The 144,179-nt window shown below is 35.5% G+C and overlaps 1 protein-coding gene across 1 annotated transcript; it reads right to left on the bottom strand.

Annotated features, from left to right (window-relative positions):
* Nucleotides 1–36,008: 36,008 nt before the first annotated feature.
* Nucleotides 36,009–134,495, bottom strand: LOC142340047 (uncharacterized). The gene is made up of 7 exons (XM_075390447.1): nucleotides 134,423–134,495; nucleotides 134,082–134,343; nucleotides 99,649–99,848; nucleotides 98,593–98,975; nucleotides 95,091–95,162; nucleotides 89,820–89,909; nucleotides 36,009–36,345 (listed from the first exon to the last, which is right to left on the bottom strand). The coding sequence occupies exons 1-7, from the start codon at nucleotides 134,433–134,435 to the stop codon at nucleotides 36,118–36,120; spliced, it is 1,248 nt and encodes a 415-aa protein (XP_075246562.1). The 5' UTR covers nucleotides 134,436–134,495; the 3' UTR covers nucleotides 36,009–36,117.
* Nucleotides 134,496–144,179: the final 9,684 nt, after the last annotated feature.

Raw genomic sequence — 144,179 nt, 5'->3', positions numbered from 1 at the left:
AAACTGCTCCGCTTTTGCCGTTTCCTTAATCAAATTGGCTAATCTGTTCCTCTGGCCACATCAAGCGATTGATGGAAGTTTGGCTTAACGTAAAGTACACAATCCTCTTAGACGCACGTCATCCGTTTGTAAAACTGTTCCTTTAACATTCCCAAGTAAAGCATTATCATCAGGGTAATTGAACAAATTATTAAACTATCAGAATCGAGTTTAAATGCGTATAAAACCTTCTAATATACCAAGAAAACTCTGATAAATTTTGGTTTAAACTTAAATGGTTTAAATGTAATTAAATATAACCACGATATATACCGATTAAGGTGATTTTGGGTCTATTTTTGTTAGATTATCTGGACGATTGTTGACAGATTATTAACTGATTTTGAGATCAATAATATGAGACAAAAAACCGGTACAGGAGCACCAAAAACACCTTGCCGTCTGCGTCTCGCTTGTTATTCTGAACGTTAATGCTTATACGATTTTGCCGAAAGAAGTTGCTATGTATGGATGATACTATTATATGTTGTTATGGTTTGATATCCGGAATACAAATTGCGTTTACTGAGTTCAACATTCCAAATGGACACCAATGGCTAACAGGACCGTAACACTTTTTTGTTTCATGCAATGCTAATGAATATTTCAGATTCAGGTTTTTGTGTTTTTGTTTTGTCAGCAGATCGTACTTCACGATAGGGTCCATTAGAATTCTATGGGAGCAAAATTCATTCATTTTGATAACATCTGATTGCTGCTCGTTTTAGTTCCATTTTTCAGTGTCATATCAGTTCCTTCTTGTTAAGACGGGTCTCATTGGTTTTTTAATTAGGGATACATAAATCTCTTCTTCAGTTTTAGGATGCGTTTGGTGGCAATGAATTTAAAACTATCCGTATTCAAAACTGGTTTGCTGGTTTGTGGTTTTCTTAAATTTTGTGTCGTTGAAAACCAATGATGGCAAATCCTATTAACTTCCGTGTAAAAACATGGTACTTTTTTTCCAAGTTTAAAACATAAGCTGACAATGTGCATCACATGGACGTTGTTCATGTTTAGTTAAAACAACATTCTTAGGTTTGCTTGGTTTCTTATTTGGTTCATATTACAGTGTGGATCGTTTGAGCATTTTTTACGAATTCTTATTAACTGTTTTAATTGTGTCCTCAACGCCAGTGGCCTCATCCAAGAAAATGACAAGCAGAAGGGTGCTATAATTCGCATAACACGCTTTTGAATGAAAAAGATAGTGTTTTTCATCCAAACAGTGAACAAATTCCAATAATATTCAACTTTCTAGAAATACAGCTCAAATCAAAATAACTACTAGCAAACAGCCGTCTTATGAGACCACAACTATTTCACAACTAACGTTAAGCTCAATTTCAGGTAATTGAATGGCAGTTGGTCAACTCCTCTGGTTTAGATACCAAGGCCTTGGCTTTGTCACAACGCCTGCAGTAACTCTTGGGTAGCAGGTAGTCTCGTAGATAAACTAACCGTCAAGGGCATGAAAACCGAAGAAGTTGTTGACATTTGGTTTGTTGGACTGCATCTGAAACATATCAGGACTTCGAACCGTTTAACATCAACATCTTCGTTAAAGAACGTCTGAAGGTTGGCTAAGAAATAGCAAACGTCCAGACCGTGCAGGAGACATAGCCCCACTTAGACGTCATTGATCCAGTGACTTACTCCTACAGAGACAATGAGATTGAAAGAACGGGATGTCCAATATGATATCCGCCCGTTAGAATAACTCTCTGGCGATGAGAAACGTTTACCCGTGGTCATTTGCTTACTCATAAGTTGGGTCTTAAGCGGTCCGCTATCGGTAGGTTCGAGTTGAACCTCAACTTGCTTTGAACTCTATATTTACCAAGATAATGGACTGGCAAGCCAATTAAACTAATTGTACGACTTTGAATTGTTCAGGGCAAACAAGCAGGTCGTGCGACGATCAGCAGCAGATGAAAGCATTCATGAAGTCCTTGAGTATACCGCCGTACACAATGGCCTATTATACGGCGTGGGAATCTCTCGGGCAGCAGACAAAACCAGGCTCCCAAATTAGTACCTTTTTTTCTCGTGTGCAACTTAAGTCTCTTGGAAAACGACTCGCCGAGGATGAAGACCCTAGGGAGAAGTACAATAATTCCATCAAGGAAGATTCACACTAAAAATGCGTAATTGAGATTCCAGACGCTCCCGATGTAGAGAACCAGTCAGACGAAAAGTGGTATCTTCCTCACTAAATTTGGTTGTAAATTCGAAAAAACCTGTTATTGTGCCTAAGGTGCTCAATGGATCAGTAAAGTTTCACGGCGCCTCGTTGCATCAGTCTTTACCCACTGGCACTGATCTGCTCCAAAATTTACTTTAGGTACTTCTCCGCTTCACACAAGAGCCGTATGACGTCTCTGCAGACGTCGAGGGAATGTCGGGCGTAATATCTTTGGATAAGCCATCAGTTCGTTTTTATTTTTTGCGGGAGGACACCATAACTAACGTTGTAGCATGGCAAAATACTTGCCATATCTTTGGAGTTCTGGACTTGTCTTCTGCGCTAATCATGCATTACAACCAATTGCGATAGACAAGGAAGCCGTTGAAAAATTGAAGGACTTGGTACATCTTCTTCATCTTAGTGGGCTCAAGCTTACTAAATTTTTAGGCAATGTGCCAACTACGGCTGATCGAATTGATAGTTCTCCGCAAATTACTGAGCCCAAGGTTATTTTTCTATTGCAAGTGGATTCATCGCACGTCCTTGGGCCAACTGGGACCAAAAAAATGACAATTAGGATGTGACTTGGTCTTCAACCTGCGCTCTTACCAAGAGATTAACCTAAACTTTAGTCCTAAATCTTGTCTCGAAGGTTTCTGACCCTATTGTTCTTTTCACACCGTTTACTATCGGCTGCTCGACTTTGGGATGATGAGCTCCGCAAGTCGAGACTCAAATTTTTATGGTCTGTAGTGCGAAACTAACAACACTTGAAAACATCAAAAACACCTGGAGTTATTCTACTGGAGCCTTTGATAATATAGAGTTGCCTATATTCGTCGACAGATACTAGGATTTTTTCAGTTCCGTCGCATTCCTACAAGACCGAGTGACAAAACTTGCGGTCAAAGAAAAAAAGCTGCTGAATTTTTTAAAGTACACCGCGCTTGGCGCCAAGGAAAGTAATGGCTGTCCCAAAACTGGAAAAGCAAGGACCTCTTCTCACCGCTTGGCTGAAAGAGGAAATTATTGAGACACTTATTGTAACTGTTAACCAGGTGTTCAGGAGGAATGACAGCACGACCGTCCGTCAGTGAGTGGATTAACTTTAATGAAAAGAAACCAATCTTTGTTGCAAGCAGTGTTTGCTACATTTTGGAAAAGACATTTTGGACCAATAGGACCACATCCAGACTAAAGATAAGCCTGCTAACGCAGGCAAGCGTTAAATGTCCGCTGAAGTTTTGCAAATAGGCAGTGAGGTTGACGGTTCAATTTTTCCAAAAAACTAATTCAAGTTGCCCGTTCTTACCGATCAAAGACGTCATCAATAAGATCAAATATGGAGTCAATGAAGCCGTTAATATTGACAACACTCTATCTCTGGCTACATCTGTCAACAGACAACTCCCTTTCTCTCGTTTTCTGTTTAATAAGTTTTGTTTTTATCGAAAGTACCTGGGTGTTGCAGCGCACGTTCTCCGACCCTTACATAAGCATGCCAGCTACCGTAATCACGATGGTAGCATTACTAACCCTAATGAATTTCACAAAGTTGAGCGTCATCCCCGGTACTCGTTGCTAAGAGACTCCTTTGAAACCAAATAAAGGATATTTTGATCAAAAATCTGTGAAACGGAGCAGCCAAATTGCTCCGTATTTGCAGTTTCCTATATCAAATTGGCTAATCAGTTCCTCTTGCCTCATCAAGCGGTTGATGGAAGTTTGCTTTAGCGTAAAATACACAATTATCTTAGGCGCACGTCAACCGTTTGAAAAACTGTTCCTTTAACACACCCATTTAAAGCATTATCATCAGCGTAATCGACAAAATAACCTCTCGAAATGGAGTATTTGAACTCGATTTTAAATGTGTATAAAACCTTCTAATATACCTAGAAAATTCCGATAAATTTTGTTTACAATCAATTTAAATAAATATAACCACGATATGTACAGATTAAGGAAGTTTTGGGCCTAACATTGTTAGGTTGTCTAGACGATTGTTGACAGATTATTAACTGATTTTGAGGTCGAAAATATGAGACAAAAAACCGGTAAAGGATCACCAAAAAATCGTGCCGTCTGCGTCTTGCTTGTTATTATTAACGTTAATGCTTATACAATTTTGCCGAAAGAAGTTGCTATGTATGGATGATACAATTATATGTTGTTATGGTTTGATATCCGGAATACAAATTGTATTTACTGAGTTTAACATTCCAAATGGACACCAATGGCTAACAGGACCGTAACACTTTTTTGTTTCCATGCAATGCTAGTGAATATTTCAGATCCAGTTTTTTGTGTTTTTGTTTTGTCAGCAGATCGTACTTCACAATAGGGTCCATTAGAATTCTATGGGAGCAAAATTCATTCATTTTGATAACATCTGATTGCTGCTTGTTTTAGTTCCATTTTTCAGTGTCATATCATTTCCATCTTGTTAAGACGGGTATCATTGGTTTTTTAATCAGGGATACATAAATCTCTTCTTCAGTTTTATGATGCGTTTGGTGGCAATGAATTTAAAACTATCCGTATTCAAAACTGCTTTGCTGGTTTGTGGTTTTCTTAAATTTTGTGTCGTTGAAAACCAATGATGGCAAATCCTATTAACTTCCTTGTAAAAACATGGTATTCCTTTTCCAAGTTTAAAACATAAGCTGACAATATGCATCACATCGACATTGTTCATGTTTAGTTAAAACGACATTCTTAGGTTTGCTCGGTTTCCTATTTGGTTCCTATTACAGTGTGGATTGTTTGAGCATTTTTTACGAATTCTTATTAACTGTTTTAATTGTGCCCTCAACGCCAGTGGCCTCAACCAAGAAAATGACAGGCAGAAGGGTGCTTTTATTCGCATAACACGCTTTTGCATGAAGAAGATGGTGTTTTTCATCCAAACAGTGAACAAATTCCAATAATTTTCAACTTTCTAGAAATACAGCTCAAATCAAAGTAACTACTAGCAAACAGCCGTCTTATGAGACCATAGCTATTTCACAACTAACGTTAAGCTCAATTTCAGGTGATTGAATGGCAGTTGGTCAACTCCTCTGGTTTAGATACAAAGGCTTGGCTTTGTCACAACGCTTGCAGTAGCTCTTGGGTAGCAGGTGGTCTCGTAGATAAACTAACCGTCAAGGGCATGAAAACTGAAGAAGTTGTTCACATTTGGTTTGTTGGACTGAATCTGAAACACATCCGGACTTCGAACCGCTTAACATCAACCCCTTCGTTAAAGAGCGTCCAAAGGTCGGCTAAGAACTAACAAACTTCCAGACCGTGCAGGAGACATACCCCCACTTAGCCTTCATTGATCCAGTGAATTATCCGCCCATTAGAATAATTCTCTGGCGATGAGAAACGTTTACCCGTTATCATATGCTTTCCCATAAGTTGGATTTTAAGCCGGCCGCTATAATCAAGTTCGGGTTGAACCTCAACCTACTTTGAACTGTATATTGACCAAGACAATGGACTGAAAAGCCAGTTAAACAAATTGTACGATATTGAGTTGTTCGGGGAAAACAAGCAGGTCGGGCGACGATCTGCAGCAGATGCAAGCGCTCATGAAATTCTTGAGTATGCCGCCGCACACAATGCCATAAGTTACGACGTTGGCTCCCAAATTATTACCTTCTTCTTTCTTGTGCAATTTAAGTCTCTTGAAAATCGACTAGCCGAGGATGAAGTCCTTAGGAAGAAGTACAAAAGTTCCATCGAGGAAGATTCACACCAAAGATGCCTAATTGAGATTGCAGACGCTCCCGAGAACCAGTCACACAACAAGTGTTATTTACCTCACTATCCGTTTTAAATTCGAACACCTGGAATTGCGCCTGAGGTGCTCAATGGAATAGCAAAGTTTCACGTCGCCTCGTTGCATCCGTTTTTACTCAATGGGCCTGATCTGCTGAAAAACTTCCTTTAGATACTTCTCTGTTTCACACAAGAAACCTATGACGTCTCTGCAGACGTCGAGGGAATGTCGGGCAAGTTATCCTTGGATAAACCATCACTTCGTTTTTTTTTGCGGGAGGACACCATAACTAACGCTGTAGCGTAGCAATATATTTGCCATATCTTCGGGGTTAAGGACTTGCCTCTTGCGTTAATCATGCACTACAACCAATTGCGAGAGCAAAATTTATTTGTTTTGACATTTTCTGATTGCTGCCCGTATTAGTCCCATATTCTTCCTGGTTAAAATGGGTCTCATTGGTTTTTTAATGAGGCATACTTAAATCTCTTCTACGATTTTTCAGCAATGAGGCAATTGTGGCTGAGCGAATTGATAGTTCTCCTCAACCTACTGAGCCCAAGTTTTTTGTTCTATTCCAGGAGGATTCATCGCACGTCCTTGGGCCAAACTGGGACCAGAAAAACGACCAACAATTAAGATGTGACTTGGGGTACAACCTCTGTTCTTACCAAGTGATTAACCTAACCTTTAGTCCTAAATCTTGTCTCGAAGGTTTTTGACCCCATCGGTCTTGTCACACCGTTTACTGTTGCGTGTGCGACTTCTCTTGAAAGATATCAGGCGTGTCACAAGACTAAGTTGGGATGATGAGCTCCGCAAGTCAAGATTCAAATTTTTATGGGGTGGAGTGCGGAACTAACAACGCTCGAAAACATCAAAAACACCTGGAGTTGTCCTACGGGACCCTTTGATAATATAGAGTTTCCCTTGTTCGTCGACAGTTCTCAGGATTTTTTCAGTTCCTTGGCATTCCTGCAATCCCGAGTGACAAAACGTGCGGTCAAAGAAAAAAGCTGCAAATTTTTAACGCGCGCTCGGCGCCAAGTAAAGTAATGGCTGTCCCAAAACTGGAATAGCAAGGACCTCTTCTTGCAGCTTGGCTAAAAAACGAAATTATTGCAGCACTTACTGTAACTGTTAACCAGGTATTCAGGTGGAATAACAGAACAACCGTTCGTCAGTAAATTAACAATAATGAAATGCATCCAATCTTTGTTGCAAACAGCGTTTGCGATATTTTGGATAATACCTGCGTTGACCAATAGGACCACATCGCGACTACAGATAAGCCTGATGACGCAGGCAGGCGTTGAATGTCCGCCGAAGTTTCGCAAATAGGCAGTGATGTTGACGGTCCAAATTTTTCAAAAAAACTAAATCAAGTTGCGCGTTGTTACCGAACAAAGACGTCATCAATAGGATCAAATATGGTGTAAATAAAGCCGTTGCTATTGAAAATACTCTTTCTTTGGCTACATCTGTCAACAGACAACTCCCTTTCTCTCGTTTTTTGTTTAATAAGGTTTGTTCTGATCAAAAGTACCTGCGTGTTGCACAGCACGTTCTCCGACCCTTAAATAAGCATGCGGGCAACCGTAATCACGATGGTAGCGTTACTTAACTTACTGATTTTGACAAAGTTGAGCGTTATCCCCGTTACTCGTTACTATGAGACTCCTTTGCAACCAAAAGAAAGGATATTTTGATCAAAAATCTGTTAAGCGGAGCAGCCAAATTGCTCCGCATTTGCCTTTTCGTATATCAAATCGGCTAATCTGTTCCTCTTGCCTCATCAAGCGTTTGATGGAAGTTTGGTTTAGCTTAAAGCACACAATCATCTTAGCCGCACGTCATCCGTTTGTAAAAATGTTCCTTTAACATACCCAAGTAAAGCATTATCATCAGCGTAATCGAAGAAATTATTAACCTCTCGAAATTAAGAAATTGAACTCGACATTAAATGCGTATAAAACCTTCTAATATACCTAGCAAATTCCGATGAATTTCGTTTACTTTTAATTTAAGTAAATACAACCACGATAAGTACAGATTAAGGTGGTTTTGGGCATAACATTGTTAGGTTATCTAGACGATTGTTGACAGATTATTAACTTATTTTGAGGTCAATAATATGAGACAAAAAACCGGTAAAAGAGCACCAAAAAACCTTTCCGTCTGCGTCTCGCTTGCTCTTTTGAACGTTAATGCTTATGCGTTTTTGCCGATAGAATTTGCTATGTATGGATAATACAATTATGTGCTGTTTTGATTTGATATCCGAACTAAAAACCGTATTTACTGAGTTTAACATACCCAATGATCACTAATGGCTAATAGGACCGTAACACTTTTTTGTTTCCATGCAATGCTAGTGGATGTTTCAGATTTCAATGTATGTGTTTTTTGTTTTGTCAGCAGATCGTACTTCACAATAGGGTCCGTTAGAGTTCAATGGGAGCAAAATTTTTATTTGACATTTTCTGATTGCTGCCCGTATTAGACCCAATTTTCAGTGTCATACGAATTCCTTCTTGTTAAGATGGAGCTCATTGGTTTTTTAATTAGGCATACATAAATCTCTTTGACAGTTTTATGTAGCGTTTCATGGCAATGAATTTAAAACTATCCGTTTTCAAAACTGCTTTGCTGGTGTGTGGTTTTCTTAGTTTCGTGTCGTTGAAAATCAATGTTGGCAAATCCTATTAATTTCCTTGTAAAATATATTTTTTCCCAGTTCAAAATATAAGCTGACGATATGAATCACATCGACATTGTTCGTTTTCAGTTAAAGCGACTTTCTGAAGTTTGCTCGGTTTCTTATATGGTTCTTGTTGCCTTGTCGATCGTTTGAGCGTTTTCTAAAAATTCATATCAACTGTTTTAATTGTGCTCTTAACGCCAGTGCCCTGAACCAAGAAAATGACGAGCAGAAGATTGCTATATTTCGCATAACACGCTTTTGCATGGAGAAGATAAGATTTTTTCATCCAAACAGTGAAAATTCAACTTTCTTGAAATACACCTCAAATGAAAGCAACTACTAGCGAACAGCCGTCTTATGAGACCACAACAATTTCACAACTAACGTTAAGTCACAACTTCAAGCGAATGAAAGGCAGTTGGTCAACTCCTCTGGTTTAGATACAAAGGCCTTGGTCTTTTGACAACGCCTGCAGTAACTCATGGGTAGCAGGTAGTTTCGCAGATAGGGTTGGTTTGCACAGTAAAGCAAAAAAACTAACCGTCATTGGCTTAAAAACTGCAGAAGTTGTTGACACTAGGGTTGTTGGACTGCCTGTGATACACATCAGGACTTCGAATCGTTTAACATCAACTCCTCCGTTAAAGAACGTCTGAAGGTCGGCTAAGATATATAAAACGTCCAAATCCTGCAGGAGTCGTACCCCCAATTAGCCGTCATTGGTTCAGTGACTTACTTCTACACAGACAATGAGATGAAGAGAACGGGATGTCCATCATGATATCCGCCCATTAGAATAATTCTCTGGCGATGAGAAACGTTTACCCGTTATCATATGCTTTCCCATAAGTTGGATTTTAAGCCGGCCGCTATAATCAAGTTCGGGTTGAACCTCAACCTACTTTGAACTGTATATTGACCAAGACAATGGACTGGCAAGCCAGTCAAACTAATTGTACGATATTGAGTTGTTCGGGGCAAACAAGCAGGTCGAGCGACGATCTGCAGCAGATGCAAGCGCTCAAAAAATCCTTGAGTATACCGCCGTACTCAATGGCCTATTAAACGGCGCGGGAATCTCTCGGGCAGCAGACAAAACCAAGCTCCCAAATTATTACCTTCTTCTTTCTTGTGCAATTTAAATCTCTTGAAAATCGACTAGCCGAGGATGAAGTCCTTAGGGAGAAGTACTAAAGTTCCATCGAGGAAGATTCACACCAAAGATGCCTAATTGAGATTGCAGACGTTCCCGAGAACCAGTCACACAAAAAGTGTTATTTACCTCACTATCCGTTTTAAATTCGGAAACCTGGAAATGTGCCTGAGGTGCTCAATGGAGCAGCAAAGTTTCACGTCGCCTCGTTGCATCGGTTTTTACTCAATGAGCCTGATCTGCTCAAAAACTTCCTTTAGATACTTCGCTGTTTCACACAAGAAACCTATGACGTCTCTGCAGACGTCGAGGGAATGTCGGGCAAATTATCCTTGGATAAACCATCACTTCGTGTGTTTATTTTTGCAGGAGAACACCATAACTAACGCTGTACCGTAGCAATATATTTGCCATATCTTCGGGGTTAAGGACTTGCTTCTTGAGTTAATCATGCACTACAACCAATTGCGAGAGACAAGGCCAGGTTCAAACCAAAATCTGCAAAAACCGTCTTCAAAAACTTTTACATGGACAATTACTTTGACTCAGTGTAGTCTTATGAGAAAGCCCGTGAAAGTTTGAAGGAATTTGTAGATCTTCTCCATCTTGGTGGTCTCAAGCGTACTAAATTTTTATGTAATGAGCCAACTGTGGCTGATCGAATTTATGGTTCTCCTCAACCTATTGAGCCCAACGTTATTGTTCAAAGTCAAGAGGATTCATCGCACGTCCTTGGGCCAAACCGGAACCAGAAAAATGACAATTAAATTGTGTCTTGGGGTAAAAACTGTGCTCTTACCAAGTGATTAACCTAACCTTTAGTCCTGAATCTTTTCTTCAAAGTCTTTGACCCCATTGATCTTTTCACACCGTTTTATTTCGGGTGCTCGACTTCTCTTAAAAGACATCAGCGTGTCACAAGACTAAATTGGAATGATGAGCTCCGCAAGTCAAGGTTCAAATTTTTATGGTGTGGAGTGCGGAACTAACAACACTTGAAAAAATAAAAAAACACTTGAATTTATTCTACTGGACCCTTTGAAAATATAGAGTTGCCTATGTTCGTCGACAGTTCCCATGTTTTTTTTTTCTGTCGCATTCCCGCAAGCCCGAATGACAACAGTTGCAGTCATGGAAAAAAAAGCTAACACGCGCTTGGCGTCAAGAAAAGTAATAGTTGTCCCAAAATTGAAATAGCAAGCAACTCTTCTTGCCGCCGCTTGGATGAAAAACGAAATTATTGGAGCACTTAATGTAACTGTTAACCAGGTATTCAAGTGGAATGACAGCACAACCGTTCTTCTGTGGATTAACTCTAATGAAAAGCAACCAATCTTTGTTGCAAACAGCGTTTACGACACATTGGAAAATACCTGCCTTGACCAATAGAACCACATGGCAACTAAAGTTAAGCCAGCTGAAGCAGGCAAGCGTTAAATGTTCGCTGAAGTTTTGCAAATAGACATTGGCGTTAACGGACCAATTTAAAAACTAAATCGAATTTTCCGTTCTTACCGAACGACGCCGTTATCAATAAGATCAAATATGGCTTCAATAATGCCGTTACTATTGAAGACACACTACCTTTGGCTACATCTGTTAACAGACAACTCGCGTTCCCTCGTTTTTTTGTTTGATAATTTTTGTTATTATCAGAAGAACCACTGTGTTGCAGCGCGCGTTCTCCGACTGCTACCTAAGCATGCCGGCTACCACGTAATCACGATCATAGCATAACTGACACATAACTGAATTTGACAAAATCGAGTGCCATATCCGGTACTCGGTGCAAATGGAATCCTTTGAAGCCAAAAGCGAGGATCTTTTGATCAAAAGTCTGTTAAACGGAGAAGCCAAATTTGCCTTTTCTTATATCAAATCGGCTATTCTGTTCCTCGTGCCTCATCAAGCGTTTGATGGAAGTTTGGTTCAGCGTAAAGTACACAATCATCTTAGTCGCACGTCTTCGGTTTGTAAAACTGTTGTTCCTTTAACATACCCATGTAAAGCATTATCATCAGGTTAATTGAACAAATTATTAACCTATCAGAATCGAGTATTTGAACTCAATTCAATTAAAATTAATTTAGGTATTTATAATCACGATATGTACCGATAAATGTGGTTTTGGGCCTAACATTGTTAGACTATCTAGACGATCGTTGACAGATTATTAACTGATTGTGAGGTCAATAATATGAGATAAAAACTGGTAAAGCAGCACCAAATAGCCTTGCCGTCTGCGTCTTGCTTGTTGCTCTGAACATTAATGCGTATACATTTTTGCCGAAAGAAGATGCTATGCATTGATGATACAATTATATGATGTTTTGATTTGATATCCGTGATTTGAGTTCAACATCCCAAATGGACACCAATGGCTATCAAGACCGTAACACAATACAATGCTAGTAAGTGTTTCAGTTTTCATTTTTATGTGTTTTTTGTTTTGTCAGCAGATCGTACTTCACGATAGGGTCCATTAGAATTCTATGGAAGCAAAATTTATTTGTTTTGATAATTTAGCCAAATTGTATTTTTTTAAAAGAAAAAGTTGCGATTTCTGATTGCTGCCCGTATTAGTCCCATTTTTTAGTGTCTCATCAATTCCTTCTTGTTAAGACGGGTCTTATTGGTTTTTTAATCCAGCATAATTTAAACTTTTCTACAGTTTTATGTAGCTATTGGTGTCAATGAAATTAAAACCATCCGTTTTCAAAATTGGTTTGCCGGTTTTTGGTTCTCTCTTTTTTCGTGTCGTTGAAAATCAATGATGGCAAATCCTATCAACTTCCTTGTAAAAGTATGGTTTTTTTTCCAAGTTCAAAACATAAGCTGGCGATATGAATCACATCGATATTATTCGTTTTCGGTTAACGCAAATTTCTTAGGTTTGCTCTGTTTCTTATTTGGTTCTTGTTGCTTTGTGGATCGTAGGAGCAATTTTTAAAAATTGACATCAACTGTTTTAATTGTTTGTTTTTGTTGTCAATAGTATTAAAAAACTTCTTTTATTTTTTTGCCAAAATTAATTAAGTTCTGATCAGCATTACCAGGTTTTGTTACGATTTCTTCCCCTTCCAGTATTGATCAGTTTAAGCGTCCTCTAATATCCTACCCAATTTGGCTTGCAATGTTGTTGGTTCTGACTCAGTGCTTTGTAAGTATCCTTGTATCGCGAAATAGAACTAAACCAATCGTTGATATTCGCATGTTCTTGCGCAAAAACTCTCTTGAAAAAAACTTTGTTCTTTAGCAGAGTGTATTATTATCAAACTCGCGTTCTATTTTCAATTGTCCTATGAACCAGAAGTCGAGGCCTGAGATAAGGTAGAATAGCGACAATGCTTCAATGGTTGACCAAAAACATCAAAATTTTCTTTTTATAGGTTTTACGATTTTAGTATAAAATACCTCGCCTGGAATTATTCGCGCTCTATTTTTTTCGTAGAAATTTTACTGGTAAACTTCAATATCTGCCACACTAATTGAAATTATGCTTTTGGTCGCTTGATGGAATTTGGGTTTAACGTAAAATACACAATCATCTTAGTTGCACTTCATTCTTTTGTAAAAACTGTTCCTCTAAATTACCCATGTAAAGCAATTGAGCCGGGCAATTGATCCGGGCAATTGAGCAAATTTTTAACTTATCAGAATCGAGTATTTGGACTCGATTTAAAATGCGTATAAAGTCTTCTATTTACCTAGAAAATTCCGATAATTTTCGTTTAAACTTTAATTTAGGTAAATATAACCACGATATGTACCTATAAAGGTGGTTTTGGGCACAAAATTGTTAGATTATCTAGAACGTTGTTGACAGATTATCAACTAATTTTGAGGCCAATAAAATGAGACAAAAAAACCGGTAAAGGAGCACCGAGAAAACCTTACCGTATGCGTCTCGCTTGTTGTTCTGAACGTTAATGTTTTCAGTCTCTTATAAACCAGAAGCTGAGGCCTGAGATCAGTTAAAATGTGGAAAATGCTTCATAATCTGACCAAAAATATTTTAAAAAATTTTATTATGGTTTTTACAATTTTAATAAAATACCTCGCCTGGAATCATTCGCGCTGTATTTTTTTCGTTGAAATAATACTGATAAATTTCAACATCTGCCACACTAATTGAAATAATGCTTCAGGTCGTATCTGAAGCAAACTGCGCAGTTATTAAAGTTCACTGCAAAAAACTGAACCATTTTTCGAAGCGATTTGCCGAATCTTTTTCCGATTAGATCATTTAAGAAATCCCGCTCAATCTGTTTCAGTTTGGATATCTCTAATGCTAACTCAAATTCGCGAGCATTGCACACTTTAGGTGAATTGATTTTGATTTCTATTGGAAATAAATATCCGACTTAGTTGAGGTAGCATCAATTGACTGTTTTGATTTATGTTTTATTTTAGAAGAACGTACTCGACCAAAATGAACCTTTTTTAATGATTATCTGATGAGTAATTTTCTTTGGGGAAAATTCCACTGTTTGACGATTCATAGTGACAATTTATGAATTAGAAAGTAAAAACATGACACATAATTTTTGTTAATTCTTTCTCGTTTTTCTGCTGAAATGAAAAATGTTGTGTGGAGATAAATTTGAGAAAAGTTTAATTCTGATTACAATCTCAGCTTTAAAAGCAGAGATCTATATAAAAGCAAATTACGCAGGACCATTCAGTGAAACAATTTTCAGCTAATTTTAGAAAAAATTTTGAGTTTAGAAAGATGACGTTGAGACAAAAGAGTTATAGTTAGAATTGAGTTTTTAATCTCATTGTAATGAAATACTTCCATCACTTATTGCTTGCAGACCCACTCTAGGTATCATGGAGGCAATCGACTGGCTGAACTCGATTTGCTCAATGTTTGCTGATTTGATTTCTTGGCTACCCTCGTAGGATGTGTGTAGCAGACATACTCCGATTTCTTAATCTAAAAATGCTTTACTGGTAAATAATTCAAAAACTGATGAATTGATGAAGAAAACGAAAAATCAATGTGCACTGGAGGCGCTAAAACAATTTTTTTTCTGAGGTTACTCAACAGTAGTACCCTACTTCCTTGAGTTGTTTTGTATAAGTGATTGTATGTTTGTTTCGACGTTTTACTTTGCTAAATTACAATTGATCACTGAAAAAAAGAGCAAGAACATATTGTGAGCAATTCAACTGTTGAACCGAAAGCGCGCCTATTTTTTTAATTGAAATTTGTTTTCAAGATTTTCAATCAACATTAATGCAGTTTTAGGGTGATGGTTAAACAGACCGATATTTGAGATAGACGTTTCGAAGCGGCCGCCTTATGTTCTGTTCCTGATAGGCTGCGGTTTCCGGAGTAGATCCCACATCGGACGAGAAGCATGGCCATCGACAGTGGTCCGCTGGGGTTCGATAAAACTAACTTTGTAACTATTGAACCGAAGCACTCACTCCTGTTAATAATTTTTTTCTTTTTTCTGAACCGATACTGATACAATTGTGAAGTGGTGAACAATTAGGCAAAGATTTGAAAAATAGGTGAAGTACGCCATGTAATTTTAAGATACCCGGCTTATATTCTATTCCTCGTAGGCCATGCATTGAAGGCGCTAAAACAATCTTATGTCCGGAGCGCGCGCTTTCTTCTGATAATGAAATTTTTTTCAATGTTTTTGACTAATATTAATGCAGATTTAGGGTGGTGGTTAAACAGGCCCATATTCGAGAAAGAGGTCAGGCATTCTGTATAATTTCGAGATGGCCGCCGTATATTCTGTTCCTGGTGGGCTCTGGTTTCCAGAGTAGACCCAACGTCGGATGAGAAGCATGACCATTGACATTGGTTCATGGGGGCTCGATAAAACTAGCTCTTTGTAGCTTTTGAACCGAAGCATTGTTTTCTGTTTATGAATTTTTTTCGTTTTTCTAAACCGATATTGATACAATTTTGAAGTGGTGACCAAAGAGGCCAAAATTTGAAAAATAGGTCAAGTGGGCCGTATAATTTCCAGGCAACCATCTTTTGTTTTATTCCTTGTGGGCCGTGGATTTGGGAGTACATAGCTTATCGTTGGGACTTGTATAATCCTTGCGCAAAAAAAATCTATTTAAAAAACTTCGTTTTTTAGCAGAGTGTTTTGTTATCAAACATACGCTTTGAGTTTCTCAGTCTCTTATAAACCAGCAGCTGAGGCTGCAGATCAGTTAAAAGGGGATAATGCTTCATATTCTGACCAAAAACATTAAACTTATTTTATAGGTTTTACGATTTCAGTGAAATACCTCGCCTGGAATCATTCGCGCTGTGTTTTTTTTTCGTAGAAATAATACAGATCAATTTCAACATCTGCCACACTAATTGAAATTATGCTTCAGGTCGTCTCTGAAGCAAACGGCGTTGTTATTAAAGTTCACTGCAAGTAACTGAACCATTTTTCGAAGCGATTCGCCAAATCTTTTTCCAATAATATCATTTAAGAAATGCCGCTCAATCTGTTCCGGTTTGGATATCTCTAATGCTAACTCAAATTCGCGAGCATTGTACACATTAGGTGACTTGATTTAGATTTAATATTGGAAAAATATCCGGCTTAATTGAGGTAGCATCAATTGATTGTTTTGATTTAGCTTTTTATTTTAGAAGAACGTACTCAATCACAATGAATCTTTTTAATCATTATCTGATGAGTAACTTTCTTTGGGGAAAGTTCCACTGTTTGACGATTCATAGTGACAATTTATTTATTAGAAAGTAGAAACCTGACAAAAAATTTTTGTTAATCCTTTCTCGTTTTTTGCTGAAATGAAAAGTTTTGGGTGGAGATAAATTTGAGAAAAGTTTAATTCTGATTACAGTAACAGCTTTCAAAGCAGAGAACTATATAAAAGTAAATTACACAGAACCATTCAATGAAACAATTTTTAGAAGCTAATTTTAGAAAAGATTTTGAGTTTAGGAAGATGACATAGAGACAAAAGAGTTATAGTTAGAATTGAGTTTTTAATCTCATTGTATTGAAATAATCCCATCACATATGGCGTGCTGACCCACTCTAGGTATCATGGAGGCAATCGACTGGCTGATCTTCAATTGTTCAATGTTTGCTGATTTGATTTCTTGGCTACCCTCGTAGGATGTTTGTAGCAGACATACTCCGATTTTTTAAGGTAAAAGTGCTTTACTGGTAAATAATTCAAAAAATGATGAATTCATGAAAAAAACAAAAAATCAATGTTCACTGGAGGCGCTAAAACATCGTTTCGTACTAAGGTTACTCAGCAGTAGTAGCCCCCTTCCATGGGTTGTTTTGTATAGGGGATTGTAAGTTTATTTTGACGTTTTCCTCTGTTAAATTACAAATGATCGCTGAAAAAAAGAGCAAGAACATATTGTGAGCAATTCAACTGTTGAACCAAAAACGCGCTGAGTTTTTTAATTGAAATTTGTTTTCAAGATTTTCAACCAACATTAATGCAGTTTTAAGGTGATGGTTGAACAGGCCGATATTTGAAAAAGACGTTAAGTAAGCCGTATAATTTAGAGACGGCCGACTTATTTTCTGTTCAGCGTGGGCTGCGTTTTCCGGAGTAGATCCCACATCAGACGAGAAGCATGGCCATTGACAGTGGTCTGCTGGGGCTCGATAAAACTAGTTTTTTGGTAACTATTGAACCGAAGCAAATTATTTCTGTTAATGAAATATTTTTTTGCAAGTTTCTGAACCAATTCTGATACAATTGTGAAGTGGCGACCAATTAGGCCAAAATATGTGACCAAAATAGGTCAAGTACGCCGTGTAATTTGAAAATACCCGGTTTATATATTCTTTTCCTCGTGGGCCGTGAATTTGGGAGTACATACATCATCGTTGGGACTTGTATAATCCGTGCGCAAAATAATTTCTTTGAAAACTTCGTTATAGAGCAGAGTGTATTGTTATCAAACATACGCGTTCAGTTTCTCAGTCTCTTATAAAACAGAAGCTGAAGTGTGAGTTCAGTTAAAATAGGTACAAAGCTTCATGGTCTGACCGGAAATTTTTAAAAAAATTTTATAGGTTTACCGATTTTAATAAAATACCTCATCTGGAATCATTCGCGCTGTATTTTTTTCGTAGAAATTATACTGATAAATTTCAACATCTGCCACACTAATTGATATTATGCTTCCGGCCACTGAAACAATCTGCGCGGTTAATAAAGTTCACAGCAAGTAACTGAACCATTTTTCGAAGCTATTCGTGCAATCCTTTTTCGATTAGATCAATCATCGAGGTAGCATCATTTGATTGTTTTGATTTAGCTTTTATTTTAGGATCACAACGGAACACTTTAATCTTTATCTCATGAACAAATTTCTTTGGGGAAAAATTCACTGTTTGACAATTCATAGTGACAACTTATGTGTTAGTAGTAATTACCTGACACATAATTTTTTGTTAATCATTTCTCGTTTTTCTGCTGAAATGAAAAGTTTTGGGTGCAGATAAATTTGAGATAAATTTCATTCTGATTACAATCACAGCTTTCAAAGCAGAGATCGTTATATAACCAAATTATGCAGGACCATTCAGTGAAACAATTTTAAGTTAAGTTAAGAGATTACGTTGAGACAAAAGAGTTATTGTAAAAACTGAGTTTTTAATCTCATTGTATTGAAATACTTCCATCACCTATGGCGTGCTGACCCACTCTAGGTATCATGGAGGAAATTGACTGGTTGAACTTGGCTTGTTCAAATGTTGATCAGCTTTGATGTTGATTGGTTTTATTAGGATTTCAATTGATCAAAAGCTTCCTGCGCATTGAGAGTAAGGCCGAAATGGTCGGCAGCCTACAATTTCTAGCCTGTGCCTTCGATAAATTTATTTGGTTCAACATCAGACTCTTAAGTTTAGTTCCTCGTAATTCTTAAATGTGAGGTTGATCTGCAGCAGTATATTCAAATATATGATCATACATGAAGTTGATGTTCTGTTGAATGAAGAAGTCAGATCACAACGGAACGCTTTAATCATTATTTGATGAGTAATTTTAATTGGGGAAAAATCCACTGTTTGACAATTCATAGTGACAACTTATGTGTTAGAAAATAATTACCTGACACATAATTTTTTGTTAATCATTTCTCGTTTTTCTGCTGAAATGAAAAGTTTTGGGTGCAGATAAATTTGATATAAATTTCATTCTGATTACAATCACAGCTTTCAAAGCACCGATCTTTATAAAACCAAATTATGCAGGAGCATTCAGTGAAGCAAGATTTTGAGTTGAGGAAGATGACGTTGACACAAAGGAGTTATTGTTAAAACTATGTTTTTAATCTCATTGTATTGAATTACTTCCATCACATCTGGCGTGCTGATCAACTCTAGGTATCATGGAGGAAATAGACTGGCTTAACTTGATTTGTTCACTGTTTTCTGATTCGATTTCTGGGCTACCCTCGTAGGATGTGTGTAGCAGACGAACTCCGATTTCTTAAGGTAAAAATGCTTTACTTGTAAATAAATCAAAAAATGATTAATTCATGAAAAAAATGAAAAACCAATGTTCACTGGAGGCGCTAAGACAACCTTTTGCTCTGGGGATACTCAGCACTAGTAGCTCACTTACTAGACTTGTTTTGTATAGTTGATTGTATTTTCATTTCAACGTTTTGCTCTGCTAAATTAAAATTGATTAATTAATAAAAAAGAGCAAGAACAAGTTGTGAGCAATTTAACTGTTGAACCGAAAGCGCGCTTATTTTTTATTGAAACTTGTTTTCAATATTTCAACCAACATTATTGCATATTTAAGGTGGTGATTTAACAGGCTGATATTTCAAAAAGAGGTCAAGTAAGCCTTATAATTTCGAGACGGCCGCCTTATTTTCTGTTCCTGGTTGGCTGGCTGCGGTTTCCGGAGTAGATCCCACATCGGACGAGAAGCCTGGTCATTCACAGGGGTCCGCTGGGGCTCAACAATGCTAGCTTTTTGTAACCAATGAACCCAAGACCTTGTTTCTGTTAATGAAATTTTTTTTGCAAATTTCTGAACCAATTTTGATACAATTGTGAAGTGGCGACCAATTAGGCCAAAATAGGTGACCAAAATAGGTCAAGTACGCCGTGTAATTTCAAGATCTCAATTTTATATTTTGTTCCTTGTGGGCCGTGAATTTGGGAGTAAATACCACATCGTTGAGAATTGTATAATCCTTGCGCCAAGCTCTCTTTGAAATATATTGTTCTTTAGCGGAGTGTATTGTTATCAAATATATGTGTTCAATTTTTCATTGCCCCTATAAACCATAAACTGCGGCCTGAGTTAAGATCAAATACAGCCCATGCTTCATGGACTGACATGTAACAATTTAAAGATTTTTTTAAGGTTTTTTTAATTTTTTAAAAAATAACCAGCCTGGAAACATTCGCGCTCTTTTCTTTATACTGATAGATTGCAATATCTGCCACAATAATTGAAAATATGCTTCCGGTCTGTGCAGCAGACTGCGTGGTTAAAAAATTTCACAACAAGTAAGACAACCATTTTCTGAAGCGATTCCCCAAATCTTTTTTTAATTTAGATCATTTAAGAAATCCCGCTCAATCTGTTTCAGCTTGGATTTCTCTAAAACTAACGTAATTTCGCGCGCATTGCACCAAGTAGTTGATTCGAATTAAATTTTTTATTTGAAATCAATATAGGGCTTAATTGGGGTAGTATCATTTGATTGTTTTGGTAAAGCTTTTGTTTTAGAAAAACGTACTCAATCACTATGAAACACTAATCATTATCTGATGAGGAATTTTCTTTGGGGAAAATTCCATTGTTTGACAATTCATAGCGAAAATTATTGTGTTAGAAACTATTTACTTCACACATAATTTTTTGTTAATCATTTCTCGTTTTTCTGCTGGAATGAAAAAATTTGGGTGCAAATAAATTTGAGATGAATTTCATTCCGATTACAATTACAGCTTTCAAAGCAGAGTTCCATCCTCCATTGTCCTATAGACCGGAAACCGAGGCCTCTGAGATAAGGTAGAAAAGCGACAATGCTTCATAGGTTGACCAAAAACTTTCAAAGTTTTTTAATAGGTTTTACGATTTTAGTAAAAAAAATACCTAGCCTGAAATCATGCGCGCTCTTTTTTTTCGTAGAAATTTTACAGGTTAACTTCAACATCTGCCACACTAAGTCAAATTATGCTTCCGGTTGTCTCTGAAGCAGACTGTGCAGTTATTAAAGTTCAAAGCAAGTAACTGAACCATGTTTCTCTAATAAACCAGAACCTGAGGCCTGAGGTCAGGTAAAATAGGGAAAATGCTCCATAGTCTGACCAAAAACAAAAAAAAATTTTTATAGGTTGTACTATTTTAATATAATACCCCGCCTGGAATAATTCGCGCTGTATTATTTCGTAGAAATTATACTGCTAAAATTTGACATCTGCCTCACTAATTGAATTTATGCTCCCGGTCTCTGAAGCAGACTACGCGGTTATTAAAGTTCACAGAAAGTAGCTCAACCATTTTTTTAAGCGATTTGCCAAATCCTTTTTCAATTAGATCATTTAGGAAATCCCGCTCAATTCGTTTCTGTTTGAATTTCTCTAAAATTTACTCTTTTTCGCGCACATTGCACCATTTAGGTCAGTTGATTTAAAGTTATTATTTGAAATAAATATAAGAATTAATTGAGGTAGCATCATTTGATTGTTTTGACTTAGCTTTTATTTTAGGATCACAATGAAACACTTTAATCATTATCTGATGAATAATTTTCTTTTGGGAAAAATCCACTGTTTGACGACTCATAGAGATAATTTATGTATGAGAAAGTAATTACCTGACACATAATTTGTTGTTAATCGTTTCTCGTTTTTCTGCTGAAGCAAAAAGTTTTGGGTGCAGATAAATTTGAGATAAATTTCATTCTGATTAAAATTACAGCTTTCAGAGTAGAGATCAATATAACAGCTATATGACGTTAGAAAAAAAGAGTTATTGTTAATAATGATTTTTTAATTTCATTGTATTGAAATATGACCATTGCCTCTTGCGTGCTGAGCCACTGTGGGTACCATGGAGGAACTCGACTGCCTGAACTCGAATTGTTCAATTTTTGCTCATTTAAATCCTTGGCTACTCTCGTAGGATATGTGCTTTGCAAACATATTTCGATTTCTTAAGGTAAGTATGCATTACTGAAAAATAAATAAAAAAGATGAATTTATGAGAAAAAGAAAGAAACAACGTTCATTGAGGGCGCTAAAACAACCTTATCTCCTGTGGATACCAGCAGTAGTAACCTAGTTCTTTCAATTGTTTTGTTTGGAAGAATCTATTTTTGTTTCGACGTTTTGCTCTGCTAAATTACAAATGATTGCATAACAAAAAAAGAAAGAACATATTGTGAGCAATTTAACTGTTGAACAGAAAGCGCGCTTTTTTTATTGAAATTTGTTTTCAATTTTTTTCCACCAACATTAATGCAGTTTTGAGGTGGTGGTTAAACTGGACGGTTTTTGAAGAAAGGTCAAGTAAGCCGTATAATTTCGTGACGACCGCCCTATTTTCTGTTCCTGGTGGGTTGCGGTTTCCGGAGTAGATCCCACATGGGACGAGAAGCATGGCAATTGACAGTTGTCCGCTGGGGCTCGATAAAACTAGCTTTTGTAACTATTGAACCGAAGCACTCATTTCTGATAATGAATTTGTTTTTTCAAATTTCTGAAGTGATATTAATACAACTTGGAGGTGGTGGTCAAACAGGGCAAAATTTGAAAACAGATCAGGTAAGCCGTAAAATTTCAAAAAATCCCCCTTATATTTTGTTCATGGTGGTCTGCGAATTCCAGAGTAGATCCCACGTTGGAGGAGAGGCATGGTTATTAACATTGGTCTGCTGGAACTTGACAAAACTAGATCTTTGTAACTATTTAACCGAAGCACTTATTTCTGTTAATATTTTTTTTCATTTTTCTGAACTAATATTGATACAATTTTGAAGTGATCACCAAACAGGCCAAAAATTGAAGCAAATATTTCAAGTAAGCCGTATAATTTCAAGATCTCCATCTTATATTTTGTTCCTTGTGGGCCGTGAATTTGGGAGTAAATACCAGATCGTTGAGAATTGTATAATCCTTGCGCCAAGCTCTCTTTAAAATAATTTGTTCTTTAGCGGAGTGTATTGTTATCTAACATACGCGTTCAATTTTCATTGCCCCTATAAACCATAAGCTGAGGCCTGAGATAAGATAAAATACAGCCCATGCTTCATGGATTGACTAATAACATTAAAAGTTTTTTTCATAGGTTTTTTAAATTTTATAAAAAATAACCCGCCTGGAAACATTCGCGCTCTTTTTTTATACTGATAAATTGCAATATCTGCCAAAATAATTGAAAATATGTTTCCGGTCTCTGAAGCAGACTGCGCGGTTAAAAAAATTCACAAGAAGTAAAGCAACCATTTTTTGAAGGGATTCGCCGAATCCTTTTTCAATTAGATCATTTAAGAAATCCCGCTCAATCTGTTTGTGCTTGGATTTCTCTAAAATAAACGCAATTTCGCGCGCATTGCACCAAGTAGTTGAATTGAATTAAATTTATTATTTGAAATCAATATAGGGCTATATTGGGGTAGTATCATTTGATTGTTTTGGTAAAGCTTTTGTTTTAGAAAAACGTACTCAATCACTATGAAACACTAATCATTATCTGATGAGGAATTTTCTTTGGGGAAAACTCCATTGTTTGACAATTCATAGCGAAAATTATTGTGTTAGAAACTATTTACTTGACACATAAATCTTTGTTAATCGTTTCTCGTTTTTCTGCTGGAATGAAAAAAATTGGGTACAAATAAATTTGAGATAACATTCATTCTGATTACAATTACAGCTTTCAATGCAGTTTTACGTATTCCATTGTCCTATAAATCAGAAACCGAGGCCTCTGAGATAAAGTAGAATAGCGACAATGCTTCATAGGTTGACCAAAAACTTTCAATGGTTTTTTATAGGTTTTACGATTTTAGTGAAAAAAATACCTAGCCTGAAATCATTCGCGCTCTTTTTTTTTCGTAGAAATTGTACAGGTAAACTTCAACATCTGCCACACTAATTGAAATTATACTTCCGGTTGTCTCTGACGCAGACTGTACAGTTATTAAGTTCACAGCAAGTAACTGAACCATTTTTCGAAGCGATTCACCGAATCCTTTTTCGATTAGATCATTTAAGAAATCCAGCGCAATCTGTTTCTGTTTGGGTTTCTCTAATACTAAATAAAGCATATTCGCACGCATTGAACACATTAGGTGAATTGTTTTAGATTCACTATTTGGAAAAAATATATACGGCTTAATTGAGGTAGCATCAATTGATTGTTTTGATTTAGCTTTTATTTTAGAAAAACGTACTCGATCACAATGAAACACTTTAATCGTTATCTGACGAGTAATTTTTTTAGAGAAAATTCCACTGTTTGTTGATTCTTGGTGACATTTTATGTATTAGAATAACATTTGAATCACCTGACACATAATGTTTGTTAACATTTTCTCGTTTTTTAATGCTGAAATGAAAGGTTTTGGGTGCACATAAATTTGAGATAAATTTCATTTTGATTACAATCACAGCTTCCAAAGCAGAGATCCTTATAAAACCAAATTATGCAGGACCATTCAGTGAAACAATTTTAAGCTAATTTTAGAAAAGATTTTGAGTTTAGGAAGATGACGTTGAGACAAAGGAGTTATTGTTAAAATTATGTTTTTAATCTCATTGTATTGAAATACTTCCATCACCTATGGTGTGCTGACCCACTCTAGGTATCATGGAGGAAATAGACTGGCTGAACTTGATTGGTTCAATGTTTGCTGATTCGATTTCTTGGCTACCCTCGTAGGATGTGTGTAGCAGACAAACTCAATTTCTTAAGGTAAAAATGCTTTACTGGAAAATAATTCAAAAAATGAATTCACAAAAAAACGAAAAATCTGTTCAGTGGAGGCCCTAAGACAACATTTTGTTCTGAGCACTCTAGTTGATCACTTCCTTGTTGTTTTGTATAGGTGATTATTTTTTATTTCGACATTTTGCTCTGCTAAATTACTAATTTTTGCTTAACAAAAAAGAGCAAGAACAAGTTGTGAGCAATTTAACTGTTGAACAGAAAGCGCGCTTAATTTTATATTGATATTCATTTTCAAGAATTTCAACGAACAAAAATGCAGTCTTAAGGTGGTGGTTAAACGGGCCGATATTTGAACAAGAGGTCAAGTAAGCCGTATAATTTCGAGACGACCGCCTCATTTTCTCCTCCTGGTGGGCTGCGATTTCCGGAGTAGATCCCACATCGGACGAGAAGCATGGCCATTCACAGTGGTCCGCTGGGGCTCACTAATACTAGCTTTTTGTAACCATTGAACCCAAGACCTTATTTCTGTTAATGAATTTTTTTGCAAATTTCAGAACCGATAATTATACAATTGTGAAGTGGCGACCAATTAGGCCAAAATAGGTGACCAAAAAAGGTCAAGTACGCCGTGTAATTTCAAGATACCCGGCTAAAATTGTATTACTTGTGGGCCGTGAATTTAAGAGTACATACTTCATCGTTGGGACTTGTATAATCCTTGCGCAAAAAAATCTCTTTGAAAAACATCGTTCTTTAGCAGAGTGTACTGTTATCAAATATATGCGTTGAATTTTTCAGTCTCTTATAAACTAGAACCTGAGGCCTGAGGTCAAGTAAAATAGGGACAATGCTCCATAGTCTGACCAAAAACAAAGAAAAATTTTTTATAGGTTTTACTATTTTAATAAATACCCCGCCTGGAATCATTCGCACTGTATTCGTAGAATTTATACTGATAAATTTCAACATCTGCCACACTGATTGATATTATGCTTCCGGTCTTTGAAGCTGATTGCGCGGTTATTAAAGTTCTTAGCAAGTAAGACAACCATTTTTTGAAGCGATTCGCCGAATCCTTTTTCAATTAGATCGTTTAAGAAATCCGGCTCAATCTGTTTCTGTTTGGATTTCTCTAAAACTAAAGCAATTTCACGCGCATTGCACCCAGTAGTTGAATTGATTGAAATTTCTTATTTGAATTAAATATACGGCTTAATTGAGGTAGCATCATTTGATTGTTTTGGTAAAGCATTTATTTTAGAAAAACGTACTCAATCAATATGAAACACTTTAATCATTATCTGATGAGGATTACCCTTTGGGGAAAACTCCATTCTTTGACAATTCATAGCGAAAATTTTTGTGTTAGAAAGTATTTATTGACACTTAGTTTTTTGTTAATCATTTTTCTTTTTTCTGCTGAAATGATAAAATTTGGGTGCAGATAAATTTGAGATAAATTTCATTCTGATTACAATTACAGCTTTCAAAGCAGAGATCTATATAAGAGCTACATATACGTAGGACCAATCGAGGAAACAATTTTGAGCTAAATTTAGAAAACATTTTGAGCTTAGGAAGATGACGTTGAGACAAAAAAGTTATTGTTAAAATTTTGTTTTTGTTGTCATTTTATTGAAATATTTCCATTGCCTCTGGCATGCTCAGCCACTCTAGGTACCATGGAAGATATCAATTGGCTGAACCTGAATTGTTCAATTGTTGCTTACTTGACTTCTTGGCTACCCTCTTAGGATGTGTGTAGCGGACATACTCCGATTTCTTAAGGTAAAATTGCTTTACTGGTAAATAATTCAAAAATGATGAGTTCACGAGAAAAATTAATCTTCGCTGGAGGCGCTAAAACAACCCTTTGTACTGATACTCAGCGGTAGTAGCCCAATTCCTTGAGTTGTTTTGCTTAGATGAATGTATTTTTGTTACGACGCTTTGTTCTGCTAAATTACAAATGACTGCTGAATAAAAAAGAGCAAAAACATGTTGTTAGCATTACACTGTTGAACCGGAAGCACGCTTCTCTTGTTCAAATATGTTTTCAATTTTTTCAACCAATTTTAATGCAGTTTTAGGGTGGTGGTTAAACAGGCCGATATTTGAGAAAGAGGTCAAGCATGCTGTATAATTTTGAGATGGCCGCCTTATACTCTGTTCCTGGTGGGCTTTGGTTTCCAGAGAAGACCCCACGTCGGACGAGAAGCATGGTCATTGACATTGGTTCATGGGGCTCGACAAAACTAGCTCTTTGTAGCTTTTGAACCGAAGCATTGTTTTCTTTTTATGAATTTTTTTTCGTTTTTCTAAACCGATATTGATACAATTTTGAAGTGGTGACCAAAGAGGCCAAAATTTGAAAAATAGGTCAAGTGGGCCGTATAATTTCCAGGCAACCATCTTTTGTTTTATTCCTTGTGGGCCGTGGATTTGGGAGTACATATCACATCGTTGAGAATTGTATAATCCTTGCGCAAAAACTCTCTTTAATAAAATTAGTTCTATAGCAGAGTGTTTTGTTATCAAACTTTGCATTTCTCATTGTTCTAACAACCAGAAGCCCAGGCCTGGGATAAGGTAGAATAACGAAAATTCTTCCTAGGTTGACTTAAAACATTAAATTTTTTAATTAAGTTTTTACGTTTTCATTGAAAATACCTCTCCTGGAATTCTTCGCACTTCATTTTTTTTCGTAGAAATTTTGCTGGTAAACTTCAACATCTACCACACTATTTGAAGTTATGCTTCTGGTCTCTGAAGCCGATTGCGCAGTTATTAGAGTCCACAGCAAGTAACTTAACCATTTTTTGAAGCGATTTGCCGTATCTTTTTTCGATTACATCATTTAAGACATACCACTCAATCTGTTGCTGTTTGGATTTCTCTATTACTAATGCAATTTCGCACTTATTGCACACATTAGGTGAATTGATTTAGATTATATTTTTGGAAATAAATATACGTTTTAATTAAGGTAGCATCAACTGATTGTTTTGGTATAACTCTTAGTTTAGCAAAACGTACTCGACCACAAGAAAACGCTTTAATCACTATCTAATGAGTAAATTTCATTGGGAAAATTCCATTATTTGACGATCCATAGTGACAGTTTTTGTATTAGAAAGTATTTACCTGACATATTGTTTTTTGTTAATCATTTCTTGTTTTTCTGCTGAAATGAAAAATTTAGGTTGCGTAAATACTTCCATCACTTATTGCTTGCTGACCCACTCTAGGTATCATGGAGGCAATCGACTGGCTGAACTTGACTTGTTCAGTGTTTACTGATTTGATTTCTTGGCTACCCTCGTAAGATGTGTGTAGCAGACATACTCCAATTTCTTAAGGTAAAAATGCTTTTACTGGTAAATAATTCAAAAAATGATGAATTCATTAAAAAAACGAACAATCACTGTTCACTGGAGGCGCTAAAACATTTTTTTTCTGAGGTTACTCAACAGTAGTGCCTGTTCCTTGAGTTGTTTTGTATAGTTGACTGTATGTTTTTTTCAACGTTTTACTTTGCTAAATTACAAATGATCGCTGAAAAAAAGAGCAAGAACCTATTGTGAGCAATTCAACGGTTGAACCGAAAGCGCGCATATTTTTTTAATTGAAATTTGTTTTCAAGATTTTCTATCAACATTAATGCAGTTTTAGGGCGATGGTTAAACGGGCCGATATTTGAGAAAGACGTTTCGAGACGGCCGCCTTATGTTCTGTTCCTGGTGGGCTGCGGTTTCCAGAGTAGATCCCACATCGGACGAGAAGCATGGCCATCGACAGTGGTCCGCTGGGGTTCGATAAAACTAACTATTAGTAACTATTGAACCGAAGCACTTATTCCTGTTAATATTTTTTTTCTTTTTTCTGAATCGATATTGATACAATTGTGAAGTGTTGACCAATTAGGCAAAAATTTGAAAAATAGGTGAAGTACGCCATGTAATTTGAAGATACCCGGCTTATAATTTTTTCCTCGTAGGCCATGCATTGAAGGCGCTAAAACAATCTTATGTCCGGAGCGCGCGCTTTCTTCTGATAATGAAATTTTTGTTTAATGTTTTCGACTAATATTAATGCAGTTTTAGAGTGGTGGTTAAACAGGGCGATATTCGAGAAAGAGGTCAAGCATGCTGGATAATTTCGAGATGGCCGACTTATATTCTGTTCCTGGTGGGCTTTGGTTTCCAGAGTAGACCCCACGTCGGACGAGAAGCATGGCCAATGACATTGGTTCATGGGGCTCGACAAAACTAGCTCTTTGTAGCTTTTGAACCGAAGCATTGTTTTCTGTTTATGAATTTTTTTTTCGTTTTTCTAAACCGATATTGATACAATTTTGAAGTGGTGACCAAAGAGGCCAAAATTTGAAAAATAGGTCAAGTGGGCCGTATAATTTCCAGGCAACCATCTTTTGTTTTATTCCTTGTGGGCCGTGGATTTGGGAGTACATATCACATCGTTGAGAACTGTATAATCCTTGCGCAAAAACTCTCTTTAATAAAATTAGTTCTATAGCAGAGTGTTTTGTTATCAAACTTTCCATTTCTCATTGTTCTAACAACCAGAAGCCCAGGCCTGGGATAAGGTAGAATAACGAAAATTCTTCCTAGGTTGACTCAAAACATTAAATTTTTTAATTAAGTTTTTACGTTTTCATTGAAAATACCTCTCCTGGAATTCTTCGCGCTTCATTTTTTTTCGTAGAAATTTTGCTTGTAAACTTCAACATCTACCACACTATTTGAAGTTATGCTTCTGGTCTCCGAAGCAGACTGCGCAGTTATTAGAGTCCACAACAAGTAACTTAACCATTTTTTGAAGCAACTCGCGGTAATTTTTTCGATTACATCATTTAAGAAATCCCACTCAATCTGTTTCTGTTTGGATTTCTATAAAAATAACGCAGTTCGCCAACATTGCACCATTTAGGTCAATTGATTTAGATTTATTTTTTGAAATAAATATACGGCGTAATTAAGTTAGCATCAATTGATTGCTTTGGTTTAGCTTTTAATTTAGAAAAATGTACTCGATCACAAGGAAACACTTTAATCACTATCTGATGAGTAATTTTTATTGGGGAAATTCCATTGTTTGACGATCCAAAGTGACAGTTTTTGCATTAGAAAGTATTTACCTGACACATTGTTTTTTGTTAATCATTTCTTGTTTTTCTGCTGAAATGAAAACTTTAGTTTGCAGATAAATTTGAGATGTACTTCTTTCTGGTTACAATTACAGCTTTCAAGGCAGAGATCTATTTAAAAGCAAATTAGTTACAACACATTCATCGAAACAAGTTTTTAAAAAATTAGGAAACACTTTCGAATTTAGGAGGATGACGTTGAGACAAAAGAATGTTTGTTAAAAATTGAGTTTTTAATCTCATTGTATTGAAATATTTCCATCGCCTATGGCGTGCTCAGCAACTCTAGTTACAATGGAGGAAATCCACTGGCATAACTTGACTTGTCAAGGTTTTGCGTTTTGCTGATTTGATTTCTTGGCTGATCTCATTGGAAGTGTGTAGCAGACATATTTCGATTTCTTAAGTAAGTATGCTTTACTGATAAATAATTCGAAAAATGATGAATTCAAGAAAAAAATTAAAAGTCAGCGTTCATTGAAGGCGCTAAAACAATCCTATGTCCGGAGAGCGCGCTTTCTTCTGATAATGAAATTTATTTGCAATAGTTTTGACTAATATTAATGCAGTTTAAGGGTGGTGGTTAAACAGGCCGATATTTGAGAAAGAGGTCGAGCATGCTGTATAATTTTGAGATGGCCGCCTTATACTCTGTTCCTGGTGGGCTTTGGTTTCCAGAGTAGACCCCTACGTCGGACGAGAAGCATGGCCATTGACATTGGTTCATGGGGCTCGACAAAACTAGCTCTTTGTAGCTTTTGAACCGAAGCATTGTTTTCTGTTGATGAATTTTTTTTCGTTTTTCTAAACCGATATTGATACAATTTTGAAGTGGTGACCAAAGAGGCCAAAATTTGAAAAATAGGTCAAGTGGGCCGTATAATTTCCAGGCAACCATCTTTTGTTTTATTCCTTGTGGGCCGTGGATTTGGGAGTACATATCACATCGTTGAGAATTGTATAATCCTTGCGCAAAAACTCTCTTTAATAAAATTAGTTCTATAGCAGAGTGTTTTGTTATCAAACTTTCCATTTCTCATTGTTCTAACAACCAGAAGCCCAGGCCTGGGATAAGGTAGAATAACGAAAATTCTTCCTAGGTTGACTCAAAACATTAAATTTTTTAATTAAGTTTTTACGTTTTCATTGAAAATACCTCTCCTGGAATACTTCGCGCTTCATTTTTTTTCGTAGAAATTTTGCTTGTAAACTTCAACATCTACCACACTATTTGAAGTTATGCTTCTGGTCTCCGAAGCAGACTGCGCAGTTATTAGAGTCCACAACAAGTAACTTAACCATTTTTTGAAGCGATTCGCCGTATTTTTTTCGATTACATCATTTAAGAAATCCCACTCAATCTGTTTCTGTTTGGATTTCTCTAAAACTAACGCAATTTCGCGCACATTGAACCGTTTATGTCAATTGATTTAAATTTATTATTTGAAATAAGTGTATGGCTTAATTAAGGTAGCATCAACTGATTGTTTTGGTTTAGCTTTTAGTTTAGAAAAACGTACTCGATCACAAGGAAACACTTTAGTCACTATCTGATGAGTAATTTTCATTGGGAAAATTCCATTGTTTGAGGATTCATAGTGACAGTTTTTGCATTAGAAAGTATTTACCTGACACATTGTTTTTTGTTTATCATTTCTTGTTTTTCTGCTGAAATGAAAACTTTAGTTTGCAGATAAATTTGAGATGTACTTCTTTCTGGTTACAATTACAGCTTTCAAGGCAGAGATCTATTTAAAAGCAAATTAGTTACAACACATTCATCGAAACAAGTTTTTAAAAAATTAGGAAACACTTTCGAATTTAGGAGGATGACGTTGAGACAAAAGAATGTTTGTTAAAAATTGAGTTTTTAATCTCATTGTATTGAAATATTTCCATCGCCTATGGCGTGCTCAGCAACTCTAGTTACAATGGAGGAAATCCACTGGCATAACTTGACTTGTCAAGGTTTTGCGTTTTGCTGATTTGATTTCTTGGCTGATCTCATTGGAAGTGTGTAGCAGACATATTTCGATTTCTTAAGTAAGTATGCTTTACTGATAAATAATTCGAAAAATGATGAATTCAAGAAAAAAATTAAAAGTCAGCGTTCATTGAAGGCGCTAAAACAATCCTAAGTCCGGAGAGCGCGCTTTCTTCTGATAATGAAATTTATTTTCAATAGTTTTGACTAATATTAATGCAGTTTTTAGGGTGGTGGTTAAACAGGCCGATATTTGAGAAAGAGGTCAAGCATGCTGTATAATTTTGAGATGGCCGCCTTATTTTCTCTTCCTGGTGGGCTTTGGTTTCCAGAGTAGACCCCACGTTGGGCGATAAGCATGGCCGTTGACAGTGGTTCATGGGGGCTCGATAAAACTAGCTCTATGCGGCTATTGAACCCAAGCATTGTTTTCTGTTTATGATTCTTTTTTCGTTTTTCCGAACCGATATTGATACAATTTTGAAGTGGTGACCAAAAAGGCCAAAATTTGAAAAACAGGTCAAGTAAGCCGTATAATGTCAAGACACCCATCTTATATTTTGTTCCTTGTGGGCCGTGGATTTGGGAGTACATACCACATCGTTGAGGCTTGTATAATCCTTGCGCAAAAACTTTCTTTAAAAACTTTGTACTTTAGCAGACTATTTTGTTATCAAACATGCGCGTTCAATTTTTCATTTCCCTTATAAACAAGAAGCTGAGGCCAGAGATAAGGTAAAATAGCGACAATGCTTCATAGATTCACCAAACCATTAAAAAAAACTTTATAGGTTTTACGATTTTAGTAAAAATACCTTGCCTGGAATCTTTCGCGCTCTATTTTCTTCGTAGAAATTATACTAGTAAATTTCAACCTCTGCCACACTAATTTAAAATCTGCTTCCGGTCTCTGAAGCAGACTGCGCGATTATTAAAGTTCACAGCAACTAACCCAGCCATTTTTTGAATCGATTCACCGGATCTTTTTTCGGTTAGATCATTTAAGAAATCCCTCACAATCTGTTTCTGTTTAGATTTCTCTAAAACTAACGCAATTTCGCGGGCATTGCACCACTTATGTCAACTGATTTAGAATTATTATTTGAAATAAATATACGATTTAATTGAGATAGCATCCATTTGATTGTTTTGATTAAGCTTTTTTTTGAAGAATTACTCTATCACTATGAAACACTTTAATCATTATCTGATGAGTAATTTTTTTTGGTGAAAAATCGACTATTTGACGATTCATAGTGACAATTTTTGTGTTAGAAAATATTTGCTTGACACATAGTTTTTTTAATAATCTTTCCTTGTATTTCTGCTGAAATGAAAAGTTTCGGTTGCAGATAAATGTGAGATAAATTTCATACTTGTTACAATTACAGCTTTCAAAGCAGAGATCTATATATAAGCAAATTAGGTACAATCCATTCGTTGAAGCGAGATTAAGCTAGTTTAAGAAAAGATTTTGAATATAAGAAGACGTTAAACAGAAGAGTTCTCGTTAAAATTGAGTTTTTTATGTCATTGTAATGAAATACTACCATCGCCTATGGCGCGCTCAGCCACTCTAGTTACCATGGAGAAAATCCACTGGCATAACTTGACTTGTCCAAGTTTTGCTGATTTGATTCCTTGGCTGGCCTCGTAGTATATGTGTTGCAGATATATTTCGACTTCTTAAGGTAAGTATACTTTACTGATAAATAATTGAAAAATGATGAATTCTTGAGAAAAATTAAAAATCAACGTTCATTGGGGGCGCTAAAATAACCTTATGTCGTGTGAATACTGAGCGGCAGTAGCCCAATTTTTTTGGTTGTTTTGTTGCAACGTTTTGCTCTGCTAAATTACAAATGATTGCTTAACAAAAACAGCAAAAACAAATTGTGAGCAAATATATTGTTGAACTGAAGCGCGCGCTTATTTCTGTTGGTGATTTTTTTTTCAATTTTTTCAACCGATATCGATGCAAATTCAAGGTGGTGGTCAAACAGGTCGATATTTGAAAAAAAGGTCAAAACACCGTAAAATTTCAGGACCACCGCAAGCCGCATTATATTCTGTTCATGTTGTGCTGCGGTTTCCGGAGTAGATCCCACGTCGGACCAGAGGCATGGTCATTGACAGTGGTTTGCTGGGGCTCGACAAAACTAGATCTTTGTAACTACTGAACCGAAGCACTTATTTCTGTTTATGAAATTTGTTTTTAATTTTCTAAACCGATATTGATACAATTTTGAGGTGGTGGTCAAACAGGGCAAAATTTGAAAAACAGGCCAGATAAGCCGTAAAATTTCAAGAAATCCGCCTTATATTTTTTTGATGGTGGTGTACGGTGTCCGGAGTAGATCCCACGTCGGAGAACAGTCATGGCTATTAACAGTGGTCTGCTGGGACTCGACAAAACTAGATCTTTGTAACTATTTAACCGAAGCACTTATTTCTGTAAATATTTTTTTTTTCATTTTTCTGAACTGATATTGATACAATTTTGAAGTGGTGACCAATTAGGCCGAAATAGGTGACCAAATAGGTCAAGTACGTCGTGTAATTTCAAGATACTCGGCTGATAATTTATTTCTTGTGGGCCGTGATTTTGGGAGTACATACTTCATCGTTGGGACTTGTATAATCCTTGCGCAAAAAATTTTCTTCGAAAAACTTCGATCTGTAGCAGAGTGTATTTTTATCAAACATAGGCGTTGATTTTTTCAGTCTCTTATAAACCAGAACCAGGCCGAACTCTGAAAAATAGGTCAAGTAGGCCGTAAAATTTCAAGATACCCGCATGATATTTTGTTCCTGGTGGGCCCTGAAGTCGGGAGTACATTCCACATTGGACGAAGCATAGCTATTGACACTGGTCCGCTGCGGCTCGAAAATAATAGATCGTCTAAAATTACCTTACTTTTTTTTCTCTGGTGCACTGGTATACACTTTCTTGCAAATCCCGGGTGGAACTTTTGTCGAGAAAATGATGAAACAATTCGGTGAAAAGAGGCGGAAAAATATTGTTCGCCGCAAAGCGCCCGTATATTGTAGTGATGAAAATAGAGAAAGCAGTAAATTTTTGTAAGATTTGCGATTTTTAGCGGCAATTTTTTTCTAGAGCCGTCATTGGAAATCTTAGAAAAAAGAAATTACGTAAATGCGATTGCACCTTTGACCTCCTGCATCTCAACCATTTTTTCCACTCCGCCATCCGTTATTTACTTCTAGGATACTTACTACTACATTTAAGGAAAGCATTTGCGAGAAAATTTTTCAAGATTTGTTGTTTTTAGTCAATACTCTAGATTAGCAATTTTTAGATTAGCAATTTTGTCAGTGAAATTTTTCGTTTCACCGCTTATGTGCTAAACAAATAATTTACAGCTAGCTACAGAAAAATAAAAGTTTCACCGCAAAAAACAGCAAATCTTACAACCAAGTTTTTTTAGCAATTTTTAGCGTTGACACTTTGACCCGGGATAATATGCGCAGTCTGGAATGTAACGGTTAGTAATGTTTTATTGCTGAAAGATTACAACTATTACATAACATTGGCTGGCCTTTTGGTCGACTTAGTTTTACATTGGTTTACTGTGCGTTCACCCAGTCTTGCAGCTATTAGCAGGCACGACTCTTGCACAAATGTTGACTGGTATCATGAGAAGCATATGAAGCTTGAGATTGAAATTATCTGGAGGACATTTTACATTGTGCATGCATTTGTTGACCCTAGGGATTATTAAATCAGAAAAATTGCTATCATTTTGGAATCAATCTATTTCAACTTTTAAACTTTTTGAAAAAGCAGCTATCTAAAAATATATTTTTAAATATTTATACAACATTATATAGATAGGATTGTTGAGATTTAGAATTCGTCGACATATTTACTTCCAAACTGTCCTATTTGGTAAAATGAGACTTATTGTTAATTTTGCTCAGCAGTACAATACGCAATAGAAAATCTGAGCATTATTTTTGTCAAATCTTTGTCAATTCTGTGCATTATCAGTGAATGCATTAACTGGCTGATTCTGAAAACAAAACTAGTCTAATTTCCAGTTGCCAATTAATTGCGCTAAATTTTAAGTTTCAAATCAGTGGCGCATCAATGACTAATTCTCAACAACCATTATCCAAATTTACTCTAACTTATTATTGTCCCGATTCACACGACTTCGAAAACAAAGGATGCCATTTAAATTATTCTCAATTTCAATTTGTACTAAAATAGGAAGTTTTGCCCATTTTCAGCACATGGCCTGTGAAATTATTGCTGGTATGGATTGTTGTGTTGTTGATAACTGATGTTGTTGTTGAGTTTAAATTGTTTATTGTTGTGTTGATATCGGGCATCCGTTGCATTTGCTGGTGTTTTGATGCCTCCAACAACGGCGATAATTGGATTGCGATTGCTGTGTAGGTTAAACATAGTCCCGCCATCTATAACAAAAAACAGCAAATTAAAAATTTAAATGAGAACGTAATTCAAATCTCTCATAGGCTTCTGGGGTCTTTCCCATTTTAGCCACCCATGCAATCGTAACCCTATTATAGCAGGTTTACTACCATGATTGGGTATACGTTTTACCACTAAGCCAGAGCAGGGGAACACAGACGTTTTGCCTGTTTATTCCAAGCTACGCTTTGTCTTGATACTAAAATGTGAACTAACAACACGAGACAAGGTGAACGCGCAAACTTTATAAGATTGCATTATGCAAACAAATTATTATGTCTCAAATATCTCATAAAACGTTCTACTTCTTTTCAACGGGGTCCAGACGAAACAGTCCCAGGCAAAAGAGCGCCAAAAACAGACAAAACAGTCCCGAAAATCAATATATCAAAATATAAAAAGTGGACTAAAAATTAGTTGTAAAAAACAATCACGGGTTTTTAAAATGAAAAGCAGCAAAAAAGCACCTCACGATCTTTGATGTCATAATATAGACGCAATATGTTACTGTGGACTTCGTTCAAACAAAAATGATAAAGAAAATTTGTGAAGGCTATTATGGCTAAATTAGGCACTGCCAACATACCAATGGCGCACCTTCTTCGTGTTTTATTACAAAATGCAAAGGCATAGTCAGCAAAAAAACAAATCCAATTTATATCAATTTATAGCCATTTACGAGATCCAGCAGAAAAAATAAAATTTGAATACTCCAGGATGGAGGTCTATCCTATTCACAATTCCACAAGTTAGCTTAGAACAGCTCCTTGAAAGAATACACTACAGGGAGGGATAGTAACTTCATAAACTTATTACTCTTAAATGGAATAAAGGGTTATACCAAACCCATCGTTCAATCTTTTTTTGAAGTTGTCGATGAGTTATAACACTTTCATTAATTAAAAGATAATAGGTAGCATCAATAAAAGTCTTCCTACCTCTCGGTCTGAGAGCCATATCAGTTCTCAATACGACTAATTAAACACTGGATCAACCAATATAGTTAAAACAAGATTGAAGCTGGCGCGAGGAGCTTGTCATTAATCACTCCAAAACAAAACCAGACGGGTATTAAACCAATTAAAAAGAACGCCAAGCCATTGCACATCCTGTATCGCGGGTTACTGCAGATCTTGGGAAGTCTACTTGGCTCATACATCCATACTAGATGGAATAACCTAACTTGCCGGTCTCCTACGAGTAGGAAGTTCTACCCTCAGATTAGCTTTATTATTCGTCTCCTGGAACCAACGCGGCATTTTCGTACTCTGAGAGATCAAGCGTCTTGTTGATGTCCACTGTCGTCTCTGGTGTCCTAAATTCCTTTCCCTAACTTACCATACCTGTGATTGGTTAATTGTTATATTTAATAGTCACCGAACCAAGCATAACTTAAATAAATTAGGCTGTATTTAAAAAACTTAGGCTGTACTTAGGTTATCCTACAAAGAAGTGAAGTGAAGTTGCCAAATCGTACATAACCATACACTAATCCCCAGTTAGAATACCACGATTAACTACGAACCACCTGGTATTAGTCCACTACCAAGTTCCTAAGTGTTTAGATAGCTAAATAAAGGCTTCTATAAAAGTTACGCAACTAAAAGTGCAGTCTGTTTTCAATGAAAATAAGTTTGCAGTCCACAAGAAGTAGACAAAAAGTGCAATAAAGGAAAACAAAAACTGATTTTCTGAGATAAATTAACCGCGTACTTTTGTCACCTGGATAAATTACTTGAATATTACCAGCTAATAAACAACAATTTGACTAAAATTGGTGAACTCTCTCTCGTATCTAATCAGTGCTCGATTAACACAAATTGTACACAAAATTGTCCTGTCGTTCAGTCTTAATTTGCGCATTATATATATACTGCTAATCAATAGGGTTTGAGATAGTTAAAACCGAGTTTAGTGAAAAATGGTCTTATCATAAGGGTAATATGCTTTTTGGGTAATGTTTATTCGGAGGTCATTCATATTTTTGATATCATATGTCCCTTACTTGGGCTCTAAGTCTTTGTTTAGGTGGTTGAGAAGTTAGAAGGTAGATATATAAATGAATGGTTAAGAGAATCAGTTTTTATTTGGTCATCATTTACTCATTCTTTGTGACTCCGCCATTATTATCTCTGTGCAGTTTTGAACTTAGAAATAGTTTTTGGTTCTAAACTATTTCAAAGTCAGCATTATTGATTTAGTTACTTTCTAAAAAATGACTAGGTTAAACTATCCAGTCCTACAGATATTGAGACCTGAAAAATTTGCTCGGCGTTGAAGGACAGAGCAGCAATGGCCGTTGAAACGCAACGCCAAACAAAATTTTGTGTTCAAAAAGACATATAAAGAGAAACAGCCACCAACTTTCAAGCCCAGTTTCAAACAAATGGAGAACAAAACCGAACGTGGCAACCCAATTGTCCAAAGACCAGTGAGCCTTAGCCTCTGAGAAAATTTTATATTCAAGAAAAATAAAAATGGCACATAGTGGTGCTAAATTCATTTTTCATGATTTTGGGCCCAAACAATGATCAATTCCAGTAATCAGTGAGTGCGTAAAAAGTTTATCGCTATCAAGATAACAGACTTTTAACAAAAAAGGCCAAAAATGGCAATTTTCCCCATGTTTATATAAATTTACTTGAACTGGTCCAAAAACACAGGTTTTAAAAAACAATTGAATTTTTGAGAGACTGCAGTCACAATAACAATTCTGAAAAACGGTGAATTTGTTACTGTGATCAATTGTTCATAGTAATTCTATCCATTCTTCAAGGTCAAAAACTTTTAGGTCGAAAAACAACACCAGAAGCAATCCAATTGAAGCAACATGTCAATCATGAACTAGTTTGATCGTGTCCTTTCTCTAACAACATCCCATAGTCTAGTTTGGCGTAATTTCATTCGTTTACTTTCTTTTTCACTTTACCGATCTGATTAATCCTCTATTTTCGAGACAATTGTTTGTTCCCACTCAGGACTGAATCGGCGATCTCCGATTTCCAGGTCTGGTCACATACAACAAAGCTAACTTGATTTTGATTTTCTGACTTCAAACCGTAGTTGTCAAATTAAGTTCTTATCGGTTTTATTAGCTTCAACAATGTAATTTCGATAACTTGTTTAAGAAATTTTGAGTTCTATCCATAATTGTTGTTTTTCTTGTTCTCTTATGATTCCACTTCACTAATAAAGAGCACAAACTGTGTCCTGAGTGGTTACAAGTTATTCTGTTTTTGTTCTAAATTGAAAGCTTTTTGTTTGTTTGTATATTTGGAAACATTTTTTTAAGACATCAGTGGGTTTTTGAGCTTTGTCGCTTTTTGTATTATTACTGTCATTTTTTTGCTGAGTGTCTGTAACGAAAATTGGCTTCTTCTTTCTAGTGACCAAAATCCAATCTTTACTTGGGTTTTATACTCAACTAAAGGTTTCTTTGCTTCGGCACTAGGCTTTTTCATAAGAAAACTGTGATTCTTGGTTATTTTTCCATTGCTGTATTTTAGTTTTCATGCCATATTATCACAAATATGGGTCGGCTAGATTGGCGTTGAAAAAAATGCACCTTTGAAGATATTTAATGTTCTTCGTGAATAGATTATGGTTTTAACGGTTGTCACAATGCTTTCTTTTTAAAATAAATTGACTATTTTCTTTTTTTTTGCTGTTTGTTTTTGTAGTCGTCCGACATATTACGGATAATAACACGTCTCATTGGCAAAATTAGAGAATATTTTTGAACTTTTCATTTTTTTCGTCCTTCTCTACTTGGTACCGAGTTTATATCTTATCTGATGGAGAGTACAGGTTAATTTGTTCAGTTCGGTTTTTATCTGATCTCCGTTTCATTTTGTTATTGATTGTTTTTTTAAAATATGGACAGTGAGTTTTGATTGTAACTAGTAATTGCAATTATTTGATGTTTATGTTTGTGTTGTCCAGTACTCTCAGTAATGGCAAGTCTCATCGACCCGCTAACCCAGCATTACTTCTTTCACTTAATTGTTTGTTGAACGATAAGTGAATTTTTTAAAGTTTTCTATTTCTTCCTCATCTTTTAAACAGTTAAATCAAAACTTGGATGAGCTGGGTCGGAACATTATTTGCGGGCGCACATTACCGAACCTCCTTGTTTGTTTTAAACTTTTTTGGATGGAAAAATAGCAAATTAATTTTCATATAAAGCATCCAAAAGTTTTCTAAGCTATTTCATCATATTAAAAGGTCAACGACTTTCAATTCAAACGATGCAATTCTTTTGTCAAATTTTAACTCCTCTCATGTCAGTTTTAAATTAACTTTGCAGTCCTGCTGCTCTTAACAAATGGATAACTTTACTCGCTCTTAGGTCAACTTCAAATCCGCTAACCAACTAACTCACTAGATAACTAAACTGACTACGGTAATAGCTGGATTAGGAAAGTAAATTTGTGGGGATTAAGGAGCCAAATTGGACTGGAAAGAAAGGGGGAGGAGGTGGTTACTTATCCCCACGTATTCAAAGCAAAAGACATCACATCTGTTGACCCCCGTCAATTAAATGGCTGTCACTTTTGAAGCACATGACAAAGACTCAAAGCTTAACTTAATTCTTTTTTATATTCCTTTAGAATTTAACTTGATGGTTTAAAGCAGAGGGGGAGAATTATAAGATATTTTTGGAGTATACAGGAGGGGGTTCAGGCGTTTAAATTGCCTTAAATTTTTTCTTAATTTTCATTCTGAAATTCTTAGTGTTTTTTTTGTAAGTGTATTGTGCTTAAATTTGCAAATATACTTAATTTTACTTGTTAAATTGTTGACCTAATTTGGATTCATACGGATTATTAAACAATCGTGGTCATCTGAATGTCGTTAAGAATTTAATGGCACAAACTGAAACCAAACTAGATCGGCGTTTCCAAATCCGATGGTTATAGATGGTCAGGATCGTGCAAGATAACCTGCATAGGCAAAAAATCTTACAGCATCTTGCACGATAACTTGCTAAAGCAAGTCTCGCAAGATCTTCGTTATAGGCAAGAATTTTTTAAGATCTTGCAAGATAAGCTTTGGGCTTGGACTAGGTCTACCAAAAGCCCAGTATATGACGTTAAGCACAATTTATCAGGGAAGCGAGGGAAGCATAGCACCTTTAATTACCAAAGTAATTTTAAAGGCTGTCAAATCAATTTAGTACTTGAGGAATTTTTTCTAGACTTGATCTTCAATTTAATATTGTAAACAAATTATACCTTTTTAACATATGACATTGTGGTAAATATCTTCAACAGTGGCTGTAAGTTAGGCTAAGTGAGCAGCAATCAAAAATGGTGTTAAGTGAAAAGCAATTGTTCAAATTTATGTCTTCAGGGACTGTGGCTATGTGGAGCAGTGTGACATGTATAAGCCATTCATTACCAAACAGGTCAAAATAAGCAGATGAGAAGCAAACTATAATTAAACATTTGTTCGCAGTAATTTCATCTTCAAAATTTTTAGTCAGTCCCATGTTAGGCTCTCTGAAGCGGAGCCTGAATTTAATCCTCCGAAACAGAGAATTTTAGCAGAAACCTTACAGTAAAGAAGTAAATTACGATTCTTTAATGCATTCAGAAAATCCACTTTAAAAGGAAAACTAATTAGACTTTTGAACAGCTTGTCAATTACATACGTGACGTAAGACTACAAAACTAAATAAAACACAGTCCATAGCTTTAAAGCACTTGAAAAAGAAATTTATAAACTTTGTTTGGTTTAGACTACACTTCTTTTCCCATTTTTGGGAGCAAATTGAACAGATCATTTGATTTGAATGAGGTTTTAATTTTGTCAAATGTTTGTAACGAAATCCTATAGAAATCGAACCAAAAACTGACAAACTGTTGCTCACACAAACTGTTGCTTCTGAATGATCAAGGCTTCGTTAAGGCTCGCTCAAAATAGGTCTTGCTGAAATCTGAGGTGCAAGTTAATGTATTTCCCCGCTTAAAAAGTTATCAAAGAGTAAAAGCGATCAATAAGGGTGTGCAATTTCACTTTTTTGTGCTTTAGTTTTGAGTTTCGTGTTAAAAAATTGTTGAAAAATCGAATTTTTTTAATAGCACTTATTTTTCGCGACTTTAGCAGCATTTTCAATTTTAATGAATGGCTGATATACATGCCATATTTTGCGCTTTACTTCGATTCCTTTTTTGCAATTTTTTGAAAAAAAATTGTTATCAGATTTTTTGTCAAAAGCAACATTGAGACAAATAAAATAAAAATAATAATTTTAATAACAATTTATCAGAGCAATGAACTTTTTTTGATTGTTTCCATTAAAGTCAACGCCTGGATGTTATTTTTCAAGAGCATACATCAAGTACTTTTGCTTTAAGTAGAAGTCAAAAAAATTAAAAACAAACAAACACGATATTCAAACATTTGGAAATTTTTCACCAGATAATAAACAATTTTGTACTATATTTTTTATAAGCAGCAGAAATGCAAAAATGAGATTATTGCGGTGCTGAATAAATAGTAAGAATATCTTCATTGTTCTTGCCTTTTTAGCGTTTGAAGTTTTTGGGTAGTTTGGAGGTTTATTTACCCAATAAAAACAAGAGTTTGAAAACAAAGGATTCAAGATTTTGCGAGATAACCAGTTGAGGTTGACAGGAACAGTGGACTACCAATACGTTTAATTATCGACACAAGGTGAAAGAAAAGGATATATCCTATCGATGGGTTATAGTTCCAGTTGCTCTGTTTGTAAAAAAATGTAACGTTCAGCTACATAACAGGTCTCTCTGAGTTGTCAGATCTAAAAAAGCGAAAAATGTACGAACATTGCCGTTTTTAAAAGTCGATCTTATATCATTTTGGTGTTTCTAAGCGTATATCCTGCATAATTTTGAGGTTTTTAAGCGTAAACATTATTTTGACAACTATTTTTGGCGTTTCTGAGCGTAGATCATATACCGTTTTTGGCGCTTCCAGTGTAGTAGATAATTTTGACGAGTTTAAGCGTTGGTCTTAAATAAACTAATCGCTTAATGTTTAGCATTCAATTTACATAATTTTTATTTTGATTAAGCGTTGATCTATCTTTCAAAAATTAGCATTTAGTTAAGCATTGCTCTCGAAAAAATCTCATATGCCATTGCAAGCATTACTAGGAAAAAAAGTTTTTGCTGATTTTTTTTTGTTTGGACTGAGTTGTCCGACAAGTTATGTGTGCAAGAAAATACGAATGGGAGGCCAGAATCGAAGTTTCTCCTGGAAGATTTGAGAAACAAATAAATTTTAAAAATAACAGAAAATAACATTTAGGTCAAATATTGTTGTTTCAGTCTGTAATATTTTGATCGAAGGTAGATAGGAGAGGAATTACTTTTCATAGGTTGTTTTTTCTTGCAAATACAGATTTTCTTGCATCAGCTAGAATTAAAGGTACAGCTTGGTAAAAAAAATGAACTATTGCATAATTGATCCAACAAAATGTAGCGCTCAATTCAGCGTTGATCTCAAGAAATTAATGCATAATAGTTGCCTAACGGGGTTACATCTGGCCAATTATTGATTCCAGAGATAATTGTTGGTTCTCATCTGTCTATGTGAGTTTCAATAAAAATTTCTGGGTTCCTTCTTATAATTTTTTATAACTTTGATGTATTAGTTTTTTGTGAACTGAACAGTGGGCCGGGTTTTGAGTGTGATGCAAGAGTTAACGAGTTTTTGTTGGCAGAGGTCATACCCCTACCATAGGAGTAGATAACAGAACTAAACTCTTGAACGCCAAAATTATGTAAGATATTCGCTTGCAAACGAGGTAATTATGTAAAATCTACGCGTAGAAACGCTGATACTTGGTACGAAAAGCGCTTAAATTCACCGCCTCCACTGGAAAAATTTGTTAAAAAAATTTCGGGAGTATCAACGCTAGTTACCGTTTGTCTTACTTAATATTGCCAAAATTCCTCGGCCCGGTTCTCCAATTGTAAATTTTACAGATTTTATGAGGATCTATTCTACCCCGTCTCCCTCTCTGCGGTGTATGGTACCATAAAAAAGAGATTGTGCGGTCGGGGATTTGGGTGTGAAGAAGAGGACAACTGTCGAATATCTTGAAAAAGTTGAGCTTCAGTTTACAATTGCGTATCAAATGGTCAATTGAATTCATATGTAACTCTACCATGGCTTTCGTTGTACGGAACCTTAAATCAACATCCGCTTCAGTTCAGATAATTTGGGATTTCTTTCTTAGATGTCTTGTTTTTGTGGGCAAATGTAAGTGACATTTTCTGATCTTGTCATTTGTCCTCTGTCGAAATTGGCATAAATACATTTTAATTACTATTCCTATTGAATATGGTTTTAAAAATAACACATCCAATCGGTCCTTCAAAAGTAATCAACTAAATAAAATCGGCCGCCAAAGCGGTCTATTCATACGATCTATTTATACCATTTTTAAAAACAAGTGCTCGATTGTCGTGTATTACCTGATAGTCAATTAAAACTGATATACTAGCATAAAGTTCCTCCCTTCATAATGATTGGGTCTAAATAAACGAATAAAGCCATGTGATATTGACATGCACACGAACCAACATAAAACTATAATGGGACACTCTAATAATTAATGTGCTCAAATCATCTGCTTTCATTTATTTACAGGTGAAGAAACAGTTAACAATTATGTCAGCTATTTGTCAGGGGCAGAATTTATTCCTTTTCATGCGCAATTAGATTCACGATTTTCTGCTGTCATTTATGATAATAATTATTATCACTACTCACAAGTATATACACCACTCACCAGCGTTTTTTAATATGCAAAGAGCGCTATTTTTTCTTGCTCTAGGTGTGTTGAGCAAGCTTGTCTTTGTTCAAATTTAGTTCATGTCTGGGCCGGTGGCTCAGAATTGGATACTTCGGCCGCTTTCGATTCTAGAAGCGGGGACATTTGTATTGCGATGGCAGTATAGGTGAAACACACTCCAAAAGTCTAAAAGCAACAAAAACACCATTGTAGAAAAATAGAGCCTTGTGGCTCATACTATAGTAATGGCTCTTCAGTTTCACTAAAATCAAATTGATTTTGATATCGTAAAATTAATTGAAGCCTTATTTTTCATCAACTTTTTTTCAAATGAGGAATAAATTTTCTCATTTTTTGCAGGCGTGGTTGGTACGGTTGGTTAGAGTTGAGAGGTTTTGATGCCGAATTAAAGCATTGAACCGAAACGCGAAGCAAAATCAACTTCTAAAACAAGGAACGAGGAACATGAGAAGATTCAACATTAGGAAAATTTCTGATTACATATAGAGCCAGATTCCTAATCGAGCAAGTTCATTGCTGCGTCATCAAAGTCAATTATGCTTTATAGAAATTCTTTGTTTCGATTTTTTGCCGAAGAACTGACTAATTTTTTTGACAACAACCAAAAACAAGAAGAATATCAACTTTGCCTCCGAAAAAAGAGTGAATTAAGTGATTACCTCAATTTAGTTTCAAAAAGTGACATTGCAGCTATTAAAAACTTTCCGAAAAAAAAACTATCTGCCAAAAATTAATTCTAACAAATTTTGGTAAATTCAAATTTGCACTACAGATCAAATCCTAAGTCCAGAAAAAGCGTTGATTAAAATTATGAAATCATTAACTCTCTTGAGCGGCCCTAAATGAACTTAACAAATACTGTAAAATGCATTGAGTTGTTAACGTCTCTGCATGGCACCAAATATTCTTATTTAGGTTTGGCTGACATTGGTTCCACGAGCGGGTGACAACTATTCAAAAAATTTGAACAAAGAATTTTTTCGTGTCTGCACTTTTCTTCAAAATTTGGCGTTGATGCGAGATTGCGAATAACGCTAGGCCACCTTTTTTTTCAAAATTCAAGCGAAAAACAATTTGAAACTTCCTATTTTAAAATAAGTATGTCTCATGAGATGAAAAAGTCATAGCAAACAGAAAAGACATTTTTGAAATTTCGACTTAACCACTAGTGACCTAAGAAAAGATATCTTCATTGGCCGCAATTTTCAGAAGCAGAACTTGCTTTGCTTTGCCAAAAATGTCACCTATCCCGCACATTTGAGGGTCTTTGCATATATTTTAAGAAAAAAATCTGTCAAATTTTGAGGTCAGAACTACTATTAATGAATTTCAACAAACGACACATGAAAACAAGTTGTCGCTCTTGCTGATATCTTTTATTCATTTTTTCGAACACAGAAACTTACATTACTCATAACCAAAGTGATTCAGAATGAACATTGACTAATCAAACTGTGCACAAAAAGAATCAGTTGCAGCAGAATTACTAATTATTTAGCACTGAAACATTGATAAATTTGATATTCGGGATGAAAAGAAGCTGACACGTTAAAAAAATCAAATATTTAGTCAATGGAAATGCACACTATGTTGGCGTTTCATTCTATCAAAGTTCTTGTTGTCGAAATAAAAATTTATATAAAATTTGATATTTGGTTAAAAACTTAAAAAAAACTAATTTCTGGAAACAAGAATATTTAAAAGCGGTAGAGATAATTACCCTTCCACTTACAACTCTTAAAAATTGGTTTTAAACCTTTCGTTAACTAATCTATTAGATAAGCAGCTAATTGCATGGTCGTGTAATGATAACAAGCAAAGAACATAAGAAAGAACTGTGCAAACCGAAAAACCAAAATTGTGCTAAAATTGCACGATAATTTGTCATTTTGTCATTTGAAATTTGGTATCGCTTGATTTTTGGTTATATGGAGCCTATAAGTAGAATTTGAAGAAATAGAACAAATCTGCTCTAAAATGGATATAGAGTACAAACAGAAGAAAAGTTGTTTAAAATGGATATAGAGTTCATCCGGCAGGGATATTTTGCTTTTATTATTTCGCCTAAGATCAAAGGTTTTCTATTGAAAAGTTCCATTTATTAGTTCTAGTTTAAAATACTCAAGTTTCACAGAGCGCAAAAATTTTGCAGAGAAAATTTTTTTGGCATACATAATACATAATGAACAGTTCTGAAATACATGTTGTATTGAAATGAAAGTTAAAATCATGCTTCTGAAGAAGACAATGAGAAAAAAATATCTAAGTTTAGCCGTTTATGCAATAAAATGAAGGCACTTTAACAAAAAAATTAATCCAGGAAATCTTATGTTGTTCTAAAGTGCTGGAAGAAATATATTTTTAAACTTTAGGGATTTTTATGAGTGCTTGAAAAAAATGATAATTTTAATGAGAGAAAAATGACAGCCTGGCATGTAGAATTCCCAACAACATTTGTAAAAGTTTCCTACATATTTATTCTAAACTCGATTAAAGCAACACAATTTAGAAAAGTTAGTTTGGCAAAACGGATCAAATTATTCTAAACATTCTTACCAAACATATTCCAAATTAGGCCTCAATTACAAAAATGAAACTTACCGAATAATCACGGACAAGTTTGAAAAAGAACCTCAGTACTATTCAAATTATTAAATTGTGAAAGGTCTCAATGCTTCTATTGCTTGTATTTTGTCAACTTGTTGAAAAATTTTTTTTCCGATAAATTTCCCGAAAAATTGTCTTCTTGTGAATTAATGATAAGATTTAAAAAACATGTAGTCAGGTATGGTCAAGGATAAAATAAACGGTGTATAAGTTTCCACATCCATCTCACACTATAATAAACAAAAACTAGCCGACTTGGTAATGTGCAATTGCACATAAGGTTCCGACCCCGCTCATCCACAATTTTGGCATGATTGTCTACCAAATGAGGAACATAGAAAAACCCGAAAATTCAAGCATTTTTTTAATATTGTTGTATGAACGAAAAGATAGCCTCCACAGCAAATAACTCATTTTTGGAGTGAAAATGGTGCATTAGATTGACGAGATGTGCAAATATTAAGAAAGCGAGTCAAGACGAAAAGCAAAATCAATCAACAACAACAAAAAGTATTTACACAAAAAACTTCATGTCCGTTTTAAAAAACAAAACTTGATAACAAAGTCAAAATAGCGTAAGATAAAACTGATATTAAACAAAATAAATTTCAATTCACCAGAAAAGATATGGGACCACTCAATAAAAAGGCTTGGTAACAATTAGACAAAAAGGAACAAAAACAGTAAAGTTGTAAAATTCTCTTATTTTTTTGAAAACAATTGATTTCAAAGTAATGAAAATCATTAAAAATCAACTAAAATATTCCATAGGTGTACTTACCAATGGTTCTATAGAAGGAATTAAGAACTGCCGGTATTCAATTTTTTTTGCGGTAACAAAAAGAACAACAAATAGACGACAAACAAAAAGCAAATAAAACTTGGCAGAAAACGCTTTCGAAACCGTAGAGCCATACTATGGCCATAAAAATATGTTTGATTGCACTTTCTGAGAGCACCAACAATGCTTTTTGTAACCTCTCATTAATGAAGCTAGGTAACAAGTAGATAAAAATGAACAAAATGCAAAATTGATTGACACATTTTTTTCGAAAAATTTTTCCAACGACATGAACTCCATTAATTACAGCCTTAAAAAGTAAAATAGACTCGTTTATTTTTCCAAAGCAAGCCAATGAGAAGTGAGTTTATCCAGAATATGTCTTACGTCTACAAAAACAATGTCAAACATGTCAAAAATCAAAAATTATTTTTTTTCCGTGTCGAAGCCAGTAAAGTCAACGAGTTCTTTAAAAACGTTAGATTGTGTAACACCAAACCCTCTTGAATACTCTTTTTGAAAAAAATAATGTCTTATTTGGCTTGTAATTAACGAGACTAGATAAGAAACAGAGAAAAAGACACAAAAAGGAACAAAATTGCGAATTTACAAAGTGTTTTTTTTTTAATTTACGAAACAATTGTTTTCAGAGTCATGAAAGCCAACACCTATCTACTCATATCAGAATATTGGGTCATCTATTCTCATTTGAAAAAAACAATCAAAACCGGGTCATTGTACTGGAATTTTCATACAACTAAAAACAAAGTCAAAAGGACAGTTGAAGACAAAATTTAAAAAACTCAAATAAATTCTTCGAAAAAAAGTGTCGAAGCCGTTAAAATCATATTTTATATCTTCATGAATTTCGATATTATCAATTGTGTTTTTTTTTGAAAGCCAATAATGTGATATACGAACTGTCAATAACGTGATAATGTGACAACTAGAAAACGTGAAAAATGTGAAATCTAGAAATATCTAGGCCAGAAAACCATAACTTAAGCGTAAAACCCCATTAAAGATTAAATTTAATTTCAATAGAAACAGGAACTGTAATTAACGAGACTAGGTAACAAAAAGACAAGGAAAAGAACAAAAATGCGAAGTTAAGAAGTCATTTTTAATTTGGAAAACATTTGATTTCAAAGTCATCAGCTCTCAGCTATCTAATATTATTATGACATGGGCTCATTTTTTCTCCTGGAAAAGTCTATGAAACCTGAATTTATAAGGGAAATTTCATACGACAAAAAAGACCACGTAAAATCGACCACGTAAAAATGACAGTTGAAAACAAAATTAAAAAATTCAATTAAATTCTACAAGAAAGTGTCGAAGCCGTTAAAACGATAATCAATGTCTTTCAAGACTTTAAAATGTTCAATTGGGCCCTATTTTGAACGGCAATAATGTGATATGAGAACTGTCAGCATTGTGATAAATTGAAAAAACTAGAAAATCTGAAAAATGGGCAAATAACTAAAAATAAAAAAATCTGGAATCTATTAGTATCAAAGCCAGAAAACGATAAATTTAGGCTTAAAACCGCAATAGAGATTAAATTTTGAATCGGTAGAAATAAGAAGCATTCTTTCATTGCTGACACTAAGCTGCAAATTGACCAAATTAAGATAAAATTAGAGGCAAATTTCAATAAGTCATTACATATTTAAAAATCAAATACTTTTAAAATTCAAAACGATCATTAAGATTCACGTAATCAACTAGATACCAGAATGTCGATTTGTTTAAGAATACAATTGGACCTTCCACTAGTGAGCTTTGGTTTGAAATGTTCTGTTATTTATTTAATGTAAAAAAGATCGATTCTTTTTTATAAAAAAGACCGACTGATTACAATCCGAATTATTTTTGGATTATACCAGTCCAAGATTGGTCAAAAACTATCCTTGCTAATGCTGTTTGTGCGTTAAGAACACTTAATTATTCGAATGTTCCAGATAATTTTGTTATTTGTTAGTTATAAATATAGATATATAGTTATATAGTTATAGATATATTTTGTTAGTTATAAACTTAAAAATAGATGCTGCGTTTTTGATAATCAACGAAAAAATTTAGCAAAAAACGACAAAGTTTTATTTACAGAGCATTCTCAATGGAATTTGAAGTAGAAAAAGCCACATTTCAAGTCTAAAAAAATTGTGATAGTGGTTTTTGGATCTGTACTTCCTGTAAGTTTAATCAAACTGGACTGAAGAAACTTATTTCGTGCTGTTTTTGATGAAAAAGTCTTAATTTTGAAAAATTTAGCCAGAGTTTTTGACAAAATAATTAATAAAAATAGCCTACAACATGGTTTTGTCTTTACTAATAAAAATTAACAACACTTTCCAAAAAATAACAAATTTTAGCAAAATTGGCGAAGTTTTAGTCAAACTTAGTCGGAAAATTTGAGTAAAATCTCACTCACCGGAATTCACTCTATTTTCTCAAAATTTAAACCTCGATAATTCCCTGTAAAAAATGAAAAGTAGAAAAACCTTTTTGATTCCATATTCTACGCTGGACAAGCTTTCTAATGATACCAGTCTCAACTCTCTACGATGATTATATCGATCGGCCAAAATTGACCGAACAAAAAAAACCCATTTGAGTATATAGTTCCTTCCCCCTCAAGAAGGGCCGGAACAATAAATGAGCTAGTGCAACTCTTTGATATCCGGATGCTAAGGTTATGAAGCGTAGTGTGCTGCTCATTTTGTGCATGGCTATCAGTATGCAATTTTGAGAACCACTCAGCCAATGTCGAATAGTTTCATATATGGATAAAATTGTGCATTCAAGTTCCGCAATAATTATTGTGCAAAACTCAATTTCTCCAACTATTCAATGTCTTTAAAAGGGATAGAGATAACTACACTTCCACTTAGTTTCTTAAACCTTCCGTTAATTAATCTATTAGATAAGCAGATAACTGCATGTTGGTGTAATGATAACGAGCAAAGAGTAGAAGAAAGAGCTGTGCAAACCGAAAAACCAAAATTGTGCTAAAATTGCATGATAATTTGTCATTTTGTCATTTGAAATTTGATATCGCTTGATTTTTGGATATATGGAGCCTATAATTAGAATTTGAAGAAATAGAACAAATCTGCTCTAAAATGAATATAAAGTACAAATAGAAGAAAACTGGTTGAAAATTTATATAGAGTTCATCTTTTTCCCTTTTATTATTTTGCCTTAAGTCCGCTTTATTATTTTGCCTACAGATCAAAGGTTTCCTATTGAAAACTTCCATTTATTAGTTCTACTTTAAAATATTCAAGTTTCGCAGAGCGCAAAATTTTATAATAGAAAATTATAAAGAAGATAATAAATCCTGAAAATTCATGGCTTGGAACCTGCGAATCGTTGCGTTCAAAAGAAAACCCCAATTTAATAACACCGGTGGTAGAAAAACATCAGAACCACCAATGAGATGATAAAAGTGGTGTTTTATTGGAAATGTTAGCAGCACAGACCTTTGCAACAGACAAACTGCTCGGAATAAAGCCACATTTGCTGCGATTACCACCTTTCCCTGTGAACGAACAACCGGTAAGAACCAACCCAGAAATAAAAGAACGAGAACGCACGAAGAGCCCAGTCCTGACTTCCTTGGGAATTGAAATGTCAAAAAGAAAGAGATGAAGGCATCGTTTGCAGGGTTTAACATAGGATATATGAGACCAAATTAACGTAACACAAATACACCTTAGTTTCGGATCTGATGGCAGAACAGTTTTGAATTGCAAACAACTAGATGCAACAAAAAACGAAATAAACGAAATAAGTGATATTTGGAAAATACTGGAGGAAGCGTTCACAAGACCAGGAAACATATCATTCGACAAGCACTAAGCTAAAAAAGAAAGGGGAGTAGATCAATTCTACAGTATCTTAATGGAGTTGTCCTAAAAAAGGAAATTCAAGAATTGCAAAGAAGAAAATTCTCGACCATCATCAACAACTTTTCTGGTTTTTCTCACCAACATGGTGGACTACGACATTTGAGGTGAATTGTGACGCAAAACCGTGTGCTCAGAAAAATTATTGACAAATGCCAGAATATGGAGATGGGTCTACAAAACTAGAAAGGAATAGTTAGTACAACACAAAATTGAGTAAACTATGAGCAATTCAAAAGTTCATTTAGCTTCACAAATCGTCAACTCAGCAGTGCTCAAAAGTTTGATAAGCAAACATCAATACTTCAATGTCGCAATTGGGGACACAAATGCTCTACAAAGTCACAAAAATCATGCATTGAATTGAAAGAACGTATAAAAGTTGTGAACGCCAATTTATCTTTTCCTGAAGGTGCAGAAAAAATCAAAGAAGCAAAAAAAGCAATCAAAAAAATCCAAAAAATTGAAAACAATAAATAAAACTACGAAGAATTGGTTAATAATTTTGTCAACTACAATGGGATCTTTAAAACGAGTTACACGCTCATCCGACGATAATTGCAAGTCAATGATCCTAACCGCGGGATTCAATGTCAACGCAAACAACATCAGCTGAAATTGGAACTAAAAGTGAAACAATGCAACTGGATACATGAATCTTGTCTTCGATAAAGAAATAAAATATAGCAACAACAATTGTGAAGAACTAACTGTAAAGATTCAAAATTGCTGACAGACAAAACAAGAAATTCGGAAAAATTCTCAAACGATCCCATTGAAACGAGCGGCAAACTCGCCACAACAATCAAACACAACCCCTGTTCAACGAAAAAAAACTAAAAATGTAATTGTAGAATTTGGTAAATCCTACTTTTCTCGCAAAATGTCGCTATAAAAATGGATAAAACTTGAAAACCAAAAATCGATCCGCAACAAGTTGTTAGCATGTATATTGGCTTGTATTTGATCACCATTTGGTGAACCGAATGTTAGTGGAATAAAAAAGGGCAGTTTTTGGTAGTTGAATTGTTGTTATATTGATTTTCTGAGGGGGACCGAATTCATAAAAGCTAGTTATCATCCGGTATTTACCTCAGTATGATGAAACTTGGTAGGGAGTTAGTGCATAGCGTTGGTAAAGTTCCGTTGTTGTCACTTTTGGGAATTTGTTTCACTCCAAATAAGGCTTAAACTCTTGAGTTCATAGTTTGATCGATTGGTTAATTGGTAGCGTCATAAGTCTATACTGCTGTTGTTCTAGCTTGAATAGCTTGAATAGAAGTCAGCAAGGTATAAAGAAGGCGTTCAGGTCATTCAATTGTTCTTTTGAAGTCATAACAAACTTTACGTAAGTGAGGCACATTTGTTGTAGTCCAAAGCAGCGGTTTGAATAAAGTTGTTGTTCATTCGTTGTAATACGTCGTGATTCGAGTAGTTGCTAAGGAAGAGCAAACCATCATGCATGGTTGTTTGTTGTGGCAGCAGAGTTATAGAAGGATCGAAATAACTCGAACATCTTGAGTTCAACTTGAGTAACAAAATGAGAGAGAGAGAGAGAGAGAGAGAATAGTTGTTGTCGAGTAAAGTTGGTCTTTCTTAATAGAAGAAAGACTTTCGTAAAGAATATCGTGAGCCAAGAACGAGAGATTCGTGAAGCTGATATTAGAATAGACAACTTTGCCTATTCAGTTTGATTTAGAGAGTTTGGGATCTTGTGCTAAATTTCAATAGAGTACTTTGAATTAATTTCTGTTGCTTAAAATCCAATTGATTTATTCTTGAATCTCTTGACTTATTCTAACAATTTAAATCAATTTATCTTTGAGCAAAGGAGTTGATTCCAGGCCGGAGAGAGAGCAAGCCGGGGAAATCGTGAGTAAATTCTGAAGAAAACCTTTCCACCAAAAAAAACCTTTCGTGTTAGGATTTCGGGTGGTAGTGTCTTCCCGACTATTTACCTAGTCTAAATACTTAATTCTACAGTGGCGCTCCTGGGTGGGCTAGTTCTTTTCAGGTACACTTACAACCAGTTGAGCAAGTGGAGTAGTCCGAGCTCAGTTCAAGACGAAGAAGTCCTGTGTTCATAAGTAAGCAATGAACGAAAACGAAAGACAGCTTTTTGCGTAGGCTGTTGTTGTGGCTCAAAACCAGTTGGCAGTCAACAGCACAACTGGCAGGTTCGAGAAGTTCCCGTCGGCGTTGTTTCCCGATTGTTTTCATGGAAAGCCCACTTCTCATACCTCATGGACAAACATGGTTGGACGGATGAGCAGGCCCGAAGCACAATACCTACACTTCTTGTTGGTTGGGCGATGCAGGAGTTTAATGCCATGCCCCAACACTATCGCGTTCAGGAGCAAGACCAACTCGCTCCCACTCTGCCAAGAATGATGACGTACTTGGACCCGAGGATTTCACCCTACAGGAGTCCGAGGACAGCGAGAACAGAGTTCAAGAACTCGGCCCAAGCCGTGATAGAGGTTATTCGAGAGTTCTCCAGACGTGTGAGATCGCTTCGGGAAATTGCCAATGCAACAATGAATGCAGCTACGGGGGATAACATGATCCAAAAGCTGTTCATCGATGGGCTGTTTGATCTAGAGATACAGGAATTGCTTCTTAGGGAGGACACCAACAAGTTCAATGATACCGTTGATAGGGCCCTTAACATCGATTTAATCAGCCGAGGATCTAGACTGAGGCAGTGCAGGTGGTTGGCAACCACCAGGTACCTTCAATAGTCAGACCAATTTTTGGAAAAACATCATGTTCAAGCTGTGAGTGGACAAATGGAACCCGACATGATGAAGGTAGAAATGGACGAGATGAAGAAACAAGTAAAGAAACAGGCAGACAAGATCAAAGGGATGTCCGAAATGATGAGTAAATTTGTCAACTCGGTAATCCACGGACCACCGAGAGAAACAACAGGAGGTCAGGGCGAAAACCCGCGCCGATTGTTCAATCCGTAACCCGAAAAAAACCGCTAGTGCCGGAACTTTGCCAGCACCGATAGGAAGCAGTCCGGGACCTCAAAGCAAGGAATCCGCGGCTACAATTGCTCTAATATGGGACACTACGCACTGGAAAGCAATGAACCCAAACAGAACCATTTAAACTAATACGGGCCGGGAGTCTCCAGGGATTTAGGAAAAAGGTTTCATCCCGGCCGAAAACAAACAAGATCCAACTAATAACCGTGACACTTTAAACGGTAAAGAAGCAGTCAACAAACTACCGGAACCACAGTTTCTCAAACCTAAAGTCTCAGTGAAGGGAGAACCAGACGAACAAACTGGAAGTATTAAAGTTACGGGGGAAGTGAACGGGACTCCAATAGAGAATTTGGTGAACACAGGAGGTTCAACCAATATGATAAGATCTTCCTCATTTGGCCAACTTAATGAACCGCGAAAACTCATGCGGTACCGTGGACTCCTGGAGGCAGCTGCTGACGGTCAGTATGTACACCTTACAGCATCAGCAACAATTCATCTCAAAATGGGTGGCATTGATGACCTTATGAAATCCTTATAATTGATGGACTAAAAACGGAAATGATTCTCGGACTCAAGGATCTACAAAAACATAACTGTGTAATCGATTTGCAGACCAAACAGTTGTGGGCCGCCCCAGTGGAGTCAGCTATTATACCCTTGAACAGCGGAAAATTGTGGGGAACTTCGCAGAATGGTAACAGGAAGCCGACACATGAAGCCGAAACGAAGGAAGCGGTCCACCAGATCCTGGAAAAAGTTGGTAAGAAAGACCAAGTAGACGTTATGATGGCCTTTTGTAGTATCTACGACAACAATGGCGAGAAGGACGACAACTTAGGACCCAACATAGAAGAGGAAGAGGGGACATTAGCTGAAGGTGTGAATAGAAGTCAACAAAACTCATGTCTAAAATCAAGGGATGAGTACAAAAAGCAAGCTGGTGAGGATGTTGTCCTTCTAAGTTCACTTGAACAGGAAGCCGAGCAAATTTTGAAGAAATGTGTCCCTGAAGCACGAGGAAATCGCTGGATAGCACTGCGGGACCTTGTCATCAAATACAGAGACGTGTTTGCCATGTATGATTCCGAGCTGGGATCTACCGATGTGCTCGAGCATCGAATTGAAACAGGTGGTAGTAAGCCTTTTAAGGTACCGTGACGCCGAATCTCACCAGCTAGGATACCGATCATCCAGGAAGAAACTAGAAAAATATTATAGAGAGGAGTAATACAGCCATCCAGAAGTCCGTATAGTGCGCCAATTGTACTACAGAAAAAGAAAGACGGGAGCTGGAGGTTCTGTGTGGATAATAAAAAACTGAATGATGTCACTGTGAAGGATGCCTATCCGATGTCTAACCAAGCCCAAGTGTTTGAAGCTTTGAGAAGAAACACATTTTTTCTTCTGTAGATCTAGCAAGTGGATATTGGCAAGTCCCTGTAGCCGCCGAACATAGACGTAGGAGCGCTTTTGTGACCCCAGATGGAGGTTTGTATGAGTTTGTCCGAATGCCATTTGGCCTGTCCAATGCGCCCGCGACCTTCCAACGACTTATGAGCGAGCTATTCCAGCAGAGTCTCTACCAAACTAATCACATCTTTCTGGACGATGTCCTCACCTATAGCAAGACGGCAGGGGATCACCTGAAGCATCTCTAAGAAGTGTTCGTGACGCTATGTAATGCAAATTCAAAACTGAAGGCGAAGAAGTGTCAGCTCTTCCAGAGACAAGTGGTGTACCTAGGTCACGTCATCGGAGTAGATGGAACGTCCCCCGACCCCGAGAAGACGACAAATGTTAAGGAATGGGCCGTCCCTAAGACAGTGAGAGACGTCCGGTCCTTTATTGGATTTGCTAACTACTATCGAAGAATCATCAAGAACTTTGCGAGCATCGCCAAACCCTTGCACGATTTGACTAAGAAGAGTGCACGATTTGAGTGGACCCCAGCTCAGCAGGCATCTTTTGACCAGTTGAGATTAGAGCTAGTGACTGCCCCCGTTCTCCAGTACCCAGACTATTCGGGCTCATACATTGTAGACACTGATTCCAGTAATGTTAATATTGGGGCCGTACTTTCAAACAAAATCAAAGTAGTGGATCGACCCCTGTTGTTTTCGTCACGAGTGTTAAGCAGAACGGAGATGACGTACTCGACCACCAAAAGAGAGGCTTTGGCGGTAATACAGGCCCTGAAGTGGTACCGACCATATCTGTTGGGCATTCTATTTGTCCTTAGAACTGACCACGCAAGTTTACGTTGGATGTTTCGACAGGATGCGACGGGATGACCTTCAGAAGCTTCAGGAGTTTGACTTCATGTTTGTGCACAGAGCAGGTAATCAACATGGTAATGCTGACGGTTTATCAAGACGCACATCAAAAGAACCAGACTGGGCTCCTGGAGAGAGAGAAAGATTGACTGGTAGTTGTCCTGAGCATGTTTTCTTAGAAATGGATTTGGCAAGATCACGAGAATTCTGCGGAATGATCCGAGAAGAAGTGGGCAGAGGCGCCGACTCGGAGTAAGATGCACTGGATGGTCAAGCAATAACTTGGAGTAGAAAGACGCCTAATGTAGAGAACTTGCTGCAGGAGGACGAAGCTATTACTAGAGTTTTCATGTGGCTCCCATATAATTCGGGAGAAGATCTTGAGATTTTTGGTTCCAACTTAGTCACGCGAGAAGAAGCAGTGCAGCATGGGCCCGAAGTGTTGGCATAAATTCCTGAAGCTTCTGAATGATGAAATTCCGGATCATTCAGAAGCTTCAGGAATTTGACTTCATGTTTGTGCACAGAGCAGGTAATCAACATGGTATTGCTGATGGTTTATCAAGACGCACGTCAGAAGAACCAGACTGGGCTCCTGGAGAAAGTGAAGGATTGACTGGTAGTTGTCCTGAGCCTGTTTCCCTAGAGGTGGCTTTGGCAAGATCACGAGAATCTTGTGGAATGATCCGAGAAGAAGTGGGCAGAGGCTCCGACTCGGAGTAAGATGCACTGGATGGTCAAGCAATAATTTGGAGTAGAAAGACGCCTAATGTAGAGAAAATGCAGCAGGAGGACGAAGATATTACTAGAGTTTTCCTGTGGCTTCCCGATAATCCGGGAGATCTTGAGAGTTTTGTTTCCAACTTAATGACGTGAGAAGAAGCAGTGCAGCATGGGCCTGAAGTGTTGGCATATTGGTCTAGGTGGAACGAACTCACCGTGAGGAAAGGCAATCTCTACCGGCGTTGGTATTGCTGGGATGGAAAACCCCCAATCCTTCAAATCTTTGTTCCAGTATAATTCCACATGGTTGCAGCAGATATCTTGGGTCTAGTTACGATGGCCCACAAAACGCGAGCCAAGCACATATTGGTGATGACAGATTCGTTCACGAAGTATGTGGCCAGTGTCCCATTGAAGGGTACGGAAGAACCTGGTGTAGCAAAGGAGATTGTGGAAAGCTGGGTTTTGCGATTTGGTGTACCCGACGTACTCCACAAAGATCAAGGAAAAAATCTCGGGAGTGAGCTCATGTTGAAGGTCTGCAGGCTGTTGAAAATTGACAAAACCAGGACCTCGCCATATCACCCTTAAGGCAACGGGCACGTTGAGATGCACAACCGGGTGATCGCCGACGTCATCTCAAAATATTGTGGGGACAGTCCGCGAACATGGGATAAACTGTTACCCTATTTAATTTTCATTTACAACACCACAATTCACAGGACAACACAAGCAACTCCCTACAGGCTGGTATATGGAAAAGAAGGCCAGTACCCTATAAACTTGTTCTTTCGAAAGCCCCATGCCGAAGAATTAACAAGAGACAGCTTTGCGGAGGATCTGTTACGTTTATTCAGAGAGGCTCATGCATCCGCTAGAGAATCTATAGGAGTAAACCAGCGGAAGCAGAAGGATCAATACCACAAGAAAGTCTATGGGAAACCAAATGAAAAGCAGGACAAAGTGTGGGTTTACTCAAAGCATGAAGCAAAGTCTCGGGAATTCTTCCTACCGTTGGAAGGTCCTTATGTAGTTTTAGAACGAACATCGGAGATTAATTACAAAGTAGCGAAACCAAGTCAAATGGCAAAATGGAAGATACTACACTACAATATGCTCAAACCGTACTTGGAGGAAGGCGATGTTTGGAACCCAAAGGAAAAGAAAAGGACTACGGCTCTCAGATCCAAAGGGTTTCTGGAAAATCCAGGCGTAGATCAAGACGAGTGGGAAGAAAAGGAATTCGACAAACGCCCGACACATCACAATGCAAGATTGCGACGCATTGCACAGAGAAGGAGACTAAACAAACGGGTTGATGACAACGAGCCGAACTTGGAGGAACTGTTTCACGAACAAGTTGTACCGGAACCAAACTGGATATGGGAGGAAATTCCACCGGATGGGAACAGGCCGGAAGCACCAGTAGCTGCTGACTAAGCACGAGCAGAGCCACCTCTTCATGAACCAGGGCAACTAGCCCAGAACCAGTCATCTGGTGTTCCCGAACCTAGGGAGGTAACAGTAGTCTCTCCAGACACGGGACCTGCAAGACGACCCAGACGGGAGGTCCGCCCAGTCATTCGGCTGGGTATTAACAAATAACCAGTGGAAATGGGAAAAGGCACTACCACCTACTAACAATTTAACGCAACACTTTTTAGTTATCGACCATTACTAACGACGAGTTGTTTAGGATTGATTCACTGGACAATGTCGAATTTCAACCTCATTCTGATTTCAATCGCGGTGATGGGACAGATGGAAGCAAGAAAGTCGGACGGTATCTCTTTCAATCATACGGCAGTAGTGGTTTTCACCACGGAGACGCCAGTAATTATAGCTAGTGCCATGGAGTCGACTTAGGTCTCGATCCCTTTTCCATTTCTTCCGGCTATCAACAAGACCCACCTAGACGTTGCCTTTCAAGAATTTCAATTCAAGTATGCGGAACGATGGAATGGCTACTAAAAACAACAAATTTGTGGAAACAAGAAATTGACGCAGAGCTATATTAGTGTCAGCTATATTGCACTCAAAGGGATAGAATATGAAGTGGACGACATTGCTCGAGTGCTAGCAGAGAGGAAGATACTGGCAGAAACGTTCATCAATGGTTCTTTACACACTCACAGTAGGGAGCGACGAAGGGTGAAACCACTGTTGATTGGTGCCGCGGCCGCCATCGTTCTGGCTCCGGTCTTCAAGCAGGGATTCTGTCACTACTTCTCATTCTTTGGATTTTGTGGTGGAAGACAAGCAATTGACGAGTTAGGACGGGAGGCAGAGTTTCTTGACAAAGCTGTCAGGAACATAACTTTGGAACTTTGGAAACCGGGGAGCGGATTCATTTGCTTGGGCATTCACTTAACAAGCTGAAAATGGTTTCTCACGATGCGAACGCGAACTTCCAATTGATCCGTGATGCAATGATTTGGTTGTTGGAGGAAACCGACGGAGCTTCGGATGGCCAGCGGCTATGCGTCAGTTCGAAACATCACGATGTGTACCAGTAGGGTTCACGCTTATCCACAGCAGTGCTAAATTACTCGCAAGCTTTGAACGCACTACGTGAGGAACTCATTGCTTTCAAAATCGGGTTGCACAAATTTGGATACATTTTGGATGATGCTTTGTCTTCTTTAACAAGGGGACTAATTCCCGCTACCCTGATTCCGCCAGAAGTGTTGCAGAAGGTCCTTGATGGGTTGAAACTGGAGAGGATGCGGGAAGCCATACCTCGATCCGAGCTGATGATCTACTACAGATTTGAGCTAGTGGATTCTACGGTGATAACGACCACGGGAATTAATGTACTCGTAAATATCCCTATTCATCACACTAACGGATTGTACCACGTCTACCGAGCTGTGGCGCTACCTCAAACTATTGACGATTGAGTTACTGCAACCCAATATTTGTTCCGAAAGTCTCACCTTCTAGTTTCAGAGAGGGGAGATCATTTCGCTGAAGTGTCGGAAGAGAAAATTAATTCGCACTGTGAAGGACCCAACCGTCTGAAGTTGTGTCTGAAACCATTCTCAATGTCCCAAACGAGTGAAGCCACTTCTCTATCCAGCTTGTTTTTTGGTCTACCTGCCGCCGCCCTGAAGCTGTGCTGGCAGGAAGTGGTTGTACTACCAGAGGAGCCAACTGCGGACTACCTAGACGATTCGACTTACTTGGTTAGAGCCAGGTCGTCTGCCTACAAGTTCTTCAATTTTACTCATGGGTTGAAGCAGACTGGTTATCCCGTTCCTGGATGTCGCAGTTGTTTGCTCTGGCCACCTTGCTGATGGACGGTTTGAGAACCCCAGTGGAACTCTAATTCTGTACCCGGACCCCAGGAGATGTCAGTACAGCAGTGGAATGGTGATCAATATCCAGCAAAACCCTTTGCTGCGCACCCTATTTACTACGCTGAGGGAAGTGGAATCCGAAAAAGTGGGAGCAGATATCCCCAATGCTTTTCGTGATCAGGCTCACGGAGAAATGCTAGAGGTTCTAAGACTAAACCTGATCGAACTGCCCGAAGAGACAGTGGACGAGGAAACTATGGAGCGGATCTCACGTCCTTTTGCCGAAGGAATTATTAATCAGCACATGCCTTTCCATTGGAGCGCATATCATAGTCGACCAGCCAATGTCGTGGTGTGGTTCTTATTAGCCATAGTCCTGACCTCCATGGCATACCTTTTCTATCGATCTTTTATGAAGAACCTCGCACCGCTATATAAATTTCCATGGTCGAGGATACCCCGAGATGACAGTATTGACTTTTCATTGAGACCTGGCACCGGTCAAAAGGGCATTTCACAATCTTTTGGAGCTCCACCCAGCTTCAACTCGATCTTCGAACCGAATGAGGCGGCTATCTCGCCGGCGTAGATGTCGGAGACCCCAAGACGTGACACAAGTATGGGAATGGGCATGAGAGTGAAGAGTGTTGCTACCCCAAGAAAAGTTCTTCTCACCTGGTGAACAATTGCGGGATGGAGAGTTATGAGACGTAACCGGTTTCAAGTACTAGTGGATAATACTCAGACTTAAACCTGCATATTTCGAGCTTGACTACTCTGACTTCGACTTCCTATGTGGTAGGCCTTAATCACCCTTTCAGTCTACTGTCTTCTCAGAGTATTACTCGCGATTTTCATTGTGTGTAGATTAAAAGAACTGAAGCGCTAGCCTAAAACAACCCCCCCCCCACCAATGCAGTAATTGATACTAGTTGTTTTAAGGAGTATGCAGGTAACTCAAATGGTTTTTACAACCCCCCTTAAATTCTAACCGGAATGGGTAGAAAACTGCGCTTCATTGTAAATGTTTTTTTATGTAGTGTTACTTGTATATACAAGATCCTTATGATCTTATTTTAAAGCCCAAACTCTCGAAAACTGATTGATGATTAACAGGACGAAATACTAAAATGCTTTAGCTTTAGGTATATAAGATATGTAGGCATCGGTAAGGCTAAGAGAATAAGGGAAGAAGTAAGTATGGAAAAAAAGGTTTAAAAACAGGAGGGAGGTGAGCAAGGATTATTCCTTTCTTCGGCTGGGAACACAACTCGTGGTCTCAGATCATCTAGTAATCTTGTGACACCCCACGAGCTATACAACTGGCCCGATTTAATTAGGCCTTCGATCAGGGTGAGAAACTTGGGAGTCTCGTATGTTTTGAACATTAAGCTATCAGTTGAGTTAGGGTCAATCACAATAGTAAACTCGTAACGATTTGCGGGACTTTCCTGAAATTGAATATTAGAAAATCCCTCCTCAACCAAAGTTTCTAACGCCGGAACGGGATAGTTGGTGCTGGTCATTTGTATTTGGTTTGCTGTGATAAGAAGCATGGTGCTGTTTAAAATTAGAGCTCTGAAACAAAGAGATATTTATACAGTAGAAGTCAAAATAAGCACGCGTTGGTTGTTCAAAGAAGTGATTTCTGTTCATTTTTTTGTTGTTGAAAATTAACGAGCTCTATTCAGCTTTGAATTGGTTGTTCTGCAAGCAATCACTAAAGAATAATGAGATTCAAGAAGAATGAAACCAGTGTAAGTGACCAAGGAAAGGATAAATTGTGTAGAGAATGAGAAAATCAAAAGTAGACAGTTCATTTTGGTTCTCTTTATCTAAACGCTAAATTCACTAACTTAGACTTCATTACAACAGTCAACACGCGTTCATATTGGATCTAACTATCGACACACACCTACCCGGTGATCCCCGACTACCAACCGGATGAGTTTGAGGATGAGGAGAAATGGGTGTGGGAGTCCTTTATATTGGGACTGAGGCTACGAATCAAAATGATTCGGGTGTCCTTTTCACTATCTGATGGTGGGGTTGAGGGAAGGCGGGGGATTTGTCCTTCTGGAGGAAGGGACTGGCCTATGGCACAAGCTTAGGGGCTTCCTATCGAAGGATTGGTCGGCTAACTCCGGTGGAATTGCAGAGGGGCCGATAGAGCTAGTTCTTTCCATCCGAACGTTGACGCAGAGAGCATCGATTCGCTGAGGCTGGAGTCTACCAGCTACTCCAATTACTTTGAAGAGTCATCAACGGAGTCGGAGAGCGGAGAAATTTAGGAACTTGAGACTATTTCCAGCGAAGGTGACTGCATTTTTATCAGCTAAGTTTCACGATTGGTGGGAAAAAAGCTGATTTGTTCCCAAAATTTATAGAACATCACTATTAAACCCATCGAACAGGGGACTAGGGCAGCCTGAGTATAGTAATTAGTCTTTTTATGAATTTTAGCAATTATTGGGGAGAATAATAGTCTAGAAGGGAGGAGTGTAGAACTTGGTAAATCCTACTTTTCTCGCAAAATGTCGCTATGAAAATGGATACAATTTGAAATTCCAAAATCGATCCGCAACAAGTTGTTAGCATGTATATTGGCTTGCATTTGATCACCATTAGGTGAACCGAATGTTAGTGGAACAAAAAAGGGCAGTTTTTGGAAGTTGAATTGTTGTTACATTGATTTTCTGAGGGGGACCGAAATCATAAAAGCTAGTTATCATCCGGTATTTACCTCAGTTTGATGAAAATTGGTAGGGAGTTAGTGCATACCGTTGGGCAAGTTCCGTTGTTGTCACTTTTGGGAACTTCTGTTAGAGATAGCGTGGGGGGGACTTTAAACCTCCAAATAAGGCTCAAACTCATGAGTTCATAGTTTGACCGATTGATTAATTGGTAACGTCATAAGTCTGATACTGCTATTGTTCTAGCTTGAAGAGAAGTCAGCAATGTGCAAAGAAGGCGTTCAGGTCATTCAATTGTTCTTTTGAAGTCATAACAAACTTTACGTAAGTGAGGCACATTCGTTGTAATGAAGAGTGTCGCTACCCCAAGAAAAGTTCTTCTCACCTGGTGAACAATTGCGGGGTGGAGAGTTATGAAAAGTAACCGGTTTCATATACCAGTGGATAATACTCAGACTTATACCTGCATATTTCGAACTTGACTACTCCGACTACTTGACTACCCTTTCAATCTACTGTCTTCTCAGAGTATTACTCGCGATTTTCATTGTATATAGATTAAAAGAACTGAAGCGCTAGCCTGAAACAAACCCCCCACCAATGCAGTAATTGATACTAATTGTTTTCAGGAGTATGCAGGTAACTCAAATGGTTTTTACAACCCCCTTAACTTCTAGGCGGAATGGGTATAAAACTGCGCTTCATTGTAAATATTTTTTTATGTAGTGTTACTTGTATATACAAGATCCTTATGATCTTCTTTTAAATCCCAAACTCTTGAAAACTGATCGATGAACAACAAGAAGAAATACTAAAATGCTTTAGCTTTAAGTATATAAGATATGTAGGCATCGGTAAGGCTACAAAAATTAGGGAAGAAGAAAGTATGGAAAAGAAGGTTTGAATACAGGAGGGAGGTGAGCAAGGATTATTCCTTTCTTCGGTTGGGAACACAACTCGTGGTCTCAGATCATCTAGTAATCTTGTGACACCCCACGAGCTATACAACTGGCCCGATTTGATTAGGCCTTCGATCATGGTGAGAAATTTGGGAGTCTCGTATGTTTTGAACATTAAGCTATCAGTTGAGTCAGGGTCAATCACAATAGTAAACTCGAAATGATTTGCGGGACTTTCCTGAATTTGAATATTAGAAAATCCCTCCCCAACCAAAGTTTCTAACGCCGGAACGGGATAGTTGGTGCTGGTCATTTGTATTTGGTTTGCTGTGATAAGAAGTAAGGTGCTGTTTAAAATTAGAGCTTTGGAACAAAGAGATATTTATACAGTAGAAGTCAAAATAAGCACGCGTTGGTTGTTCAAAGAAGTAATTTCTGTTCATTTTTTTGTTGAAAATTAACGAGCTCTATTCAGCTTTGAGTTGGTTGTTCTGCAGGCAATCACTAAAGAATAATGAGATTCAAGAAGAATGAAACCAGTGTAATTGACCGAGGAAAGGATAAACTGTGTTGAGAATGAGAAAATCAAAAGTAGACAATTCATTTTGGTTCTCTTTATCTAAACGCTAAATTCAGTAACTTAGACTTCATTACAACAGTCAACACGCGTTTGTATTGGATCTAACTATCTACACACAGCTACCCGGTGATCACCGAATACCAACCGGATGAGATTGAGGATGAGGAGAAATGGGTGTGGGAGTTCTTTATATTGGGACTGCGGCTACGAATCAAAATGATTCGGGTGTCCTTCCACTATCTGATGGTGGGGTTGAGGGAAGGCGGGGGATTTGTCCTTCTGGAGGAAGGGATTGGCCCATGGCACAAGCTGAGGGGCTTCCTATCGAAGGATTGGTCGGCCAACTCCGGTGGAATTGCAGAGGGGGCCGATAGAGCTAGTTCTTTCCATCCGAACGTTGACGCAGAGAGCATCGATTCGCTGAGGCTGGAGTCTACCAGCTACTCCGATTACTTTGAAGAGTCATCAACGGAGTCGGAGAGCGGAGAAATTTAGGAACTCGAGACTATTTCCAGCGAAGGTGACTGCATTTTTATCAGCTAAGTTTCACGATTGGTGGGAAAAAGGCTGATTTGGTCCAAAAATTTATAGAACATCACTATGAAACCCATGGAACAGGGGACTAGGGCAGCCTGAGTATAGTAATTAGTCTTTTTATAAATTTTAGCAATTATTCGAGAGAATAATAGTCTAGAAGGGAGGAGTGTAGAACTTGGTAAATCCTACTTTTCTAAATCGCAAAATGTAAATCTTAAATCGTAAAATGTCGCTATGAAAATGGATAGAAAACGAATGATAGTGGAACAAAAAGGGGCAGTATTTGGAAGTTGAATTGTTGTTATATTGATTTTCTGAGGGGGACCGAATTCATAAAAGCTAGTTATCGTCCGGTATTTACCTCAGTGTGATGAAAATTGGTAGTGAGTTAGTGCATACCGTTGGGCAAGTTCCGTTGTTGTCACCTTTGGGAATTTTTATTAGAGATAGCGTGGGGCGACTATAGACCTCCAAATAAGGCTTAAACTCTTGAGTTCATAGTTTGACCGATTGATTAATTGGTAGCGTCATAAGTCTGATACTGCTATTGTTTTAGCTTGAATAGCTTGAATAGAAGTCAGCAATGTACAAAGAAGGCATTCAGGTCATTCAATTGTTCTTTTGAAGTCATAACAAACTTTACGTAAGTGAGGCACATTTGTTGTAGCCCATAGCAGCGGTTGCAAGTTGTTGTTCACTCGATGTAATACGTCGTGATTCGAGTAGTTGCTAAGGAAGAGAAAACCACCATGGTTTTTTGTGGTGGCAGCAGAGTTATAGAAGGCTCAAAAATCTCTAACATCGTGGAGGAGTTCAACTTGAGTAATAAAATGAGAGAGAGAGAATAGTTGTTGTCGAGTAAAGTTGGTCTTTCTTAATAGAAGAAAGGCTTTCGTAAAGAATATCGTGAGCCAAGAACGAGAGATTCGTGAAGCTGATATTAGAATAGACAACTTTGCTTATTCAGTTTGATTTAGAGAGTTTGGGATCTTGTGCTAAATTTCAATAGAGTACTTTGAATTAATTTCTGTTGCTTAAAATCCAATTGATTATTCTTGAATCTTTTGACTTATTCTAACAATTTAAATCAATTTATCTTTGAGCAAAGGAGTTGATTCCAGGCCGGAGAGAGAGAAAGCCGGGGAAATCGTGAGTAAATTCTGAAGAAAACCTTTCTACCAAAAATAAACCTTTCGTGTTAGGATTTCGGGTGGTAGTGTCTCCCTGACTATTTACCTAGTCTAAATACGAAATTCTACAGTAATCATCCTAGAAAAAAAAAACAACTTTGGAATAGTTTTTTTGCATTGGCTGCCCTTGGGTTATGCCTTGATCAACAACAGACCCAGAACTACAAGTAAATGACATGAATCACCTCATTCAGTCCAATAAAACAAAAAAAATACAGACGATTTGTTAGAACCGATTACTAGAATCATTAAGTTCAAAAATCGAACCGTAAAATCCTAGTCTCATTCAATATACCAGGTTCGACTCAAAAAAGACATAAGGTTCCAACGATTATAAAATTATTAAAAAAAGACAAACTAGAAATGGAAGTAAAAATCAAAAGACAATTTCAGCAAGAAGATATTGAATGGTTACATCATGTTGAGATCAAATTTTTCTTTCGCCAAATGTAATCACTGTAAAAAAGAACAATTGTTAATTTTCGCCATTGGTTCAAAGATCCTCAACAAATCTGTACGCAAGTAACAGAGGCCCAATATTGCAACCTGATTCAACTAGTGTCACAGAATTTAAGCTCTACCACGGAGCAAGAGACTGCCTATTTTAGAACCATTTGTTGGCAATATGCTGATACTCAGTTACACTTGCATGCAGATACTGCGCGGCATTTTAACTTTAACATAATTAGTCGTTTTTTGACAGGCAATTAAATATTTAAAACGGGCTTTAACGGATGAAAGCATATGGCAGCCAATCTTACACTAATTGGATTGCGAAGTACATACTGCTTCTCGGATGATAATTTGATAATGAGTAAAGCAACTCTAGAAAATCAGTGGGATCTGTTAAACAAAACGCTTGAAAACCCAAGACGCAGAAAATTTGCCAATAAATTTAAAACAACTGTCGCTTTGCAGAGCTAGAAACGGCGTAGTTGGGCTGCAATATTAACCAACGAAGAATTAAACTTCTGAAGACTAAAGCGGTTGAATTTTACATTCCAAGCCCCTAATAACAATGAAAAAAATCAAATATCTTGTGGGACCAGTACGTCACTTACGCAATTTCATTCGCAATTGTGCAAAATTATGTCATTACTTCAACCATTACTCAAAAATTCAATTAAGCTAAAATGGGAGCCAGAAAAGAAAATGCACTTGAAATAAATTAAACAACACATGGCTCAGGAGTATTTTGATTTAGAATTAGAAAAAAGAATCAAATGCAGTGGATCTCGACAAAATTTCAATGCAGCAATTGAGTAACGCAATCATGAGGGAGAGAATAAGGCCTATTGAATAACTTAAAGAACGATATATGGGCAAAAACTCTCGGTCGTAACTGATCATTGAGCATGAATGTCTATTATGAATGAAGAATTATCCGATAAGTCCACCACATCAGATCAATTAGTTGATTTCATCGTCTACTACCATTTTAATTTGAAATAGAGCGTTTGCCAGCATCACGCATGAACTGAGTCTCGCAGACATTACTATTCTTGCAGCCCGCAGCAAAAGTAAATCAGGATTTCACCATATGACGAGAGCAATTTATAGCTTATAAGTCGAACCTTACAGAGCGCAATGCAAAGCCATTCCTGTTATTTGAAAACAATTTTTTAATATATTCCGGCCGCGATTAGACTGAAAATCGGAAGCGAGAGTATAAAAAAACTCGATTGCCAAATTACAAGTTTTTTCTCAACAGTACAAAATGACGCAATTGAAAATAATCACGCGCTAGCGAAATATTGCGCGAATTTTTTTCAAGTGCCATTCCCAAGGAGAGTGAACAGACTGCACATAACAAAAAAAATTATTCCTCAATTCTCAAGCTGCAAATCAGTCAATACTAAATAACTTAGCAGGAAAAGCTAGGAAGGAAATTTACTAATTTAATTGAAATGCCGAATTCTGGCATGAAAGGACGCAGCGCTCAGAGAGGTGCGGGATTGCTCACTCGCAGGAAACAAAAAGAGGTGCAAGCAGATTAGTCCATACATTCATACATATTGTCGAGAGGATTGCTAATCCGAGTTGCAACTAGGTCGCCTATGTAAAGTCAATTCACAGGACTTAGGCCAGTAACTGCGGATGGCGTACATGGCTGTCCATGCCTTATGGACATATATAAATCAGGAAATTTTGTGTGGGGCTGGAAAACGCACCATGTGCGTAAATGTTGATGAAATTTCAATATCACTTATAAAATCCACACAAAGATATTTTATAAGACAAAATGCACAGATTCGAATGACGAGATCTAAATAGACTTTCGAGGTCCGATAAATAATTTAAAAGACGGCCAAATACACTTCCTAATTTGCAGGCTACGGAAACAACAAACAACCGCAACCAAAATAATATCCAAACATTCCATCGAAGCTATATTCTAAAGCACCGCTTATAACGTACTGTTAGATTTGACAAAGCGAGATCTCAAAACGGTAAGCAAATAACAGCTTTTTGCGCCACTGAACGCAAAAATTTGACGTAATTGAAGCTCCATTAAGCAATCAGAGAGCTATTAGCCTAAATGAAAATCCTATTGGAACTATAAAAACCAGCTTACGTTGCTTAGAGGAGCTTAGAATAAGTGAACACAAACACAAACTTTAAAAATCCATCAGAATTTTGTGAATAAACATTTAGATACTGACATAGTTTGCTGGAACGAAATAATCAATGACACGCCATGAGAAGAACTCAAAAAACAAAGGACTTGAGCTACCCGCGCCATGACCTGAGCTCTCAAGACAACTCATGGAGAAAAATTCTGGCCCCTTAAGCGCCCTAAAGACGACATCCATTAACACTATGAGGTATTAGATCCCAGATCAACAATCATTAATGAACAAGATTATACATTTAAGATACAACGAACCCGGTAAAGCCTGGATCACAGTACGAAAATCACATTTGGCCAAAATCTACATAGAAGCCGAGAAAGATACTCAGTTCAACATATTTGCAACAAGACTACCACCGAAGGGGCATATAACAGAGTAGAAAAGTGCCAGACACGCAGCTGGCACGTGACGCCGACTAAAAGGGAAAATCATGAAAAACTGCGTCCCATACGACAATGTTAGCTGTGTTCTGTCGATTTAATCTACTGTATATCGGGTATTGCGAGTCAGATTGATGCTCAAGTAAGCTGTATCATTCTACAGACCAAAATCAAAACACCCCATATACGCCAGAAAGAAAATGTCATTCAAGCAGACAATTGTCGTAGCCAAAATGGCAAAAGCCATTTCTCGACAAATCAGACGGATTAGTCGTATACTCTCCCCCTAACCCCAACGAAAGGAATAGTAAAAACAGCCGAAAACGATCAACAAACAAGAACTTTGCAACAACAAACTACTTCTGTAACGGCTGCTCTCCTATCAAAGTCAAGGAAAACTTTACACCGCCCAGTTCGTTTCAGCGGTTTCAAATCTGTCCGGATATTGTGTTTTTGCAGTTAACTTTTGTGAACTGTATTATCCGCTATACTGTAGAATACCGTTGCATTACTTGTTGCTCAATTACTTCTGATAACTAATTGCTCAGCTTTGCTGAATAACAAACTTGTTTCTCTCAGAATAACAAAATAATTCAAATTGAAACAATCAAATTTTTGTTGAGTTTTGTTAATAACTCAAGTTATAAACCGAATATAGGAATTCCCGTTCCTACAAATTGTAGCCTTGTAAATTGGCTATACTTCTACAAAGTTTCAGCTTTCTGCTACAAAGATTACAGAAAGGGGCTCAATTACTGTAACTATAGGTGAACAAGAATAATAATTTGTCTAACTTTAATGTTAGCAAGTCTCTCTATTGGTTTCAATAACACCAATGTTGAACTAGAGTAGGCTTCGTTAAAGCCAGTAAGAGAAACTGACTTTATGCTTTGCACAAAGTTTCTCTTACTTAGGAAAGGAACTTCGTTCCTCAGAAAGAAAGTTTTGAGAATATCAAAGTTAATTCTCTTTTCACAAGTCAAAGTAAAGTTAAAACTGTACAATCACTAATATGATCTACAGAAACAAGACACGATAACAAGTAATTTACCGCTCAAGAAAGTGTGCTCCAATACGCACTGTATGTCAGTTTAATAAGACAAAATTCACAAGTTTCAACTGATTTTTGGTAGTTTTTCAAGCTCCTTTTATGCTGCTAGTCACGTGGATTTGCATGTCAAATTCAACTGTTGATTGGTTGTAGATAATAATGTCGACAGAATGTGAACACTTTTCCATAACGTCACCTTTTCAGTGTAAATTTGATGTCATGGGAAATTTGTTAACCATATAGAAGTTTTGTCGAATATTCTGTATCAATAACAGGTTGATTCGCAATCCAATCGCAAAGAATCTGATGCAATACTGTTAAGTCGTAGTATTGTTTTGCTGGTTGTTGAGGTAGTTCGAGTTTGAGTTATAGTTTGACTTCATGAATGACGATTGTGTACTATTAATAGTTGCTAAATTTAAATGTTGAACAAAATGAACAAATCCGTATGACTTCGATAGAATGTAGCATTAAATTTCGCTTGTCACGCTATTCTAGCTTTAAGGCTTGAAATGGCCTTGAAGCGCTATTCAATTTGATTTCTGAGTTGTTAAGCTCAGCCGCAATATCGCCGGCCCTGTTTTCCATCGCGAAAACATCTTTTCCAGGTAGTACTGGGGCGAGCTTCACTACTGGTCTCTTGTACACACCGTCGTTCGTTCAAACTATAGCTGATCGAATCACACCGTCAGACCCGTCGATGGTCTCCGTAACTTGACCTAGGTTGTAATATCCACGCTTATTGCTGTCTTCGATCAACCAAACGAGATCGCCTTCTTTAAGGGTTTCGTTCGTCGTAGATCGCCATTTTTGCCGATTATTCAGAGTTGGCAGATATTCTTTACGAAATCTGTCCCATATGAGATTTGCATAGGCTTGAGTTTGTCGAAAGAGCTTTCGATGATCGACAAATTCCTCCGCGCATGGTAGGTAGGGTAAGCAAACGTTCTTGTTGCCAAGCAAGAAATGATTGGGGGTCAATGCTTCTAAGTCATTAACATCTGAACTGACTGGAGTCAAAGGTCTTGCATTCAGAGTCTGCTCAACGATGCACATCGTGGTTGAAAGAACGTCCTCGGTGACTGATCTGTTCCCCAACACTGCATACATTGCTTTCTTGCAACTTCTCACCAACCGCTCCCATACTCCTCCAAAGTGTGGTGCTGCGGGTGGGTTGAACTTCCATCTGATCCCTCGTTGAATTAGATGTTCTTCGATCCCTTCTTTGTTCCATGCCGCAACGTACTCTGCAAATTCTATTTCAGCTCCAACAAAATTTGTCCCGTTGTCGCTGATGATCGTATTCGGTTTGCCTCTTCAAGCAATAAATCTCATTATTGCATTGAGACAACTATCTGTGTCCAACTTGGGTACAACTTCTATATGCACCGTTCTCATAGTTAGACAAGTAAAGAGACAACACCATCGCTTTTCGTTTCTTCGCCCAATCTTCACAATGAAAGGGCCAAAGTAGTCGACTCCAACATTTGTAAAAGCTGTTGAAGCATCTAACCGCTCTTCGGGTAGACCTGCCATTACTGGTGCTATCGTTTGTGCTCTGCCTTTTCTGCAGGAAATGCACTTGTTCTTGATTGATCTTAAGGCGTTCCGTATGCCTAGGATCCACATCTTCTGCTGAACAATGTTTCTTACATGCTCAGTGCCTTCGTGCTGATTGTCCTTGTGCTCATTTCGCAAGAATAATTCAACCGCACGATGTTTCCAATGTAACAGTATTGGATGCTTTGCATTGAAGTCCAATTGACTTTTGCCTATTCTGCCTTTGGCTCGAATAAGTCCTTCTTCATCCAGGAAGGGGGAGAATTGTAGAATTTTGCTGACTTTTGGAATTTCCTTTTCAGCTTTGAGAGATTTCATCTCTTCACCAAACTGTTCTCGCTGTAGTAACTTGAAGATTGTTGCTTTTGCTTTTTCTCTTTCTTCAATGCTGACTACGAGTGTTGCTGGTTTGTCTTTGTTCAATGCTCGCTGTACGTATGCCACTGTATTTACTAGTCTGTTGAAGTTACTGAATCGTTCCCACTGAATAACAGCTTTCTTCTCTTCAGCCTGTATCATGAATACTGACGAGGGTATATTCTCTTCATCTGATGGAAAGATTAGGTTCACTTGCTCTGGCCATTCACTTTCTGGTCGTTTTAACCAGGCCGGCCCAGTGAGCCACTCACTTCTCTTGAGTTCTTCAATGTTGATTGCTCTCGTGCCAATGTCAGCTGGGTTGTTGATACCGCTCATATGTTTCCACTGCGAAACATCGGTTGTATCTAGTATCTCAGCCACTCGGTTGGCCACAAACACTTGTTGTTTGCGATGGGAACTGTGTATCCACTGCAGTATTGTAGTTGAGTCCGACCAAAAACTGCAACTATTTATCTTCATTTTATGTTCCTTGACTATCTGTTCTTTCAACCTCACTGCCATGACTGACGCTTGCAACTCCAATCGTGGTATTGAAAGATGCCTCATCGGTGCCACTCTGCATTTTCCAATGACAAATGCTAAGTCAGCTGAGTATTCCTTTGGTTGTGAACGTAGATAGGCCACTGCACACATCGTGTCTTCAGATGCGTCAGCAAACACATGAAGTTCGGCGTTATCCCTCTCTCTGTTGAAGTACCTTCTATCGATGCTTGTCTCAGCCACTATTGGAAGTTGTTCTTTCCATCTCAGGAATTCTTCCTCTTCACTGGGCTCCACTTCGTTGTCCCAATGTTGTCCATTCTTAGTCCAGATGCCTTTCAGAAGTCGTCTCATATGAACACTGAACGGAGCAAACAATCCGATCGGGTCGAATACTGAAGATACCAGTGACAGAATCTTCCTCTGGGTTATAGGTGCTTCAACTTCCTTGTTTGTACCTCTGCATACTTGAAGGCTATCATCAGTAACGGTCCATTGTAGTCCTAGCACTGAGGATCCCTCCGTACTGGGTTCCACTTCGATTTGCTTTGTGTTGCTGATTGCCTTCAAGTCTTCTGGGATAGCTTTGGTAACTGCATCGTTGTTGCTTATCCACTTCTTCAGCTCGAATCCGTGTTGTGGGAGAAGAGGTTGTAGCTGATTGAAGACTTGAATTGCTTCTTCAGGGGTTTCTACCGATTTGATGAAATCGTCCATGTAGAAGTTGTTTTGTATTGCCTTGGTTGCTATTGGATACTCCTTTTCGTTGTCCAGTCCCACTCGCTTGAGAGCATAGTTTGCGCAAGTTGGAGAACTCTTAGCTCCAAATACGTGACGCTGATATTCGTATATCTGAACAGGTTCGTTAGTTCTTGGACGCCATAAGAATCTCAAGCAACTTCTATCCTGTTCGGGAACTTGCACTTGTAGAAACATCGATTCGATGTCAGCTGTCAGGGCTATTGGTCCTTCACGGAATCTGAATATTGTTCCAATCAACCCATGTAGCAGATCAAGTCCTGCTAGTAGCTTATCATTCAGGCAAACTTCTTTGTACTTGGATGCGGCATTGCAAACACGTCTTACTTTGCCAGGCTTGTTCGGGTTTAGCACTGGATGGTGTGGCAAATACCATTCTTTCCCGAAGCTGCCTTTCACTTCGGACTCGTCCAATATCTTAACGAATCCTTTTTCTACATCTGTATCTATTGATTGTTGATACAAATTCTTCAGGTTTGGGTCCCTTTGGAATCTTCGCTCCAGTGAGTAAAGCTGACCCAAGGCTGAGCTGTAGTTGTTCGGTAGGTTTGTCTCTGGTTCACTCCACAGCATTCCCACTTCGTACCGCTCGCCTGTGAACTTTGTCGTACTCTCTAGCATCTTTTGTGCCTGCAGTTCCCTTTTTGACTGACTGACGACGTTGATTTTGGAAGCATAGGTTTCTATGTCCCACCAGGTTTGGATATTCTCTGCCACTTTCACATCTTCAGTGAAGGCGAAATGACAAACATTTTGTCTTCTTTTGCCCGTCATGGGTCCACTGACTACCCATCCTAGCTCTGTTAGAACGGCGAAAGGTTCACTTCGTGTTCCTATCTTATAGTCCAATGGGCGTTGTAGCTCATAAGCATCTTGACCAAGGATGATGCCAACTTCCATCAAGTTGAAGCTTTTGTTGGGTAGAACACTCAAGTGATTGAAGCTTTGCTTCAGCTTGTTGTAGTTGTAGTTTGTGTTTCCCAAGGAGATTGACGGGTGTGCAAAGGCTTCGATTGAATGCACCTTTGAATGTAGTCCCTTTATTTTGAGAGGAACCTTTTCTGTCTTCAGGTCCTTCGTTCCGTGTATGCCAGCTATGTTGAGCGTCACATCGGTGCCTTGGGCTCGTAACTTCTCTTGCACACTTTGATCGATGAATGAAACCGTTGATCCACTATCGAGGAAAGCATATGTGTTCAGCCTGTTGCCACCGCTCTGTATTGAGACAGGAACTATCTGAAGAAAGCTAGTAACTTCGTTACTCTGGTTGATTGTTGCTGCGCTTACGTTGACTGCGTGATTGCCCTCGTCCATTTGATTTTCTGAGTGTAGCAATCGGTTGTGCTTCTTGATGCATCCATTGATGCCGCACGCATTGACTTTACAATCTTTGATTGCATGTCCTTTGCCTAGACATCCGTAACATAAGCGTTGCTTTCTCACTGCTGCGTACCGATCATTCACACTCATGTTCCTGAATAGTGGACAGTTCCATATTTTATGAGTGCCATCAGCTAGCGGACAGTGATCACTTTGCATTTGCTTCGTTTCTTTCACGTTGGAACTTGCACTGAAGCTCGACGTTTTCGAGAACCGTTTGTCTCTATTTGTGCTTCTTCGGTCGTCTTCTCTTCGCTCTCCCTTGAAAGCTGAAAACCCTTCGTGCACGAATGCTATCCTAGATAGCCACTTTTCAAACATAATCAGATCAGGCCAATCTTCATCTTTATCATCAACATAGAACCACCACTTCTCTTTGAGAACTTGGGGTAGTTTATCTACTGCCATATAGAGTGTCGAGCTTGATTGCAGATCACCAATCTGCTTGTACTCTTTGAGCACATTCACAAAGTTCGAAACAATAACTGAGAAACTGATCAGACCTGTTGAGTCTTGAGGTTTCACCTGACTTGCTTTGCGGAGACTCTCCAGTTGTGCATCAATGATCACATGAGGCCTTCCAAATTTCCTCTCCAGAATGCTCCATGCAGCACCATAGAACTGTCCAGAATAGCCCATTCCAGAGATTGCTGACCTTGCCTTGCCTGTCAGTAGAGTCTTCAGATGGCTCATCTTCTCTGAGTCTGGTATTGGTCGTTGATCCACTGTAGCAATGAACATACTAGACCACTCCGGCCATTCGAGAGGGTTCCCGTCGAAGTTGTTCAACTTCAGCTTTGGTAGGCTACTACTACCTGAATAGCCCGTGTTGTATGGTAATAGACCGGCTCTGGGGGAAACGTCTCGGTCTTCAACACTTGAGGATCGGTCTCGTGAACTGCGATATCGTGAGAAGTGACTTTGCCTGTTCACTTCAGGGGTTACTTCGAAGCGAGCTGTTGATCGATCTGGTGTTAGAAGGTTGTCGATTCTGCTGGCCCAGTCAGAGACATCTCTTTTCTTAGGGGTCCAGTTGAAAGGCGATTTGTCTCGAGCACCAGTGGATTGGGAACGAGCATCATCGTTCTCTAATGCTGTTCTCTTCACTTTGCGCTCTAGCTCACGCTCTTCCTCCAGCAGTTGATGCTTGGTTTCCAGTTCCTTCATTTGCATTTCTAGCTCTAGCTTCCTCCGCTCGAACCGTGCCTGTTCCAGTCGCATCTTGGTTTCGAATTCGATATCGAATTTTTTCATCATTTCCTCTCGCCTTTGCTTTGCTGAAGATGTTTCCGAAACATTCTCCGTCTCTTGGCCACTTGCTGTTGCTCCATTTTGCACTGTTTGAGCAACTGGGTTGTCCGTTGGGTAGTTGTTGTTGCTCTTGCTGTCGTTCACTGCTTGAGCTGTGTTGCTTTGCTCTGCATTCATTGCTGCTTGCGTGCCTTTACTTATATAGGCAAGCCAATGATAGTCCAAACTTGCTTTGCACTGCCTTGCTTCTTTCAGATGTTCTTCAACGAAATTTGCTTGGTAGGGCACAAGCTTGTTTCGACGCTGCAGTTGCTTGGGTTTTTCTTCCTCTAGAAGGTGAACAGTCTGTTGGTAGAGGACCTTTAGTTTGTTGGGTCGATCTGAATCTTCAATTATTTTGTAGCCAATCCCTGTTTTGGTGTTGACTTCTTCTAATAAATCTTGGAACTTCTTGTCGTACCTTTGTGCTGTTGATTGAAGCTCCTCTGTGCTGATTGTGTTTAGATTGCCTGATTGCCTTTTGCTTTGCTTGCTCCTTTTAAGCGAGGTTAGTTCTTCAACGTAATTTGTGAAGTGCACTCGCAACTTTCGCTCTGCCTCACTGGCGTTGCGCTGTTGATTTGTTTGATTCTCTTTTGGGGTTGCCTTCGGCCATCTCTTCATCAGATTGGACAGCAGTTTGCCTTCCACTGTCCGGGTCGGCGGACCAAATGTAACGGCTGCTCTCCTATCAAAGTCAAGGAAAACTTTACACCGCCCAGTTCGTTTCAGCGGTTTCAAATCTGTCCGGATATTGTGTTTTTGCAGTTAACTTTTGTGAACTGTATTATCCGCTATACTGTAGAATACCGTTGCATTACTTGTTGCTCAATTACTTCTGATAACTAATTGCTCAGCTTTGCTGAATAACAAACTTGTTTCTCTCAGAATAACAAAATAATTCAAATTGAAACAATCAAATTTTTGTTGAGTTTTGTTAATAACTCAAGTTATAAACCGAATATAGGAATTCCCGTTCATACAAATTGTAGCCTTGTAAATTGGCTATACTTCTACAAAGTTTCAGCTTTCTGCTACAAAGATTACAGAAAGGGGCTCAATTACTGTAACTATAGGTGAACAAGAATAATAATTTTTCTAACTTTAATGTTAGCAAGTCTCTCTATTGGTTTCAATAACACCAATGTTGAACTAGAGTAGACTTCGTTAAAGCCAGTAAGAAAAACTGACTTTATGCTTTGCACAAATTTTCTCTTACTTAGGAACTTCGTTCCTCAGAAAGAAAGTTTTGAGAATATCAAAGTTAATTCTCTTTTCACAAGTCAAAGTAAAGTTAAAACTGTACAATCACTAATATGATCTACAGAAACAAGACACGATAACAAGTAATTTACCGCTCAAGAAAGTGTGCTCCAATACGCACTGTATGTCAGTTTAATAAGACAAAATTCACAAGTTTCAACTGATTTTTGGTAGTTTTTCAAGCTCCTTTTATGCTGCTAGTCACGTGGATTTGCATGTCAAATTCAACTGTTGATTGGTTGTAGATAATAATGTCGACAGAATGTGAACACTTTTCCATAACGTCACTTTTTCAGTGTAAATTTGATGTCATGGGAAATTTGTTAACCATATAGAAGTTTTGTCGAATATTCTGTATCAATAACAGGTTGATTCGCAATCCAATCGCAAAGAATCTGATGCAATACTGTTAAGTCGTAGTATTGTTTTGCTGGTTGTTGAGGTAGTTCGAGTTTGAGTTATAGTTTGACTTCATGAATGACGATTGTGTACTATTAATAGTTGCTAAATTTAAATGTTGATCAAAATGAACAAATCCGTATGACTTCGATAGAATGTAGCATTAAATTTCGCTTGTCACGCTATTCTAGCTTTAAGGCTTGAAATGGCCTTGAAGCGCTATTCAATTTGATTTCTGAGTTGTTAAGCTCAGCCGCAATAACTTCAGCTTTCACATGAGTTGCCAGTCAAAACACACTAGTGAAATGTTTTCGCTCAATAAACGAGCCAAGCCCAAGACAAAAAATGGATCCTGAAGTTGACTCAGTGTCGCCTCAACTAGCATCGGTTTTGCAAACTTTTAAAACCAAAACTTGATCCGTGAACTCTCACTGTTATTGGGGCGTAAAAAACTTCTGATTCGGACATTGGCTAAAACAAAAACCAACCTTATAGACTGGTTGCATATTTTACCAGTACACATTTTTATTTATATTAGCATCTCTTAGATATTATTTAACCATTAAACATTGATGCAAATTGTCAGTTGATAAATTTAATCTTCCAATTTAAAAAAAACACGCAAATCTTATATTCTTTTGAGATGACGGAAATGTGGTGCTTGAACGCACATGCATTTTTCAATTTCATAAAGTTTAACGCTAATTCACTGTCTAACTATTACGTTTGTGTAAATCCTTCATTTGTCTTTAGCAAAGCTGCCTGCTGAGAATTTAAACTAATTTCTCGTTCAAAGTTCACCAAAAATATATATTAGAACATCGTAGTAAGACACTGTTTAGTTGAATCTTACGGAAATGCACATTTGGGATTTTTTTTCTGATTTTATTTTTCACAGCCAATTTAACTTCTGAAATTTTTATGTGATTGAAATTAGTTCTGAAGTTGTCTTCAGTTTTATGTCATGGAATGAAATAAAAAGCTAGCAGAGGAAAACAAAAACAAGATTTTCAGTCACATCTGCCATCAAAATACTTTTTACTGCTATTAAATCTCCACTTTTTGTTAGTTTTTTTTTGGATTTTTAGCATTGGTATAGAATGTGAATTGAATCATCTTTAGACAAAACCTGAGTTCACATAGAACATGAGGAAATCTTACAACCGAATGTGATATATCCATTCTCATGGAGCTGCTGGTGTAGACAAAAATCAGTGATGTAGTTTTGTTGACCTTAAGATCTTTATATTTTCCACTGACTCTGTTCTCAGAGAACACTCTGATGAGCTATGACCGTAACAGTAATTTGCAATAACCTAGCTCAGCTACAACCGAATTAGTCAGAGTCAGTAAAATTTTGAGTAGAATTTGCAAATTCCCAAAACTTGTGTTGTTGCGCTAAGGTTTCTCGTCGACTATGAACTGAGCGCCCAATTTTTCAAAATTGATGATATTTCACGAGCCATTAAATGATAGTAAGTCTGAAAGAGTCAGCGTTATTATTAGGCGTCATAACTTTACAGTGTAAAGAATGGTTGTTCTAAAATGTTTCTTGTATTACCATAGCATTATTCAAAGCACATTAGTTTTAAAAACCATGAATTAAGTTCAAAAATTTATACGGAATTGGTCATAGAAACAATCCATACCAATATTGTTTTGAATCGGTGTCATTTAAAAGCCAGCAAGCATGCGTCCAAACAACAGCTCAACAATCTCTGCCTTATTTTGACTTCATGGAGGTTTGTTGTGTGCTGAAAGACTTCCTATTATGATATGCACTCTAATGAGTTGAAAATTTGAACTCTGAACACTCCTCAAAGCTAAACTCTATTTGTTTATCTAGGAATCAAAATAAAACGCTATTCTTTGACCCTTACTTTGAAGATCTTAGCTGCTCTTATTCAGCAAAGTGCCATTTACAAACTGTGAAAAAGTTCATTTAGCAGAACATTAAAACGACAGAAAATTGAGAACGATATGCCAGTCTCTATAGTTTTTAAATAATCTCTACACTTAGTCAAGAAAGTTAATCTAGTCGGTTTTAAACAATTTTTATTATGCAAAATAAAGTGCAAAATTCAAGGAAAGGTAATACACGGTTTATTCTTTATCTTCACTGGAAGTATATTTTTCCTAGGACCTTGACTGGTATATATGACTGGTAAACTGTTATCATCGAATAAGTGAACTCTCGAGAAATCATTGCATTGTTTTTTTTTGACACCAGATCAGTCGCATCTCCGCAGGTCAGAAATCTGGAGCTAGAAAAAAGGTTTGTCTGACGTTGGAAGAATTACAGACAAACGCATTCTGTCACATCCAAAATCAAAATACCTCAATAAAACTAAGAGGTCAACCACGGTGATAAGAGTATGACTTATTTTTAAGTTTTCCCTAAACAAAAATCAACAGAAATTTATTAGTCAATTTTTTGCTAGCAACAAAGTCCACCAGATCAGAAACAATCAAAATATAAATTCAATATAAATTAAATTATAAATTAAAGTTTTGCATGCTAGTATTAAATTTATTTTTAAATGCATTACAAAATTTATGATAAAAGAATAATATTTCCTTAAGAGGTACATCCGCATGTTACTAATTTCAACAAGTGTTAACGAAAATAGTCAGTGCTCTTTGATCGATAATTCAAGCCAGATACAAAGGCTCCACAATGGCACCCAATGTTGATGAAGTTTAGTTTTGAAGGTTAATATGAATAATTACAATAAAAATTGTCAATTTTGCAAAAATTTACAAACTGGCATGCATTTGACATGCAAAATTTTACCGACAGCAGGAAAATGAAAACGAAATGAGGTGCTTTTGGAGCGCGTAACCTAGTGTAACCTAGTGGAACCTCAATTTCCAACGCCAAACATTCATTTTTTTAATTATTGTATTGATAATTTAATTATCTTATAGAACACAGGTACGAAAGATTCAGAAAATTCAAGTCTGATTAGTTTAGTTCTGTTCATGCGTTTTTGATAAATGTCTCTGTGATTATAACAGCCATTCTTCACGTCTTTATAATATGTTATTGTCCTTAAGTTTAAACCAGAACCACATAGGATTTCTAAAGTGAACGTTGATGTGAGTGAAAATGCAGGCTCATATTGTTTTTAAATCAAACTTCTCTACCAGAAAACCTGATTTTTGATGGAATTTTTCAGCCTCTGTGAAAAAATGCTGACAGAGTTCTCAAACATTTGTAATATTGTTTCAATTAAATAGTATATTAAATACCGACATGTTAAAAAACTATAACATGAGTTAATAAAGCTTGACTTAGAATAAACAGTTTTAGCACTGTTTCGTTTGCATTAATTCGCATTAGGATCTTCTTTATGAGAACAGACAAAGACAAGTTCAAAGCTGAAGACTTATTGGTTTTTGGTTCTCTGCAAAAATGTAGATTGAAAACGAAAAAATTGCAAGCAAAATTTGAACAGTTTATTGGTACGATTAAAGCGTTTTTGAAATGATTGCAAAAAATTTACTCAAATTTAATAAAATTACGAAAAACTTCATATAAAATTATTTTTAAACTTCTAAGCAGCTAAATTTATATATTTATTTTCCTTATTGCAAACTTGTGCAGTTTCCATATATAAATGTTTTGAGTTTTGAAACGGAAGCTTTAGTAAATTGTTTTTATAACAAGGAGTCTCCGTAATGTTCGTTTGAACATAATGTTCCCACCCCAATCATCCAGTTTTTTCTGTTTCAAAAATTCGAATACAGTTCGAAAACATTTGCTGTGTGAGTTTAAAAAATGTCACAAACTCAACAAACTGAAAGCACTAAAATAATTTTAAAATGCCACACTTGAGGATCTATGAGTAAAAGAAAAGCCAAGCATCAAAAACACAAAACGACAAAAAAGCACATATGGTGGCAAAAAAATCAATATCTTTTCTTTAAAAAACGCTTAGTAACAAAGTAAAAAAAATATCAGATGAACACGTTCCTGAGCAGGTTAACTTGTTGTTAAGAAAAGGCAATCTGGACCTGTTCTTATCGAGACCGTGTAACAAGTCAACAAAATAAAGAAAAAGAAGGGACGGTCACAAATTCTTTATTCGTTTTGGATTTAAGTGACATCAAACTTCAATAAAAAAGTAATAAACATTCGCACTTAACTCCTTAGGAAGACGATTAGAGCTATCTTTTTCAAACTTAGTCGCACAACATAAAAAATAGCAAATAAATAAATATAGTTTCTATAATTAAAGGCAACAATTGAAGGCAGGATTCAAAAATTACAAATAAATTACAAAAACAAAGTGCTAAAGCCATTAAAAGAAGTCAACCGAAACGAATGTTAATGTCCAACTGCTCCAAATTGAACTTCGAAAGGGTCAGTTATGAATTGTTTGGATTGAAAAGACCAAAAAACCACAATTATTGACCACAATTCCAAACTCACGAAACTTTAATGAAAACTTGTAGTGGCAATGTCATAAAGGCGTTGGTTAAAAGAAAAAACCAGAAGATAATAAGGTTTGCTTCAATTAAAAATGGAAATTACCTGTTTGATTAGAATTAAGTCACACGTTGACAACAAAGAGAACAAAAACAGAACAATTAAAAACTATATCGATTTTTTTGGATATTAAATAAATAGAAGTCATTGAAACTCGAACCTCTCAAATAAAAATTTTTAAAAAAGTTCACTTATACATCCATAGGAATCCGTTGAAAACTTTCATTCCTCAGATTATGCTTCAGTACTACAAATAAAACGCCAATTAAAAACTGAAATCTAAGTTTTATATAAAAGTCGCATGATAAGTTTTGAAGGCATTAAATCCAGAAACAATTCGCTGAAAATGTCATATAAGTTCAATTGGCCTTTAAATCAAAGCCAAGTGGACTTGTTTTGAATGGTCTTGACAATGTAACAAAAGACCAAAAAAACAAAAAAATGTAAACTATCCAAAAATCATTAATATCTTATGGAAAGTTTAAACTATCGAAACCATAAAATCGTTATTTAAAACAAAAAAACAGCTGGACTTAAAAAATTTGTCACTCAAATTAGTATAAGAACACACATAAGCACCAATGGGTATCTATTCAATGAAAACGTTACATAGATTCATTAGAACCATAAAAGATTGGAGAGCTGAGTAATTAAACTACGCCATAAGACTACAGTCGCACAACATAAAAAATAACAAATAAATAATTATAGTTGATATAATTAAAGGCAACAATTAAAACAATTAAAAGCAGGATTCAAAAATGCACAAATAAATTACAAAATAAATTGCTAAAGCCATAAAAATAAGTCAACAGAAAAGAATGCTAATGTCCAACTGCTCAAAATTGAACTTCGAAAGGGTCGGTTTTGAATTGTGTGGGTTGAAAAGACCAAAAAACCACAATTATTGACCACAATTCCAAACGCACGAAAATTTAATGGAAACTTGTAGTGGCAAAGTCATAAAGGCGTTGGTTAAAAAAAACTAGAAGATAATAAGGTTTGCTTCAATTAAAAATGGAGTTTACCTGTTTGATCAGAATTAAGACACACGTTGACAACAAAGAGAACAGAAACAGAACTATTAAAAACTATATCGATTTTTTTTGGATATCAAATAAATAGAAATCATAAAAACTCGAACCTCTCAAATAAAAATTTTAAAAAAAGTTCACCTATACATCCATAGGAATCCGTTGAAAACTTTAATTTCTCAGATTATGCTTTAGTACTACAAATACAACGCCAATTAAAAACTGAAATCTAAGTTTTATATAAAGGTCGCATGATAAGTATTGAAGGCATTCAAAAAAAGAAACGATTCGCTGAAAATGTCATATATGTTCAATTGGCCTTCAAATCAAAGCCAAGTGGACTTGTTTTGAATGGTCTCGACAATGTAACAAAAGACCAAAAAAGCAAAAAAAATGTAAACTATCCAAAAATCATTAAAATCTTATGGAAAGTATAAACTATTGAAATCATAAAACCATTATTTAAAACAAAAAACAGCTGGACATTAAAAAATTTGTCACTCAAATTAGCATAAGAACACACATAAGCGCCAATGGGTATCTATTCAATGAAAACGTTACATAGATTCATTAGAACCATAAAAGATTGGAGAGTTGAGTAATTAAACTACGCCATAAGACTACATTCGCACATCATAAAAAATAGCAAATAAATAATTATAGTTGATATAATTAAAGGCAACAATTAAAGCAGGATTCAAAAAATGCACAAATAAATCACAAAATAAACTGTTAAAGCCATTAAAATAAGTCAACAGAAAAGAATGCTAATGTCCAACTACTCCAAATTGAACTTCGAAAGGGTCGGTTTTGAATTGTGTGGGTTGAAAAAACCAAAAAACCACAATTATTGACCAGAATTACAAACTCACGAAATTTTACTTAAAACTTGTAGTGGCAAAGTCAAAAAGGCATTGGTTGAAAGAAAAAACCAGTAGATAATAAGGTTTGCTTCAATTAAAAATGGAGGTCACCTGTATGATTAGAGTTAAGTCACATGTTGACAACAAATAAACAAAAACAGAAAAATTGAAAGTTATATCAATTTTTTTGGATATTAAAAATTAGAAGTCATTAAAACTCGAACCTCTCAAATACAAATTTTAAAAATGTACACTTATACCTCCAGAGGAATCCGTTGAAAACTTTCATTTCTCAGATTATGCTTTAGTAGTATAAATACAACGCAAATTAAAGACTGGAATCGAAGTTTTAAATAAAAGTCGAATGATAATTATCGGAGGTATTTAAACCATAAACAATTCACTGAAAATGTCATATATGTTCAATTGGGCTTCAAATCAAAGCCAAGTGGACTTGTCTTGAATAGTCTCAACACTGTAACAAATGACCAAAAGAGCAAAAAGATGTAAGCACTCTAAAAATCATTAAATTTTTATTGAAAGTTTAAACTATCGGAATCATAAAACCATTATTTAAAACAAAAAACAGCAGGATATAAAAAATTTACTCAAATTAGTATAAGGATACACATAAGCTCTAATAGGTATCTATTAAATAAAATTATTACATAGATTCATTGGTACCATAAAAGATTGGAGAATTGACTAATTAAACTACGCCATAAGACTACAGAAAAGAACAAAAGCTGGTGAAAATTTAAATTCCTAGAGTTTTTCGAAAAATGGGGCCATTAAAAATAAAAAATTCTCTTAAAGCATTATATTTGTTTATGGGCCATCATGTGAACCACCTAAAATGGATCTCTGAGTAATTGAAGGCCTGATTGAGAACATACTTGTTTGTATTTGGCTCAAAGAAAATTTCCAAAAAAAATTAAAAACGAGCACCCCAATTTAATCCGTATGCGTTCCTGAGAGTAAAAACCCTCGGTGAGACAAAAAATGGTGTTCTGTCGATGCGAGTCTATTAATATGAGTAAATGATTCAAATCTCAGCGCAATACAAAATTTACAAAAAGACTAATTCCTAATATATCAAAAATATTATTATCATTTTCAATATAATGTGATTTAAATTAGCGAAACACCCGAAGATTTTTAATATCAGAGCACTTTCGTAGAAAGCAAAAAAGCCTTCAATTGAGATTTGAGAAGTGAAGGTTTTTTGAGTAGTCTTTAGGTCAATACTTCCACTATGTTTGGACAACGTTGGCTAAAAGAATCATAATTGGTGCCATTCGAGTTAAAGAATTAAAAAAAATTATCACAATTTTAGATAAATTTTTAACCACATCAAACAGTGCAGCAATTCTCTTCTATCTTTCAAGGTAAAAACAGTAACACAGTCGTTAACAATTTAAAATTATTTCCCAAAAATTGTTCAAATTTTGGAGCGAAAACTCCGGAAAATGTAGATCGGTTATCAAGAGATTGTTGAAAAAAATTATTTTTGGATTAATACTCCGAAAAAGCGATTAGATAATAGAGTCATCTTTTCAATTTTGACGCTTGAGGACGTTGTAAAGATACCACTCACAACTCTGTGCGACAAAAATGTCAACCAAAATTGACTGAACAATAAAAGCCAGCTGATTATATAGTTCCTCCCCCACAAAGGCGCGGTCGAAACAATTAAAGTGCACTATGAATTCATTTTTGACTGTTTCGTTGATGTTCTGAATGGAAATAATACTTCACGTCTCTTAATTGAGACCCAATTTTACAACTATGGCAGGAAAAAGTGGCTGAAAAGTTGCTATAACTTTTTTTTATTGTGTTTCTTAAGAAATCACAGCTAAGAATATCCAAATCGAGTTTGATTTATCTGGAAATCATTCAGATGTAAAACTGTTTGGTCACAGATAGTCGAAAAAAGGAATTTCATAAAACTTAACGAAAAAGAGTTACCTACCTGAGCGCTTAGTCTTTTCTCAGAACATGATTGCCTGAAACTTGAAACACCCTGCCATATAAAAAATAGGGAAGCAAAAAAAATTGAATGAGCAGAAAGACGAATGCTGTTTGGTAGCAAAATTTCGCAATTTCGCTAAGTGTTCGACTTACAATGACTGCAATAAAGGCGAGATATGCGCACACAGATTTAAAAAAGTTTAAGTGCTCTGCTGGAATTGATTGGACTACAAACTGATTTTCAAAAGTCAACCGAAAGGTCCAGTCGGCAACAAAATGAAGATCCTAAAAAGTCCCTTCCTCTACATTTCTAAAATCTAGTAATTTCTCGTTACTTGAGGTAACACCTACCTATTAATATATCATTTACATTAACAATTTTTTCAAAAAAAAACCTGGAACCTATTTCGATCAGTGTCCTTATTTATACTCACTTTACGCTATTAATACAGCAGCAGCAATGCTGTTTTCTAATGTCGCGATGAACCAAAAAAATTAATTAAACTGAAGTTTTTGCTCAATATTTATCAACCAGGCAATTCTGACAATATTCAAATAAAAGAGCGACAAATATAACTTAATGGTCAAGTCAAATAATCAAAAGACTGAATGCAAGATAATTCAATTGTTTTTAAACTCCACATCTGATTGCAAAAGCAATTGAGATACTTAAGCCTAGTCTTCATTGATAACCTAGTTAGCAGTCAATCAGACCCCCATCACGATTGTCGCATGGGCGTAATTTCGTAAACGTTACTCATTTTTTTGCCGTTTTGATCCTAGATATATACGCAATTTAATCACAGTAAGGTTAGTATGGCAATGTTTTTCTCTCTATAGCATTTTATTTTAAAGCACTGTGAATGTTGTGGACGTACTGAGTTTTTTCAGATATACTGGACAATTTCGAGATGTAGATGAGAATTTATATGGTTGGAAGAAAGCATTTCAGGACATGGAGTGTATGAAGAAAAAATTAAGTGGAAAATTTTATCTTTTTAATTTTTCCTCCAGATCATTTCTTGAGCACTGTAACTAGATAGAAACTGCTTGTTAGATTTACACACAAGCTGAACCTTTTTCGAAAAAAATTTGAGATATCACAAACAACAGTTTCAAGACCCTATATTGCAACAAAAAAATGCTATCGTGAATTAGTCAACAGCAAGAGAAGGAGTGGTAGATTCTGGAACGGTTGGTATTTAATCTAGATCTGAATCTAATTGAAAATTTATAGACCATTTGGAAGCAGAGATTCCGGATTCAAACAGCGTTTTAGGAAAATTGAAAAAAAAAGTGTTGAACTTTTGGAAAGATATTGCAGCAGGTGTCTCTAGGAACTTGTATGAAGACGCTCTACTAGATGTAAAGAAAACTAAACGCGTAGTGACTGGTTACTAGAGAACTGAGTTGAAGTAAAAAAGGTTTTTATTTCACGTTAGTGGCGCTTTTTATAAATTCGTTAGGTCTACCTACCATAGTGTTTTTTTTTACATTGCGTAAACAAATACTAATTTGTTTTTGCTAAGGAAACAGAACTAAGGAATTTTTCTCTTACAGAAAGACAAGAAAACATATTCAGAACAAATTTTGATCCAGTTAACTTGACTTTCTTACTTCTCTATTGTTTTCTTAGTTCATAAACAACAATTTTCGAAAAAAACAGTCTACTTTAGTCTTGATACGCAGTGCATGTTTACAAAAGAGAAATTAAAATAAATGAAAAGGAAAATTAATTTGCACACAGAAAATAACGATAACTCATTGAGATAACTCATTGCAAATGAAGTAAACGGACCCGAATCAATTTCAGCTATAACCAATAGAAATGTTTGTTTGAATGTGATTATTGTAGAACAGGAAAACAAGTGAGCTGTACGCAAACAGATATAAACCCTACGTGAGAAATTTCGGATTGAAATTTTTATTAAAACGACAATTTATAACCAAAACGACAAAAGCCCGCCTGTGGTTCCGTCAGTATAGTCGTTTTAGCGTTAACCGAGCATACCAAATGTTTCTTGTTTCGAACCGATCAAACTGAAATTTTGTTGCGTTTCAAACCAAAAATGCTTTCTTAGAAACTTTTCATATTGTTTTTGTTCGGTCTTCTAAAGCAGGGAGCAAAACATTCTCTTACAAACTAATGGTCGGTTTTCCTGAGTATTGCGAGCACTGGGATTAGTTATAAGGATGAGTGGGTCGAGTAAGTATGACTAACGGTGACTGCGAATGACTTTGTGACACTGGCCAGACTGGAAAGAGTGAAGGCAATGGGACCACCGTCCAGCTTGGAGAGGAACAAGTTCACCTGCAACATCCAAAAACAGTCTTCACATCAATTTGATGACGTCACCTATAAACGCTATTCAATTTCCAATAGCATAGCGATAATCACAATTTCAACTTGGTCACGTGACATGTGCAGGCTTCTCCACTTCTTAGTAGTAAAAATGTTGGAAATGTTAACGTATACTGAAACGTCACCAGCAGATCTAAGAAGCTGAGAATTGAGACTCAATTCCATGATTAATTACTGCCAGTGAAAATTAAGTTTTCTATCACCCTGTTGTCTAACCAACTTTCAGTAATAAAAAACTCAAAAAACTAAAAAGCTTGAAAAGCTTGCTTAAATCAGGTTAATCGAGTTTTAAATTATGTCGAGAAAAAAAAACCGGAATCATATATTGGTTAAAAACTGTTTCCTTTTGTATCATCGTACTGAATTCAAATTCTTGCGCAATTCTTTCTCATGAAGTTGATCACTAAAATTTTATCAAAAAGAGAATCAGAAAACGGATTCTGCAAAATTCTGTTGTCTAAAAAAGAATGGGAACGTAACCAAAGAAACGATAACAGCTTAACACCCCATTTATCAATAGTTTGCGGTTTCGTACATTACAAAAACTTGTTTTTCTAAAATAGCACAAACAGCGTCAATCGGTTATTCAGTGCGAGAAGAGTGTCATTGAAGTGACCCAACGTTAAGAAAGCCCTTAAACTTGATTTATATTCAATGAGAATCGGAGGCAGAAAAACGTCTTTAGGTATCCTAATGTGTTACCCCAGACGAATTCCAACGGTTATCTTGTAAGATCTTGCAAAATTATTGCAAATAACGTTTATCTCGCAAAGTGCAAGATCCGGATGCAAGATCTTGAAAAATAACCGTCCAATTTTGACTGGTAGTACAAAAATGAACCATAGTTATTTTGCTCAAAGTACCATGATGCTGCGTACCATGAATTTTTCATTGTATATTTTTTTAATTTGTTATTTTAAAAATACTGATATTGGTGTTAAAGATAGCAATAAAAAATAGCATAACGGGCTGAGATGCTAAGATTCTGCGTACAATTCTTGCTGAAGTAATTCAGTTACAATTTTGAGTTTTATGTTAAAGTTAAAAACTATCAATTAGCATTTACAATGATATCTTTTGTATCAATACATTTCTATGAGTCCTTCAAAATTTCCTTTCAAAAACGTTCTATGCAAATTATTTGAACATGTCTTTGGTGTTCTTCCACGTTTAAATCGAAGAAGTAAGCTGTTGTGAAATTGAAATAGCTTGTGCTACAAATGAATCGACTAAACACTATTTATCCTAAGGTTTTTTTGTTATCACAAAGAGTAATAATGCTTTAAGAAAAATTATAAGGATTGGTCCGACCAGTTTCTCACCAAATCCACCAAGCTAGCTAGAGTCATGTCGCCCTATAACTACATCAATGTATATTGTAAAATCTTTATGAATTTCAGCACTATTAAGTAATAAAATGACCGTTTCCAGCGGTTCTGTTCAATTAGTAGATAATTTTATAGTCTCATCTAATAAAATTAATTGAATTATCTAAAAATATTAAACAAGCTAACTTAATTGGCTGTTTAATTTTTTATCGTTGATATTATTCTGTGCTCTCTTATATTTTAACCTCAACTCCCTTAGAGGTAACCCTACTAAACAAGTAGTTCAGTTATGACAAACTAATTATAAAAATCTTTCCTCAAAAGCTGTTTTTTATATATTTGAATGGTTTATGAGTTTTGTTTAAAACTTTCACAATTGCTTCAATCCATTATAGATGAATTTATAACAAACTTTGTACAGAAATAAAAAAAATTGATCTTATTTTCACATTATTAAGTAAATTCAGTTTTGCTAACTTGACCAGCGATTTTGTTAGAGTAAATACAGGATGCTGTGGAGCTGAATTATTTCGCTTAAGCTGGCGAATTTTTATTGTTCAGAAATATAAACGATCTTTAACAGAAAACAAGTAAATTTTGAGTTTATCTCAAATTCGATGCAAATTTAATTAAGTCGGTTCAAGAGATGCTTTTTTGTACTAGAGTCAACATAGCTGTTCATTAATTATTATGACAGTGATACAATTTCAATACAATTGTTCTAAGTATTGTTTAAGTTCAAAAAAATTCTCCTGCGAGGGAGGATGCCATTATTATTTTTAGTTAAGGGAACAAACATTTCATTTGAATAGTTACAAATATCAGCTTTTATCAAATTTCTCCTCCCAAATATACACTGCCATTCTTTGGTCCCATATCGCCTGTCAATGCCCTTTCAGCTCGTTTTAATGTGAAAAAGTAGCTGCGTCAAAATTATATAGGAAATCCGCTGGATTCGCTGAAATGTGCAGAAAAATTATGAAAGCGTTGATAGTTTTAAAATGCAGGCCAAACTCAACATGTTCTGTACATAAATTTAGCTCATTTTCACACATTAGGCAGTCCAAACCCAGTGGTAAAAGCAAGTGAGCAATTTGAAATGTCCAAGAAAACATCGTTCCTGATTTCGGAGTCCATTTTGAATGAAACGAAATTTGACGTCGACGCACACAAAACTCACGTTCGCAGCAGCAAACAAAATTTTCAGCTTGAAAAAGAGTCCCAGCAGAGTATTACATGTAGGAATTTGTTGAAAGAAGCATGCTCATCAGAGAGGAAAAGAATGGAGCGGAATTTCAAAACTGGAATCTTTTGTTGGTTAACAGCAAAAGTGTCAGAGAGAGACAATTTTATTTTGTTGAAGAACGAGTTCCAAGATTCCATGGCGCTAAGATACGGTTTTTCCCCTAACAAACCTCCCTGTAAAATGTGAATGCTGTGGTGACGATTTCCATGTTCAGCATGCCCTCATTTGCAAAACAGGAGGCTTGATTACACAAAGGCATAAAGAAATTAGAGATTTATTGGAAGACCTATCGTGCCTTGATTTGACTTACACACAAAAAAACCAGTAATTCGTGAACAATCTGAGAATCAGAGAGCGTTAAGATCTTCTCATAAGAGGTGTCTTGAGCCTGCAAGAAACTGCCCTGTTTAATATTCGTGTCACAGACACTGAGGCAAAATCTTACAGCAACAGAAACCCAGGGGATGTGGTGGAAAGCTGCACTGACGAACAGAGGAGAAAAAACTCCGATTCCTGTCAAGAAAAACATATCGCTTTTACTCCGTTATTTTCAGTGTTGACGATATGATGGCCAGAAAGAGCAAATTTTTTCTCAAAACATTGTTGGAGAGACTCGCTTCAAAATGGGACAAGCTTTGCAGCATTATCATGAACTGGGTCAACCTGAGATTGAATTTAGCAATCCTAAGGGCCTCAAATCTGTGCTAAGAAGAACTAGATCTAAATGGAGATCGTTTCGGTATGAAGATGGAGTTTTTATACCTTGAAGTAATATTTTGACGTTCCAGTTGTAATCGGAGAAAAGTTATCAAATGTTTATCGGCGTACATGTAGACTAAATTCCTACTCGCATGGATTTCGAAATCTTTTTTTATGTCACCCAATCAGTAGGAACAACAAATTTTAGCGACAATTATTAGCGCTCTGATGTTTTTGTCACCCAATCAGTTGGGACATCAACCTTTAGTCAAATTGACGATAATGCTTGCGCGAGCAACCTAAAATGGGATCAATTTGAAAATGTCATTAACCAAAAAACAACAGCATGTATCCTAAAGAAAGAACTCTAGTTATGTTAATGCCTCCAATCACATGTTTTTGTTCTTACCTGAACGAAGTGGGGAGAACAAAAGCGTATTGTAATAGAGGCCTACGAACAAGCTGAATATTGAGCGCAGTTCTTACATATTTGCAGCGCATTTCAGGAGAGTTTTACATTGAGCTGAGATTTTTGAAAATTCAGTGGACTTCTGTGCATTTTTTAAAATGTTCATAGGTTTTCAACACATTTCAGCGCATTATTATGTAAAGTTTTTGCTCTAAAACTTTGAAAAATTTAGCGCATTTCAGCGAATTTTTTACTTTATTTTCAGAAAATATCTCGACCCAGATTTCGCACAATTTTTTTTAATATTGTTTGTATATTAATTGCGTTCTTAATGTTGTTTTGAGTGATTGATGCTGTCATCCAATCTTTTTATTAGGTAATTTACAACAGCTATGCATAAACACTTTTTGGTTTCAATAGCATGTGCAAAAACCTCTATGAGTGTTTTTGCACTGATTGTGTTTCTTGCAGTAAAAAACTGGCCCGTACAATAACTGGATCTATTCCGTTTGTGCCCCCCAGCTTAGTGGGTGCATATTTTTTTATTGTTTGCACCGCCCCCCCCCCCCCCCCCCAAGACGCTCGTACCATATTTTTACACAATGATTTACCATGTATTGACACGTGCTCTGTAACTGGGGGGAGCATAACTTACTGGGGGCACAAACGGGATCCCAATAGTTATATCCCAATACTTGGATCCCAATAATTATATTCGAACATGAATGTGCAAATACAACAATTATAGATAGTCATATGGACATTTTCCGTTTGTGCCCCCCTCTCAGTACGTTACGCTCCCTCCATAGTTACAGAGCACGTGTCATTACATTGTAAATCTTTATGTACAAGTATGGCACGTGCGTCTGGGGGGTGCAAATAATAAGGAAAAGATCCGATCATATTCATAGGGGAAAGGGTGAGGAAAATCATATAGGAAAGAAATACATTAAATACTTTGACGTCAGAAAGAAATACACGATCAGATATCGAAAAGATACTATTTTTGGATGTTAGCAAATGATATATTAAATGATAAATAAATTATTCTCTTATAATAGTTCTCTATTGCGGGTATATGGCGTCTTTTGACATGTAGCTTAAAAGCTGTTGTTTTCCAGCGCAGGTTTTTGTTTTACTTGAAATGTTACGGAGTTGAGATGATTAGGTGTGCAATCATTTAATTCAGAATATCGAACGACATTTCATTTGTGTCTCGTCTTGAAGGAGCAGTATTTGATTAGTAGCTCATTTTGAGTTAATTTGTTTCTGCCTAAATCAATTCAATCCTCACCCTATAAAGCTTAAATTGATTAACTTTAAATTTACCCCCAGTATCTTTGTCGGGAGAGGTGTGTAGGAGTGAGGAGGAGGAGGAATTGAAGGGGGGGGGGGTGTAGGAAGGGGATGGCTATGAAGGTAACAATTGATGATTCTAGAGTATTGACCTGAAGTGCAAAGCTCTGGGGTGCATTTGAAGGAATCCTCAAATTGTATATGTGCTGCAGTGGCGCGTGTGCCTGAAACAAAAGGCAGAAATTACATACCATATATGGTCAAATTCACTGAAACAAAAAGATTTAATTCCCCGTCAGATGATTCAGACCATGAATCTTCGTTGTATTTATTGAACTATAGCAAGTAGGCGTGTACACGGAAATATAAAAAACATCTAAAGCAATTTAATGGGGATTAAAATTATGTTCAAGTTTTAGTTTTGACGATTCGGATGGTACTACCTAAGAACAACATGAAAAAGATTTAGAATCAGAATAAATTTGCACAGCCTTTTTTCTTCTTTGTAAAAAAATACTAATCAGTTTGAACTCCTAATTAGCAAACATAACAACACTATTCAACCGAACTCGAAAAATCTTCAAGAAAACGAGGAACATCGGTATTGACATCCTACAACAAAATTCGATTCATCCTTTACAATGTGATGCTATTGAGTCATTGGGCTGAGCAGAATCAAGGATTCGTTATTTATTTGCAAACATTCCATAACGAAAAGGCAAAACTTTGCGCGGAGAAATAGCGAAAATATTTTAGTGCTCTTTTGAAAATTTGACAGTACAAGTTGTTCCCTGACAAAACTACAAAAATAATCAAATTCATTAAATGAAAATTATTACTCAAAAGTGCTTAATATTGTGACAAAAGTTTTAGTGAAACTTAGTGAAAATTAGTGAAAGAATTTTATGAGCACAGAAAACAAAAAAGATGTCACTTATTTTCTTTAAAAGCAATACGCCACTTTTTTCAGCATTCATTTCAGAAAGGTCTGAATAATAGATTTTGCAAAAATTGTCAAGAAATAACCGATTGACATAAATATTTTAATGTCAGAATGTTTGACAACTGTCTGCAAATAAGCAAAATTTGCAATCAGTTTTACAAAACAGTCGTGTTTGTGTACTCGCTCTTTACATCTCCCTGAGAAAATAATTATCTATTGCAAAACGCTCAATTGTTTGTTATAACACTCAAACCCGACACGAAACTGTTTAGACAAAATTTTGATGTTTATAGTTCAAAGATGAGCTTCAGCAAAACTGTAAAAATTAAATATGAATTTGACAGATGAAGATGATAAAGTTGTTCAGCAGGAGAAAAAGAAACGAAGTTGACATTAATTTTCGAACAAATAGAGAGTGAACTAAGATCATAACATTGTACTGACTAAAGATAGATGGCAGGGGTTTTTTCCGTTGTACTATAATGAAATTGCTATATTGAACTTTTTTGTTATAATGAAATGTAATTCTTTTGATAATTCTGAAAAATAGTAGTTTGCCCGTAGCTGATCCCCTCCTTTAGTTGACTCAATAGCTCGTTGACAACTTGTTAACAGTTCAGTTCCAACACAAATGAAATGACTAACCTGAAAATTGAAAAAATTTAAAAGCATAAAATTAACGTGAAGTCGATTGCGTGAGCTAAATTTGTTATATTGAAGATAAAAAACTATTAACTAAAATGCTTCTATGCAACAATGCCACCAATTATTGACAACATTTCTTTCTAAAAAATACAATATAAAGAATGTGTGAGCTTGTAGTTTTTGACCAAACCTCAGCTTGAACAAACTAATCGCTTTATTTTTCTCCTTCGCAGATTGTTTCGGAAATCATTTTGTATAGTTTTCCAGTGGTCTTCAGAAATTCAGGAATTTTTCAAGATCATAGTCAATGCTCCGTTTGATAGATCAGCAACTATTTTGGTGAACGCTCTTGTCATACAAATCAATGAGGAGGCTTGTTAACCTTGCTCATCCCCATTTTCGGCTTTATTGTCTACTAAACGATGAAGAGATAGAAAACTTTCAAAAACTCAAAAATTTTGTTCAAAAAATAGTGTATGAAATAAAAAAAGCTGTCAACTGAAACCACTAAACGAATTGAACAATTCCGCATTTGATATTTGATGAGACTTGCTATTAACAGGAATACGGGAAAAGACAAAATCAAAGACAATCCAAACAAATAATTGAAGCCAAACTTCAATGTGGCCGTTTTTCACTACAAAAATTTAATACCAACGTCCAAAAAGGATCATATAAATCGAAACTATCTAATCTATCTTCAATGAGACTGGGAAACAAGTGGACAAAAAACGAACAAAAAGAGCAAAGCGAGAAAATCATATTTTTTTGAAAAGATTTAATTTCAAAATCATGCAAACGATCAACTAACAAGTGAAATCTTACCTCACATAAATTGTTTTATACCTCCATAAGAAACCATTGACACCTGTAAGTTACCAGAATATCTCATACGAATAAGGAAGACAAAAACAGGCAGAAATCAAGGAAACAAATTCTGCATGAAAACGAAGTTGAAGTCGTTAAAACCCTAATCTCTTCACTCAAAACGTTAGATTTGTTCAATTCTAACAATGTGATATTTGATCTGACATTAATGCAATATTGTTATAAGACAACAAAAAAAGGGCAAATGTCCAGGAAATTTTTTGATCAAAACTCGTAGTATCTTAAACGAAAAGCCATTACTTGGAGCATAAAAACGCTCCTAAAAAATTTTCTATTGCATTAAAAAAGAGGACTCGACCCCTTTTTGCTGAGTCTAAGATTCAAGCTGACAGAAAAAAAAGCTGCCAGCTCAAAAACCCATTGTTTTTAATAGTGTAACATTCATCAGATTTCATTTTAAAGTTACTGGATAATTATTTGTATCTCCTAAGGAAGCTAATTGGACGTGTCTTTAAGTCATAAGAATACAGAAAACAATTAATACATGCAGAACTAAAAATGTCTCAATTATTTTTACGCGCAAACATGTTGAAGCAAGAAAAATCACAAAATTTTCACTGAAATTATACAATATGTTATTTGGGAATCATTTGAACATCAGTGAGATCTGTCAATAATTGGGCCTTGATTTCGGGCAAAATTTTAATACCATTTTATATAATATGGAAGCAAAACTACCTCTCATTGGAGTTTGAGAAGGTTGCGTTAGCGGTTTTTTGCTTGTACTTTAGACAAATTTAAACAAAGTGGGCTTGAGGAGCATATTTGGTGCCATTGAGAAATTTAACCTGTTAGTCGGATCAAGCAGTTCATCAACACTCCTCTGTCTTTCTAGGTTAAACCAATAACACTATTGTTAAGAATTTTCACATATTTTAGGAAATACTGAAAAAGTGAACAAAAACAATTTAAATCAGTCCAATGTTCACCAAAATTTAAACTTTTATATATCCGCGGATAAAAGAAATTCAACAGCTAATTTCTAATTATGCATTCTACGGGCTTTCCAATGATACCACTCAAAACTCCGCTTGGTGAAAATTGACTGAACATAAGATTGAAAACAAACAAATGAAAAGCGAAAAGGTCTGATCCGAGGACCTCAACCTGGGTTGCCATTATTATGAAGGCTACCCTTGTCATGAAGGCCAACTGGACTTTTCTTTCGTTCAACTGACCTGTTCTACAACATTGCCTGCAAACCAGGACACTATAGCCACGTTCATTAAGCCGACAACCAGCCAGACAACCAAAGAAATAATAGGCAACGTCTCCCGCTCTTTCGTCAAACTGTAAATACTCAAACATGACAATGGCAGATTCGCAGTGAACGTCAAAAGCAATAAACCCGAGAATATCTTGTCGGCTTTAGTAAGTGTGTTGGTCATGTACTGGTGATGTGTTCGCAACTGCTCCAGATCGCGAAGTACGATTTCCTCGTTTTCCACGCATGTTTGCAGTTGTGTGGAAATGTTTCGGAAGTGTTCGCATAGAAGCATACAGGTAGCGACGAATATCACCAGTGGAAGGTTCATAGCGGCTGTGGCCAGCATGTTTAGACCTAAAACAGAATAAATAATTCAAAATCATCTTCCAACATCTTGTTTCAAATCATTCAAGTGGTCGAGGTTATACCAAGTGAATTCCGCTGAGAGTCATATTTTAGCGGTGAAAGAGGTGAATTTTTGTAATAATTGTGGCGAACTCAGCGGTGAAAATTAAAAGTTGCCCTCCTTCAATGCGATTCTAACAATAATTACCAACAGCTATTATTTAATCTGTGAAATTCAGTTTGTAGCGAAAATTGAAAACTTTTTCATATTTCGCAAAAATAGATACTTTTCATTTTTTCATATTTTCTTTTCTCATTTTTTCGATTCTTTTTTTTTCTTTATGGCAACTCAAACTTGCTAATTGAATTATAGAAATCTGTTAATATAGTTGTAGAGCATTAACTCTAACAAAGGTAGGAAACAACTCTCCTTGATTCCATACAAGAAACTTATATGTGTTCCTTGACTTCGTACTTTTTCATATACGGTTTGTTTGTGGTTCATCAAGGCCCTTACGACGTTTAATTGCGCATTTGTACTTTATTCCTGCAGGAATAGTTTATGATTTCCTGATTTTCACGCAAGAATCTTACTATGAAACACTTAACGATTTGTATGACATCAAATATGGTCCTTGTATGACACCTAGGAAGTGCCGACCCAGTAGAGCACTCTACTAACCGAGAAAGAAGAAGCATCCGGCTTTTGGGAGATTTTTGAATGGAACTGTGAGGACATCCGCGTAGGCAGAGGCACCGGCTATGTCCAGACAGTTGTGCACAATTGCACAGAATGTCCAGAACAAGTACAGGTTGAGAATGATGCGCATCTTCAGCTTCAGACACGTCCATGCACGCACGTCCATTTGGAAGGGGGACGCTCTAAACATAATTGGCACCATTTCTCAATCAAAAGTAAGCCATTCAGAAATCGGGTGCTTTCTCTGTCTGTCGTTTGATAACTGAGACACTCAGTTGTTTTGGACAATTGCGTACGCATTTTTTTTACCGTGCTATATCATGTTTTAGAACCAGGCTAATACCACATAGAGTATACTGGAAATTCTCAAAAATAAGTTTTTAAAACCCGCATGAGGCCTTTAAACGTACCTTAGAATATTTAGTGTGGTACTACGGCCCGTAAAAAATTAACAAGATCTTAGAGTGGTTTTCATCTGAAAATTGTGTAAGTAAGACTTTCCAAGTTTTTCCAAGTTCAAGCACCCTGGGATAACCGAGGTAAGCAATGAAGTCAGCATGTCATTGATTGATGGTTCAATCCCCTGCCTCCATTTAGAAGTCTATACAAGACTGAGTTCTCACTTAACCATAGCTCATTGTCAAGCACAACCTGACTAGTCTTGGTTGTAATATTGGTAGCAGGTTAATGTTTCAGACGTAAAAATGGCGACAGCCACCACAAAACTAATGAGGCTCGTAAAAGAACATTCTGAAATTTGGGGTATAACAGAAACACACAGCTGCCAACAGACTTCTGACAGAAAACTACTTTTTGATACTACAAATGAAGCTCCGCTAAAGAAATTAAGGAGAAACTGAATTATGCTAATTATTGTAACTTGGGAATTACAAATATACTTCTAGTAAAATAAACCTTCTATTCCTTTAGTAATTCTTGTGGCATGACCTACTGTGGCAAAAAACTCAATTGTTAATTAACAATGGAAATATGGCCAATCAAAACTGATATACGTTGTTTCTAGGGTTTTTGTAACTTCAGACAACACGCTCTCAAATCAAATACATAGGAAACAACTATTAGCATGCCAAAACATTGAGAACAATTCGTTGCCACCGTCTACTGGTACTAAATGTTGCCAGCAAACTTACGTACTTTTTTAACCACCTTTCACTTCTCCTATTTCGAAACATTGTACATAAGAAACGAACTTACGAACTCCAAGGCTGAAAAGGCGTCGCGGATCAATTCTGTTTCGGGCCCCAATGTTTTTTATGACACCCAGTTGCAAATTATATGTTTTTATATAGCACGTTACTATGTAAGAAAATAGCACGTGCGCCTGGGGGTCAAAAAAATTTATGCTTACTAAGCTGGGGGGGGGGGGGGGGGCGAAACAGAATAGATCCTAAATTGAAATTTTGATTAGTGTTTTCCGATTTTAAACTTAAATTTTAAAAATGGAATCTACCTTCTGCCGCAAAATATCTTTTTTGGAAGCGCATTCCGCAAAATTGCCGTAATTAGGTTTCACGTAATTTGGGAGCGCCTGTTGTTTTTCAAGTTCAAGGACTGGAAGCAAAAATCACTCATAATAGTGGCAAAATTCGTTTTCAATACTAATCAGATTTGAATGCCGAATTTGATTTCAAATCCTAAAGATCAATCCAAAAAGGAACCAAGTCAATTGGCTCAGAATGATACAAGATTTTACAAAGTTGCATCAAATAAAATTAACTAATGATGGAAGCATAATCAACAAAACATTTTTAAAAATGAAAGACGAGAACAAACAAGGAAAATAAATTGTACGACCCGTAATCTGCAGTATAATCTTTCATTATAGTAACTGTCCAAATTCCTTTCATTTCAAAAACTATAAAAATAATTTGTGAAATGCTTTACCGCCAAACGTAATTAATCATTTATTCGGAAGTATTTTCCATTTTAGGCTACTTATTCATCCTGTGGAAACACCTTTCAGGTAATTTAAGCGCTTTCCACATTGGGTGTCAAAAAGGAGAGGAAGTGCGAGCCACGTTCCTTGAAACTAGTTTTTTTTGCTACCGGTAGACGGTCGTAATGTTCACTTAGTTGTCATAATGAGCTTACGAGAGTCCAATTGGAAGCAAAATTGATGATAACATGTTGCTCACGGAAAGTAGCTCTCATGCAAATTTACCGGTTTCTAAATTATATCATCTAAATGTAAAAGAATAAGTAAAAATCAAGAAGAAAATGTGCTTTTTGTTAATATCTAAAGTTTAATAGAGCAGTTACTTCTGCCAATTACTTTAGGACTAAAAAAACTTTTGAAGATTAAAGATGAACTTATTTTGCTTTATAGAAGCCAACTACACAAAACTGACAGAACTGCCTTTAAAATTGAAAATAAAAATAGAAAAGCTGCAGTCGAGAAACCATATAGGATAAAGAATATTCTTTCCCTGATCCTAAATTGAGCTGAACATGATTCAAATGACTCGTAAACTAATTAGTTTCGAACAAAAAGATTTTCAATGCGTCAAATACTTTCAGAAACCGCAAACTGGGTTTAAATTTTGATTTTATTTATTTTTTTGATTTTTATTTGCACCCCAGGAAATTTGTGGTTTGCAAGAAAATATGAAAAGATTTTTCGTTGCACTGTTAATTGTCCATCACTTTCAAGATGCCATCAATTTTTTTCTGCAACGATAGAGAATACAGTTAGTTTTTAATTTTTCTGCGATTCAAATTTTGGCAATGTTTATATCAACAAAACAGAGAACAAGGAGCCGGCTGGTTAAACCATGTGACATTGAATACAATTGAAAACAACATTGAATACAATTTCTTTATAGGTTTGAGTTTACCCCAAATATAATTGAATCACATTAATATCATGAGAATTAAGGTTGTAGTCAGTCTATCTGTCTGCTTTTCATATTGCCTTACTATTTAGACATAAAATAGAGCCGTTCACGCAGATCATCATTGAAGCAAAGCACGCTTTAATCTTCTCAATAACCTCTTTGCTCCTGATTATTTTTAGCGGCCTTTAAATTTCGAGTTGAAAGCAATTTAACAAAAATATATAAAAGCTGATGAAAGCAAAAGAGAAATTAGCCAGCAATCGTTCTCTGTGACTTCATAGCCATGACCACTAACACACCAGTCGCCTAACAGGATCTTTCCCAGATCAAACAGTTTGGGAACAAAACCAACATTTTGGATGACTGCACTAACCATCATGTTAAAATTTACATGTAAAGATAGTTTAGTACTGGCCTCTGCTGATCCAATGACGTTTTCATACATTTGTGTTTGCAAGTCTATCAACTCTCATGGATCGCGAATTTTATATCGCGTAAGATATTATAGGACAATTGATCTTACTTGATAAAATAATCAAAGAATTCTCAATTTATATAGGTGGTCAGTGGTTTATAAGACGGGAATACCCAATTGCGCTCATAATAATTAATTTTTGAAGGGCGATGTCATATATAAAACTTATCAACTAACTTACAATAAAAATAAACTTCCTTGCTCATTATCTATTTATTCGATAGTTTTTATGAAATAACAACGTAATATTTTAACAAGGAAGCTCGCTAATGTGCGTTCGCACATGAAGTTCCGACCCGAGCTGATCTAGATTTTTGAATTAATTGTCAACCAAATGAAGAGATAACCAAAAATAGATGGTTGAGTTTTAAAAAATCGTTTCACACCTAAACTACTAATTGAATTACATAATGCAATGCCTCATTACAGCGCTCTTAAGATCTGCCAATAAAAAGACTCCGAGAAAAACCAAACAAAAAAAGCAAAACAAAAAATTAACGGCAACCACAATATCTAAATGTAAAAGCACCTAGTAAACAACGTCAAAATGCAATCAGATAAAACCTTAACTGCACAAATTTAATTTTATCTTTACTATACGGCAGATGGATGGGAACTTTTCCTAAATGAGGTTAGGTATCAAGTAAAAAGAAAAAGTAGTGAGGCGAATTTCAAAAATCTATCAATATTTTTTAAACCAAAAAATTTCAAACGTCTTAAAAATCATTAGATTTTTAATAAAATGATTCTCAATAAATTTACTATAAAGTCTTTACGAAACTGATAGGACCTGTCTTTGGTTAGACTAAGCCATAAAAACGGATTGAAGATGCAGAAAGCTCAAGAAATTACAAACAATCTGCGAAAACACAAACTATTGAGGCCATTAAAATCATTAGATATTATCTAAATATTGTTTTTTTTATTTCAATTGTTATCTATACCAATTGAGCTAAAATAATACTAAAATAATACTGTAAACTAAATAAATTCACTGCGGCCACATTTGAAAATATTTGAGCTCTGTTTTTACTTGAATGTGTAAAAGAAGAGAAAAATACACAAATATTGACCACTCGCAAAACATAATTGAAAACGCACATTTTCCACAAACAAAACATCAGTTACGGCATAATACCAATAGAAGTTTCATTTTTTGAATTACAAGGAGTTTATTGTGACCCCTCAATGATAGGAATTAGTTAGAAGTTGACAAAAAAAAACAACAAAAACTAAACAAAGAACAATGCAAGCAACAAAAAACGAAGAAACGAAAAAAAAAATGAAAAGATATAATATCATAGAATTGACAAAATTCGCAATGAACTGACTGCATGAAGTATTATCTTTCATGCAATCCTCAATTAGAGGCTTTTGCGACCCTTTAACATTTTACGACTACATAATGAATAAAAAACAGCAAAATTAGCAAAATCTAAAATAATAAGACAAAAGATTCGAAGTCACTGAAAAATGATTTTTTCTGTACAAAAGTTTTCATTCTCAAATAATTTTTTAAGAACAATAAGATTCCCCTTTAAATAAATATAAGGCCTCTTCAAAAAATCAACAAATGAGAACAAATATTTTAAAACCACGAAATCTTTGATGAAATCCGTAGTATCAACGACATTAATTTCAATAGCTTTCAAGGGAGGTCAATTAATACGCTATTTTATAACTCGCCTGGAAGGAAATGCTGTTTGTCGTCGACCAATCATCAATTGACCATCAGAATAAGTTTTATGACAAAAAAATGCTGTTTGTCGTTGACCAGTCATCACTAGGACATCGGAATAAGTCTTATGACAATGGAAACAATAACAAACAGAAGCAAAAACCAAAATTCGTTAGAAAAATGCGAGAAAGAAGTGCCGAAGCCATTTAATCCACAAACTTTTCGCTGAAAATTTTATGCATGATTTTTTAATTTTTTTTCTTAGCCAATGGGAACTATCAAAACTATAATAATGTGTAATTAAGGTGAAAGTTATCCAAAAATATTAAAAAATATGTATGAAAACTCGTTGAATCGAAGTCATAAAGCCAATAATTGAAAATCGAACAATTCAGCAGATTAATTTTTGTTGCAGTGGAAAATAACGGGTCCTGTCAGTACTGAGACTGACTTGGAGTTCGCAAAAAATAGTTTTAGAACGGCTAACGTTAAAAAATATTGGAAAAATTATTTTTTAAGGTCTTAACAGCCATTAGCTGTCCACCCAAAGCACTAGATAGGTTAACTTATAGCTCAGTAGGAAGACTTTTGCAGTATTATTTTACGTGTCTATGGTTTAGACTTCAGTAAATTTCAGTAAAATTTCAAAAAGAAAATTAAATTTTTATTAAATATTACGAACACTCAGAGTCGAAGCCAAAAAAATTTGAGCCAATCCTTGAAAGCTGATTTGCTTTTCATTGGAATCATTGGATTGTAAATGAGGTTTGGAGTTCACGGAACTTCGATATGAAAAGTGACTATTCTATTAGTGACTTATAAAAACAAAAAAATAAAAGTTTTTCTAAAAAAGCAGCTCTCAAATAGAAATTAAGTTTTTTCATAGTAAATTTCTTTGTGAGACCAGAACTAGTCTTTGCAATCTCCTTTCCTCCATTGGTAACACCAGATTGATGCATTTTGTAGCGTGAAAGGTAATTTTGAATAAAATTTATTGTAGAGAAATGTTAGTTCGAACAGAAATTACGCTAAAAGTGAACAAAAAAGAACCAAATATCCAGTGTTCACACAAAACTTAAACCTCGATAACTCCACGAAAAAAAACAAAATTAAAAAAATTCTTCTCTAATTTTGAATTCTACGCTGGACGAGCTTTTTAATGATACCACTCACATTTCTCTACGATGAATTTATCGATTGGCCAAAATTGTCTGAACAAAAAATACCCATTTGAGTATATAGTTCCACCCCTCACAGGAGGGGTCAGAACAAAAAATAGTTTAACCTTTTAGTTTTGGATATGACAGATTAATTTGAACTCCCATGGGCCGCAGAATCAAGGCCAAATGAATCTACCTGGCACCTCAAAACTAGCAAGTAAGTTAAAAAGCGTTTTGTTTGTCATTTGCAGTCAGTGGGAAAAGTATCATTAGCAGCATGTTTCTGATTACTTTCTATTTAGTATCAATATCGTCAAATCTTTTAAATAGAAATAATCAACTGTATTTCGATTTGTTGTCCAGTTGCCTCTCAATATGTCATATCTCCTTTTTTATTCGAAAGTCCTTTAAACATCCAAAATTAGCGATTTAACACATGAAGCTTACACAAGTCTAATTGATGACATGGTTTGGTACTTTTGTGGCCTTCTTATAAATAGCAAAGAACTCAAGATGTTATCCCAAAACTTACACCTCGAAAGTTTATTGAGTATCTGAGAGTCCTTACTATTGTAGTGCTACTACAAATAATACCAACTTAAATTTTTGTTTTGCTATCTGATGCAATCCTACTGTGCTATTGCTTTAGTATATGTCTATCAAATGAATCAACGAATCAAGCTATACCAGCTGTAGTCAGCTGTAATGTCAACTGTAAAAATCAGCACTACAAAAAACAGTGAATTTGTGATAGAAGCACTTTTTCCATTTCTGCGAAGATACAATCCACTGGCCTGCAATTCAAGTGCAGCGGCAGAGCAATAGCGCAAACAACATCAAGCTCAGCTGAGTGCGGCGGCCGAATAAATAGCGATTTTGCTCGCGCAGTCTGAGCTTATATCTTCCTTGTTACTGCAGTAACACATACAATTATGCGCTTTATTAGATAGTGATGAATGTAACTAAGTACTTCATTCCAATTCAAAATCTCATCATCAACGCTAATTTTTTCTCTGAAATTAGCACAAAACTCTTTGTTCATCTGAGACTCGTTGAGGCAGATCAGTATGAGTAAATTATGTGGAAGTGTTTTCCTTACCACCGTGAAACAAATTTTTGTTTTCACTGCCATAATTGAACAAATCAATACTTGTATTAGCCATGGCATATTTAGATGTGTGACTATTTTTTTTGATGTGTTTAGACCATCATAACGGCTCCAAATTTTCAATAATGGAGTTTTTATTTTCTGGGGGAAAGGCAGCGGTTTTAATAACTTTTACGGATAGTTTGTTACCAATGCTAACAAGAGAAAAAAGCAATTGAGAAAATACAATATTTAAAAACAAGCAATCTCAAAATGTTGTTATCCCATATAGTACACCCCTCTATGATGTGAATTCGAAGAACAGAGCAACTTTTATATTTTTGCAAAGTAATGCAACAATTTTTCATCACATTTGAGAGAAAGCTCAAATGAAAACTTGTTCAGAGCTCCAAATATGTGGATGAGGAACTCAAGGTCATAAATATGCAAGTTTCTGGAACCAAGCGTAATATTTTACGGCACTTTTCGAAGTTCAAAGATGCAATCGGCTCGAGACATTACTATATGTTTGTTTGAAGTCATTTTTTCACATGTAGCATGGCTGTTTTTATTCGACAGAACAGTTTTGTTCACGCTTCGCTACAGATCTAATTTTTAATAGTGAACTTTCGTAGCTAATACAGGGATGCAATATTTATATATTTGCGTTTTTCAACAGAAACTAGTAACAAAGACAGCTCCGTAATTTTGTTACAATATGATACTGTTATTATTTTGCATTGGATGTTTGATTACCAAAAGCGGCGAGGCTTGTCTAGCCTTTTGGTACATTTGAGCACTTTATTACAAATGGCAATTTCGGTTTTTGTAGTGCATGACGGCAAAATTTGATCATTGTTGTTTTTTATCTACAAAATGGAGCACTGTATTTTTCTTAATGAACACCTAGCAAGTTTGCTTTCAAAGAAATATGATCTCACTCCAGAAGAAACACCAGAGCTTGAGCGTGACAAACTATGCTCCAAAACTCTCGGATATTCGCCCGCAAACATCCATGGACAATTAATATTTGTTCATTTGCTGCCGAAACCAACATCTAGCAAAAAAAACAGAACTACGTGTAAACAAAACTGTTAAATAAATGAACAACGAGGCTCGCTAATATTCAATTGCGATTGCATATAATGTTCCGACCTCGTTGATCCATAGTCAAACTTTGATAGGTTACTCAAAATGACTATCAAATATCCAAAAAGGGTTAATCAGTGAGATAAATTTTATTAATCGCATTAAAACGAACACTCAGACGAACGAAACCACAGACGTGAAAGCAACTGTAATGCAATTTCTGAAGTAGAAAAAAATAATAAGTGAACAATTAACTTAAACCAAAAAAATTTCAGATCCAAAAATCAACATCTATCCCATTTTCATCTATATCTTAAAGTATAATTTAACGAGTTAATAACTGTGAGTAACAATTGGCTTCTATTTACTTTTTGTTGGAGTTTAAAATCTCTATTCAGATTTGTAAGTGAGTGCAGAAGTTTAAAAAGCCGACCTCTGCACTTATCTAAATATCTGAATTGAAATGCAAAATCAAATCAATTTCAAGTTGAGTTTACCCAAGCTATATAAAGATGCATGTCACAATTGAGGTAAGTCATGTTAGAACTCGGATCTTATCAAACGGTTTCTCTATCAATTTAGCATTCAATTAATGTAAAACAAAATAAGAAAAAAACGGAAAAAGTCGTGAATAAAACTGCACTTTCATTGGAAAATTTGGATACTAAAATTTGAAAAGAATTAGAGCCTCACAATAAATTGAAAAACTAAAACGTTGTGACTGATCACAGGCACAGAGGTTTCAGTATGAAGCAGCTAGAACTTTTTGTAAACCGGTTATTATTTTTGAGTTAAAAAAACCAAATCGTTGTAAAATGCTCAAATTTCAAAATTTCAATAAATGATTTTCAGGAAAACACAGACTTGTCAGCAACCAGATCAATTTTTAAGACCGAATGTAATAAGTCAGTTTTAACCAAAAAAAAAAGATTGATTGAATAACCAAAAAAAAAACAAAAACAACTAACTCTCAATTTTTTACAAAATTAAATGCCGTCAGATTTAGTCAGGATTAGTATTTAAGAATTCCAGTGAATAATGAGATTAAAATATGTTTAATTTTTGATTTTTGAAGATTATAAAACAAAAACGAAATTGATGAGCAAGCCAAAAAAAAGAAACACAATCACAACTCAAAGATCAATTGGTTTTTGAATAAACTCAGGGTGTAGCCGTAAGAACTACGGGTTATCAGATCTTGCTTGAATTTCAAAAAAAACTCTCACTTTTGGACTTAGTAGTAATACAATTTAATGGAAAAGGCAATAAATGTTTAATGAATACTCGTAATGACGAAAGTGAATTTCAGAAGTTACAAGTTACCCAGCGACCAATTTAGACAAAGCATCTATTCATAAATAATTACATCGCATTTTCTGGAGTCATTAGTTCATAATTTGCTATTGGAGTTTTGAGAGATCCTTTAAAAGGTACAAAACTGTGTACAAAAATTTTATGAACAGTGAGATCAAATTCTTTAATTTCATTAGAATGAACACTAGAATAATTGCAAAGACAACTCAAATCCAATGCTATATATAGAAAGACAATTTTATGAAGTGAACATTCATTTTTACCAAACAACAAAAACATATAATTCAGAAAGCAACATCTACCCCGTTTTCAAATTTACGTTCAAACTGTACAATTGATCAAGTAGCACCCAATTGTTATTCAACTTGCTTGGCCTCTAATTAGTTTCAATTAAATTCTAAGCGTTACATTTAGATTTATAGTTGAGTAAAATAGTTAAGAAGTAACCTCTGCTCTCACTTATAAATGTCAATTGAGAATGCAAGTTGATTTACTTGTTGATAATTCAAATAAGCTAGATAATCACATAGGGCCAAATTCTTTCCCATAATCTATAACTTTTTTCGAAACAAAGTTTAAAAGCATTCGGTGTAAAGTCTCAAAATGTTGTTATCCCATATAGTACACCCCTCTATGATGTGAATTCGAAGAACAGAGCAACTTTTTTATTTTTGCAAAGTAATGCAACAATTTTTCATCACATTTGAGAGAAAGCTCAAATGAAAACTTGTTCAGAGCTCCAAATATGTGGATGAGGAACTCAAGGTCATAAATATGCAAGTTTCTGGAACCAAGCGTAAAATTTTACGGCACTTTTCGAAGTTAAAAGATGCAATCGGCTCGAGACATTACTATATGTTTGCTTGAAGTCATTTTTTCACATGTAGCATGGCTGTTTTTATTCGACAGAACAGTTTTGTTCACGCTTCGCTACAGATCTAATTTTTAATAGTGAACTTTCGTAGCTAATACAGGGATGCAATATTTATATATTTGCGTTTTTCAACAGAAACTAGTAACAAAGACAGCTCCGTAATATTGTTAAAATAGTATACTGTTATTATTTTGCATTGGATGTTTGATTACCAAAAGCGGCGAGGCTTGTCTAGCCTTTCAGTACATTTGAGCACTTTATTACAAATGCCAATTTCGGTTTTTGTAGTGCATGACGGCAAAATTTAATCATTGTTGTTTTTTATCTACAAAATGGAGCACTGTATTTTTCTTAATGAACACCTAGCAAGTTTGCTTTCAAAGAAATATGATCTCACTCCAGAAAAAACACCAGAGCTTGAGCGTGACAAACTATGCTCCAAAACTCTCGGATATTCGCCCGCAAACATCCATGGACAATTAATATTTGTTCATTTGCTGCCGAAACCAACATCTAGCAAAAAAAAAAACAGAACTACGTGTAAACAAAACTGTTAAATAAATGAACAACGAGGCTCGCTAATATTCGATTGCGATTGCATATAATGTTCCGACCTCGTTGATCCATAGTCAAACTTTGATAGGTTACTCAAAATGACAATCAAATATCCAAAAAGGGTTAATCAGTGAGATAAATTTTATTAATCGCATTAAAACGAACACTCAGACGAACGAAACCACAGACGTGAAAGCAACTGTAATGCAATTTCTAAAGTAGAAAAAAATAATAAGTTAACAATTAACTTAAACCAAAAAAATTTCAGATCCAAAAATCAACATCTATCCCATTTTCATCTATATCTTAAAGTATAATTTAACGAGTTAATAACTGTGAGTAACAATTGGCTTCTATTTACTTTTTGTTGGAGTTTAAAATCTCTATTCAGATTTGTAAGTGAGTGCAGAAGTTTAAAAAGCCGACCTCTGCACTTATCTAAATATCTGAATTGAAATGCAAAATCAAATCAATTTCAAGTTGAGTTTACCCAAGCTATATAAAGATGCATGTCACAATTGAGGTAAGTCATGTTAGAACTCGGATCTTATCAAACGGTTTCTCTATCAGTTTAGCATTCAATTAATGTAAAACAAAATAAGAAAAAAACGGAAAAAGTCGTGAATAAAACTGCACTTTCATTGGAAAATTTGGATACTAAAATTTGAAAAGAATTAGAGCCTCACAATAAATTGAAAACTAAAACGTTGTGACTGATCACAGGCACAGAGGTTTCAGTATGAAGCAGCTAGAACTTTTTGTAAACCGGTTATTATTTTTATAGTTAAAAAAACCAAATCGTTGTAAAATGCTCAAATTTCAAAATTTCAATAAATGATTTTCAGGAACACACAGACTTGTCAGCAACCAGATCAATTTTTAAGACCGAATGTAATAAGTCAGTTTTAAGCAAAAAAACCGATTGATTGAATAACCAAAAAAACAAAAACAACTAACTCTCAATTTTTTACAAAATTAAATGCCGTCAGATTTAGTCAGGGTTAGTTTTTAAGAATTCGAGTGAATAATGAGATTAAAATATGCTTAATTTTTTTTATTTTTGAAGATTATAAAACAAAAACGAAATTCATGAGCAAGCCAAAAATAAGAAACACAATCACAACTCAAAGATCAATTGGTTTTTGAATAAACTCAGGGTGTAGCCGTAAGAACTACGGGTTATCAGATCTTGCTTGAATTTCAAAAAAAACTCTCACTTTTGGACTTAGTAGTAATACAATTTAATGGAAAAGGCAATAAATGTTTAATGAATACTCGTAATGACGAAAGTGAAATTCAGAAGTTACAAGTTACCCAGCGACCAATTTAGACAAAGCATCTATTCATAAAAAATTACATCGCATTTTCTGGAGTCATTAGTTTATAATTTGTTATTGGAGTTTTGAGAGATCCTTTAAAAGGTACAAACCTGTGTACAAAAATTTTATGAACAGTGAGATCAAATTCTTTAATTTCATTAGAATGAACACTAGAATAATTGCAAAGACAACTCAAATCCAATGCTATATATAGAAAGACAATTTTATGAAGTGAACATTCATTTGTACCAAACAACAAAAACATATAATTCAGAAAGCAACATCTACCCCGTTTTCAAATTTACGTTCAAACTGTACAATTGATCAAGTAGCACCCAATTGTTATTCAACTTGCTTGGCCTCTAATTAGTTTCAATTAAATTCTAAGCGTTACATTTAGATTTATAGTTGAGTCAAAGAGTTAAGAAGTAACCTCTGCTCTCACTTATAAATGTCAAATGAGAATGCAAGTTGATTTACTTGTTGATAATTCAAATAAGCTAGATAATCACATAGGGCCAAATTCTTTCCCATAATCTATAACTTTTTTCGAAACAAAGTTTAAAAGCATTCGGTGTAAAGTCTCAAAATGTTGTTATCCCATATAGTACACCCCTCTATGATGTGAATTCGAAGAACAGAGCAACTTTTTTATTTTTGCAAAGTAATGCAACAATTTTTCATCACATTTGAGAGAAAGCTCAAATGAAAACTTGTTCAGAGCTCCAAATATGTGGATGAGGAACTCAAGGTCAAAAATATGCAAGTTTCTGGAACCAAGCGTAAAATTTTACGGCACTTTTCGAAGTTCAAAGATGCAATCGGCTCGAGACATTACTATATGTTTGTTTGAAGTCATTTTTTCACATGCAGCATGGCTGTTTTTATTCGACAGAACAGTTTTGTTCACGCTTCGCTACAGATCTAATTTTTAATAGTGAACTTTCGTAGCTAATACAGGGATGCAATATTTATATATTTGCGTTTTTCAACAGAAACTAGTAACAAAGACAGCTCCGTAATTTTGTTACAATATGATACTGTTATTATTTTGCATTGGATGTTTGATTACCAAAAGCGGCGAGGCTTGTCTAGCCTTTTGGTACATTTGAGCACTTTATTACAAATGCCAATTTCGGTTTTTGTAGTGCATGACGGCAAAATTTGATCATTGTTGTTTTTTATCTACAAAATGGAGCACTGTATTTTTCTTAATGAACACCTAGCAAGTTTGCTTTCAAAGAAATATGATCTCACTCCAGAAGAAACACCAGAGCTTGAGCGTGACAAACTATGCTCCAAAACTCTCGGATATTCGCCCGCAAACATCCATGGAAAATTGATATTTGTTCATTTGCTGCCGAAACCAACATCTAGCAAAAAAAACAGAACTACGTGTAAACAAAACTGTTAAATAAATGATCAACGAGGCTCGCTAATATTCAATTGCGATTGCATATAATGTTCCGACCTCGTTGATCCATAGTCAAACTTTGATAGGTTACTCAAAATGACAATCAAATATCCAAAAAGGGTTAATCAGTGAGATAAATTTTATTAATCGCATTAAAACGAACACTCAGACGAACGAAACCACAGACGTGAAAGCAACTGTAATGCAATTTCTAAAGTAGAAAAAAATAATAAGTTAACAATTAACTTAAACCAAAAAAATTTCAGATCCAAAAATCAACATCTATCCCATTTTCATCTATATCTTAAAGTATAATTTAACGAGTTAATAACTGTGAGTAACAATTGGCTTCTATTTACTTTTTGTTGGAGTTTAAAATCTCTATTCAGATTTGTAAGTGAGTGCAGAAGTTTAAAAAGCCGACCTCTGCACTTATCTAAATATCTGAATTGAAATGCAAAATCAAATCAATTTCAAGTTGAGTTTACCCAAGCTATATAAAGATGCATGTCACAATTGAGGTAAGTCATGTTAGAACTCGGATCTTATCAAACGGTTTCTCTATCAATTTAGCATTCAATTAATGTAAAACAAAATAAGAAAAAAACGGAAAAAGTCGTGAATAAAACTGCACTTTCATTGGAAAATTTGGATACTAAAATTTGAAAAGAATTAGAGCCTCACAATAAATTGAAAACTAAAACGTTGTGACTGATCACAGGCACAGAGATTTCAGTATGAAGCAGCTAGAACTTTTTGTAAACCGGTTATTATTTTTATAGTTAAAAAAACCAAATCGTTGTAAAATGCTCAAATTTCAAAATTTCAATAAATGATTTTCAGGAACACACAGACTTGTCAGCAACCAGATCAATTTTTAAGACCGAATGTAATAAGTCAGTTTTAACCAAAAAAACCGATTGATTGAATAACCAAAAAAAACAAAAACAACTAACTCTCAATTTTTTACAAAATTAAATGCCGTCAGATTTAGTCAGAGTTAGTATTTAAGAATTCGAGTGAATAATGAGATTAAAATATGCTTAATTTTTTTTATTTTTGAAGATTATAAAACAAAAACGAAATTCATGAGCAAGCCAAAAATAAGAAACACAATCAGAACTCAAAGATCAATTGGTTTTTGAATAAACTCAGGGTGTAGCCGTAAGAACTACGGGTTATCAGATCTTGCTTGAATTTCAAAAAAAACTCTCACTTTTGGACTTAGTAGTAATACAATTTAATGGAAAAGGCAATAAATGTTTAATGAATACTCGTAATGACGAAAGTGAAATTCAGAAGTTACAAGTTACCCAGCGACCAATTTAGACAAAGCATCTATTCATAAAAAATTACATCGCATTTTCTGGAGTCATTAGTTTATAATTTGTTATTGGAGTTTTGAGAGATCCTTTAAAAGGTACAAACCTGTGTACAAAAATTTTATGAACAGTGAGATCAAATTCTTTAATTTCATTAGAATGAACACTAGAATAATTGCAAAGACAACTCAAATCCAATGCTATATATAGAAAGACAATTTTATGAAGTGAACATTCATTTTTACCAAACAACAAAAACATATAATTCAGAAAGCAACATCTACCCCGTTTTCAAATTTACATTCAAACTGTACAATTGATCAAGTAGCACCCAATTGTTATTCAACTTGCTTGGCCTCTAATTAGTTTCAATTAAATTCTAAGCGTTACATTTAGATTTATAGTTGAGTAAAATAGTTAAGAAGTAACCTCTGCTCTCACTTATAAATGTCAATTGAGAATGCAAGTTGATTTACTTGTTGATAATTCAAATAAGCTAGATAATCACATAGGGCCAAATTCTTTCCCATAATCTATAACTTTTTTCGAAACAAAGTTTAAAAGCATTCGGTGTAAAGTGGACAAATCCAAAAAATTCAATTGAATTTCCCTAGAAAACCATTGGGCACCATAAGTAATCAGAAAATAATAAGTGCAATCGCAGAAAACCAATTGTAACCAAAAGACCAAATGAGTGAAAAACCAAATATATGAAAAACAAAAAAAATCTCCAACTTTTATCAAAACTAATCGGCGACGTCTTTATGTCAATGATTGACCATAGAGATTTTTAAAATTAAGTTTAAGTGAATAATGAAGATTTTAATAAACAAGATTAAATTGCAAGGCAATAAAAATAAAAATTATTTAGTATTAATCCAATCAAAAAAACTATTAGCTATGAATTGAATCTATTGACAAGCTTCCCTTAATCCGAAAATGAAACTAATAAGACTTTTGATTACCCAGATTGTGAAAAAATTACAGAATGAAAACACAAACAGTCAAAACTCAAAAATAGATTTAAAAAATCAACACCTAGAAAATCGAATAATCAAAATTTTCAATATCATTTCCCCCGCAAAAGGCTTTGGAGCAAAAACAGGTGAAAAATTGGCGAAAGCCAGGATCGAAGAAAAATGATAAAAGTTGAGTTACCTACTGGAAAAAATTTCGCTAGCAAGGAGGAACTGAAAGAAACGGTATGGAATTTTTTTTTCAAAGTTATCAATAGTTGTATACGATAAAGACAATCAAATCACTTTTTTCAATCCGACTGCTCCGAATTACATGATTTTTTTCAAAAATGGAAAACAGAAAGAAAAGTAGCTGGATAAAGGGGCACAGAAACTTAAAAATGTTTTCATGCAGAAAAGTTTATACTCTAATTTGGTAAATGGAAATATTCGAGATGGTACGCATGATTCAGATTAAATGCAGAAATAGTGTTCACATATTGGTTAGGGACAAAAATTATAATTTAATCTGTTTTTTGATAAGCAAACATCCCAAAATTATGCAAAACTGAGCACCATATAGAGTCAAAGAAAAAATTAGATCCAGGAGTCCCTATAAAAAGTTTGCACTGGCTCATACAAATTATTGCTAGAGAACCACATTTCAAAAAGTAAAGTCAAGCTTCTGTACGTTACTACAGCAATGAACACATTAGCAGGCTAGTTATTTCCAAACCTTCAAGACTAGTTATTTCCAAACCTTCAAGACTAGTTATTTCCAACAGTTAATCAATCACCGTGTTTCTACTTGGGTAGAATAGTGATGCCAATTTTTGCGTTGACATTCATGCTCGTTGACAGAATGGTAAGTTTTTCAAATCTTCAGAGAAAGGACCGGTTAATTCGATAGACAATCTACGTTAGCAAGAAAATTAAAAACATATTGTAGAATTTATTTGGCGTTTTGTTCCAGTAGTTGATTGATACTCCATTGATTGAAATGTGGTTTGAAAAAGACAACTGTCACTTAATCTTCTCAAGTTTTTTATGTTCAATTTATCCGACTATATGCTGACGTCATCAGTTGATTTTTAGATCAACTGATGATAAACAAGTATGTGATCTTTAGATGTTTTAATTCAATTGCGAGAAGGGTCATCGATGGAGCACCGGCCAACCACTGGAATAAAACGCGAAATAAATTCTACAATAGACTTTTAGTTTTTCTGCTGACGTAGCTTACCTATCAAATTCACATACTTGTTTATCTTGATTTGGGGGTGAATTGTGGAACAATCATATTTTATGTTTATTTCATAATAGCCTAAACAATCTTCTCACATCAAATGGTCTGAGAAGCCTGCAATGAAAAGTCGAACTTTTGTAGTCGAATTAATTGCCACATTTTACAATTAAATAAACATTAGAGCTATGATATCAATATTGTTGTTCCGACCCCACTTGAAAATAATTGTACAGTTATCCACATTCTGCAATGTTAAAGGAATAATGGTAAATTCATGATCGGGATATTTGCATTATTGTTCCGACCCACTTTAGTGGGGGAGGAACTATATACTCAAATGGGTTTTCTTTTGTTCAGACAATTTTGGCCGATCGATATATTCATCGTAGAGAAATGTGAGTAGTATCATTAAAAAACTCGTCCAGTGTAGAATTCGAAATTAAACAGATTTTTTTTCATTCTTTTCCAGGAGTTATAGAGTGTTGAAGTTTTGTGTGAACACGGGATATTTGGCATGATTTTGTTCAGTTTTAGTGTACATTTTCTTCAAATTAAGGTCTTTTTTATTAAAATATTAATTCAAAATTACATTTCACGCCACAAAATGAAACAATTTTGAGTCCCTAATAGACGAAAGGCGATAAAAGGACTAGTTCTGGTCTCATAGGGAAGTTTACTATCAAAAAAATTTGCGACTCTATTTGAGAGCTCTTTTTCAGAAAACTTTTCTTATTCTTTTGTTTTCTTGGGTCACCTAGAGACTAGTCACTATTGATATCTAGGTTCCGTTATTGGCAAACTTAATTTAAAGTCAAATGAAGCGCAATAAACAATAAAAATCGTTTTCAAGGAATCGCTCGTGTTTTTTTTGGCTTCGACTATGAGTTTTCGAAATTTTAAATGTAATTTTTGATTTTCTTTTTGAAATTTTACTAAATTTTTGGAGTATTTTGGCATCGTCTCGTTGACTAAGAGTTCAATAGTTTTTGTATTGAGCAATAAATTAACTTATCTAGAGCTTTCAGTGGACAGCTAATGGCTGTTAAGACTTTAAAAATGATTTTTCCAAAAAAAAATTTTAACATTAACCGATCAAAAATTTATTTTCGTGAATTGTACGTCAGTCTCGGCAATGACAGGACACCCTTCTTTTCTAAGGCAGCCAAAATTAATTTGATTAGGGGTTTTATCTTCTATATATTCGTTATATGACTTCAATGCCACAAGATTTCAAAATTTTTTGGAAAAATTTTTTGGATATTTTCTTATTGTTGGTTCCTCTTGAAATCTGTTCACATTATTCTGATACTGATATCGCCTATTGGTTTAAAAATACTTTTAGTGGATCATGCATAAAATTAAATGGCCCCAACACTTTCTTCATGTCTTTATATTATTGTGCAAAATTGAACAAGCTTATGTGAACTGTGATAATTATCAGTGTAGCACAAAAACCTAAAACATTGCCATACGTGCTTTTGAAAACAAATCTAGTTCTAATTCTGAAATGAAAGCTGAAAAAAAGGTGTTTAAATTGATCCAAATGCTGAAGTTAAGATAGCAAATACTCTTATTCAATTTATTAGATTGATTGACTTGTGGTCATCTATCCCCCTCTTTGAAAATTGACCTTGAATTTGCGTCTTCTATCCTTGGGTCACTCTTTTTCACGTCTTTCCAAAATGCAATCTACTTTAGCCCATTCTGCCACCTATCATTGTGGTGCCTTCTTTTTAGAAGTGAGGCATTTCTAGTTTTACTTAATTTAATTCCCGCTCAGTACTTCCCGTGCTAAGAAAGCGGAAGGTAAGGTCGGTTGGGCGAGTGGGTGCGGGGAGGGGGGGGGGGGGGGGGGGGGGTATTGGGAATCGGGAATAGAAAAAGAGAAAAAGAGGGGTGCAAAATGCATTGCAGAAACGATAAAGCGAGACAAAGAATATAAATGAAAACTTTTCACAAGGTTTTTTTTCAGCTAATGTGATCAAATTTAAAAGTGAAAAAGGAGAGAAAATTTAGGGTCTTTTATTCAACATTTCACAACACTTCTTTTCAACTGCGCTAATTGAGGAAACCAATCGCAGGAAATTCGTAAGAAGAAGCCCGCAAACTATTTTAATGGATTGCTTTTGTTCCCGAGCTAAACTTTCATTGGAAAAATAATGGCTGTGTATCTTGGGGAAAAAATTTGACGATAGTCTACTTTTTTTGCGTCTTTGAATCAGTTAAGTTAAATCCGGGCGTGTTACAAATCTAACCCGCTGTTAACGTCTGATATTTGGGCGGTGGCAACTAAGGCACACACGCACATATATTACCCAAAGGCTAACAAGTCAACCCCGCCCCATGTTGCAAAGAATTTAATTTCACACCCGGTATTATTTGATATCTGGGGGCTATTTGAATTCAAATACCCGAAATTTGTTTGCGCCCAAGTCTGCCAAAGATTATCACGCCTCAGGGATGAACTTTTGTGCTCCAAAAGAAAAATTCCCAAAAGAGGGATTGTAATGACAATATGAATTCTGGCGTAAGGGGTAAACCTTTAAAATGGACGCTCACGAACAAATTGTAAACCGAACACAGGAGTAATTGGAAGATTAAGTTCGTAAGTCAAAAAGATATCTCGGAAGATTTTGCCAGACAATTTTTTACACGTTAGCAAATCATTATTGGCCAAATCTGGTCGGAATAACTGTCAAGTATTAAATGGTAACTTCACGACTGAAAGAAGTCTCTGCCTTTAAGGTGGTACTGCCCATGCGTTATTCCACTGGACATCGATTTCGGACATTACCCCAGCTGAGAACCCAGATCTTCTCAGATCAATTTTTGTATGCACAATATTGCATGGTTAAATTTTTTCCTGAAAAGAAGGATCAATTGTTGCTGTTTTTCAAACTCTAAAAATTGTAGGATCGATTGCAACAAATGATCATTTGTAAATAATCTTTTTTAACTTTAGAACAATCAAGTTGATGCAATTTGTGCTGAACAACCACTCTGATTAGGATTTTATCAACAAAAGAATATCACATTTAAACAGCAAAAATAAAGAAACCTTTTGTAAGCAATTCGTGCGAGGAAGACTTGAGAATAAGTGAAAGTGAAAGATGTGAAGATAATTTTTTGTTCGTCTAGCCAATAACAGCCAAAAATTTTCCACTTTGCAGAATTTATTTGGTACACTCTATCGCTCAACTCAAAGCATTTTGAAAGAGAACTAAAGGAATTTTCTGAGGCAGAAGTGTTAAAAAAATCAAATATTACTGCTACCCTTTAGGCTGGTTTTAATTAGTAAGTTTTTACTGAAACTTAACCGCAAAGAAATGCACTGAATCCAAGGTGGCGAAAACGTTTTTTGGTTTAATTCATTTTTACTATTATTGTTGTTATCATTATTTTTTTCTGAATCTATAAAACAGATCTTCCGCATTAAGCATTTTCAGAATTTTATGAGAAATTGATCAAGAGTTCCATCAAGGCAAAAAATTCAAGATCATGCTGTATTTCTAATATCTGATTTCAACTGCCACTTGCAAAAAAAATAAAGTTAATCAGTCACGAGGCATTTTTTTAAGATCTTTCAAAATTAATTAATTTTCTGAAACAATATTTCAATCTTTGCAAAATTAACTTTGATGTTGATATTACCCAAGTTGATCATGCAAACTAAAAATTATTAGAGGCTGCTTGAAGTACCGCATAAAAAAGCGAGCAAAAATAACAAAGTTTTTACTCATATAAAGAAATCGCCAAAACGGTGATTGGTTTGATAAAAAAAAAGATTGGAAACAGAAAACTGAAAATTTCAACCAAATATTCTATAAAGTTATTGACTCCCGCTCTAACAAATTTACATAAAATGAACAAAAACCGTTTGCATCAGTACCTCTAAAGAGTGAATTCAATGAATGCATTGAAAGACCGAAAAACAAGATGTTGCGTAGATTATAGCAATCATATAGCAAAATAGAATCATTGTCTGCTTTTTTCAGTATTTTATATCTCTTTTTATATATCCTGAGCAATGGTACATTGAGCAATGTTTCATTCTGCTCCTATTTTTTCTACAAAATTGTAGCGATGACAAACGCTCAATGAAAACAAATGAGTTCGCAAATGATTTCATGGAATTTTACTCATGTCAAAGTGCCCAAACCACCCAATTGATTACATTTCATAATTCTGACCAATGGTCTAATTACTATTCAACAATTGTTATTACGGGCAGTTTTTGTTGTATTTACCCCTCCAGCTAGCAAGTCGTAACCACTAATATAAATTGGCTTAGAGGTAATTGCGTACAAACTTGTCTATGTATAAAAAGTGTGTATACTATAGTAATTTTTAGTTATAGGCTACAAAAGTATGACAAAATTCTGCTCAGACTTTTTTGGGGTGTGAGTATTTTTCATTCTATGCAAAATAAGTTTAGTCCGAGCAAACTCGATGACTTCAACATAATCATAATGAAGAGAAACTGCACATAAAGAAATTTATAATATTCTGGAGATGCAATGTTTCAGAACTGAATTAAGTTTTTACTTTTGAAATGTGCTGGCTCATCGCTGAAATGCTTTTCGATTCGAGTCCGGGAGAACATTTTATCATGTCACATTTAGATATGATTCTGCTAATTTTTCCCAGACCATAATGTATAGAGTGAAAATATGGGACCGCGTTGGGGTTTTTCGGGAATCCCTAACAGAAGCCAATTTTGTGGTAAAGACAACGATGTTGATGTTGATTTCAAATAAGTCATAAAAATTTTGATCTACAGGTTTTTAAAACTGGTAATTTTAATTAAACAAAAAAGCAGAAAAACAAATTCTAGGCTGTGAACCAAAGAAAACGCTGAGAATTTTAACAATATTTTTATAGATGTGGTAAGTCCAATCTATAAAATAAGAATTCAATCCGGATCCAAAAACGTTCAAGATGTTTGCAGGATTTTTAATCTGGAAAAAATTTTAAAAAATAAAAATTTAAAATATTTCTTTAAAGGAATTGCAAATGAAGCCCAGCGAATCAGCTTCAAAGGGTAGACTTAATAGAAATAATCTTTTGGTGGCCAATTTTAGAAAATGAAATCTTGCACGACATATACAAAATGTTAAATAAAAAAAATGAAAACTAGTGATAAATTGAAATTACATATCTGGCTTAAAATTCTTATATAACGAAGATACTGTAAAAAACAACAAGAGAAAAATGCCAGAAACCACGCATTCGCTTTGAATGACTAAAAACTTAAATGGCTAAATAATTAGATTTTACACAATTAATAGGTAAAGGGTGCGAGTTTGAGGAATATCAGAGAAACAGGCGAACAGCTAAGATTTCTTAAATATCTTTTAAATAAGTGAACAATTTAATTGAACCCAATCGGGTTTTATCAATAAAAAATTTTTCTTTCCTTTTTTGCATAGGAAACATCTCAATCGCCTAGTTAAAATGTTATCAGGTGAAAATTCTCTCATGTTCTCTCACGTTATCTCTGCTTTTATGGATCTGGGCTTTTTAGCGATGGATTCCATCTCATCGCAAAAAAACGTTAAGAGTTTTTACTGAATTTAACTTCTTTTCAAAATACAACAGTTTTCCATACTATTCAAAGGCATCATCTGACTTTTGCATTTGTTTTTTTAATCAAATTTATCTCACACTTCATAGCATTTTTTTGCTATAGTTTTACCAGCCGAACAAAAGAAACCCGAATACATTATATTCCTTTTCAGTACTTTTTCAATAACAACAAATAATTAGTATTCCTTATTCCTTTAGTGCCGTGCCTAGCAATTCGTTAGGACTGCTTGAGCTTCGTTTCAGAGCTAGTCAGAGTGACTGTGCATCAAAATGAGGTAAAGGTAATTTTTGCTGGCACCTTAAAGCGGTTGACAAAATTATCCAAAATTATAAAAGACCCAAATCTACAATTTCTCTGTAAAAGGTTTCTGTTAGCATCTCTATAAGGGGTAGTTTTTATCCGTTTTTCATAATCAAGTGTAATTAATTATCAAATATCAGTTAGGAAGGTGCTCGTCTTTTCCCCTAGAGTGTTATTTTCTCACAACTTTAGACAATAATTTGAAAATCTCAAAAATATGTAAATCAGACATTGAAGCAGTTTTGTTTTCCGATCTACAATATCTTAATTTTGTTTGTTTCGGAAACCCAAAAAATATTCTCGGTAAATAACTTAGCTGTAATTTATCTAAATCGGTTTTATTTGCTAATTTGTACAATAGAAATGCGTATTTGTTTTGTGATTGTCCTTTTTGTTGTACATCGTTAATAGCAACAATCTCCTGAGGTATTTTCTAGTTTGAAGAAATATAGAAAAAAGTAATTACTCCCGCGTCTTCCAAACATAGTATCTGGTAAGAAATTGTCATCAATTTTAATACCTAAGTATCACGAACACTTTTGCTCCTCAAGAACTGTTCATTCCATTTTTTTTTTCAATTTCAGTGTTTATTTCAAGGAAAGTCTTAGTGTCTGAAAAATATTATCCATGTTTCAGCAAGCGCTAGAAAAGATGGCTTTAAGTTAGTAGCCCCCAGGTTTGTCAAATGTCCATCATGATTTGCTACTAGCGACCTTATATTTTGTAAAAGAAGCGGAATCTAGTTATTTTTTTTTCTTTGCGCTATGCAAACCATGCTTTGTTTCATTGAGTGGTTTGTTCATGCGTGTTTTTTAGTTTTTTGTTCAAATTGGATCGGCTTCGACGTATTTTGCTATCCGAAGCATTAATCACATCAAACAAGATTCAAGTAACCTGAACCTGTTATCATTATTACCCGGTTCAACGATCATACAACTTTCTTTGATTTTGTACTAGGTCATATATGATTCTTAGTATTCATACTAGGTCATATATGATTTGTATGAGTTCTTTGTAGTCATACAAGGACCATATATGATTTCCTAGAAATCATACAAGGATCATACAAAAAATTCAAAGACTAAAACTTGTATAATTTTGATTTTCCATTGAAGTTGAAAAAAATTCTTGGATTTCATATAAGGTCATATATGACACATAATACATTGACTGGTGCCACAAATTCTCGTATAATGTAGTCAGAGGACTTATTAAATTATTATATCGCATTTGCAATCCACATTTGATTTTTTGTGTGCGCTAAAAGAATAACTTTGTGGTTTAAATGTATCCAGAAAACGAATTTGACGTGATATGCATTTTTTTCTCGATTAAAATTTTTTTATAAATGAGCTTTTCTATGTACAAACTGGCTTCAGAGTATGTCAAAAATTTTGTTAATTGTTTGGACTTACTCTTTTATTTTGTGCCCAACTTGCAATTGATATTGTACGTTAGAGTCTTTTGGCGGATACCAATGTGATGCCGGGGTATCATCTATGTGATGCTCTACCGAATAAACAAAAACCATAAATGGTTAAAGATTTTCAAAAAATAGATCTATGATTCTTGGTATTCGTACTAGGATCATATATGATTTCTTGGTAATCATACAAGGATCATGTATGATTTCGTTGGTTTCATACAAGGATCGTACTAAGAAATCAAGTATGGACAGTATGAAATCATATATGATCCTTGTATGAAATCAAAGAAACTTCAACCCGGGTAGATTATCAGAAACCACCATTATCAAAATAGCTGAAAATGAATTGCAGAAGCGCTTTTGCAAGGCTACTTTAATCACTTTTATAAGATTTCGCTATAACTTCGTGCTTAAGCAAATTCAAAAAAGACGTGTAAAGGCAAGGAGTTCTATCAATATTTTTATAAAGTTTTTCGATAGTCTCTTTGTTTACAGCAAGTTAGTACAATTTGACCCCCTGTACCTTGAGTTGACCTTGGGTCAGCTGAATTTCTTATGAAGTTGTTTCTAAACCTATTAGAATTGTGAGAGAATATCACAAGAATTGCTCCATCGAAAAAGTTCATCGTAATTTTTTTCTCAAATTATATTACACATGATTTGCTCACTCCAACAGCAAAAGCCTATCTCTTCTTCGATTTTGTTTGCTGATTTTTTTTCCTAAACTGATTTCACCTTGCAGTGGTAAAGACAACTAATTTGATTATAGATTTGTATCAAACAGAACATGAAGACAAAACAAACAAGCAATTCCAGCAGTAAACTTTCCTGGCAAAAACAAGAATCGCCTTTCATATATCACGAACCCAGCTAGGCCCTAGCGATCATAAATTTCATAGGGCACTTGGCGATAGTGAATGTGCCTGTAGCTATGACACGGGATCAATCTGAACACTATATCTGCAAATCAGTCTATGTAAACATACTTTAGGGGGACTTCCTGGAAAGTAGTTTACAACAACAAAATTTATGTTTTCCTTTGTTGCTTTCCTTGCTCTTGTCATGTTCTGAACAGTCTTAACAGTGCATTAGAAAAACATTCTTTGAGAGTGCACAAGATAAACAGGTTGTTGTTATTCTTGCCACTAATAAACAGCTGTCTAGACCACCTCTCTCTTGCTATAGTTTGCGATCCTAGAGTCTTACCAAAACAGTGGGTAATTTCTTAGACGCTAGGAAACAAGGAGTAAACAAACAATTCACGCTTTCATAACCTCATTAGCCCACCATAAGATCACTGTTACAGAGCGGAAAAATAAAATCCGCTGAGCAATTTTTAGTCACTTTTTATCCATGACAGTTTGAAATTCAGTTCTGATTATTTAACGTAAATCTACAACAGATAAACATATATGATTTAAATGAATGCTCTTTTGTTAGTAAAATAACTATTTTTCGTAATCTTTGTCTTAATATATTTTGTTCTAATTTATGTATCATGTTTTCCAGAATAGTGTTTGCCAAAAATAGCATCCAAGGTTGAAACACAGGTGTAAAATTAAAACGCCAGATCTCAGCAGTGTCCAATTCTAGAGTTAATACGATTTTCCTATTTACAGTGTCAGATTTTGTAACTTGCAAAGCTCGTGTTTCAAGTGAGTTTACGTGACTCTGCTAAAGTCACTGAGAAAGTCTGACAATAATTGCAAACCACGAAGAGATCCAAGCACGATTTTTGAAGTGACTTCAGCAAGAGTCACGCCACCCTGCTTGAAGCACCCACGTTGCAAATTTTAAAATGCTGGAAGTTTGAAATCGAGCACTGGATATATAATAAAATCTTGCATTCTAGAATCTGGCACTGAAGAGATCTGACATTTGAAAACTCCAGTTACGTGACTCAGCACTTAGAAATTCTGACCTGCATCTCAAACTCCAACGCGATTCTCGACGCATGCCAGATTTTCTCCGTGACTTGATCAGATTCACGTAACCTATACATAAAACGGCCATCTTTCGATAGTGTTCTTTGATCAAAGTTATCATTGAAAGAAGGAACTTTTATTATGAATTAAAACTGACGTCTGAAAATTAAATTATTCTCCTCCTAATTAAAAACGTCTGTACTGCAGAGTAACATGAATACCAAAAATAGAAATCAAGTAGTCTGAAAAACTGCATGAACAAATTTTTCTTGTCCTACGACTCACCCGAAGGTGAACCAAGTTTGATTAATTAATTACGTGACTAAATGTCAGGTTTTGCCATACGCTGTATAGTTTAATTTTAGTTGAAATAATGAACATCAATCGTTGATACTAAACAAAACAAAATTCCCTGAAAAACGGAAAACTTTAAAGCATTTCCTAGTAGTGTATGGTACTACATGTAATAACAAAAATTTTTGAATTATTAAGTTCTACTGAAAACTTAGCAAGCTTGCTAAAAGCTTCAACTTGAGAAATGCATCTGAAGCATATCAACAAAAGAACCAACAGCTACAGTGAGTTTAAGAAACTGATTGTGACAACATCTGCTATCCCATAATGAACATATACACAATCTATTCTCTCTAATGTTTTCACCGCGCACATTTCTACTTGACCAGTCAGTTGTTTATAGTCCCCAAAAATTTACTTTTTGGCGCAGACTTTTTTATTATGGTATTCTACTAAGAGCATTGGTAGATTACATGCGCCCTAGTTTTCAATAGAAATAGCTGACAAAACAGGAATAATCAGACTATCGAAGTTTTAAATTCATCGAATATGCAACAATTTGAGTTCAACAAGCATCTTATCTCCGGAGACATAAAGGCAAAAAAGCACATAAGACAGGCTCGACAAGTCTAGTTGAATTTGTTAGCAAGTCTTATGTTTGAGTGAATTTTGGGCTCAGATCGATCACCGATACGTTTTTGAAACCAAAAAATATTAAGCCCAAAATAGTTTTTTTTGAGATATTAGAGTTAGGTTAATTTAAAATTAGGTTAACCCAATTTTTCCGGTCATATTAGAACGTATTTTTTGTGCATTTGCACTTTTCTCGCTTTATTTACATAGCTTGCCTAAGCTGCTCATTTCAAATAGTGCGTTGCTCATTTTCTTGCTAACAATAGTCAAGAAAATTCTTTTGAACATCAAGCGTGTAATGGGAGGCACCAAGATATATTTTTCAAAAAAACAGTATTCAATTAAAAAGCACAAACATGAATTTCAACAGAATAGGTGGGCACTCGAATCGACCATGATTCAGATAGCCAATGAAGCTGAAGATTTTTCTAAACAATTCGATTGGCTGGTTTATCTGCATCTTTTTTCTTAATTAGTTCTGATTGGTCTGTCAAAAAAAGAAAATTGAAATTTCGCTTAAATTGCTCACAGCTCCAAACAAATTAGCTCTCAAGACGTACTGAATTGAAATTCATTTCTTAGTTAACCCAGCCAAAATCGATTTTTAGTTATCTTGCAAGATCATGCAATACCTTGAAAGACGATGCATGGTCCTGTAAAATTTCTTCGTCTTCCAAGAACCTTGGAAGATAACAATTCGACCTGTAAAAATCTCGCAAGATTTTAGCGCAAAAATCAAACCAATTTTAGCTCAAAAAATCTTGAATCCTAGTGACCCAGTCTTACACAAAAAATTTGCAATATACTAAAAAAACGCAATATTTGAACAAATTAAAATTCGCAATATTTGAAAAAAGTTGCAATATTTGAAATCCGGCCATTGATTAAATTGATAGAAAAAACATCAAAAAAGAATTAAGGTAAGGCATCAAGATTTTGTGAGATTAGATCATTTGGAAATGAGTCAGCAGCCAATGGGACTTGATATAAATTCTTCAAAACAAATCAAGCTGGAAAGATCGAATATCTACTTTGGCAACATAATCTCCTAGCTTCAATTGAATTAATCTTGATGTTATCCTAAACAACTGGATCCCGTTTTATTACAAGCTGCGCAAAAAATGATGATTACAAAGTTATCGTCAAAATTTGGAGCATACAAGGTAGAAACATCGACTAACCTCAAAATAATCTGTTAACAGTCCTCGTTGGCAGTCACAAAATGTCACATTATTTTTACATGGCGCTGTTTTTCTGAATTTTAAATTATTTATGGGTAAAAATTGAAGAACATTCAACAAAAAAACTAGTACAGAGATTAGTTTGTTCTACAGAAAGAAAAAGCAACTCTTATTCAAAGAGACAATCCTAAAAACTAACAGAAATAAGATTAAAAGTTATGCAAAGTTCAAAGATTCGCCAATTTTTTTAATTTCTTTTTTTTTTCATAAGCGATAGCAACCATTAATTTTCGATTAATGTATTCTAGATTGATCAATTATTAAATTAGTAGGAAACCAATAGAACCTCAAATTAGTCGAGATTAAGGATATGGACTAGCAACGAATACACGCAGAACTCAAATTGCACAAAATAATTTTACAAAAGTACATTGATGAAGTCATTAAAACAGTAAGCTATCTTTTGAAAATGTTATAAGTATTCAATTGAGTCATATCTGGGTCACAATTGGGCCCTCACCTTAGATTAACTATGCCAAAAAGACAACAAAGGCAATCACAAGCAGTGAATAGAATCACAAATTCTTAAAAAAATTGTATGAAACCACATAATGTACAAGCGATAAAACCATCAGTTGAAACATTTTTAAAGAGACTCTTATTTGCGTCAAGGAAAAATGGACTGAACATTTTAGTAATCAAGGTAAGCTACAATTTGTCAGCAATGAGAACAAAGAGGGGCGGAGTACGAAACATCGATCAAACTTGTCAAACACAAATTGTTTGAAGGTCGTTATTACCGTTATTTATCAACTGATATCAAAAATTATTTACTTTTGTCTTCAGAGGAAGCCGTTGAGTCCTGGAGTGATACGACATTAAAAAAACGGAGTTGCAGTTATTAAATCCTAAGCTGTTTACTAAAAATTTAAATAAGTTCAACTGCGTTCCATTTCGGAGCCAATGGGACCTGTTAATAATACGAAGATCTGGCAAGGCCCCAACAAAAACACTTTCAGAAATGGCAATATTATTTTAGTAAATGAGACATTTTTCAATTAAAGCTCGTGGTATCGAAGCCATTGAGCCATTAGTTAAAATGCTGGAAGTTTGAAATCTAGCACTGCATATATATTAAAATCTTGCATTCTAGATTCGGTCACTGAAGAGATCTGACATTTGAAAACTTGAGTTACGTGACTCAGCACTTTGAAATTCTGGCCTGCATCTCAAACTGCAACGCGATTTTCGACGCACGCCAGATTTTCTCCGTGACTTCATCAGATTCACGTAACCTATACATAAACGGCCATCTTTCGATAGTGTTCTTTGATCAAAGTTATCATTGAAGGAAGGAAATTGTTGAAAGTTATCATTGAATTAAAACTAACGTCTGAAAATTAAATTATTCTCCTCCTAATTAAAAACGTCTGAACTGCAGAGTAACATGAATACCAAAAATAGAAATCAAGTAGTCTGAAAAAGTGCATGAACAAATTTTTCATGTCCTACGACTCACCCGAAGGTGAACCAAGTTTGATTAATTAATTACGTGACTAAATGCCAGGTTTTGACATACGCTGTATAGTTTAGTTTTAGTTGAAATAATGAACATCAATAGTTGATACTATACAAAACAAAATTTCCTGAAAAACGGAAATCTTTAAAGCATTTCCTAGTAGTGTATGGTACTACATGTAATAACAAAAATTTTTGAAATATTAAGTTCTACTGAAATCTTAGCAAGCTTGCCAAAAGCTTCAACTTGAGAAATGCATCTGAAGCATGTCAACAAAAGAACCAACAGCTACAGTGAGTTTAAGAAACGGATTGTGAGAACATCTGCTATCCCATAATGAACATATACACAATCTATTCTCTCTAATGTTTTCACCGCGCACATTTCTACTTGATCAGTCAGTAGTTTATACTTTTTGGCGCAGACTTTTTTATTATGGTATTCTACTAAGAGCATTGGTAGATTACATGCGCCCTAGTTTTCAATAGAAATAGCTGACAAAACAGGAATAATCAGACTATCGAAGTTTTAAATTCATCGAATATGCAACAATTTGAATTCAACAAGCATCTTATCTCCGGAGACATAAAGGCAAAAAAGCACATAAGACAGGCTCGACAAGTCTAGTTGAATTTGTTAGCAAGTCTTATGTTTGAGTGAATTTTGGGCTCAGATCGATCACCGATACGTTTTTGAAACCAAAAAATATTAAGCCCAAAATAGTTTTTTTTGAGATATTAGAGTTAGGTTAATTTAAAATTAGGTTAACCCAATTTTTCCGGTCATATTAGAACGTATTTTTTGTGCATTTGCACTTTTCTCGCTTTATTTACATAGCTTGCCTAAGCTGCTCATTTCAAATAGTGCGTTGCTCATTTTCTTGCTAACAATAGTCAAGAAAATTCTTTTGAACATCAAGCGTGTAATGGGAGGCACCAAGATATATTTTTCAAAAAAACAGTATTCAATTAAAAAGCACAAACATGAATTTCAACAGAATAGGTGGGCACTCGAATCGACCATGATTCAGATAGCCAATGAAGCTGAAGATTTTTCTAAACAATTCGATTGGCTGGTTTATCTGCATCTTTTTTCTTAATTAGTTCTGATTGGTCTGTCAAAAAAAGAAAATTGAAATTTCGCTTAAATTGCTCACAGCTCCAAACAAATTAGCTCTCAAGACGTACTGAATTGAAATTCATTTCTTAGTTAACCCAGCCAAAATCGATTTTTAGTTATCTTGCAAGATCATGCAATACCTTGAAAGACGATGCATGGTCCTGTAAAATTTCTTCGTCTTCCAAGAACCTTGGAAGATAACAATTCGACCTGTAAAAATCTCGCAAGATTTTAGCGCAAAAATCAAACCAATTTTAGCTCAAAAAATCTTGAATTCTAGTGACCCAGTCTTATACAAAAAATTTGCAATATACTAAAAAAACGCAATATTTGAACAAATTAAAATTCGCAATATTTGAAAAAAGTTGCAATATTTGAAATCCGGCCATTGATTAAATTGATAGAAAAAACATCAAAAAAGAATTGAGGTAAGGCATCAAGATTTTGTGAGATTAGATCAGTTGGAAATGAGTCAGCAGCCAATGGGACTTGATATGAATTCTTCAAAACAAACCAAGCTGGAAAGATCGAATATGTACTTTGGCAACATAATCTCCTAGCTTCAATTGAATTAATCTTGATGTTATCTTAAACAACTGGATCCCGTTTTATTACAAGCTGCGCAAAAAATGATGATTACAAAGTTATCGTCAAAATTTGGAGCATACAAGGTAGAAACATCGACTAACCTCAAAATAATCTGTTAACAGTCACCGTTGGCAGTCACAAAATGTCACATTATTTTTACATGGCGCTGTTTTTCTGAATTTTAAATTATTTATGGGTAAAAATTGAAGAACATTCAACAAAAAAACTAGTACAGAGATTAGTTTGTTCTACAGAAAGAAAAAGCAACTCGTATTCAAAGAGACAATCCTAAAAACTAACAGAAATAAGATTGAAAGTTATGCAAAGTTCAAAGATTCGCGAATTTTTTTAATTTCTTTTTTTTTCATAAGTGATAGCAATCATTAATTTTCGATTAATGTATTCTAGATAGATCAATTATTAAATTAGTAGGAAACCTCAAATCTCAAATTAGTCGAGATTAAGGATATGGACTAGCAACGAATACACGCAGAACTCAAATTGCACAAAATAATTTTACAAAAATACATTGATGAAGTCATTAAAACAGTAAGCTATCTTTTGAAAATGTTAGAAGTATTCAATTGAGTCATATCTGGGTCACAATGGGGCCCTCACTTTAGATTAACTATGCCAAAAAGACAACAAAGGCAACCACAAGCAGTGAATAGAATCACAAATTCTTAAAAAAATTGTATGAAACCACATAATGTACAAGCGATAAAACCATCAGTTGAAACATTTTTAAAGAGACTCTTATTTGCGTCAAGGAAAAATGGACTGAACATTTTAGTAATCAAGGTAAGCTACAATTTGTCAGCAATGAGAACAAAGAGGGGCGGAGTACGAAACATCGATCAAACTTGTCAAACACAAATTGTTTGAAGGTCGTTATTACCGTTATTTATCAACTGATATCAAAAATTATTTACTTTTGTCTTCAGAGGAAGCCGTTGAGTCCTGGAGTGATACGACATTAAAAAAACGGAGTTGCAGTTATTAAATCCTAAGCTGTTTACTAAAAATTTAAATAAGTTCAACTGCGTTCCATTTCGGAGCCAATGGGACCTGTTAATAATACGAAGATCTGGCAAGGCCCCAACAAAAACACTTTCAGAAATGGCAATATTATTTTAGTAAATAAGACATTTTTCAATTAAAGCTCGTGGTATTGAAGCCATTGAGCCATTAGTTAAAAAGTAGAACCACTAAAAAGATTAAAAATTTTTTTCTAGAAGAAGGAAACAACATGTGTTGACTGACACTGAGCAACAATTTGACAAAATTTAGAAACAAGCAGCAAAGTTCAAAAAATTAGGTGGAGCCATTAAGTATCAATTATTATAACAACTGTACCCTGTAACAAAGACAACTCAAAAAGTATTTTCATTAATGATACTCACCGATGAGACTGCAAGACGAACATCAATTCAAGTTCACGGAAAAACTTTGTGAAAGCCATGAACACAATGAAATTTACTCTGGAAACATAATATTTGATCAAAGGGTTTCATTTTCGACAAAATACGTGCTGTCAAAATCGATCTTTGAAAAGAAATATTTTGGTCTGTAATAGTCAATGAAAAAAATCAGAAAAAAATGCAAAAAAAAAATTTAAAACAGAATCGCCAAAATAATTATAACAATTTTTGACGGTCAAAAATCACGATCAGACTAAAAGTAACCTTCATCGTTTTGCTGCTGTTCCAATTGTAACCAAAACAGATAACTTGGCTACAAAATTTCAATATAATAGAAATGCATGATGCATTATGGCTAATGATAGTTTTAAGTTAGCGAAAGATATTTTTGATAATAAAATTTTAAACTTTGAGAACTTGGTAAATTTGAGCTAATGTTGTCCTATCAAAAGAATTTGCAACCCTCCTCTGTGTACATAGGCAAAACCAATAATTTTATTGTTTACAAATCTAACACAGTTCATCAAAATAGACAGAAATTTGAGCAAAATTCCGGAAAAAGTGAACACAAGCAACGGAGGTCATTCTAATGTTCACAAAGTTTTAAACTTCGATAACTGCCCAGGAAAAAATTTTAAAAAATCGTTTTAATTCTATATTCTACGCTGCAGCTGCTTTGTAATGATACCACTCACAACCCTATACGATGAATATATCGATCGGCCAAAACTGACTGCACAAAAAACCAGTTGAGCATATAGTTTCCTTTTGACTTAAGTGGGTTCGAACGACAAAGTGAGGATAGGGACCTGCCTAAAAGTAAGCTAAAAAGGAGCAAACTATTAAAATTGGGCTAAAATCTGATCATAGGTGATTATCGTCTAGATGTGTCTGTTTTTAGGCTGATTTTTGTCTGGGTAAATCTGATCACTAAAGAGCATCTCCACCTGGGTAGTTTTGTCTGGAATGTCTGATCATTGTAATTTTTGTCTGGAATATGTGGTTCATAATTCTACCACCTAATCCGGTAGTAACTTAAAACACTACAATGAACTTAGATTATGAGACCAGGTCTTACCCTTGGTGACAAATTGTAGTGGTACCGTTGCTCACAGCAGAAACATCATCAACAGCCTGTTTGTAACTCGATTGATGATCGTTGCTGACGTTCGTCTGAGAACAGTTGTTGCCATTGGCCATCTTGTGATCAAATTTAGCGAAGGAGAACCACTCGTTGAATAAACTGGGAAGCAGGTCTGTTCTGAGAGACGCTTTGAACATGATAGCTGCGTTGAATGCGCACAGGAAGGTCCAAATTGTATTAACTATGGTCAAAAACACTAGATGTCAACAAAGAAAACATGGGTTAATATAAATGTTAGTATCATTTATTTTGAATTGGGTGAATAGTTGATTTACCAATATGGGTCATATCTCCAGATTCAACACTTGCCACAATACAAGCTGCCACGTACCTAAAACATGTCAAAAATTGATTAAATATTGCGTCATTTTCCAGTTTGAGGTCCGGCACTGAAATGACTTCATGACTTTAGATAAACACCGAAATGACCTCTGCTCAACCCAGTGCGCGACCCCACGCGAGGACTTCCAAGATCCTGGGAAAACCCCGCGAGGACTTGCAAGATCTTGCCAAGATCTTAGAAACGCTCGCGTGGAACTTGCACGTACTTGGAAACGCTCACGTGGGAATCCAAGATCTGGGAAGTCTTGGCGTGTTTTCCCAAGATTTTTTGCAAACTAGGGAGAATGGTTATTTATTGCAGAATAACGTTGTGCTTACTTGTTAAAGGCCTTTTCTGGGTTAAAAAAGCAGAAAAACCAAGAAGATCACCCTTCCAGGAAATACTGTGGTTCTTGGAAGTCTTGCCGTGGGAACCCAAGATCTGGCAAGTCTTGGCGTGTTTCTCTGAATTTTCTTGGAAACTAGAGAAAAAGCTAATTTAACGTGAATGACGTTGTCGATAATCATTTCAAGTCGTTTCTGGGACAGAAAAGACGGCAAAATCAAGGAAGTCAGTTTTCCAGGAAAAACTGTGGTTCCTGTAAGTGTTGCCTTGGGAACCTAAGATCTCACATATCTTCGAGTGTATTTTCCAGGTTTTTTGGACAGAGCAGGAAATTGCTCAGTGAAATGTTAAGAGCAGTGTGAGTGACTGCTCAATTGATCCCAAGGTAACAACTATTGTTACCAGGAATTTCCAAAAACTTGACGTAGAAATCCAGGTAAAAAAATGCCCGTATAAAAAATTGTGCCAGCAGGTCCATAAAACAAGAACTAAAAGAGAGACTGGAAAAATTGAAAGAACAGTCTTCGCTGAGTTAGGTTGGCACTTATAAGGCACCGTTTTGACGAAAATCAGGGAAGTCGAAATCTTGAGAAACCACGCAAAATCTTGTCAAGATCCTGTCAAGATCTTGGAAATGCTGCTGTGGGCTCGAAAAAAAATGTTTTTTTTTCTAAGTTTTGACTGTTATCTTGGGCAATCGAAGCGAAATTTTGTCTTTGTGAGTAATTTTGGGATAAAAATGAAGCATTTGTAAAAAAAAGTAAAACTTGGAAAACCACGCAAGTTCCTGCCAAGATCCTGGAAACCCTCGTGTGGTTCTTGAAGAATCCAAGATCTTGCGTGGACTTGGAATTGGTATCGTGGAAATCCAAGATCTTGCGTGGACTTGGCGTGGATGTCGTGGGTTCGAGCACTGGGAACGCCTGCTCAGAAGTGCACTCGAATTAATGTCAAAAACCTTTAGTTATGTTGATCTAAGAGTGCGCTCTTGTCAAGAGGGGTGACCAGAGGTCTTGTCAGAGGTTCTTTCGGTTCGATACCTCATCATCGGTTTGCAGCACAATTATTCGGATAGTTATTGTTTTGTGAATGCTTTTGTTTTTTTTGTTTTATTTTTCATGGTCGTGAGGTAGCATGGGTCGGGTAAAAAAATGTTATCACTATACTATATTTGAAAACAGACAGTTTTTTTTACAAGATTTGAGAAGATTTTTTGCAAAAACTGCAAGATTGGAGATAAAAATAGAGAAAAGTTCATAATTGCGCAAGATAACCACATTGTTTTTTAACAAGAGATTTATCATAGACTAGCCTTGTCTCTCACTTGTACGCTATTTTGGTGAAAGCAGAGTTTTTCTATAAGGTTAAATATTTCTTCCAATCTTGATTATCCATTCATTTTTTTTTTACTTCTCCTTTATTTGGCGACCTAAAATAGCTTGAACAACGCGGATTGGTTCTACTGTGGAACAAAGCAAGAACTTATTGGTATCTTTTTGTCTCCAAAACCCCACCCTCCACAGTACCAGTGCATAGCAGATCATTGCAAAAATATGACACGTTCGCTTGTGGGGTTGTCAATAATACGCAGCCAGTATGAGGGCACAAATGGAAAATATCCCATTTCCATATATGAAATATAGTAATCAAGCAAGTACTGACAATTCTTGTAGCAAGCTGTGACGTGCTTATTTGATTATGTGAAAACTTTATCTGTTAGCTCAAAAATACAGTTAGTGCAAATATTTTTCTAATAAATATTGAGCAAGCAAAAAATCTCGGAACCGACTAGTTATCAATTTAGCAGATCTAGACCAACAACGAAGACCATTGCAGCGCACTCATAAACAACAATAGCAGACAGAAAACGTTTTCAAATTAACTGTCAAAAGGCAAGATTTAGCTGATAGGCAACACACAAAACTTGTTACCAAATGCTACAAAAGTTGTCATTCAGACTTTTTGAATTAAAAAAATACAAATGCTACAGCCCAGCAATCAAACTTTGTTTTGCAATAAATGTAAAAGACTAAACATTGCAGCTGAAAGCCATTTTTGTCAATACAAAATAGATTTTGTACTGGCTCCACGAGCCAACCCCAGTTGCTGATAACTTAACTTATGCAGACTGTTAATATGCAATCAAAATTTTAAAAAAGCCCTTCTGCTGGGGCGTAAAAATCATTTGCCCGCTTTATAAGAGCAAAAAAGCTCATGAACCAAAACAACTGTACAGCTTTGTTTTTTTTTGCCGATCGAAAGATTTTATCTAGGGACTGGATAGCGCCCAAAACTCTGCCAATATTCCAAATGATTTGTTTGATGGTTCGTCTAATTGTTGGGAGTGTAATCTGCTGTCCCAAAAAAAATTGTTCTCTTGGTTGGATAAGAACTTAACTCCAGATAATTGAAATAGTAACCAACAAATGTAAAAACAGCAACAGGTGAAGTTATAGCCAGAAACAAATAATTGAGTAAATTCAGCAATCCAAGAGTACTTTTTTTATCAAAACTAAATAATGGTCCACACAAATGCAAACGAGTTCAAACAATCTGTCCATAAGTATCCAAATCTAATTCATCTGACTTCCTAACTCAATTAACTCCAATAAGTTATGCCTCCCAGTAGCTATGTTCCGGCATAGAACTTTGCAACCAACAGTTTTGATTAACTTTGCAGTCTCACTCACTGCAACTACAAAACTACATTCTTTCACACTAGAAGTCATAATCTTTCTCATTAAGAACCAACTGCTTCGCTCAAATGTTCTTTTTCTCTTTTAATTCGTTCTGCTTGTTCTCCCAATTTTTTGTATTCTTCTCTCCTCTGATGTTTCATCTTATGCTTCATCGTATTCATTTTTGCTGGTCTTTATCAGCGATAAATAACGTTTCGTTCCACTTAGAATTTTTTAAATTGACGTATAAGTGCAATGGTCGGCGTAGAAGGTCAGCCACAAGATGTAACTTATCTTATATAAACGTTTCATGTTCCTCAATCCCAGTACAAGCACATGCATGCCTGCCTACAAACTGCAAGCTGTGAACTTTTGCCCAACCTCTGCCACGTGGACCCCATTTCCACTAAGGAGCTAGCAGTTTTGCCTTTCAAACAACCCCAACAGTCCCCAATATTAACCGATTGAGCGAAAAACGGGGGGAAACTCAGATCATTCTATCCCTTTTCCTTGTAATAATATTGCCAGAGTTAATATTTTGAAATTGAAAGATAACAAATATAAATTTTTCATATTTAATTGCGGTTTTAGATGAACTAAGATTCTGTTAAAAGTATTGTTTCTTTCATGAATTTACCAAAAGGTTATTGCTTCTTTTCGTTTGTTCTAAAAATAGAAATTAAACGGCTTTCAATTAGCGGAGAAATCTCACTGTTTTCGCATTTGTTTTGCATTTATACAAAGAGTCACCAGAAACAATTTGAAACCAATTGGGCGTGAAGAACAAAGGTTTGGAAGATTTGAGGGAGCGTTCCCAAAAGTCTCAGATTCAGAGAGTTATATTTTCATCAAATCAGTTTTTTTCTGCGCAATTATTTTTGAACAGCCTTTGTGTTCTTTTCTTCACTTCCGTTTACACTTCGCAAGAAATCTAACAGGTAATTTGTCCTTGCTACCCATCTCAATTATTAAAGTTATTTCATAACTCAATATTTCTACTGAAAACTTAATTTTTTTCTTGACATTTTTATTCTTTCCACTGCTAGCCTACCAAAACCATAGTAATCCTATTTCATCCTAGCTCCGGTTTCAAGTAGACATTATGGCAAAGTTTACCTGATATATTTGACTGACCGGCACAATATAGAAATAAGAACAGCAGCAATTATTTGCATTATTTCTTAAGATTTTTACAGCATTTCTTGTGCATACCAAAGTCGGTCCTCAAACATAACTCCATTGTATGCTCTCCAACATTCTCTGCAAGCTTTTGGACAGAAAATGCTCTGCTATATTAACAATTAAGCAAATTTTCTGTTCAGTTCCTTTTTTAAATTCAATTTTTCATGCATAATTTTTACCACCCTTAAGGCTGTATTTAAGATTGTCATGGCGCTTAGAAACATTAATTTTTTTTAAATAGTAGCCAGAAATGGACAAACTTGCATCAAGAAAACATCGTTTTTTAATGATTAAAATTTCTTCGCTCCGACCACCCGCAGAACGAAAACCCCTGGTAAATCTAGTTTTCCCAATAAAAGTTGCTTTGATTCTCCCCGCATTAAGATTTGTCAAAAAATTTTGATTCTTTATATATTATTTTCTATCTCTGCCGTTGGTAATCTTTAGCTTGCAGGCAAGTACGTTTCTAACTAGATGAAGACATCCGAAAAATGGCCAAGTCTCTAAAGCACAATTATAGTTTTTTGATCTCTGTTTTTTCTGTTATTTTTTGTCGTTTCTTTTTATTAATTCACCTATTATATGTTTACTGAAAACACAAAGTAATCCCTCCAAACGTGATTTTCTTACCGATAACATACAGTCATATTCTTTCATACTGATGGGGCTTTCAGAATTTTAATTTTAGTGTTTTGAGAGAATCCAATATTGATTTCCTAGCCAGAACTGCCTTCGGTTTATGCGAAGCCTTTCGTTCATGGTTTTTGCTGAAATCAGATTGGGTCCTTCCAACCAATAATTTCTGTGTTTCATTCTTAGAATTTCTGACGATTTATTCCCTCTGCAAAGCAAGTTTCCTTTTTGTTTGCAGTACAAATCGAGCTATATTTCGGTCCAACTTGCACAGCCCAAGTTTGTTCTGTTTTTTTTTACATAGTAAATACGTAAGATTAGCTTCAACACTTTAAAAACTGATTAATCTTCCAAAAGTTTCCACTCGCTTGTATTAAGCAATTCTTGAACAACGAACAGCATTTTGAGCATTTTGTATGCGCAAAAATTACAATACTTCTCTCAGTTGGGGATCAGTCCCAAGTGATCATATTATATAGTTCACAGATCCCTCTCTGATTGCTTCTTTGTATCGTTTAAGGTACTTGATAGATAAGTTGAAAGAATTTCTTATCTATATCTTTATGTCTCTTGCAAAAAACTATTTTTCCACTAATATGTAAAGAGGAAGTCTAAAGAGAGTAGAAAACCAAGGATGAAAACGGAAAATTCTCCTGGTTGTGCCGAGGTTCAGTTATTTCAACAAACTTACTAACAAATGTATTCCCATTGCTTGATTATTTTTTGACCCAGAAATAGATATAAACTATCCTACGCGGTAGATAAGAAAATGAGTTGTAATATAAGGATTCCATTTTGTGAACATCAGCAATAAATGAAATAAATGAAAGATAAACAAATTGTAACTTTAAATTGCAAACATAACTTTTTGTAAGCCACATTGAAAAACTAAAGAACGTATTAGTGAAATAATATAATAACAAACTCATATTTGATTTATTTAACTCTCACAAAAAAATTTAATACAGCTTTTTTGGACAGTATATTCTTTAATATCCTCTAAGGCGCTTTAAGGCAAATTCTTAAATCCTATTTGGGAGATATTATGAGCAAATTATAAGATGTGTTCTAATCGTTTAATTATTTTCGATACGTTATATAATGTAGTTCGATATATCATGAACTTTTAAGATTATGATGAAAAATGTACGGAAATTCGAAGTTACGCAGATGACATATTACAAGAATCTTGCAAAATTCAAAATTTCGAGAGAAAACCATTATTGTTAAAATTGCACAAAAAATCTTGGAGAATTTATTAAAAAATATAAAAGATATGCTGTAAACTTGTATTTGGTTTCTAAGAAGGGTCAACTCAAAATCAAAAGAGCACTTGAAAAATTAAATCTTTTACCAAATGTTATTCTCTCTCTGTAGATAAAAATGCTAGGAAAGCTCATTTTTTCTCTGTAGAAAAAATGGTTAGGAAAGCTCACTTTGACAACCTCCCCTGTTTTGCAACTTCTGTTTTTACTTTTCGCTTTTGTAGTATTAGAATCATTAAGTTAAGAGCGGATGATTAATCCGGCATATCCATCGCATACTTTAACGCGTTAATTACCACTACTCTTAGCACCCGCCAAACAAATTAACGCGCGCTTAGGCTAACAATATAATAACATTTGAGCCTTTAATTTCTAATTACTAAACGAGCCTCAACTTTAGGCCTGGATCATTCAGGACCAAACTCAAACTGGAACTTGAACTAAATTTAAGTAGGCGCCCGTAATACTGCTCAATTTCCCTGCTTTTTGAGTGACATTTGCAACTCAGGGAAGATGCTAAGAGCGATACAGGTGCATCAGGGGAAAAGCAATAGTTCCCCCCAAAAAAACCTCCCCTTAATCTAGCAGAAAGGAAGACATCAGGCGCCTACGCAAGGATGAAACAGGCAAAAAGTTTCCGCTTTTTTAAGATTTCTTAAAGGAAAAAAACAATAATAATTTTATGAGATGAGCAGAGTTAATTCTCTCAATTTCTCGGCCAATAGGAAAATTAGGAAACCGTTTCAATATTGACGTGAACGTGGTTTTTCTCCCCCTATCAGCCCAATGCTTCACCGAAAATATTGAGATAGAGAAGCGGGATGAGATTATTATTGAACCAGTTACAGCCTCAGACAACGGCTTTCCCTTTTTCCTTGATAAAACTTCTTCCTGGTTGTCAACATTTCTAGCAAAATAACAAAGGTAACAAAAGTTAAGACAAACAAATTCCAAGTTCAGAACTATTATAATTTCTTTCAAAGTATATTATCCAGGATATTTCGACTTCAACAACTCAGAGCTATCACTTGACTATCACAACTGCGGACCTACCCAATCTGATTCAGCTCACTCCTAACAATTTGGTAATTAGTAATATTGTAACTTTTATATTAATATTTTGTAAATTAACACGTTTAGCCCCCAACTTTCAATTGAGACTTATAGCACTCGACAGGTCTTAGGCATATATTCTTGCCTTCGATTTGTCTTTTATCAGACTAGACTACCCTGCATAAGACGGACTGCATATTTCGCGGTCTAGCAAGTTTTTCCAATCAGTCTAGTTTGATACTATCTTTGCCTTTTAATGTTTGTTTTGGCTGCTCTTTTCTTTAATTGACAGAAGCATCAGAAGCAAAATTATAGCAAATCCTAATAAATTTTTCCGATCATATATTCCATTGTTGCTGAAATACTTAAGTTAAAAATCAGAAAATATCAAAAACCAATATGTACGAATTATTCATCATTCTATGTTGGTCATTTTGATCGCAAAAATTTAGTGAATTTTATTTCTCATATGCGGGGTGTGGCCTGTGACATGTTTGCAGATTATAGAGTCTACATTTTTCCTTTATGCTAATTATGGACCTCCCAAGTACGTAATTGTCGGTGGACAATAAACTCATAACTTATCTTCGGATGGGCAGGAACTAGCAGAGCGATTGGAGAGATATAGAAAGTTCACTTTGATTTCATTACAGAATGCACCGTAAATTTTCATAACCACCAGACATATTAATGCATGCTCCCCTTGGAAAAGAATCGGCTTCCCGTATCATATGTTGAAGGACGCAGAGTTTGGGCGAACTTGTTGGGCCTGGGTGAAATTGAGGGGTGGGTAAAATTTGGAGGGATTAGTTATAATCCAGGTAACCTTGCTAATTAACTTTGCCTCCCCTCATTCATTTCCTTTCACTCAAACCACTAAAGCTATGGCTGATTGAACCCCGACCATGGCACTCGTAGCCATAACACAACTTTTCCGGTTGCTTCGTTTCCATAAACCCACAACTCTAATGACGCACGTATATTGACAGAATTTTTATGGCCAACCGTAAAGCGAGGGGTGGTATTAAATTAAGATTTGCTTAAATATAACTAATCATTTTTACCGACCTGAGTACAGCGAGCTTTCTCAGCTTGAGAGCGAATTAACTTGTCTGAATTTTACTTGCCGACCAGAAACCTATTCGTAAATAAAGAGACATATACCCGAAATCTGCCCGATTACCAAGAAAAGCTCCGCTGACAAGTGCTGAAACGTTTCCCAGAAAGTAATAAATTGTTTGACGTTTGATCACGCGCTTCATGACTCTTGGATAAGCATAAACTTTTCTAGTTGTCCCCCTCCTCCGTGATTTTTGTTTAAAAAAGTAATTAACTTCAGCTGTTATCTTTTTTCTCTTTGGTTACAAAAATTTCATAATTTCATTTGGCTTCCTCCCTCAAATTTGCTGTCGTTTTCTAAATCGGAACATAAAATAATTAAAGTTTTTTGAGCTAAAAAGCAAATATTGTGACATTTTTGCTAATGAAATTCAAATAAGCGGGTCTCTTAAAAACTATATTTTTAAAGCGTCTAAAAATGGCGCCGAATGTCAAAAAATAAACACAAAGCAGCAGTGAACTGTCCATTCAAGAATTTTCATAAAAAGAGAAATTGCGATCTAGAGTGACTTAAATTTAAAAACCGGCATTTGACGGGAAACAAAGCAACTAGCAGTTTTCAAATAATGAAAGCAAGATGACAAAATGTCATAATGATGGATCTTTTCACAACCCCGCCCAGTTATGTTTGAAATATTTAGCCGATTGTTTACTGAGGGTGAGGCACCATCTACTTGATAGAGAGAATGCTCAATCATATCGGACTCGTTTCTCTTCCATATTCAAAAAGGATCACATCTGTCATTTCTACCCCATAAAATTTTATACAGAAATAGTTTATTACAATTTTCGAATCGAAACAAACTATTTTAAAAAGCATAACAATAACCCTTTTTTGTGCTGAAAATGAATTCTAACAACAGAAAAATTAAAACACACATCGCCCGTTTTGAGAAATTCATTCAAATAAAGATCTAACTTTTATCACAAGTCAATTGATAAAAAACCTCCCAGTAATTAGAGAGTATCTATTATATAAGATCTCAAGTGTTGTTCATCAAAATCAGCTATCAACAAACATCTGATCATTAGATCTTTCAGTCTTAATTTAAAATTATATCACATGCAAAAAATACAACAACTGTCAACATCTAAGAATTTGTTGATCAACATTTCTAAGGTAACAATTCAGGTTAAAAGATCGTTCTATAAGGTTAATAAAGATATTTATCACTTCCCGTAATATTTTCGAAGACTTTATACCATGGCATTTATTTTGTCAGTACCTTTAAAAATTGTCCTTGAGCAAATGTTGTCAAGGGTTAATTGTTGTTCCGACATCATTAGTGGGGAAAGAACTATATAGTCATCTGTGTTTTTTATCAGTCAATTTTGGTCGATTGATATAGTTATCATAGAGAGTTGTGAGTGGCATCACTAAAGAGCCCGTCCATTGTAGAGAGTGAATTAAAAACCTTTTTCAAAGTTTCGTCCT

This window comes from Convolutriloba macropyga, chromosome 5 (assembly GCF_964194025.1).
Source record: "Convolutriloba macropyga chromosome 5, txConMacr16.3, whole genome shotgun sequence".
NCBI lineage: Eukaryota > Metazoa > Xenacoelomorpha > Acoela > Convolutidae > Convolutriloba > Convolutriloba macropyga.
This window is presented reverse-complemented; position numbering and strand designations above follow the sequence as displayed.

Excerpts from the sequence above, each read along its gene's own strand:
- LOC142340047 (XM_075390447.1), bottom strand. Across the intron at positions 98,976-99,648 it reads CGGATGCTTCTTCTTTCTCG|GTCTAAACATGCTGGCCACA; the intron begins GTTAGTAGAGTG and ends ATTCTGTTTTAG. Across the intron at positions 95,163-98,592 it reads CAGGCAATGTTGTAGAACAG|GCACACGCGCCACTGCAGCA; the intron begins GTCAGTTGAACG and ends CTTTTGTTTCAG.